This window comes from Globicephala melas, chromosome 11 (assembly GCF_963455315.2).
Source record: "Globicephala melas chromosome 11, mGloMel1.2, whole genome shotgun sequence".
Classification (NCBI taxonomy): Eukaryota; Metazoa; Chordata; class Mammalia; order Artiodactyla; family Delphinidae; genus Globicephala; species Globicephala melas.
Window position 1 is genome coordinate 66304318 of NC_083324.2, and position 106496 is coordinate 66410813.

Genomic DNA, 106496 nt, shown 5'->3' on the forward strand with positions numbered 1-106496 from the left:
TTTTGGCTGCACTGGGTCTTCGTTGCTGGGTGCGGGCTTTCTCTAGTTGCGGTGAGCGGGTGCTGCTCTTCATTGTGGTGCACGGGCTTCTCATTGCGGTGGCTTCTCCTGTTGCGGAGCACGGGCTCTAGGCGTGTAGGCTCGGTAGTTGTGGCTCGCGGGCTGTAGAGCACAGGCTCAGTAGTTGTGGCTCACGGGCTTCGTTGCTCCACGGCATGTGGGATCTTCCTGGACCAGGGCTCGAACCCGTGTCCCCTGCATTGGCAGGCAGATTCTTAACCACTGTGCCACCAGGGAAGCCCGGAACTTTCTTAAATGGGGATTCTTCTTGCCGTGTTATGAACCAACATGAGGAACTGCTTTCTGAACATTATGAGGAAAGCAGAGTGATGCATGAAGTTGGAAAGGGGGTCTACAGTTATATGCAGGAGTAAAATGAGGCTCCAGATTACTGTGCTCTGCGACATGGTAGCCACAAGCCAGCCACGTGTGGCTATTGAAACTGAAAGTAATTAAAACCAAATAAAATTTTAAATTTGATTCCTAGATTGTAATAACCATGTCCCAAGTGCTCAGTAGCCACATGTGGCTAGTGGACAGCACAGATGTAGAACTGTTCCATCAGCGCAGAAATTTCTATCAAATAGCGCTGCTCATAAAGGATTCAGCAGAACCAGGCATCAATGGGCAATCCACAAGAGAAAAGTGCAGAGAGGAGGGTACAATGAGAGACAACAGGATACAGCAATGAGATGGTTAAGTAAGCACAAGGGCGGTCTATAATTAAATGCCAAAACAAGTCACAAATACACATGTATAATAACTGATCCACGCAACCCTCCCTCCCCCAAGGGTCATTCTTAAGCGCATAAAACTCGAGAAGCCGGAAAAGGCAAGGAGAATCAGCAGAAGGCAGGCAGGGAAGGGCGAGCCACCGCTGGGGAGTGCTGTCCCTCTCTCTCCCTTCTTCCTGGCACAGTTTAGTTTAACTTGTGGGACAAGGTTCCCAGCCCGACAGGTGACCACGAGTCAACTGTACCGACAGAGGAGCGTTTGCGGCGGCCTGTCTTGCTTAAAGCCTTGAGGTCCTTGTAAAGGGAGTACGCATACTTGGTGACGAAGGACAGACAGAAGAAGTGCAGGATCATTCGGGAGACCTGGAAAATCAAGTGCAAGTACCTCAGCTCCTTGAACTGCTCTTTGATGGTCCCGTTGGTGAGCAGGACCACGGAGAAGCTGAGGAGCTCATAGGTGATGATCCACATGGTGTAACACAGCAGCCCCACGTAGTTGCTGATGTGGATGCAATAGAGGAACAAGGAGCTGACCATGAGGGTGATGGTGGATAGGCAGATGTTGATGTGCTTCTTGTAGGTCGTGACCCAAGAGACTAGCTCAGACTTTGTCTCCTTGTAGATGCTGAAGTTGTCCTCGTAGCCGATGTATGCAACCTCGTTCACTTCAAAGATGAGGAACTGGATGGTGTTGAGGATACAGAAGATGCCCATCATGAAGGAGAACTTCTTGTCATTCATTTTATACTTGTTTTACCGGAGCATCGGCTGCAGAAAAAAAAAAAATTGTGGAGATACCTGACAAGAGGGCAGTGGCTAGCCCAGGACAAATCCTCAAGCCACTAGATGTAAATGGAAGAGCTAAGAGTAATAAGGGTATATAGACAGACAATGGGCTGGAAGTCAAGGGACACGGGCTCTGACGCTGCTCTGGCCTCACTAGCTACAGGTGAGCACATCACTGGGAAGTGAGGGCATCACTGGCTTGGAATAATCTTCAGGTAGCTCTGCTCTTCCAGCAGCAGCCATGCTTTAAGGTGGCACAAAGGGTACTCCTGTTGGTGTCAGGCTTGTGGGAATTAGGAAGTTCCTGTATCTGGAATAATGGTAGAGTCAGTTCTGGGCTCCTACTGGGATATTCGTTTCTCCGAAGAAACACATTTTCTCAGAAAACTAGCATGGCTTCTCAAGGACCTAGAATCATCCCTGACCTTCCCCTCGGCCCCCTTTTCTTCCCTTCCAAGCGCTTAAAAATGTAATTTCCCTGAGTTACTCCCTTGGTCTGACCCAGAATTGTCCCAAGTCACAGGATTCAGCCAGCAGTGAATGGAATGGGAGAAGGTTTACGGATCCAAGGCTGACTATCTCGTTTGCCCAGGGTGAAGGTGCCACAACGATAAGCCAGGTCGTTCAGGCGAAAATCTAGCAGGCCGACCCCCAGCTGCAACCTAGGTTAGACCTGAACTCTAGCGGCTAGCTCCAGCCAGGGTGGAGCTGCCTAGCTCCCACGTAGACCTGTTGAAGGTATTTATGGCGGAGGGCCCAAGGCTGTGGTAGGGCAGGCCCTGGAGCAATCGTCCCTCCCAGATCCTATCGCCTTCTTACTGGCTCCCAGTTGGGAGAACTCCAGAGCAAAGCTGCCTCCTCTTCATTCCCCACACTGGCCAGCTACCACTGTGAGGGCAGAGAGAGGGGCAAGAGTCACACACGAGGGGAACGCGTGCAGGCCTCTGGCTGATGTGTTTCCGATGAGGGACAACCAGTTGGAAGCTCGGCATGGTTTCCTTCTAAGGTCGCTGGACAGGGCTCCTCTTCAGTCCTGTCAGAGCACAGACAGGCTGCCATCCGCCTCCCTCCAGCCTTCTCCTCGCTCACTCTATCAATCCCAAATATTCTTTTTTTTTTTTGTCAGTAGCAATTGTTTTATTGCTATGATAAAATATACATAACATAAATCTTACCATTTTAACCCTTTTTCAGTGTCCCATTCAGCGGCGTTAAGTACATTCATACTGTTGTGCGAGCATCACCACCCCCACCTCAACTTTTTCATATTCTCCAAGAAAGAACTCTGTACTCATCAGACACTAATTCTTCCTCCCTCATCTCCTGCCAGCCCCTGTTAATTCTACTTTCTGTCTGTATAAATCTGACTACCTCTAAGTACCCCATATAAATTGAATCATACAGTATTTGTCTTTTTGTGTCTGGCTTACTTCACAGCATAGTATTTTCTTTTCTTTTTTTAGGTTTAAAAAAATTTTTATTGGAGTATAGTTGACTTACAATGTTGTGTTAGTTTCTGCTGTACAGAAAAGTACATCATTTAGACATATATCCACTCTTTTTTAGATTCTGTTCCCATATAGATCATTACAGAGTATTGAGTAGAGTTCCCTGTGCTATACAGTAGGTCCTTATTAGTTATCTATTTTATGTATAGTAGCATGTATATGTCAATCCCAATCTCCCAGTTTATCCTTTCCCCCACCAGCACAGTATGTTCAAGGTTCAGCCCAAATATTTTTACACCTTATTCCCCACCAACCTCCCAACTGTGTGTGACTCCACAGTTCAGTCCTTGAGACACAGACCTCTCACTGCACCCCAGGCCCTGAAGGGTCCCATGTCGGGTGGGAGAGGCAGTGTGCTGGCCGGTGGATAGCTGCACCGATACTTCCCTGTCCGCATCAACTAAACCTCATCTCTATTCACAGAGCAGCTTCCAGAGCATTTAAGAAAAATCTTTCTTGCTCCTGTGGGGGCCATGCGTCAGAAAGGGGGCAAACGTGGATGCAAGCAGAGAAGTTGAGAGGCTGTTGAAAGAAATGGGGTGAAGAGGGATGTGGGGTTGTGTGTTTGGGGCCTGGGGCTATGCGAGAAGGAGTCTGGAATGAGCACCTGGGTGGAGGGTGGCCCATGCACTGAGCTGGAGAGCATGGAGGAAGGAATTATTTTTCCTTATTATGGGGGTGGGGAAGATGATGAGGACATTTTTGGGAAATGGTGGGTTTGAATTCCCCTGGGACATCCAAATAGACATGTCGACCATGAAGTCACCTCCATCAACCTGGAACTCAGAGGGAATCTGAGCATTTGTTTTTGAAATATAACTTGGCTGGATATAGGATTTTTGATTAACAGTGGTTCGGGGGAGCACTTTGAATATGCTATTCTCCCACTACCCTCTGGCTTCCATTGTTTCTGCTGAGAAATCAGCTGTTAATCTTATTGGGATTCCCTTATTAAGTGACGAGTGACTTATTTCCCATGCTGTTTTCAAGGTTTTCTTCTTGACGTTGACTTGAGCATTTTTATTGTGCAGTGTCTGCTTGTGGATCTCTTTGATTTATCCTAATTGAAATTCATTGAGTTTCCTGGATGTGTAGGTTAATCTTTTTCAATAAACTTGGGAAGTTTTCAGCCATTTTTTTCCTTAAAATATTTTTTCAGTTCCTTTCTCTCTCTCCTCTTCTTCCAATACTCCCATTATGCATATGTTGGTTGGTATGCTTAATAATGTCCCACATTTCTGTGAGGCTCTGTTTATTTTTCTTCACCTCTTTTTCTCTCTGTTCAGAAAAACAGATTGCATAATCTCTACCACTTATCTTCACTAATTATTCCCTCTGCCACTTCACACCTACTGCTGAGCTTCTCTAGTGAGTTTTTCATTTCAGTTATTGTACTTTTAAACTCCAGAATTTCCATTTGGTTCTTTTTTTATAACTTCTATCTCTTTATTGATATTCTCTATTTGATGTGAAATTGCCATTGTATTTTCCTTTACTTTTTAAAATTATGGTGGGACTTCCCTGGTGGCTCAGTGGTTAAGAATCTGCCTGCCAATACAGGGGACACAGGTTCGATCCCTGGTCCAGGAAGATCCCACATGCCTTGGAGCAACTCAGCCCGTGCGCCACAACTACTGAGCCTGTGCTCTAGAGCCCATAAGCCACAACTACTGAGCTTGTGTGCCACAACTACTGAAGCTCACGCACCCTAGAGCCCACGCACCACAACTACTGAGCCCGTGAGCCACAACTACTGAAGCCCAAGCTCTCTAGGGCCCATGTGCCACAACTACTGAGCCTGCATGCTGCAACTACTGAAGCCCGCATGCCTAGAGCCCGTGCTCTGCAACAAGAGAAGCCACCACAATGAGAAGCCCATGCACCACAATGAAGAGTAGCCCCCACTCACTGCAACTAGAGAAAGCCCACATGCAGCAATGAAGACCCAATGCAGCCAAAAATAAATAAAAAATTAATTTGTATTCTGTACCCTGGTGCCAAATAGTAATACAGAGACAGAATTTCAGAGGAAAGAGAAAGAGTAGCTTTATTTCTTTGCCAGGCAAAGAGGGAACACAGTAGGCTAGGCCTCAAAAACTGTGCCCCTTCCCTGGGGAATAGGGAGAGGTCTTATAGACAGGGCTTGTGGTGGGGGGTAGGTGATAAGGATCAAGGCAATGTTGGGCTTGCATTCTTCTGATGGGTTGATGGTGAGGTAAGTAGGGGTCAGCATCATCAACCTTCAATTTTCAACTCCTCTGGGGTCCACATGCTTGTGGGCAGCATACCATCATTAATCGTTACCTTCTCCCACCTGGAGGGGGTTTCAGTATCTGAAAAACAGCTCAAAGATATCTTTGTGTGACCTTATCCCAAGGCTGCACTATTGTTTCTCTTGACTGTTTGTTTCTCCCTTGTCTGGCATCCCCTCCCTTTCCTAAATAACAACTGCTTGAATCTGTCCATTGGAAGTCGGGGAAGGTAATGGAGGCTGAATGAAGGCTATTTCCAGTAATCAAAGAAATGGGGGACACAGAAAGGCTCTGTGCCCAGGAGCCCCACAGGGCCCTGCTCAGTGTCACTGGCTGGATTATTTTAGTAAATTACATTCTTCCCCCCACCCCACCCCCTCACCACCCAACACCCACATGTGAAGCCTCTGATGTTGCTTCTCATAGAGGTGCAGCTTAGGATATGCCCACAGTGATTCTAGGATAACAGTGGTTTTGCCAGAACTCTTCCCCCTCTTTCTTTGACCACACCCAGCTGTTAAGGCCTACTAATTGCTGGCCGATTGCCCTATTGTTTTCAGTACTGACATGGGGTATAAATTGTGCCATAGACCATCCAATCAAATTCAGTCTCCTCTGAAGTAATATTTCCAGAAGTCAGTGTTTGATGTTTGTTCTGACCCCAGGAGGGCTTCTTCCAATTGTTTCTTTCCCCACTTCTCTCTTGAAAACTAGCTAGCCTACAGTTTAGCCTGAATCTTCCTGTGTGATCTACACATCTCTCAATTACCTTTTGCCACAACTGTCACTATTTAGAACACCTTTAGGCTTGAACTTCTTGCTCTGTTGTAAAGAAAACCAGTTCCTTTGGGGGAGAGATTGCAAATATCTGTTTTATGGCTTACTTCTCCCCAGCCTCAGCTAAAACCTCTGGTCCACGGCTCTGGCATTGGGGGAGGGGACAACTGTATGCTTCTGTCTTAGTGATACTCCTGCTTTAGGAGCTGAGTGCTCTGTGGGAAAGGGAAGACCGTAGTCTGGGGTCTTCCTGGCTTGCCTCTCCTGTCATTGGAACCACTACCTTACAACCTGGGGCAAGGGCAATTGGGGCCCCAATATTCTCAGTGGTGCCACACCTAAGGTAATGCCTCCATCCCATGAGTAGGGACTAGGCATCAGAAGGGAGCCCCCACCTCTTAGCCTCAGCAACAGGTACCTGGGACACAAGGTGAGAAATGCCAATGTCTGGCTCCTCCTGGGAAGAAAACCCTGACTGGGGGGATAAGGGAAAGGGAGCCCTGTGTTCTTGGCTGCACCAGTCTGGAGTAGAGTTTCTACCTGGCTGAGCTGGGAGAGGGGCAGAAAGAAGTGGTTTTGAAACCGTGTAACTCAGATTGGGACTTGAACCCATGGCCTTTTTTTTTTTTTTTTTTTTTTGTGGTACGCGGGCCTCTCACTGTTGTGGCCTCTCCCGCTGCGGAGCACAGGCTCCAGACACGCAGGCCCAGCGGCCATGGCTCACGGGCCCAGCCTCTCCGCGGCATGTGGGATCTTCCCGGACCGGGGCACGAACCTGTGTCCCCTGCATCGGCAGGCGGACTCCCAACCACTGCGCCACCAGGGAAGCCCCCATGGTCTTTTAACTGAGATCACACCTGGTCTCAAGACATAATGAAGTTCAGGGACCTCCCTGGTAGAGCAGTGGTTAAGAAACCACCTGCCAATGCAGGGTACATGGGTTCGAGCCCTGGTCCATGAAGATCCCACATGCCTCGGAGCAACTAAGCCCATGCGCCACAACTACTGAGCCTGCGCTCTAGAGCCTGTGAGCCACAACTACTGAGCCCATGTGCCACAACTACTGAAGCCTGTGCACCTAGAGTTCCGCAACAAGAGAAGCCACTGCAATGAAAAGCCCGCCCACCGCAACAAAGAGTAGCCCCTGCCCACTGCAATTAGACAAAGCCCACACACAGCAATGAAGACCCAACACAGCCAAAAATAAATAAATAAAATAAAATAAATAAATTTATATATTAAAAAAAGATGACAATAGTGGGCTTCCCTGGTGGTGCAGTGGTTAAGAATCCGCCTGTCAGTGCAGGGGACACAGGTTCGATCCCTGGTGCAGGAAGATCCCACATGCTGCAGAGCAACTAGGCCCGTGTGCCACAACTACTGAGCCTGCGCTCTAGAGCCTGTGAGCCACAACTACTGAAGCCCACGTGCCTAAAGCCCGTGTTCTGCAGCAAGAGAAGCCACCGCAATGAGAAACCCGCACACCACAACAAAGAGTAGCCTGCGCTTGCCGCAACTAGAGAAAGCCTGTGCACAGCAACGAAGACTGAACGCGGCCAAAAATAAATAAAATAAAATAAATACATTTATTAAAAAAAAAAAAAGATGACAATACTACCTAAAGCGATCTACAGATTCAATGTAATCCCTATCAAAGTCCCAACAGGATTTTTTTTAAGAAATAGAAAAATCCATCCTAAAATTCATATAAGATCTCAAGGGACCCCCAATGACCAAAACATCCCAAAATTCATATAAGATCTCAAGGGACCCCCCAATGACCAAAACAATCTCAAAAAAGATGAACAAAGTTGAGGGTCTCACACTTCCTGGTTTCAAAATGTATCACAAAGCTATATTAATCAAACATGTGAATGTCTGGCATAAAGGCAGACATACAGACCAATAGGATAGAATAGAGAACCCGTAAATAAACTGTTGCATATATGGTGTTATGGACAAAATTGTGTCCCCCACCCCAAAATTGATATGTCGAAGCCCTAACCCCCAATGTGACTGTATTTGAAGAGGTGGCCTTTAGGGAGGTCATAAAACTTAAATGTTGTCATAAGGGTGGGGTTCTAACCCAGTAAGATTGGTATCCTTATAAAAAGACGAAGAGATACCAGAGAGCTCACTCTGTCTCCCAACCTGTGTACAGAAGAAAGACCATACGATGACACAGAGAGAAGGTGGATATCTTCAAGCCAGGAAGAGAACTCTCACCAGAAACTGAATTTGCTGGCACCTTGATCATGTATCTCTAGCCTTTGTTTTTTAAGCCACCCAGTCTATGGCATTTTGTTATGGTAGCTTGAGCAGACTAATACATATGGTCAAATGATTTTCAGCAGGGTGACTAGACCATTCAACGGGGAAAAGGACAGTCCTTCCAACAAATGGTATTGGGAAAACTGGATATCCACACACAAAAGAAGGAAGTTAGACCCTTACCTTACACCATATACAAAAATTAACTCAAAATGAGTCAAAGGCCTAAATCTAAGAGTTAAAACTATGAAACTAAGGGGAAAGCTTCATGACATTGGATTTGGCAATGATATCTTGAATATGACACCAAAAGCATAGGGGAAAAAAGGAAAAAGAAATAAATTGGACCACACGAAAATGAAAAACTTCCATGCATAAAAGGACACATCAAGGGACTTCCCTGGTGGTCTAGTGGGTACGACTCTGCGCTCCCAATGCAGGGGGCCTGGGTTCGATGCCTGGTCGGGGAACTAGATCTCACATGCATGCTGCAACTAAGAGTTCACATGCCACAACTAAGAAGCCCACATACCGCAACTAAGAGCCCACATGCTCCAACCAAAGATCCCGCATGCTGCAATGAAGATCCAGCATCCTGCAACTAAGAGCCTTTGCAGCCAAAATAAATAAATAAATAAATAAATTTTAAAAAAGGACACATCAATAGAGTGGAAAGGCAACCCATAGAACAGGAGAAAGTATTTGCTAATCAAATATGTGATAAATAAGAATGTATAAAGAACTTCTATAACCCAACAACAGCAACACAAATAACCTGATTAAACATGGGCAAAGGACTTCAGTGGACATTTCTCCAAAGAAGATATACAAGGACCAATAAACACATGAAAAGATGCTCAACATCACTAAACATTAGGGAAATGCAAATTAAAACCAGAGTGAGATACCACCTCATACCCATTAGGATGGTTACTATCAAAAAACCAAAATAATAAGTGCTGGGGAGGTTGTGGAGAAATTAGAATCTTTGTGCACTGTTGGTGGAATGTAAAATAGTACCTCTGTGGAGCAAAACAGTATGACAGTTCCTCTAAAAATTAAAAATAGAATTATCATATTATCCAGCAACTCCACTTCTGAGTATATACCCACCAGAAGAATTGAAAGCAGAGATTCAAACAGATACTTGTACACCAACATTCACAGCAGCACTAGTCACAATAGCCAAAAGTTGGAAACTACCCAAATGCCCATCAATGAATGAATGGATAAATAAAATGTGGTGTATTCATATAATGGAGTATTACCCAGCCTTAAAAAGGAAGAAAATTCTGACCCGTGCTACAACATGGATGAAACTTGAGGACAACCATAGTCACAGCAGCATTATTCACAATACCCAAAAGGTAGAGGCAACCTAAATGTCCATCAACAGATGAATGGAATATATATTATATATATATTCCAATATATATAATATGCGTATTCATATATATATAATGGAATACTACTCGGCCATAAAAAATAATGAAATTTTGTCATTTGCAGCAACGTGGACGGAACTGGAGGGTATTATGCTTAGTGAAATCAGACAGAGAAAGACAAATACTGTATGTTTTCACTTATATATGGAATCTAAAAAATAAGACAAACTAGTGAATAAAACAAAAAAATGGGCGAAAGATTTGAACAGACACCTTACCAAAAAAGATATAAGAATGCTAAATAAGCACATGAAAAGATGCTCAACATCATGTTATTAAAGAAATGAAAGTTAAAACCACAATGAGATGCCACTATATACTCACTCTCTCTCTCTCTCTCTATGTATATATATATATATATGTATATATATATATATATATATTAGAATGGCTAAAATGAAAAATGTATTGTCTATACGAAGTACTGGCAAGGATGTGAAGGAACTGGAATTCTCATACACTGGGAGTATAAAATGGTACATCCCCTCTGGAAAAAAGTTTGCTAGTATCTTAAAAAGTAAAAATGGTATTTACTCAAGATAAATGAAATCATAAATCCACACAAAGCCTTGTACACAATTGCTTATAGTGTTCTTATTCATAATTGCCCCAAACTACAAACCACTCTATGTCTTTCAGTGGGCAAATGGATGAACAATCTGTGGTACATTCATGCCATGGCATACTACTCAGCCATAAAGAATGAACAATCAATATACATAATGACGTGGGTGAATCTTTAAGGTCTTAGGCTGAGCAAAAGAAGCCAGGCCAAAAAAAAAAAATAAAGATTATATACTGTATGATGCCATTTATGTAAAATTCTAGAAAATGCAAACTAATATATAGGGACAGCAAATCAGTGCCTTGTGATGGCGGGGGTGTGTGGTGCAAGAAGGGGCAGGAGACAGGGATTAGGAGGAAACTTTTGGGGGTGATACATGTGTTCACGAATTCAATTACAGTGATGGTTTCACTGGGATATACTAGTGTCAAAACTCATCAAATTATATTCTTTAAACATGTGCTGTTTACTGTATGTCAATTATACCTCAAGAAAGCTATTAAGTAAACAGACACTTAACATAATGTCTAATGTTTGAAGTAGAGGTTTGCTTGGTTTTTCTTCCATTCTGGTTTAAACTGCTTCTGACAATTTCTGAACCTGAATTCAAAGTGAAGTTTGTTGTTATGTGGTAGTGTGTAATCTTGTACTGTCTTATGTGGTTGGCTAATTGATTCATAAACATGATTTCGTTTCTCCCACTAAACTGAAAAATCCTCAAGGCCAGGCCTCATATTTTATACTTTTCTGTATCCTCCTGCAGTGTCCAGCACAGTGACAGAAAAGTTTAACAAATACCTTTTGATTAACCACAAGTGTCTTTTGTGCTCCTTGAAAAACGTGGGGGGTGGGGAGTCAAGACAGAAAATGAAGTATGATTTTTCTCTATTTTTATTCTTTCACTTATCTGGAATATAGTATAGAGGACATGGGGGGAAAACCGTAACACAAAGCGACCTCAAGGCCCCAACACTATTCTTTGTGCTATGACACTCAGATATAAATACAGGTTTGCCTGTCGCTGGGTTAAATCAGAGAGCTGTGGGTTGAAGCCTGATGAAGATATACCAAGATGAAAGGATTGCCAGACTGCAGTTCAGTTTGATTTCATTCCTCACCCTCTTCGTTTTGACCAATAAGGAGGTAATGACAAGACAAGGAAAGAGGAACTCACAGAGTGCTTGATAATAAGTGTCCTTTAACTAAACATCCTTAATGAGCAGCGTGTTCCAGTTGTGACTATAATCACTTTTCTCTCCGTATCCCCCCAAAAGAGTGGCAGTAGAGTCTCTGCTTGCTGAAAAGTGAAAGAGATGGAAACTGAACTACCATGAGAACCTGGGAGATCTGCCTATCACGGAAAAGGGCCAACGTCGTTCACTATAGTGGCCGGTGGGTAAAGTGTATTATCTTTGATTTCCGCCGTGGGAATTCACTGCCTATAGAAATACGTCTGTTGTAGGAAATGATATTGCCCTGGCTTTGATTTTCGTAGATCATGTAGGCATAGGTGATGACAAAGTACATCCAAAAACAGTGCACCAATATACGGGACACCAAACCAAACCAGCGCATGATTCTGACCTCTCCAATGTTAGAATCATCATTGGTAAGCGTTTGTACTACAATGTTTACAGTTTCATAGAAAAAGATCCAGATGATGTAGATCACCAGGCCCTTGTACATACGGGCATATACTGAGTATAGGAGCAAGAAGCAGATGATGATGGTGATGAAAGATAGGAAGAAGACGATAGTCAAACTCCAGCAGATCATGAACTGTTTTATCAGGATACTTGTACTCTTGGTCTGTGGGGTAAGCTCAGTGCAATTGCTTCTCCTTAAGTACTTCTGTTCGAAGATGAGGTACAAGTCGATGGCCATGATGGTAAAGACCCCTGATAACATGGAGCCCATTTTGGCAGTCATCCCACACCAGTGCTGCCGTCTCATGCTGAGACCTCCTGTGAAGACAAATAACATGGGGGAGAATTCTGATTCCTGCCAATGTGGTAAATTACCAGGGTTTCTGCCTCCTTCCCCAAATTCACTTGGAGAAACAATAGAGAGAAATATGGAAACCAGGCAGTAACAGCTTTGAGAAAGACAGAAGACTGTTTAAAATTAATTGGGAGCGTGAGTGGGGAGGAGGGAGATGAAGTCTGGGCCTTGATGGCAGTGAGCAGATAAATTGGAGAAGTGGCTCTCAATGCCAGCTTCACATTACAGTCACTGAAAGTCAGCACCCCACACCAATTTGAACATTCTCTGGGTAGGACCCAGGTATCAGTATTTTTAAAAACCTCCCTGTGATTTTCATATGTAGGCAGTATTGAAAAACACTGAATAGAAAAACTTAGTTTACATATTTTTAAAATTTATTTATTTATTTTTGGCTGTAGGCTTCTCTAGTTGAGGCACATGGGCTTAGCTGCAGTACGTGGGATCTTAGTTCCCAGACCTGGGCCCCCTGCATTGGGAGCGTGGAGTCTTAACCACTGGACTGCCAGGGAAGTCCCAGAAAAAGTTAGTTTAAATTATGCTCTTATCTCTTCCAGCATTGCTTTGGGCAACCATTGCTGCCCCCTGATGGGGAAAATTGGCCGCATTATCCAGACATTGAGTACAGGTATCACAGGAAAAAAATCAGGGTAGCGCAATAGCCCTGCTGGGGTGAGTTGATGAAGACAATTAGGCTTTGAGCAATCACTCCTCCACTACATACCAAAACTTAAGGAATACAATGAAAGGCGTACTTTAAGGGAAATTTAGAAACTTAGAATAGAATAGCCTTATCATGGAAAAAGAAAAGGCAATAATGAACTAAGCATTCACCCCAAGAAGTAAGGGGGAAAAAAAACAACCAAGGATAAGAACAAAAAACAAAGGAGGGAGAAAATATATAAAAGAACAGAAATCAATAAAAAGGAAGAAAAGATAAAGCAGAGGGTCTTCTGATTGCTAAGGTTATTGGGGCCAACTTGCTGCCAAAAAAAACCCCAACAACTAAAAACTGCTGTATAAAATAGTTTTAAAATATTCTTGAAAGCACAGAAGAGATGACAAGATAAGAGGTAGGAGACCAAAGACTATAGGAATTCAGGAATTGGGACAGGTAAGCAAACATGAAAGTCAAATTTGCTCTGAGGGTATTTGCCAATCTGGGCAAACTTGAATTTCATTATGAGAACTCTGTAGGGTAAGGAGGAATGAAATTAAAGTTCAGCGTCCACCAAGGTGGGGAGTCTATTTTTTTAAATTAATTAATTAATTAATTTAGGCTGTGTTGTGTCTTCATTGCCGTGCGTGGGCTTTCTCTAGTTGCGGCAAGTGGGGGCCGCTCTTCGTTGCGGTGCACAGGCTTCTCATTGTGGTGGCTTCCCTTGTTGCGGAGCACAGGCTCTAGAGTGCAGGCTCAGTAGTTGTGGTTCACGGGCTTAGTTGCTCCACAGCATGTGGGATCTTCCCGGACCAGGGATTGAACCCATATCCCCTGCGTTGGCAGGCAGATTCCCAACCACTGAGCCACCAGGGAAGTCCTGGTGGGGAGTCTATTAGAAGGCCTTCCCTGTATTAGTCATGGCCACAAAGGTCTATGATTAGAGTAAAGGGGAATCAGAAGTAAACTTACCCCCACATCTTGTCCCAAGAGACTCCAAGGAAAGTGAACTTAGTACTACACTGAACATATGCGGGGGCTGCGGGGGGCAGGGGGAACTCTCCTTGAGACTTTGTAATCATAACTAACATTTTTATAGATTTGTAGCCCAAATTACATGAAGTATTCAAAAAAACTTTTAAGTCTAGTTTAAAGTAGTCCTAAACTGAAGTGTCTCTAAGTGCCTGGCAGAAGCAAACTCACGCCTTCTCTGGAAGGATACATCTTTGTGCTGGTCCTCAAAGTATCACCATCAGTAATTTTTCAGGGACAATGACTAGTACATAGTGAAAAATAACTGAGCATACAAGGAACAAGGCACTGTGAGAACCAGCAGAAATAACAGAACTGCAAAAATACCACATTATTAAACAATTATGATTAGGACATTGTTTTGAATTATTTAAAATTTTTATTTTATTTTTAATTTTGGTAAAATACATGTAAAAAAACCTACCATCTTACCCATTTTAAAGTATAAAATTTTATACTTACAATAGTCATCCTAGTGGCTAACAATGAGGACATTCGAATTAGAGAAGTTAGTTAATTTATTTTGTCTAAAGCTGTACATCTGGTCAGTAGCAAAATCAGGATTTGAACTCACACCTGCCTGGCTCTAAAACCAGTCTTAACACTCAACCCACTTGTGCCTTATCTGCCTCAGAGATTTGTGAGCTCAGAGAGCTCAGAGACTCTATTTATCCCACAGCTCCTAACAGAGGGCCTTGACTAGAAAAGAGCCTTGATTAGAGCAGACCCTTTACTAGCTTCCTTCTCCTTATTCTTTTTTTTAAAATATTTATTTATTTATTTGGCTGCATTGGGTCTTTGTCGCTGCATGCAGGTTTTCTCTAGTTGCGGCAAGCGGGGGCTACTCTTCGTTGCAGTGCGCAGGCTTCTCATTGCGGTGGCTTCTCTTGTTGCAGAGCACGGGCTCTAAGCGCACGGGCTTCAGTAGCTGTGGCGCACAGGCTCAATAGTTGTGGCTCGTGGGCTCTAGAGCACAGGCCCAGCAGTTGTGGCACATGGGCCTAGTTGCTCCGCGGCATGTGGGATCTTCCCGGACCAGGGCTCGAACCCGTGTGCCCTGCGTTGGCAGGCAGATTTCCAACCACTGCTCCACCAGGGAAGTCCCTCCTTCTGCTTATTCTTAAATGTTAGTCTTCCTCAGTGCACAAACCAAGACGCTCTTCTTACTTTATACTCTCTTCCTAGGTAACGTCACTTATTCCCGTGGTTCAGTTGCCATCTACACACTGACGACTCCCAAGTCCAGTCCAGTCTTCTACTTGGAGATCCAAACCGGCACACTAAACTCTTCTGCCTCCATTTGGGAACTGTCTTTGGACTGCTCAAGCTCAATATGTTCCAAACTGAGCTTACAATTTCTCCCACCCCACCCTCACCTGCTGCTACGACCTTCTGATATTTCAGTAAATATCAGCGTCCACCTGCCCATTTCCCCATGTACCTGCCTTTCTGTCATTCCCTACATTGAAAAACACTATGTTCCATTTACCCTCCCTCCCACATATCTCTCGAATCAGTTATTGTTTTTCCCATCTCCACTGCCACCACCATAGCCCAATCACCACCATGTCTCCTCTGTGATTAACACTACTTATGCCGTTGTAGTCTTGATATAATCATGCATGGTGACCCAGCCATGTTGGGAGTTTGTGAGGAAAGGCAGTGCTTATGTGTGTATGGGATAAGAAGTCCTCACTATCATGATGGGAAGTCAATAGATAATGTCTAAAAATGATTAATCAAGAAATAGCAGTATAAGTATGTAATTTAGAGATAAAGAGGTACATAGGAGGGGAAATAGAAGAATTGATGTGGTTGCCTGTGGGAAGTATGACTAGGGGTGAGGGGAGTACAGAGGACTGAAGTTTTTATTATAAGCCTTTAAGTATTATTACTACACTTATATAATTTTAATAAAAATAAATTTATGAAGATATAGTTGTTCCATGAATTCCTAATAAATCCAGATCATTAAATAAATCCCACTGGCTCCCTTTTGGCTGGTGTAACTTTAATACAATATGTTCGTAGCCCCAGAAATGGTTTGCTGGCCTCATGGGAGCAAGGTTTGCTGGATAACTCTGTGGTAGTCTGAACCAAGAGCTAAAAATGTTACCATGGAAAGTAGTTGGTGATAGTGCAAAGTCTTTTCTGTTTAATTAATTAATTAATTTATTTATTTTTGGCTGTGTTGGGTCTTTGCTGCTGCGCGTGAGCTTTCTCTAGTTGCAGCAAGAGGGGGCTACACTTCGTTGAAGTGCGCGGGCTTCTCATTGCGGTGGCTTCTCTTGTTGTGGAGCATGGGCTCTAGGCACGCAGGCTTCAGTAGTTGCGGCACATGGGCTCCGTAGTTGTGGCACGTGGGCTCCGTAGTTGTGGCACACGGGCTTAGTTGCTCTGAGGCACGTGGGATCTTCCCGGACCAGGGATTGAGCCCGTGTCCCCTGCATTGGCAGGCAGATTCTTAACCACTGCACCACCAGGGAAGTCTGTCTTTTCTGTTTATTTATGAAATTTTCTGAAAATGATACATCATTTCAACTACTACACAACAAGAAGAGATTCTGATTCTATCTTTGAATAGTTACAACATTTTAAATGGTTTTTAAGTTAAAGATATCTCTACGTAGATTTTTAAATAAACTATGCTAGAAAAATAAAAAAATTAATATAACAGAATATTGTAAAAGAAAGAGTTGATTTTTATCCTTCCACTTCACTTTAACATCATACTTTTTGAACTCAGTAGAAGTGTGTAATGTTTATTTTTTATTTATTTATTTTGTTTGTTTGTTTGTTTGTTTTTGCGGTACACGGGCCTCTCACTGTTGTGGCCTCTCCCGTTGCGGAGCACAGGCTCCGGACGTGCAGGCTCAGCGGCCATGGCTCACGGGCCTAGCCGCTCCAAGGCACGTGGGATCTTCCCAGACCGGGGCATGAACCCGTGTCGCCTGCATCGGCAGGCGGACTCTCAACCACTGCGCCACCAGGGAAGCCCTTTGTTTTGTTTTTTGACCACGCTGCGCGGGCTTGCGACATCTTAGTTCCCCACCGACCAGGAATTGAACCCAGCCCCTCAGCAGTGAAAGCGCAGAGTCCTAACCACTGGACTGTCAGGGAATTCCCTGTTTTGTTTTTTTGGAAGCTCTGCCCTGCCAGGTTCAACCTCAGGGGTAGGGAGGTTCAACCCTGGGGGAGTGAGTTAATTAGTCATGTTCTGAGCCATCCACGGTATCCTGAAAAGGCAAGGGAAGAAATAGATCGTAGACAATGTAAGGGAGGCATCAATATTAAGAACAGCTTCAAATCACATGAAGCTATTAGCAAACCTGGATGTGACAAAGTTAGTCCAGTTAATAACCAGAAAAAAAAATGTAATAGGTACTTTTACACTGAGAATATAATAGGTACTTCAGTAAAGAATGGTTTGAGGATGAATAAACTGCTACATATTCACACAATGGGATGTTAAATGGTCATCAAAATGAATGACTGTAGCAACACACAATTGGAATGAATCTTAGTAATGTAATAGTAAGTAAAAAAAGTACCAAAAGAAGATATAGAGTTAAAAACTATAGATATATATTATACACACACACACAATTTTTGGACTGTATATATAGAAGCAATAAAACTATATAAGGAAAGCAAAGGAATGATGAATTTAGGACTCTAAATTACGATCACCTTGGGCCAGAGGAAGGAAGTGAAATGGGTTGGGCAGCTCATATACTCAGATCTGAATTACTGACAAGATCCTAATTTTATTTTGGGTAGAGGATTTGAGGGTACATATTACTTTATTAAAAATAACTAGTATTTTAAAAGTAATTAAAAGAGCTATGCATGGATCAGTGAGGAATATGTCATGCATCGAGGATTATGATGTCTAATTGTGAGCATATGAAGAACAATAAAAAACACTAAAACAAAACACGGATAATAATAGCATTTACCTTGTAAAGTTGCTGTGAGGATTAAACAAGTTAATATATTTAAAACACTCAGAACAATGCTTGGAACATGGTAAGCACTGTACTATGTAGGAGTTTTTGCTATCATCATTTTTGCTTTATGCCAAGGGGTAACCACTATTTATTATGCATATAAAACTACTATTGCGAATTCCTTGGCAGTCCAGTAGTTATGAAACAGGAGAGAAGGGGGCAGGGCACAACCTTCAAAAGAATGACATAGCCCAAGGGTTCGAAGTAAACTGATTAGAACCAAATAGGTCCAAGATGACAAGCTGAATTCCACTAGACCTTAAGCCTCAATATATGCTCATTGTAACACATCAGCAAGCTAAATGACACACCCACAGGTGCCATGACAGTTCCAAGGCCAACCATAAAGGTCAAAAAGTGGGCAGTGACCCAATTTATGGAAATCCCCACCTCTTCCCCAAAATAGCTGGAATACCCCTCCCACTCATTAGCCTATGAAATTACCCACCCCTATAAAAACTGACAACCCCACATCCTGGGTCCGCTTTCGCCTTCTGAGATGGCCCACACTCTGTCTGTGGAGTGTGTTTCTCTCTAAATAAATCTGCTTCTAACCTGTCACTTTGTCTCTTACTGAATTCTTTTGGCGATGAGACATCAAGAACCTGAATTTCATTAAGTCCTAAAACCAAGTGTGTGATCTCAGTTAGAAGACTGTGGAGGGCTTCCCTGGTGGCGCAGTGGTTAAGAATCTGCCTGCCAATGCAGGGGACATGGGTTCAAGGCCCGGTCTGGGAGATCCCACATGCCACGGAGCAACTAAGCCTGTGCACCACAAGTACTGAGCCTGTGCTCTAGAACCCACGAGCCACAACTACTGAAGCCTGCGCGCCTAGAGCCTGTGCTCCGCAACAAGAGAAGCCACCGCAATGAGAAGCCCACGCACCGCAACAAAGAGTAGCCCCTGCTCGCAACAACTAGAGAAAGCCTGCATGCAGCAACGAAGACCCAATGCAGGCCAAGATAAATAAATGTATTTAAAAAAAAATGAAAATGAATACTTTGCATATATGAGCTCTTAGAGACACATCTTCTACAGTCTCTTGTAAAAAAATCTATCGACTTAAATAAAAAAGCTACTGAGATAATTTATAACCTCTTCTTACTCCCTTTCCTTTGGCTTTGTATACCACAGAATCAGTTCGTACCATAATTGGACACTCTAATGCAAGAAAGCAGTATTTTATTTTATTTTATTTTATTTTATTTTATATTTCCACATGTCTTGTGGGATCTTAGTTCCCCAGCCAGGGATTGAAACTGTAACCCCTGCAGTGGAAGCACAGAGTCCTAACCACTGGACCGCCAGGGAGGAATTCCCTTTATTTTTAAAAAATAATATCAAATCGGACTCAGTTTTCTTCCTCAAGGAGTTAGGGAGAAACTCTATCTCAATCAGTTGTTTTTGTTGTTTATTTTCACTCCCCTCTCTCCTTGCTGGAGTCACATAGAACTCCCAAGTTCATCCAATCCTGGAAACTCGAGGAAGGGCTCTAGACTTCAGGCGGGTGTGGCTGCCCACTGTGAGAGGCTTGATGTCCTAGCCTCAGTGGTCCCACTGTCCACAGCCCCGAAGGTTGTGGCTCACAGCTCAGTCCCCAGCCTGGGGTCCACACAGACATCCTGTCACTCTGGGGTCTGGGAGGGAGTCAAACACAGGCCCCAAGGTGGTCAGAGCCAGGCACCTCTCCATTCCCCAAGGGCAGGGAAATCCCACTTGCTGTAGGGGTTGGGAATGATTCCCTTCTCCCTCATCTTTTCAAATCTACACCCGCTACCCACCCACATCATCTAAATCTCTGCCTTTGAGAGCCTAGATTTTCCAAAACAAAAGTATTTTAACTCTCCAACGGGGGAAGAGATGCTCAGTCATCTTAAACCTACAAAGGAAAAATGCCTGTCATGCTTTGGTGGTGTATCAACCAAGAAGCAGGAAACCAGCCCCGACTCTGAATGAGGCAATTCTGACAACAAATCGCACTGCTGCATACAAAGTCCTCACGATGTGACCCCAGTCCAACTTTCCAGGAACATCTCTGAGCATCCCTTCTCATGTTTATAATACTCTTACTTTCTCAAATATCTTTTCTCCCTTTCTCCACCTGGCTCACTCACACTCATCCCTCAAGGTCACTGGAATCCTCAAGAAGGTGCCAGGGCTCTAGTTTGGCATTTGTAATTCTCTTGGCCTTTCTTTTATGGTTATAAGCCTCACACCAGTATCACAAACAGGAGTGCGACAGTCAGCTCTCTTTGTCTCTTCCATGGGAAGGAAACCACATTCCCGAACCCCCCCAGCAGCCTTCCCTTCATGGCTCACTGGCCAGAACTGGGTCACGTGGTCATCCACAGCTGCAGGGGAGGTTGGGGAAACCAGTTCCTGACAAAGCTGAGTAGAATTGCCATCATTAGTTTAGACATATCATGAGTTATGCCCAGACTGGGAACACAGTTGCCTCACCTCTCCAAAAGATGGGTCCCCTTAACGGGGAAGAAGGAAGGAAATGGCTAATAAAGTCTACCACAGAGATCCTGTTCCATTAATTATCCCTTCTTCCCCAATGACATGGCAAGAACTCTTACTATCTGTTTGCCCCTTCTTCCACAGAAGAAGGATTTTTAGATATACACATGATTGGCCAGAATAAGGTTTGCCTTTTCTGGCCTCCCTTGCAGTTGGGTGTAACTGTGTGACCAATCTCTGAGAGTGGGTTGGAAGGGGGAGAAATGAATGTAACCACCAGGTGTTCAGGAGAAAGTCATGTCGTCCCTTTCCCTCTTCCCAATGGCTGAAACGTGGATGGAGTAGGGAGTCATCTCAGACCAACTGGGCAAGGACGTGATAAACACAGAGAGAAGGATCTAGGCTTCTGAAGATTCCCAGAGCAGGGCTGCCCACTTACTTAGGCTCTTACATGAGAGAGGGAAATGATAAACTCCTATCATGTTTAAAGCCCTGTTATTTTGCAGCCAAACTTATATCCTAATAAACACAATTGCCTCCAATCCTCTGCCTGTAAGCATGCCAAAGTCTTTCCCAGCTCAGACAATCTCTCCTTTGACCCTGTGTCTCTCTCTGATTTACATTCAGGCTTTGTGTTAGGGCAAGCAACAGATACTGGCTCTTGGCTGATTTAAGCAAAAAAGGCATAGCTCATAGATGTGTGGAAAGGACCAGTTATCTATTGCCACAATGATGCTACATAAGCAACCACAAAACCTCAGTGGCATGTAACAATGAACAGTACTTAGTTCACAAGTCTGTGGGGTTCAGCTTATCTGGGGCTGGGCTGAGCTGGGCCGATTTCAGCTGGACTCACTCGAGTGTCTGGGGTCAACTGTTGGTTGGCTAGACAATTTTGTTGATTTTGGCCGAGCTCATTCATGTGCCTGAGGGTCAACTGGCTGTTGGCTGATCTAAGATGGCCTCAGCTGGGATAACTCAGGGAGACTTGGCCGAGGGCCACATGTTTCTCATCATCCAGCAGGCTAGCCTAGACATGTTGTGATGGCAATGGCAGAGGACAACAGTGAGAGTGCTACAGATTGAATGCTTTTTGTCCTCCCCAAATTCATACGTTGAAAATCTAATGCCCAATGGGATGGTATTAGAAGGAAGGGCCTTTGGGAGGTGATTAGGTCATGATGGTGGAGCCCTCCTGAATGAAGAGATCCCAGAGAAATCCCTTGCTCCTTCCACTATGCGAGGACATGGCAAGAAGTTGGCAGTCTGAAACTCGGAAGAGAGCCTTGGCCGGAATCCGGCCACGCTGGCACCCTGATCTTGGACTTCAGAACTGTGAGAAATAAGTTTCTGTTGTTTACAAGACACTCAGGCTGTAATATTTTGTTATAGAATCACAAACAGACTAAGACAGAGAGCAAGTGCAGCCACCCAAGTGCTTTTCAAGCTTCTGCTTGTGTAACGTTTGCGAACATCCATTGATCACAGCAAGTCACAATCGTCAGTCCAGAGTCAGAATGAGAAGGTCCCATGGGACTTCCTGGTGGTCCAGTGGTTAAGACTCTGTGCTCCCAATGCAGGGGGCCTGGGTTCGATCCCTGGTCAGGGAACTAAATCCCGCATCCTGCAACTAAGACCGAGTGCAGCCAAATAAATAAATAAATATTAAAAAAAAAAAAAAGAATGAGAAGGTCTCACAAGATAATACGGATGCAGGGAGAGGTGAAGAATTGGGGCATGAATGCCATCAGTCTACCACACCACATTCAGAGGTTTTGCTTACAGGATGGTAGCCAATATCACACCACAGGGCTGGGCCACTGAAGACACTGCTGCTGCCAGCAATGAGCATTTGATACCATAGTTACACTGAGAGAGAGGCCTTCTAGCACCAGACTCTAGATGTTGCTGTTGCCAGAGCTATTCCCCCAAACTGGGTGTTGCTGTCACAGCTGGCACTGCCCACGAAGAATGGATTTTCTTGTTCTCTTTTTTCTTTGCCTCATAAGCTCCTCCTGATTCAAAGTCTAGTTTGGGAACATTTTATTAGCAGAGCCTATGACATGTGCATATGACTTAGTTCATAAGGAAGGATGGAAAACTAAGTAGCTGCCATTTTTAGCTGCAATACTGGTAGGTGAGCTCTGCTTCTCACAAAGTTTCATAGAGTGAAAAATTCTCCGTACATGGGAAAGGGGTTTATATTACAGGCAACTAAAGAACTAAAACAGAACAACAGTGATGAGGGGGAGGAAGAGGAGGAAACTAGCCTCTCAATCTCTTCACAGCTAAGCTTCTTTCTCTCTCTCTCTCTCTTTTTATTTTTAGGCTGCGCCATGTGTCTTGTGGGATCTTAGTTCCCCAACCAGGGATTGAACCCACGCCCTTTGTAGTGAAAGTGCAGAGTCCTAACCACTGGACTGCCAGGGAATTCCCCTACAGCTAAGCTTCTTGAAAGAGTACACCTAGCTGACTTTTCTCTTCTACTTTTCTTCCATTCCACTTCTATAATAATCAGTTATGGCCACACTAATTATGCAAAACCCAGTGGTTTACAACCACAAGCATCTATTTTTCTCACTCTTGCTTCAGGCTGCAGATCAGACTGAAACAGCTGAATGCTCACCAGTAGTAACATAGATAAACTGTGCTATTTATAAAATGGAATGTTATACAGCAGTGGAAAATGAGGGTAAATCTCAAAACCATCCTGTTGTCTAAAGAATCAAGCAACAGGAGAATGGATACCATACAATATCATTAATATAAACAATACTTTACTTAAGGTTACAAACGTAGGTTGAAAAATATAAATACACAGAGGATGATTAATACAAAATTCTGCACAGTGGTAACACCTGAAGTGGGGAGAAAGGGGAATGCCCAGAGCAAGGGACCTCCAAGAGGCACCTAAGGTACTGGTGATGTCCTGTTGTTGCATAGTGTGGGGAGTGGGTACATGCAGGCAAATGCTATTATCATTCATCAAACTATACATATTAATTTTTTTAAAATTAATTAATTAATTAATTTTATTTTTGGCTGCTTTGGGTCTTCGTTGCTGCGCGGACTTTCTCTGGTTGTGGCTAGCGGGGGCTACTCTCCGTTGTGGTGTGCAGGCTTCTCACTGCGGTGGTTTCTCTTGTTATGGAGCATGGGCTCTAGGCACGCGGACTTCAGCAGTTCGCGGGCTCAGTAGTTGTGGCTCGCGGGCTTAGTTGCTCCGCGGCATGTGGGATCTTCCCATACCAGGGCTCGAACACGTGTCCCCTGCATTGGCAGGCGGATACACATTAGTTTTATACATTCTTTCGTGTATGTGGTATATTTAACATCCCATGAGAAAAACCTACTACAGGTGAGGATGTGAAGCAATGGAAACTCATTGCGGTGAGGACCAATATAAATTGGAAAAACCATTTCAGAGAGCATTTTGCAGAGTCTAGTTAAGTGGAAACTGTGCATATTCTGTGATCCTGCAATATTTTTCTTGGGTGTCCCTAGGTGCCTTAAAGCAATGGGTTTTTCAAACTTTGTGACAACCGCTTACTAAGAAATACATTTTACATTACAATCAAGTACACATAAACACACACAAACACATGTATGTATAAGTGCGTATAAAGTTGAAATTAAAATTTTGCACCACAATGCCTTTTCCTATTACATGTAACATGATCTGACCTTTTCTAATCCTGTCTACTCCTTTTTTTTAACTGAGATATAATTGACACATTATGTAACTTTAAGATATAAATGTTCCTATTTGATTTCATTAAAGGTCACAACCTTTAATGTCAACTCACTAATAGTTGACAAACTGTACTTTGAAAAACACCATAGTAGAGAAAATTTTGCACACGGTAAATGTGTTAAAGAATGTTAATTGAACACTGTTCAAAATAAAAATAACTGGCGATGACAACTGAGGAATATTTACGTAGTGGAACACAATAGGGCAGTTAAGATGAACAAACAAGAGCTCCCTGTGTCAACAGAATGCAGCGTGAAAAAACCCAGTTGCTGAAGCATATGTACAGTGTGTTGCTATTTATAGTTTCAAAACATGAAAAACATGTTTATAGATTCCCACATATATAGTAAAAGTCGACAACATGGATGAGAGTGGATCCTGGTTTCCACTGGAGAAGGAGGGGAATGGGATCAAGGAGGGGCAAAATGGGGACTTATAAGGTTTTTTGTTTCTTAATCTTGTTATTTCTTCTTTTTTTTTTTTGCCACTTGGCTTGCAGGATCTTTCTTTTTTTGGCTGCGTTAGGTCTGTTGCTGCGCACGGGCTTTCTCTAGTTGAGGCGAGCAGGGGCTACTCTTCGTTGTGGTGCGCGGGCTTCTCATTGCAGTGGCTTCTCTTGTTGCGGAGCACGGGCTCTAGGAGTGTGGGCTTCAGTAGTTGTGGCACGCAGGCTCAGTAGTTGTGGCTCGCAGGCTCTAGAGTGCAGGCTCAGTAGTTGTGGCGTTCGGGCTTAGTTGCTCTGCAGCATGTGGGATCTTCCCGGACCAGGGATTGAACCCATGTCCCCTGTATTGGCAGGCAGATTCTTAACCACTGCGCCACTAGGGAAGTCCCGCGGCTTGCAGGATCTTAGTCCCCGACCCGGGACTGGACCTGGGCCCTCGGCAGTGAAAGTGTGGAGTCCTAACCCCTGGACAGCCAGGGAATTCCCTATTCTTTAGTCTTCACTGCAGGGTTGGCAAACTACTACCCGTGAGCCAAATCTGGTGCACTGTTTTTGTATGGTCTGTGAACTAAGAATGGTTTTTACATATTTTAATATTTGGGAAAAAAACTGAAAGAAGAATAATTTGTGATGTGAAAATCATATAGAATCCCAATTTTTGTAGCTACAAATGAAATTTTATTGGAACACAGCCTTGCTAGTTTTACAAAGCCAAAAATTATTTACAGCCTGGACCTTTATAGAAAAATGTTTGCCACCCCCTAATTTATTATGTGACATGTATTTCATAATAATAAAAAATATGGTAGCATTAGAGAAGAATTCTGGAAATAAAATGATGTATAATTCTACTATCTAACAAAATTTTCTAAATTTCTCCATGTTTTCTTCTACTCTGACAAAACCCATATATTTTTATTGAAATCGGGCAAAGACATTTTGCATTCTGCTTTTTCCCTGCTGTACCTCACTTCATAAACCTTTTTGACGCACAATGTAGCATTCAAATTTGCACCATTTAATGACCTAGCATGCTTCAAGTTTACAAACCACACGCCGTAATTTGTGTAACTGCCTTCTCATGTTTAAACCTTTATATTCTTTTGATTTGTCCCGTTTATTATTGGTTACTAGGCAAAGAATACCTTTGTACACGGAGCTTTTCTCCCCCTCCTTTTGACTTACTTTCTTAGAATAAGTTCCTAGGAAAGAAATTCTTAACCTTCCCTCCACTCCTTCAAACTCTAACTACTCTCTCTTCCTTTCTTTACTCCTATAACCTTGCTTCTTCAGTCTTTTTGCTTAGCCCTTTGCCTTCCCTAACATAACTGATCTCTCTCACTTGGCTCTGTCTAGTGGTTGTTTAGGTACCGCAAAAGCTCTCTTGCTTTTAGATCCCAGCTTGACCTCACCGTCCCTTTGGTGGTCCAACATTCTGCAGTGCATTGTGAGGGCTGCTGCTTGCTCTCATTTCTTAACCCTTCCTCTTAGCACAGGGTCCACTCCACTCCTACACTGAGGTTAAAGTCAGCCAGTGATCTCTTTGTAACTTAGTCCAAAGGCTTTTTTCTTGATTTTTATCTCCCCCTGGAGCTGCTACTCTGAAAGGTCCTTCAGGTCTTTCTCTTTCTTTGCCTGCATGTGTCTCTATGCACAGTTTATCTCTTCCATAGAACTTTCTCTAAGGATTGGGATAGCCCACTCTTTTGAGTGTGCATTCAACCCAGACATAGCTCATTCCCTTTGCTCCAAAGAGCTTGCAGGCAGACAATATTGAGAGTCTTCTACTTAGAGTTTCAAAATAATCAAACCTTTGTGATAAATTTAAGGATCATAGGCCATATTGTGCCAAGTAACAGAAGATCTACAAAGTGAGGCCCGCAAATCGGCAGCATCAGTGTCACCTGGGAGCTTGTTAGAAATGCATAACTGTAAGCTCCATCCAGGCCTACTAAATCAGAATCTAGACATTTAACATGATCCCCAGGTGATTCACATGTACATTAACGTATAAGAAGCACCAGTATAGTGGACCAGTGAGTGCCTATCACTAAGAGTCTCCATCAAAAGTACTCCAAGGACCGCTTGGGAACCTCAAACCAATGATTTTCACCTTTAGTTGGGCAAAGTTTGGTGTGACGGTGATCTTGCTGTCACAGCTATCACCCTTTGATGGACAGGTGGCTAGGTGTGTGGCCTCCCTCCTTCATCATTTTAGGTACAGGTTTATCCCTCTGAAGATGCAAAACGGTTTGAAGAGGACAATCTTTCCCAAGCAAGGAAGACTGTTCTTCAACCAAGAGCATAGGTAAGCTTATAGACTCTTTGGTAAAGTGGACACATCCTGCTAGGGGTGAGAAAAATGGTTCCTATCATCTTTTCCAACAAAAAATGTGTGTGAACAACATAGAACCAAAAGACAAGAATAGTTTATACTCTTCATTCTCTCATTCAGTAAATATTAAGCACCTACTGTGTGCCAAGCACTATTCTAGGTGAGAATAGCAGAGAAGAGCAGAGAGCAAAGCAGACAAAATCCTTGCCTTAGTGGAATTTACATTCTAGGGGGTGGAGATGGACAAGAAACAGGTATATAGTACGGAAGGTAGGGAGAGTGCTTTAAAGAAAAATAGAGTGGTGGAGCCCACTATTTAAGGTGGGTGGTAGGGGCGGGTATCCCCAAGGTGAAGACACTTGGGAATATGGAATGTGGAGCAAGCCATCCAGATATTTGGGGGAAGAGAATTCCAAGCAGAGGAAATGGCTAATGCAAAGACCTTGAGGTAGGAACATGCTTGGAGTGTTCAAGGAATAGCAAAAAGGCAGTAAGTGTGGTTGGAGCAGATTAAGCAAGGAAGAGAGTGGAACCAAATCATATAGGGTCTTTAAGGAGCTTGAATTTTATGCCAAGTGTGATGGAGCCATTGCAAGATATTGATCAGAGTAGTGACATAATCTGACATTCTAAAAGGCTCTCTCTCTGCTGTGTGGGGAACAGACTCTAAGGGGGCAAGAGTGGAAGCAAGAGGCCTAATAGCAGGCTGCTGTAAAGCTGTGGGTGGTTTCGATTTGGGTGGTCATGGTGAAAAAAGGCCCAACAATCTCAACTTCCCTAACAAAGAGTATTTTTAAAGTTATCGCTAGACAAGTAAACTTTTTTTTTATCTTGGATGGGAAAATGGCTTAGATGTAAAAAATAAAGAGTAAGAATATTAAGGGCTTCTCTGGGTTGAACAATGTTAAGGCATCCCCTGGGAATCAGTGTTATTTAACATTTCATAAATGATCAAGAAAAAGGAATACTTTGAGACATTTCTAGGTACACAAATTATACTCTGCTTTCCACATAGGAAAATATCAAGTCAACAGGGGGCATCTCCTGGAACATTTCTAAAGCTATGTGAATTGGCTGGAAAGTGGCAGGTCACTTGCCAGGTGGACAAGTGTAAGGCAGCTCACATAGGGGGAGACAATTCAGGTGACATCTTTAAGATAATGAACTCTGAACTGCCAGCTGCCACTGAGGAAAGGGATCAGAAGTTGCTATAGATTAGCCCTTCAAGACATCAGCTCTTGTAAAATCCAAAATGCCAGTAAAAGTTCTGGTGGTCCAGAGTAAAGACAAAGCATCAGTTTCAACAAAAACCTCAGGAAATCCCTTTTGGATCTCAGCATGCAGTGCTAGCCACCGCATCCTAAGAAAAAGAGCCAAAGAAAGGCAGCTTAAAGGATTAAAAGGATAGAGCAGTTTTTGTTTGATGGAGCAAATGCCCATAAAGGTGACCATCTGAGACAAGATAAGATGAAAGTCTATAAAAAGATGAGAAATTCAGAGAAAATTAAAATAGCCCTTTTCATACAATCTCATGATTGTAAAATCAGGGGACAAAAGAAGCTTGAAAATGGAGGTATTTCTGTGTAGAAAGGGGCCATCAGAGGGCATATAAAAGAAGGTCCTTTAGACCTTCCAGTATGTGGAAGGACTGTGCTAGCAGTAACCAGGAGTGGGGTTGGAGAACGATCAGCCTATCTCATCAGTCCTTCGTTGGGACAAAAACTACTCTGGACTAGGGTGTGCTCCCTGCACCACCCCCACCCCCCGCCCGGCCCCACCTCAGTCACTGTGGTATACAACCACAGAAACTCAAAAAGAGCAAAAAACACCGACAAGACATTAAAAGGATTCAAAATGCTAATATTAAATCTCATTCTGAGTCAAAACTAGGTTGAAAATAAATTCAAGGGCGAAGGATATATAATTGATTAATAAGGGACATTAAGGGTGTTTGAGGGTACATCCTTAATCTTTGTGATTCATGCCTTGGAGATGCGCTATGTCCTCTCAAGAAATGTTACTTTGTAGTCTGAACCGGATAGATAAAATAAGAAGTGTGTCAGCATCTGGGTTCTCATAGTCAGAAAGTGACAGTTATTGGTTGAAACGGAGATTTGATTATTTGAATTTCACCTACAGCACAAGTCCTTTAATAGTGATCAATTACCTGAGGAGAGCGAGGCTCTTGTGAACCAACCGTTACTCACGTGTTGAACAGTTAGCAACTCTGGGCCATCGGGTCAGTATCGATCTTCCTCCACAGATTAAAATATATCAGGGTCCGAACGGAACGGGGGAGGGGAGAAGGTAATAACGAGTGTCGTTGAGTTGGGAGATGTTAAAAATGGGCTGCAACCAACACATGGGCCTTTATTTTTAGGTCAAAGATTTATGTATATAAATATATATGCTCTCTCTTTCCAAAAAGTATTAGACTCAGGAACCTCATTACCCCCCAAAGAAAACAGCACCCTCTCCTCCTTCCCATAGGTCCCTTTCTTTACCTGCTGCTTCTCCTGCCTGGGTTAAGGAACTTTCAGCCCCGCCTCCCGGCTCGTCCAAGCTCCGCCTGACCGGTTCACCTGTGTGCCCAGCCCCTGACGTTACCGTTTGGCTTCAGCGGCCTGCAGGATTCCAGCTCCCGATTGGTCTGTCTGACCACAGCCTGCGCAACCCACCAATGGCAGCGGCGCTGGGTGGGAGGGTGCCCACATCCAAGATGGCGCCCCCGGGAGCTGGGAGAGGGTGACCGGCAGCGGGGAAGCGGCCTGGGCTGGCCCTGCGATTGCGGGGTCCTGGGGGCATCTCGCTGGGTACCCCCCTGGCCAGCCTACAGGGCCTTCCCCGGGCCGGAGCAATGGCCGCCGAGAACAGCAAGCAGTTTTGGAAGAGGAGCGCCAAGCTACCGGGGAGGTGAGCCTAGGACGCTGAGAAGAGGGGATTGGACCAAACCCTTCCAGATCCTAAACCCTAAATCCCGCGGGCCTGGGGCGTCAGCGACCCAAGAAGGCTGGTTTGGGGAACCTGGGCGGGGGGAGCTGGGGCTGCCTGGTGGCGGGAGGACAGCTGTCAGGCAAAGGAGCGGGCACCGAGCTTTGGAGGTGGCTGGGTGTGGGAGCAGAACCGGGACTGGGGGCGTAGGGCTCTGGAGGGGCTGCCCTCGGCCGGGAGGTGGCCGGAGTTCGGGCATAGGGGACAGTGGAATTGGGTGAATAATCAGTGTCGGTCCTGGGTTTGAAAGGCCATCCCCAGAGCTGCTTTTCACTTTAAACAGAACTCCTTCGTGGGGGGAGGGGGGTCTCCACCGCGCACAGGTAGTTGTTTGCACGAGGATGGCCCCTTCCGTCGCTCCCCCAGCTCTGCACGTACGAATTTTTCTCCTGGACTCCCAAAAAAGTTCTGGTGGGAGCGTCTGCGGGGGGACAAGAAAAGTGAGGAAAATTCTTAAGCTCGACCTTACTTTATCTTGAGTTGGCCCTTTCCCGTTAGGAATTATTACAGGGTGACCTAGAATTGAGAATATTTCTTTAGCGTTTTCTAAGGATTTGTTCAACCCCAAGTGACCTCTTCCCCTCTGCCTGGTAATGTACTTCTTGCATTAAATTGTTTAGTAGGAGAACGGACTTTCTAAGTTACTCTCCACTCCCACCATCACCCCCTTTTTGGTATATGTTGAGTCTCTTAGCAATTGTACATTCGTCAGTCTACTGTTGGTTTATAGTTTAAATCTGTTTGGGGGTAGTCCTAAGGAGTAAAAGGAGTGTATATTACAGTCTTAAATTTAAGATTTCTGACAGCCACAGTCTACTTGATAATGAAATTCATGTTTGGTTGTGCCCCACGTGCTACCCTTCCTTATTGATTGATTCAGGGATAATCCTTTAAACCTGTGGGTTTTTTTTTTTAAATAGCAAGAGAGAAATGAGAGTCAGTGGTTGTTATGCAGCAGTCTTATTTTATTTAGGATCCTGTTAGACATCTGGGGATCAGCTTTAAGTAATACAAGGTAATGCAGAAATAGCTTCAGGTTAAAGTGCTGTGGAATCCCAGTGTTAATATTAATGCTAAAGACTTCTATGTTTTTAGATAGGCACCACTTCCTGCCAACTGATTCTTTTTCCTTCCTGGTCTAGGGAGCTCTCCAGTCTCGCTAACTGCTGTTCTCTGGGGATTTCCATGGTGAGATCATTAAATTTTGACATCTGAAGGTTATAATCAGAACCTATGGGAAAACTGTTAAATCAGGAAGCAGTGTTTGAGATGTGGGACATGGCAAAGTATTTTGTGCCTACTGACTGCTGGTCGTTATTAACAATTTTTGTTTTCATATTTCCTCTTTTGGATTGTAGAAACAGTCATCTTTTTTGCAAAGCACTACTTTTGTGAGATAGGAAGAGCAGTCTTTTCAGTTTCTTCAAGTTTCTGACTTCCTTTTTCATTTTGAAGAGGAATATACAGGAATAGAAGAGAGAACATTTGAGTTCTGAAAGACTTGGATTATTATGGGGCTGTTATCTGTGTGATCAAGGGCAAATGATTTACTTAATCTCTTTAGGCCTCAGTTTCCTTATCTGTGAAATGAGGATAAAAATACTTTCTTAAAGGTTCCTGTGAGGACTGAATTAAACACCGTATTTGTGAAGAACCTAGGACAGTGTTTATTTAGCGCATTATAGTTGCTTGATAAATAGTAGTTATTAGTATTACTGTTATTATTAGAGAAAGTAAACATTTAAAAGAATGGTTCTCTGATCCTTACTCCAGTGCTAGGTATTTATTTTCATTGTTTATCTTAAGGCATTAAAATGTTGCCAGAATTCATAATAGTACCTTGCTTGTTGAAGAGAAACATTGTTCAGCTGTGTGCTTTTAGCAGGGAAGCTCCAGGAGCCCCTGGTTATGGGAGAAAACTAAAGGTCTTTTAGATAGAACGTGCTTTGATTTAAGGAAAATATTAGGACGTTTTCTCAAGAAAAGAACTTTTGCATTTGTGCTCTTTCAGTCATACTGAAGAAAAACTTTCTCTGGTTGGGGAAATGACACAGATAACTGTGTCTAGGTCCATGGCAACCTAGAAGTGAAACTAGTTTACTCTTTGCAAATTGAAAGGTAAAAATTCAAAGAGATGGCAGATTACTTTCAGTTTCTTTGATCATGATCCAGCAACCTTAATTACAACAAATAGGAATTTTATGTAGTAAAATAGCCTCAAGTTCAAAATGATTTAAACATCCTTTTGGGGCTTCCCTGGTGGCGCAGTGGTTGAGAGTCCACCTGCCGATGCAGGGGACATGGGTTTGTGCCCCGGCCCAGGAAGATCCCACATGCTGCGGAGTGGCTGGGCCCGTGAACCATGGCTGCTGAGCCTGCGCGTCCGGAGCCTGTGCTCCTCAACGGGAGAGGCCACAACAGTGAGAGGCCCGCGTACCGCAAAAACAACAACAACAACATCCTTTTGTAAAATAATAGCTTTATTGAGATAATTCACATATCATAAAAATTCACCCTTTTAAAGTGTATAATTCAGTGGTATTCAGTATATTCATCTAGAGTATAAATGGTTTTGTGCAGCCATCACCACTAATTTCAGAACATTTTCATCACCCCGAAAAGAAACCTCATAGCCATTAGTAGTCACTCCCCATCCCTTCCTCCCTCTGGCCCCTGGCAACCACTAATCTTTCTGTTTCTATGGATTTACCTATTCTGAACATTTCCTATAAATGGAATAATGTGATATGAGGCCTTTTGTGCCTGGTTTCTTTTATTAAGTGTAATGTTTTCAAGACTCATTCATGTTGTGGCATGTATCAGTATTTCATTCCTTTAATGGCTAACTAATATTCCTTGTATGGAAGTACCTCATTTTGTTTATCCGTTCATTAGTTGATGGACATTAGGGTTGTTTCTACTTTTTGGCTATTATGAATAATGCTATGAAATTCACGTGCAGGTTTTTGTGTGAAAGTATGTTTTCTATTCTTTTGAGTATATGTAGGAGTGGAATTGCTGGGTCATATGGTAATTTGATGGAATTAAACATCTTTTTTAAGTTCTTTCAGTTATTCATAAGAGCCCCATGTACTTAATACATCAAATGGTCCTTGTGTGGATGCCTAGGAAGACAGGACATAGTATGTACCATGTGGTTAAGAATACAGACTCTGGAAACTTGAAACTAGTAGATAAATAAGTTCTGGAGAGTTAATGGACAGCATAGTGATTATAGTCAACAACACTGTATTATAAACTTCAAAGTAGCTAAGAGACTAGATCTTAATTGTTCTAACCGCAAAGAAGAAATGATAATTATGTGACACGATAGAGGTGTTAGCCAATGCGACAGTGGTAATCATATTGCAGTACAGTCAGCCCTCAGTGTCTGGGGGGGATTGGTTCTAGGACCCCCTCAGATACCAAAATCTGCAGATGCTCAAGTCCTTTATATGAAATGGCAGTATGGTTGGCCCTCAATATCCGTGGGTTCCACATCCATCCGCAGATTCAACCAACCGTGGATCAAACTTCGGAGGGCGACTGTAAGTGTACTGAACCAACAGAATGTACATCTTAAACTTACACAATGTTATATGTCAATTATATCTCCAGAAAAGGAGAAAAAACAAAAAAGAATGCAAGCTCTGGAACCTCACTGCCTGGTTTCAAATCCCAGCTCTGCCACTTTCTAACTGTGTGACCTTGGGCAGTTACTTAACCTCTTGTGCCTTAGTTTTCTCGTCTGTAAAATGGGGACAGACTACCTTATAAGGCTGTTATGAGGATTAAATGAGATAATGCATAGAAAGTACATAGAAGGTACTCACTAATATTAGCCATTATGAAAATGATAGTTGTGATTACAGTAGCTCCTATTTTTATTTGTTTCTCCTAGTTGCTCTAGTTTCTGAAACTGGAATTGAAAAACTTTGATCAGTGGTGTGTCTGGAGCCCCCAGTGAGTCCTGGGTGGAAAAAAATACCACCTATTGTTAAATAGACAGAGGGTTTACGGAGGCACAAAGAAGCCTAATGCAGGGTCTCTGTGGCTGTCAGGTGTTTGTTAGCGATGAAGAGTATGATTTTGAGCAGTGGTTCTCAAACTGTAATGAGTCACCTGGAAGGCTCGTTAAAACACAGATTGCCAGGCCCCACTTCTAGAGTTTCTTTTTTTAAAAATTAATTAATTAATTAATTTTTGGCTGCATTGCGTGTTTGTTCATTGTGGTGCGCGGGCTTCTCATTGCAGTGGCTTCTCTTGTTGCAGAGCACAGGCTCTAGGGATGCGGGCTTCAGTAGCCATGGCTCAAAGGCTCTAGAGCACAGGCTCAGTAGCTGTGGCTCACGGGCTTAGTTGCTCTGCAGCATGTGGGATCTTCCCAGACCAGTCCTCGAACCCATGTCTCCTGCATTGGCAGACAGATTCTTAACCACTGCGCCACCAGGGAAGCCCACTTCCAGAGTTTCTAATTCAGTAGGTCTGAGGTGGAATCTGAGAAGCTGAGCTTCTAAGAAGTTCCCAAAGGATACCGCTACTGCTAATCTGGGAGCTGCACTTTGAGAACCACTGAGAAAAATAGCCGTGAATTAGACTTAAAGAAACCTGATTTCTAGTGCTGGATGCTTTTGCTGTATGGATACTGAACAATTTTTTTTTTTTTTTTTTTAGCCACACCACGAGGCATGTGGGATCTTAGTTCCCTGACTAGGGTTTGAACCTGTACCCCCTGCAGTAGAAGTGCAGAGTCTTAACCACTGGACTGCCAGGGAAGTCCCTGGATACTGTACAGTTAATGCATCTCTGTTTTGCTGTCTAATAGCATCTCTCACGTAACACATCCAAACAGAACTCTTGATTTCCACATCTGCCCACTCCTGCAAAGGTTTTCTGTCCATCTCACTTAATGGCCCATTGACCAAGTTCCTCAGACCAAAAATCCTAATGTCTTTCATCCTTCTCTTTATCTTCCTGCCACATCCAATTCATTAGCAGGTCCTGTGTTGGCTTGTCACAATATATCCTGAATATGAGCTGTTCTCACCACTTCTCCCCCTACTACCAGGATCAGACTGAGTCCTCTCTTGCCTGGACCACTGCTATACCTTCCTAACTGGTCTCCCTGCTGTGAGTGGAGTCGGTGCCCCTAATCCCCGTTGTTCAAGTCAGCTATAGTTAGGAGGCTACTGCAGTTAGTAGAGGGAGAGGTTAAGAGGGCTTGGACTAGGGCCATGGCAATAAAGGACAAGTTTGGGAATATCTATAGGACTTGGTAAATCATTGGATTTGGGGAGTAAGGGAGAAGGAGGTGCCAAAGAGATGTCACCTTCAGGTTTCTGGCTTGGGTGGTCAGGTAAGATTGTGGTGTCCTATCCTCAGAAAAAGCCACATTTTTGGACAACGTACTAACTACTCCATGCTCAGTTTTCTTATCTATGAAATGAGAAGTCTGGATCAAGTGAGCTCTGAGGCTCTTACCAGTTCTGACGTTGAATGTTAAACTTGCCAACTCCAACTCGTGTCACTGGATATTTCTCTTTTGCTCTGTCACTCACAAAAGCATGATCTACAGGTAAGAGTAGGTCTGTGGGGGGGGGGGCACGCCAGAAGTGGGTTTTTCCGTCTTGTGCTTTTGAAATCAGTGAATCACTGGCCCCACTGAACATCTGAGTGTCACGAAATTGTAGAATGTTAGAATTCCACCCTAAGAGCACTGCCAGTGAGGAAACTGAGGCCAGAGGGGGAAAGTGGCTTTGCCCCAAAGGACACTGTAAATTTCTTGACTTCTGATCCACACTCTGCTACTGCTTCCCCCTTCCCTCAATCTCTGCGAAGGTTTAGACACCGTCTGTCCAAGCACCTCATCCAGTCCAAGGGTGTGGACGCTGCCATTGAAAAGTTGCGGATGAGACTTGGAGTAGGAGAGACAAATGTGAGCCAAAGCCTGGCTCATTTCCCACGTTCTTATTTCCAACCCTTCTGGGGAGGGCTTCTCCCTCTTTTTAAGCAAAAGTGTTTATTGTGAAAGTCAAGGAGCTCTTTGAACATTCAGTGAAGTTGAGAAAAGTGTCTAATCACTCGAATTACTTAGGAGCCCATGGATTTTTAACTGAAACCGTCTCTGTCATTTGGTCATTTTTCAGAACACTAATGAATCTGATAGTAGACTCGACGTAATGGTCCCAGCCTATCTGGGCAGGTACATTACCACCTATTCTTAACTTGAAAATGCTTTATTGATAAAGTCAGTGACTAGGAGATACTGAATTATCCCTGAAGCAGCCAGTTCTGGAAGACTTCCATCAAGTGAGTGTGTGACCCTGCATTGATTGCCAGCATGTTTGGCTTTAAATTGGATAGCTCTGTTCCCATGTTTGCTTTAGCTCCTCTGTCAGTGCTGAACAAACACCTGTTGATTTTTTCCTGCCAAGCTTTACGCACCGTTCCGACTACGTGAACCAGCTATGCCAATACATCCTTTGGCGTTGGTTTATTGAAGAGAACAACGGAGATTGACCGAGATTTTTGCTTCATTTTGTCTTTGTTGTAGCACAGCCCGTGGCATTCTTTTCTCTGTGTGTGCAGTGTGATTGCCTCTTGTTTTTAGGTCTAGCTAGACAGGAGTCAGCTTAAACAGAGGCCTGGGTTTTGTATAGTTCCAGCCTTGACTCACTAAGGATTGTTAAGTGCCTGCTGGTGTGTGTCATGCTCTGCCAGGTGGTGAGGGGACTCCAGAAAAAGACATGGTGCCACCACTGCTCAGTAGAAGCTGAAAAACTCCTTGGCAGCACAGCTTCCCCTGGTGAGGATGCTGCATATTACTGCCTTTCCAGTTTTTCCACTTAACATATGTTACTTCTGTAATCAGAAAAACTTAAAAGCAGAGCTGGGTAAAAACACATTGTTGAGTGAGAAAAGCAAGATGTAGACCGATATGTACATGCAGTCTTTTATGTAAAGTTTTAAAACATAAAAAAGATATTATATGTTGTTTATGGATACATGAATATATGTAAAAGTATAAAAGCAGACGGGAAGGATTTTGTACCCACTTCAGGATAGTGGTTATCTCTTGGGGAGGCAGGGGAATGGGACTGGGGACTGCAACTGGGACTTCAGAAGTCTCTCTAACGCTTTATTTTCTTAAAAACAGAAATGTGACAAGTGCTAATATTTGTTAAGTCAGAGTGATGGGTACATGGATGTTATATCTTTCTCTGTACTTTTCTTTGTTTTTGAAAATGTGAATTAAATGCCTTTTACATTTGTGGTAGAGCAAATGTTTCTTAAATTTGTGTTGGAGAAATCAGCCAGCCAGCCATGAAATTAAGTAGTATTTAAAGTAGCATTTATGATTTAGCGTCAAAGTAAGTCATAAATACAGTATGATGTCATTTATATAAAGTCTTTAAAACATGCAAAGCAACACTATATATTGTTTAGGGATACATACATAGAAAATGTAAAAACAAAAATGAGGGTGAAAAATGCCAGATTCAATAAAATGGTTTCCTAGGAAGGGAGGAAGGGTTGTGCTGGGGTTTCAACTCCATAGTGTCTTATTTCTTTTCTTTTTTTTGGCTGTGCCACGCAGCATGTGGGACCTTAGTTCCCTGACCAGGGATCAAACCCACGTCCCCTGCATTGGAAGCGCAGAGTCTTAACCACTGAACCGCCAGAGAAGTCCAATAATGTCTTATTTCTTATGTAGGTGTTAAGCACCTACCTGGGTGTACCCTGTATTATGGTCTAAATCTAGTTTATTTTAAAAAATAGCTTATTTTTTTTTAAAGCAATATAAGCCCTGATGTCTGCATTTTAGGGAATCAGAGAAGGAATGGGTTAGTGGATGCTCAGAGAAGGTCTTATGGGGCAGTGGGTGTAGAATTTGAAGGAATTTTTTAGGACAGATAAGATTTTGAAAATGGAGTAGGCAGAAGAGCCCAGTTTAGTATTTAAGGTGTTTTTGGAAGGTGGAGTAGAGACCAGCCTGCTCTAGAGTTGAGTTTGGGTTTGGGAGGAGTGGATGGTACAGGTTGATAGGTGAATTATACATGCCAGGAAATTGAGCACCTTAATCACCAGGATCTTTCTGTCTGTCTTCATTTAGTCTTTGGATGGTAATTGATGCCTTTGGCCTTTAAACCTGCACAATTAGGATTGTTTTTTTTCTGCATGGATTACTGGCAGGTGGTAATACTCATTTATGGAGAGAACCTAAGGATTCTCTCATATTTTTCTACTCAGTCACCCAACCCAACTTACCCATTGAAATCTTCCTGCAAATTTTATTCTCTGATCTTTATATTTTACTAACATAGAAGCTTATGGACTTGGAGAGTTCAGGTGTACTCAGAGTATTTGCAAACATTAAAGTAGAAATCAATGTCCCTTTGGGTTTTCTAGTTTGTTTGTGCTTTTTGTTTTGTCTAAGCTTTCTCTCTCTAAGCCAAACTTTCCTGTATTCTTTAATCCCTCGTATTTTCTCTCTTCTTTTCCTCTGCCTAGCATACTCTATAAATACAGTCAAGTAGTACTGTTTGTATTTCTGTGGTCCTACATGTGATGGTTAATTTACAAATTACTTAACCTTCCAGAGAAGTTCAGGGAGTAGGGATTCTTACAACTAAAAAAGTCAGGGACATAGTCATAACTAAAGATTGTACACAAGAATATTCCCTTTGGGGAACCTCTTGCACTGTTGGTGGGAATGTAAGTTGATACAGCCACTGTGGAGAACAGTATGGAGGTTCCTTAAAAAACTAAAAATAGAACTACCATACAACCCAGCAATCCCACTACTGGGCATATACCCTGAGAAAACCATAATTCAAAAAGAGTCGTGTACCACAATGTTCATTGCAGCTCTATTTACAATAGTCAGGACATGGAAGCAACGTAAGTGTCCATCGACAGATGAATGGATAAAAAAGATGTTGCACATATATACAATGGAATATTACTAAGCCATAAAAGGGAACGAAATTGAGTTATTTGTACTGAGGTGGATGGACCTAGAGTCTGTCATACAGAGTGAAGTTAGTCAGAAAGAGAAAAACAAATACCGCGTGCTAACACAATAAAGACGAAGACATAGGGTATGGACTTGAGGACAAGGGGAGGGGGAAGGGTAAGCTGGGAGGAAGTGAGAGAGTGGCATGGATTTATATATACTACCAAATGTAAAATAGATAGCTAGTGGGAAGCAGCCGCATAGCACAGGGAGATCAGCTCCATGCTGTGTGACCACCTAGAGGGGTGGGACAGGGAGGGTGGGAGGAAGACGCAAGAGGGAGGAGATATGGGGTTATATGTATATGTATAGCTGATTCACTTTGTTATACAGCAGAAACTAACACACCATTGTAAAGCAATTATACTCCAATGAAGATGTTTTAAAAAAAAAGAATATCCCCTTTGGAATCTTAGTAGAAATCAACGTGAATTGGCTACATTTTTATTTAAAAGCAACTTTAGGATCACATCTGTTATGTCAAAGTAGGTACTTGGTAAACTTGTTCTATTTTCTAAATGTTAGGTAAGGAATAAATTACAAAAATTGGAAGGAGGAAGAAAACCAACATTTCTTAAGCACTGAGTGTGTGCCAGGCAGCGTTCACCTCACTACTTGCTAGTGTTACTACCTGCAGAAATTGTGCTGAAGGGCTTTTTACACATTATCCCATTTAAACCTCCCAACCCTCTTAAGATTGCTTAATTTAGTTCTTAAAAAGGTGATAATGTACACAATACTAATTCAGAAAGGTACAAAAAGGTTTGCACTGAAAACTAAGTCTCTGTCACAGGGCCCTCCAGTCATCAGTTCCACTTCCATACCACTGCTACTGGTGTCTTATGTGTTCTTTCAGAGATACACTATAAATACATAGACATGATCATATATAATTATGTGGATATATTTTATTTTAAAGATTTTTACAAAAATGGAGGTATTATTGTGCATATAATGCTGCATCTTTTTTCGTTAAAATAAATTTATTTATTTATTTTTGGCGGTATTGAGTCTTCGTTGCTGCATGCGGGCTTTCTCTAGCTGCGGAGAGCGAGGGCTACTCTTCATTGTGGTGCGCAGGCTTCTCCTTGTAGTGTCTTCTCTTGTTGTGGAGCACAGGCTCTAGGGTGCGTGGGCTTCAGTAGTTGTGGCACATGGGCTCAGTAGTTGTGGCTCACAGGCTCTAGAGCACAGGCTCAGTAGTTGTGGTGCCCGGGCTTAGTTGCTCTGCGGCATGTGGGATCTTCCCGGACCAGGGTTCCGACCCATGTCCCCTGCATAGGCAGGCAGATTCTCAACCACTGCACCACCAGGAAAGAGCCCTCTGCATCTTTTTTCAATGAATGTTTCATGTCAGTGGATGTAGAACTGCCTAATTCTTTTTAACAGATGTACTGTAATTTATTTAACCAGCCCCATTGACAATAATCCTTTTTCTTTTCTTTTCTTTCTTTCTTTCTTTATTTTTTTTCCTTTTTCTTTTAATAGGAAAGTTCAGCCCATTTATATTTATTGGAAAGACTGATATATTTGGTTTTAGTTCTATTTTTAATATTTTCTTTTAAAAAAATCTTTCACAATCAGGACAGTACTTGCTTTGGGAGGTGGGTGTGCATGTGTATATTCTGATGATTTGAAAGGTTTATCTTTTTATTCTAGTGATTGCGTATAACTTTTTACCATATTTCTTCAGACAGTATCTATTGACTCCCTGCCATGAGTAATGATAAAATTAGTAGTTATATTTCCTGCCTCCTCCTCACTTGCTTTTAGTTGATTATTTTTCTTAGTTTTATTTTATATCTTGAAACATACTTATACCTATATTACTTGAGCTATCAGCTTTAAATATCTTTTGAGCCTTGTCAGTAAAAGATAAGGAAATCAGTCTACTTATTTCAATCTACTTTTTCCTCCATCCCACTTTAACATTTGCCAATTACATTATTTTTACATTCTCTTCTGCAACCATAAAGCCTCAAATTTAAGACTCAGGCTTAAGGTAAAATCAATTAAATGCTCTCCATCAGTCCTTTTGCTATAGTTTCTCCATTTATTTCATTATTAATAGAAGTTTTTCCTCTAGTAGTTTCTTCAGGAAGGAGTCAGGGAGACCATATTCCCTGAGTTCTTACATATTGAAACATGTTTTTCTGTCACCTTTGTACTTAACAGTTTGGATTGATAAACAATTATTTTCAGGTCACTCTTTTTTTCTTTTTTTTTTTAAAAACTGTGAACTACTACAGAAAAGTACATGAAACAATTGTTTGGTATAATACTTGATAAATAATCTCAAAGTGAACACCCCAGAATCCCCCTGTGTCTGTTCTCTCTCACACCTCCTTCCTTCCCCTCAGTGATAACCACGTCCTTTTATGTTAATCAGTCCTTGCTTTCTTTATAGTGTTACTACTATGGGTGCATCCCTAAACAATAGAAATCATTTTTGTCAGTTTCTGAAGTGTATATATATATATATATATAATTATATAGTATCTACTCTTTTATTCTTTGCTTTTTTGCTCAACATGACATTTGTAAGATCCATTCACATTACTTTCAGCCTTACTCCATTTATTTACGTTGCTGTAAAGTATTCTATTATGTGAACACATGACAGTTTATTTCTCTGTTGATAGACACTTGGGTTGTTTCTAGTTTGGGGCTAAAAGGATCCATAATGCTATGGACACTTTTATATGTATCTCTTGATACACATATCTATATATTTCTCTAAAGATATATATTTGGGAATGAAAATACTGGGTCTTAGGGTATGCATATTTTGTTCGTCCTAGATACAGCCAAACATTTTTGAAGCGGTCGTATCTCTTTATACCCCTACCAGCAGTGTGTGAGAGTCCCGTGGGTCACTCTACTCTTGATTTGTGGTGTTGCTTCACTGTCTTGTAGTCCAAGTGGTCCTTTGGGGTAGGTGATATTCCAATTTTATAGATGAGAAAGCATATTCAAAGTGGTCAGGTAATTTAATGCAAGTTTATAGAGGTAGTAGATGCCACAACTGGCATTTGAACTCTGTTCTCTCCAACTCTAAAGCCTTTCCATGCTGCCTTCTTTACAGATAGAACTTCCTGACAGTCAGTTACGTAGGGCACTGAAACCTCACCAGGGAAGATGAACATTTTTTTTTAAAGAGTAGGGTGCTATCCTTTGGCTTGGGTATAGTTGTTCTTGGAGGCAACCTGCTTCTCAAAGTCCCTTCCAATGTTGTGATTCAGGTGGTACTCACCCAACATATTTACTTTCCTGACAACTTGCTTCTTCCTTTTTTCCTTGCTTTTAGCATCCAGCCCGTGTATGGAGCACAGCACCCTCCTTTGGACCCTCGGCTCACCAAAAAGTAAGTCAAGATATTTTTCCTTTCATGCATGTACTTCTCCTAAAACCCTGAAACCCTCCCCTACTTTGTTGAAATGACAGTTTCCACTTGGACCTTTTCTAGTGTCTCCTCTGCTCTGTTTTGGATCAGAAGATGAGCAATCTTCTTACCTCTAAGCAGTCCATTACTAAGGGGAAAATTAACTTACATCAGAGATTTTTTTCTTATATTGGAAGGTGGTATATGTAGGGGTTTGGTGTTGGATTCTCTGTTCTGTGAGAAGGTCTTTATTGATTAAATATTGTCCTGAAGTTGAATGATTGATGACCTTCTTCTGGTTTCTGGGGCCCATTGCTTCTGAATATATATATAGGTCTGCCTTCTTCCTTATTCTCTGAGAATTGAGGCAAATAGAACATAACTGTGGGACTGACAGTTTTCAGGTCCTCTTTCTCTTTGACACACTCAAGGAACCCCGCCAGACAATGGAGTTAAAAGCTCCCTGGAGACTATTTCTTTTTTCTTTTTTTTTTAAATCCCGCCCCACACCCTGTCCTGAAGGCTATTTCTTCTAGTAAAATTCTAGTAAATTATTTTCTAACACAGCAGAGACCCTAGTTAAATCCAAGATGTGTGGATGTGTATTTGTATCCCCAATTATCGCTTTATGACATCTTTCTCTCATAGGCCATCATTCAGCCACAATAAATTTAAATGAGGAGGTGGGTCGTCTTCTCGCATGTTCTAAGAACTTTTGCCTCTATCTTTGAGCAGGCTTAATCTTAGAGACTTATTTCTAGGAAAGTTGTTGCTGGTAATGAAAGCTGAATGATTTGAGAGGTACAGGAGACCCAGGTTCTCATCCTTCAGGGGCCTGTGTGATAATATCTACCCTTTCTTTCTTCATAGTCAACGGGGAAGTAAAGATAATGTACATTAAAATATTTTGAATACCTAGAAAAATACCTTATCAAATATGCATCATCAATATTTTAATATTCTTTTAATAACTTAATGTGTGGTGAACTTTCTATAATTCTACAAACTCATTCTTTTTGCAATTTGGCCAATGTGTAGAAGGTACAGTCTTCTGAATTACTATAGAGGCATGACTGCTGTTCATTTCTGTAAAATGCACAATTTTTATATCAGGAACCACTAGAGTGTAAGCTCTTTGTTCACCACTGTACCCTTAGCACCTAGACCAGCAGGTTGCACATAGTAGGCACTGAGTAAATATTTATGGAATGAAGGAATGAAGTCCCTGCATTTACTTAGACAATGGGTTTTTCCTTAACGTTTCTTAGTATGTACCTTGTATTAGATCTTCTTAAGGGGAAACATGTTTTCTGTGGTAGTTTTGTGATATTTTCATTAAGTATAATGAATTTTATTTCCTCGTTTTACCATCCGTGGACTCTCTGGTCTGTTGGCCAGTGTAACAGGCACTATTAATTACCTTCCCAACAGTCTTCCCTGCACCTGCTTCTTCCTTGCTCAGGAACCACAGTTCTATTCAGTTCTTGAGCCGGTGACAGTGTACTTAGAGTAGGTATCTGGGTTAGTTTAAGCCTTTTATAATAATTCCTTGGTAATACCAGTGACTGGTCTATGATGGGCTCATCTCATTGGTTCTGGCCAATGAGATGTAAAAGAAAGTCTCCTGAAGGAGGGTTCTTGGAAGGAGTTTCTTTTTTTGACCAGAGAGAGAACATTTTGTGAAGAAAGCTGCATTTTGCCTCCACTCACATTTCCTGCTTTTCAATGTGTTAGTGTGAAAATGAGTTGCGAAGGGCTTCCCTGGTGGTGCAGTGATTAAGAATCCGCCTGCCAATGCAGGGGACACAGGTTCGAGCCCTAGTCCGGGAAGATCCCACATGCCGCGGAGCAACTAAGCCCGTGCGCTACAACTACTGAGCCTGCGCTCTAGAGCCCACGAGCCACACTGCTGAGCCTGCATGCCACAACTACTGAAGCCCGTGCGCCTAGAGCCCGTGCTCCTCAACAAGAGAAGCCACCACAATGAGAAGCCCGCACGCTGCAACGAAGAGTAGCCCTGCTTGCCACAACTAGAGAAAGCCCACGCACAGCAATGAAAACCAAACGCAGCCAAAAATAAATAAATTAATTTAAAAAAAAAAAGAAAAGAAAATGAGATGTGAAGAACTGTTAACAGTTAACTTGTACCCTGAGGGAAAGACAAGAGAATTGCAGAGACACCAGCTCAGTGCCCTGACATCGTGGTCTTTACAACTTAAGCGTCATAGTTGAGTATTCTGTTCCTTGTAGCCAGTTCTGTTCGCAGCCAGGATTTGTTGATTGGTAATAGATCCATTACAGCATAATTTATAATGGCCTTTGGTAAACACATGGCTAACGTAAAATCTGCCATCCACCTGTATATAAGGCAGTGGGATGTACTATCCTATTTTATGTTTGGGTCAAAGTCACCATACCTTCTCTGCATCTGTCATCAACTGAGTTTTCCCTGATTCTGTATTTAAGGCAGGTCTTGAGGAATATCACCATATCCCACACTGCCAAGGCAAACTTTATATACTCTTGTTTTTCCCACCTATTTTTAATTTATTTTTATGTTCATTTGTTGGCTGCACCGCAGCATGCGGGATATTAGTTCCCCGATCAGGGATCAAACCCGCGCCCCCTGCAGTGGAAGCGCGGAGTCTTAACCACTGGACCGCCAGGGAAGTCCCCTTTTCCCACCTATTAATGATATAAAACCATGACTGTTTCCACTGGTCATTCAGCAGAGTTGCATTCATACTTTCAGTAGAAGTAGTTATTTAGCTTTGCAATTTGGGAGGAATATAATTGTCACTGAATAAATTGCATCCCTTTTTTGTGCATGTGGTGGTTTGGTATTACCACTCTACAATCTGGGACAACATCTAGGTCTGCACTGGACCATTTTACAATTCCAGATTGTTACAATAAAACATTTATTGCCCTTATTTGAGTACCTTTATTGGGACATTTTTATTACTTTCTCCGCTACCTGATTACCGTTCCACTTCAAGCTACCATTAATTACTGTGTGGTTAATCCTCATTACAGCAGAAGCCTTTACATTGGGTCTTCAATCATCTAAACTGCACGAGCACAGCAAGTCATTACCTGTCTGTGTATTTTGACTTCCATTTGCCAAATTATTACCATTAGTGATAATATTGCCTGCAATAATTTTTATAGCTCAGATAAAACTAGTCTTACCGCAGAGCGGCCCCATTGGCCACTTGATGGTATGATAAACTTCTAAACTTATTGTTTTCTGAATTGATATCCTAGTTCTGAGTTATAAATCTAGTTCATGTGAAGCCACACTAGTCATTGATATGACTGGATTTAGCCAATTCCCCACTTGCTTCACACCCCTTTACCAGTGTCAAACGTTATTTTTCTAAATAAATTTGTGTTGTATTTCTATTAAGTGAACAGCCGTCTCAGTAAAACAACATAGTATTCATCAAATCACAGAATGATTGATCTTTTGTTTCCTAACCCATATAACAAACAAACTATAATTTGGCATACAGATGTAAGGAGGTATGGTGAAGGTGTCTATGCGAGGCCAGGTTGGTTGTAACTTTGATATAGTTCTGTTTAAGTAATTTTGGTTAAACTTCAAGCCACACTGTGGCATTATTGTGCCTCAGGTTAGTTATAGATTAGTTGGGACCATGTTAAAATTAGGCAGCCTATAAGCCAAAGGTACCCCCAGCTAGAATTACCTGGATTAATATTTTACTGACACTCACCATGGCCCATCTCTTGGTGCGGTATTTTTTTGTTTGTTTTTTAAATTTATTATTATTTTCGGCTGCATTGGGTCTTCGTTGCTGCGCGCAGATTTTCTCCAGTTGCAGCGAGGGGGGCTACTCTTCGTTGCGGTGCATGGGCTTCTCATTGCCATGGCTTCTCTTGCTGTGGAGCACGGACTCTAGAGCGCAGGCTCAGTAGTTGCGGCTCGCGGGCTTAGTTGCTCCGCGGCATGTGGGATCTTCCCGGACCAGGGCTTGAACCCAGGTCCCCTGCACTGGCAGGCAGATCCTTAACCACTGTGCCACCAGGGAAGTCCCTGGTGCAGTGTTTTGATCCACTCCAGGGTGTGCATATGCTTCACCCAATGTTAGACTAATAGCATCTAGTCAGTTCCTTGACCTGAGTTAAAATTCAGCTTCTTGATTCGTGGTTTATTTAAAGAATTCTTAAGACATCAAGAGGGTATTTAAGAAACATCAACCAAGGGAAAAAAAAAATAACCTTGGCGTCCAAAGTACTCTTTATCACTCCATTGGAATCGTCCTGTGCCATCTTGAGGTACACGTGGTCTCTAAGGAGGAAAACAATAACAATAGCCGCATACTCCTATGCAGCATGTTTTTGATGGTAGATCTTTCTTACACATCCACCTATTTGTTCTTGACAGTGAACCCACTGGGGTGAGTACTGCAGGTTGTGGATCCTGGATCTCCTTTCACAGAGGAGAAGCATAGTGATGACTCCAGAACATACAGCCTCAAGAGGTCTGCAGAGAAGTAATTTGCCTCTGGCTCATGGATGATTTTTTTTTTTTTAATATTTCCAGATGCTTTTTTTAAAAAAAGAATCTTTATTGGGGTATAATTGCTTTACTGGCTCATAGATTTTTGACGTGCAGATTTTTGCGTTGCACTGCCTCAGTTTTGTTTTCTTTGATTTGGGCTCTTGTTTTTTTTTTTTTTTTTTTTTTTTTTTGCGGTACGCGGGCCTCTCACTGTTGTGGTCTCTCCTGTTGCGGAGCACAGGCTCCGGACGTGCAGGCTCAGTGGCCATGGCTCACGGGCCTAGCCGCTCCGCGGCATGTGGGATCTTCCCGGACCGGGGCATGAACCCGTGTCCCCTGCATCGGTGGACGGACTCTCAACCACTGCGCCACCAGGGAAGCCCTCTTGTTCATTTTTGATTGTTCATTCAGTACTTTTACTTTGGGGATTGACAAAAGCCAACAAAACAACCTTTTCCAGTGATTAATAAAAATAATATGCTCATTGTAGAAAACATGAATAATTCAGAGAATTATAAAAATTAAATTTATCACCTATAATTCCATAGCCCAGAGATAAGCAATGTTAACATTTTGATGCATTTTATTCCTGGTCTTTTCTGTGCATATACTTTCTAAGAAATATAGAGATCATAAAAAATATATAATTTTGGTTCAATTTTCACTTTATTGAGATCATTTTCTAGTGTTATTAAATAGCCTTCAAGATGTGATTTTCGTTAAGCAGTATAGCATTCCATCTGGTGGCTGAAACATAATATATCTCATCATTTGCAATTTCTAGATGTTTATATTGTTTGTAGTTTTTAACCAAAATAAATAATACTATTATAAACTGTTTTAGATCACCTTTGTTTGATTCAATGATTATTTTCTTATGGTCAGAAATTATGAATCATTTTCAGGCTCATGGTGTGTATGTTGCCAGATTGTTTTCCAGAAGGTGGTACAACATACACCCCCACCTGCAGTATTAGAGAGCTGGTCTCACTACACCTTAGTTAGCACCAAAGAGGATGCATCTTTAAATCTTTACTGATTTAGTGGATGGAGAATGGTATCTTGTTTCCTTCATGTTTTTTTTTTTTTTTTTTTTTTTTTTTTGCGGTACGTGGGCCTCTCACTGTTGTGGCTTCTCCTGTTGCGGAGCACAGGCTCCAGACGCGCAGGCTCAGTGGCCATGGCTCACGGGCCTAGCTGCTCCGCGGCATGTGGGATCTTCCCGGACCGGGGCACGAACCCGTGTCCCCTGCATCGGCAGGCGGACTCTCAACCACTGCACCATCAGGGAAGCCCTCCTTCACGTTTGAACTGTTACTTCTTGTAATCTTATGTTATCTTCTGCATCCTCAGTGATAGCGTGATGTATTTTCCTTTCCTTTGTGTGAGACTAGTGTTTGAAAATATGCCTCAGTGATACCTTTTTTGGTGTTAATAATAGGGACTTTCCGATGAGCTGTATGAGTTACGAGTCTGTATTTATCAATGTTAGGAACAATTATCTTTCAGAATAACTATTGGACATATCTAGGGAGATGCGATGGGTATTAGACCACCCACCTCTACCCAAAGGGAAGAAACATCTCTCGGAAATGGGGGAACTTCAACTCTTCCAGCAGAGCCTTGTTTTTAGTCTAGAGTTGCCCTGCCTTGCTGAGGGAAACAGGCATTTTAATGATGTTTTTACGCCTCGCATTCCAGTCCTCAGGGATGCTAATTAAGACTGAATTAGAAATGTCCCAACTACCTAGTCCCCTGGAACCAGAATAAGGGCCCCCAGCCCTTAAGGAGTTCACAGAGAGGAAAAGTTCAGGGGGATTTCCCTGGCGGTACAGTGGTTAAGACTCCACACTTCCACTGCAGGGGGCACGGGCTCGATCCCTGGTCAGGGAACTAAGATCACACAATCCACATGGTGCAGCCAAAAAAAAAAAAAGAAGAGGAAAAGTGCAGGAAAGTAGGAAAGGTCTACATCAGTGGTCCCCAGCCTTTTTGGCACCAGGGACTGGTTTCATGGAAGACAGTTTTTCCATGGACTGGGGGGCGGCGTGGGGAGATGGTTTCGGGATGATTCAAGCGCATTACATTTATTGTGCACTTTATTTCTATTATTCAGTCATGTACTGTCTCCACGATTTTTTTGCTGTATTCTATGCTATTATTTATTAAATACATTTGAAAAAATAAACTTGTATATACTCAGTTAATTTATTTTTAAAATAAACCTTATTAGTTCCCTAAGTGGAAAACCAGTATCATTTGCCAAAAATAGAAAGTAACCTTAAAAATAAGTACAGTGAAACACAAAACAATCTTATTAATTAAATTCTAAGCCAGATTCTGTTCTTACAAAATGTTGATCCTGAGACTGCCCTCACTTTGTTAAAAAATAGTTGTAAAGACAGAGTGGCAGCGAACTCAGATCTCTCCTCAAGGGCAGCAGGACTTCAACAGAATAAAAAGGGAACAACTTGTTCATTTTGGAACTCAGTGTTTCGTAATACATGTGGGCTACCTAAAATTGTCTCTTGTTCTACCAGTAGTTGATGTCCTGCTTTAAAAAATAGTTTAGGTCATGTTGTCATAACAGATTAACTCTGAAATCTCAGTGGATTGACACAACAAAGGCTTATTTCTCACTCACACCACCTGTCCAGAGTAGAGTCAGGTGTGTGTGGTGGGCAGGCTCTGCTCCACATGGTCACTCTGTTATCCAGGCTGAGGGAGGCGCCACCATCTGGAGTTGTCATGATAGAAGAAAGCTTACAGAGAACTCACACCTGTTCTTTTATACTTTGGCTCCGAAGGGACTGCCTCACTTCTCTCCTTAGCCCATTGGCCAGAACTAGTCATATAGCGTCACCTAAGTGCAGGGGGGCTGGAAAGTATAGAGGAGCACATGGAATATTTGGAGAGCGTTGCTGTCCTTGTTTTGTCTGGCTCTGCAGCATAGAGGTGGTCTGGATGCATCAGATGAGGAATGGAAATGGATATTTTTTGTTTGAAGAAGGTAATGATTGTGCGTGAGGTAGTTTATAATACTGTTAATATTATATTAAGCAAGTGAAGATGGTCAGATGTGTCAGACCATTCCTTCGTAACGGTGTCTCCTTTCTTAAAGCTTCATTAAAGAGCGGTCAAAAGTCAGCACGGTTCCTCTGAAGAATAAGAAGGCCTCCAGTTTTCATGAGTTTGCCCGGAACACCAGTGATGCTTGGGACATTGGCGATGACGAGGAAGAGGACTTTTCCTCCCCTTCTTTCCAAACTCTGAACTCAAAAGTTGCTTTGGCAACTGCTGCCCAAGTGCTAGAAAACCATAGCAAGCTGAGAGTGAGACCAGAACGGTCCCAGTCCACGACATCCGAAGTTCCTGCCAGCCACAAGGTTATAAAGTCCAGCAGTGACGCCCAGCTGTCCAGAAATTCCAGTAAGTCTGTCCAGCTCCCCTCCTTAGGCTCAGCCTCTTCGGCAGAGTGCATTTTAAATAAAAACAGGTTTTTTTAGGGCCTCCCTCAGATCTTCCACTGGGTGATAAATAGGCGAGCTCAAGCCTGAGGGACATCAGTGAGCCTAACTGGTCCTGAGCTGTACTTACTCCTCCCACCTGGATGGCTGCCTGGCCCTGGGACCCGGGGTTTCACTTCCTGACACCTGAGTGTTGCCTGCCATTCTCTTCTTCCTTTACCTGTGGTGGGGTCCAAAACTTCTGTGGTTTGGTTGCTTCACATTGCTTTAGGCCTGCTCAGGTTGAAGACTATTGACTATATGTAGTTACAGTTGTTAGTGGCCGAATTTCACAAATGTTTGGCACTGTTGGTTGACTTCCTCAGCTGTGGGGAACAGCACTAGCATAGGTTGTCTTTTTCCTGTTCCTGAGGGACGGAGTCCCTGTGTCACGGCTCCCTGCCCACCAGGTTGGGTGGGGCGGGAGGAGATACCCTTTCTTTTCAGGAAACTGGCAGCAGTAACTGGTTGAGATGATGGTGGCTTTATCAGATGTTTGGGGATGCCCGGTGTACTCTTTTAAATATCCATTGCTGTATTTAATGTTGCCCTGAAGGGTTTTATGGAAGCCAGTTATTCTGAGCTGGAGGGGGAAGTACCCTCAAGCTAGTGAAAGTTCAAACAGCTGACTGGTAAAGGATGAAAAGAAAGTAGAATGCCAGAGCCCTGGCGCGTGTCCTGGCTCATGTTCTAAGAGAACTTCTTTTACAGTTTCAGACTAAGGTTGTGGTCAGGAAATTAGGCTGAAAGGCCTTTAAAATCATTCCATAGTCACTTTCCGTGGCTGATTCGGGCCCCAGCTTGAACCTTCAATGACGTGCCCAGGACAGGCATTCAGTGTCCACTGACAGGGTGGCCACAGCTACAGGCTGTGGCAGTGTCTTCACACATGATTGAGGGTCTCCACGGGGTCCCAGTGTGAGGGAAGGCCCCACCACCATCCCTAATGAGCTGCCCTTGTGCAGCCAGGACTGCCCAGACCATTCCTGTTACGAGGTTCCCTCCTGGGAGCATCTGTGTCTGTCAGTCACTGATTCCGAAAGTGCGCGCTGGTCTGAGCTCTGCAGCGTGTGGTCTGCGTTTCCTAGGCCCCGTGTTATACTAGGCATCCAAGCCAAGTACTCCGTGGCGCTTGTTCCTGTAAACCTTCTTGTCATGCTGGTTGATGAGTATTCACTGTTTTATTCTTGTTGTGACTACTACTTTTTAAGGCCCTAATATGTAAAGAATATGAAACAGTCATGAAAGGACAATCAGAATTTAAAACTGAGTTTCATTTGGGGTAGTAAAATAAATAAGGGTTTTGGAATCAGGCAGACCTAAGGTGGTATCTCAGCTCTCTCTTGCAAATTACTTCACCTCTCTGAGCTACAGTTTCCTAATCTCTAAAATAGCGATAAATTCCTACCGTATGTTGTAAGCATCAGATGAGAGGTCATATGTAACTGTGACGAGCATAATGCCTTAATAAGCATTCAATAAATGTTAGTCCTATACTGCTCATTTCTCCTACCTACCATCTAGTTTAGAAGTGTCTAGAACTGGACACAGAGTTCAGCTTGAGTCTGTGTTCCTGTCATTTCAATTAGAGAAATGTGATTGGCTGGTGAGAAATATGCGAGCGCAGAGGAACCTGCCTTAGGCCAGAGCCTCTCACCTGTGTGCAGAGCACAACTAGTGGGCCAAGAACAGGTGAGAGTTGTGCCAGAGGTATTGATCCCCTCAGCCCTTGGGGCAGCTGGCTAGGGCTGGGGCTTCGGGAGAGCAGCCACCTCCTTTCATGGCGGTGTGCTTTACAGTGTCATTTTCTCTGTGCTCTGTGACGTGGAAAAGGAAGGCAAGCACTGCCTTTGACTGCGTTGCCCCAAAACTTGCAATTAGGCACCAAGAAAAGTTCCAGGTTGGGGTAGAAAGAAAACAATTGATTTTCCTCTGAAGTCACAAAAAAATGTTGTCAAATTTGCTACCGCAGCTGGAGTCTCTGTTTGCACATAAGGTGCCTTGGTATGTATGATAAAAACGCAGCCCTTCCTCTGGGCGGATGAATGGAGCGCAGCTGGGTTTCCATCCCCTGGCCGCTCCACACCGAGCACCTTCAGGCAGCGCACAAACCATGAAGCCGCAGCTCTGGTGGAGGAGACCAGTGCTCAACAGTCAGGTTTAAGGTTTCTCAGAATCTGTGCTCTTCACACAGCTTGTTCTCTTTCTCTTTCAAATTATCTCAGGTGATACATGCCTGAGGAACCCACTCCACAAACAGCAGTCACTCCCTCTCCGACCCATCATCCCCCTTGTTGCCCGGATCTCGGACCAGAACGCTTCTGGGGCACCCCCGATGACTGTCCGGGAGAAAACCCGCCTAGAAAAATTCCGTCAGCTTCTCTCCAGCCACAACACCGACTTAGGTGAGTCCCCGTGAGCCCTGGGCCAAAGCTAGGACCTCTCGGTGACTGGAATTCTCAGAGACCTGGAAGCTATTGCTCTTTATTCTTCCTTCTTTTACTTTTCCAGCATCTCCTGATCTGGTGCCCATTGAAGTGACATGCAGGTATTAAGTCAGAAATATGTTACTAGGAACTAGGGACCAAATTAGGTGGGACTGGATTCTGTGGCCTGTAGCTATTCTGGCTTTGGTCTCCCCTACCTCCAGGTGATTCTTACTGAAATCCACACCTACTGGCCTTTCTCTTCCCCTGTAACTCTAATCTCTGAGCTGACTGGATCACTGCTGCAGAGCACTTTGCTGCTCAGGGCTGTGTTTTGGGCTTTTTCCCTGTGCTTGTCGGTAGCTGTTGGCGGTGGTGGCAGCAGCAGTGGTGGCGGTGGCGATGGCAATCGTCCTACTGGAACGGTGGGAGGCACCAGGCAGCGCTGGCTGAGGCTTGTCTTAGGGCATCTGTGGGAAGGGCTAAATCCAACAAAGCCTTTATCTATTTGCAGATGAACTGAGGAAGTGTAGCTGGCCAGGGGTTCCCAGGGAGGTTCGGCCTGTAACCTGGAGACTCCTGTCGGTGAGTTCTACCCACTGTGTAGAGAAGCGTGAGCCTCACACAGCCCTTCTTACCTGCTGAGGTTAGTCTGGTCACATAAGTCTTGCACCGTAGACTTCTCTAGTCCTACCGGATGTGACAGACCTGTGGGACCGTAGTCCTATTGCTTTGCATAAAGAAACACATTCTTGAGAGTTTATTCCCACACATGTAGAAGAGCACACGTTTGTGCCTATAGTCCTGATCTCGCCTTCTCAGCACCAAGGAGGAAGAATACAGTGAGGCTGGGTGAGCCAGTACTTGTTTGAACAGGCTCCCACATTCCCTGGGCTTCCCTCCTTTTTCAGTAGGAATAACCAAGGTGGTTGAAACCCACTTTGCAACTGTGAAGAGTTGATAAACGGGCCTCCCTCAGAAGCCTGCACTAGTCCCACTTTCACTAAGTAACGGAGCACTGTGCCTGTCACTGTGATACGAACACTTTGATTTCCTGAGCCTGTAAAATTCATTCATTCGTTCAATAAATCCTATAAGGATTTACTGAGGGCCTGCTGTTCACCAGGCATGGTGCCAGGTGCTGTGAGGATATAGGGAAGTGGAGACGGCACAGCCCCTGCTCTCCAGGCGCTTGCTCGCTCGCTCGCTATGGAATGTATCCCTTAGCTGCCTGCAAGAGGATGGCTCTCTCCTGACTGCCCCCACCCCCAGTCTTGCAGCCGTGTAATCATTGCCCCAGCTTCTTCTAAGTTTGAATGCTATTAGAAGTAGATGTGGTGAGAATGGAAGGGGAACAGGAGATGTAAGAATTGAGAGTGGGATCTAGACCAGGGATAATAATGTAAGTTGGCCTGGAGCTGGGGCCAGGAGGGGGGCTGCTGCCAGCAGTTCTGTGTCTGGACGTTGCAGCTGCTGTGTCACAGATTCCATTCAGGTTCCTAAGCTGGTAATTCTGAATGTTACCGTAGAAAAGAATGTGTAAACGGCACCGACTCACGTGGCACACCACTGAGATATGCCACAGAGGTGGCCACCTCCCCGTGACCCTGGGAAGGTTTGCCTCGTGCACACGCAGCCCCAGGAGGTCCTGACTCGGGTCCAGTTCCCTCCTACTGACCTACATTCGCTTCTCTACTGTTGCCAGCTCCGGAGCTCCGCAGTGCTCCAGTAGTACCCGCTCCTAGCACAGTGCAGGGGGTGCAGGGGTAAATAACCCTGGCTGGCCGTGCTTCATCTGCCCACATGTGCATCTCATTGAATGAGGAGAGGGCAAACACTGGGTGGCCAGAACCAAGATGGGATTTACGCTTGTGTCTTGGCAGCTTTCTTTCGGTTCCTTTGATAGTTTCTAAGCCACTGCTCAGGCTAAAATAAAATGTAAGGATTCATCCAACCAGTGCCTGTCCCCATCTGACTAGCAGTCCTGTCTACAGGGCTATCTCCCAGCAAACACCGAGAGGAGGAAGTTGACCTTGCAGCGGAAGCGGGAGGAGTATTTTGGCTTCATTGAACAGTATTATGACTCTCGAAATGAGGAACATCACCAGGATACCTACAGACAGGTACAGTCATCGCCTGCTGCCCTTTTGCTCACTAGTCATAATCTTAAGGTGTGGCTCCTGGAAGTGCTCTTGGGGTGCGAGTTTTCCAAGTCTTCAGGCTACAGTGTGCTGTTTAGGAATTAAATTTATTCCCAGAACTACTTCCCCTCTTTCTAATTCAGTAGCTCTTATCTTAGCCATTTTAAATAGATAGATTCTGGGGGGTCCTGGTCAGTGGCAGTGCTTCTCTGACTTTAATGTGCGTACACATCATCTAGGATTATGATAAAATCCCAACTAGGGATTATGGTAAAATGCAGATTCTAATTCAGGAGGCCTGGGGTGAGACCTTCACTTCTAATGAGCTCCCAGGTGATGCCACCTGCTGCTGGTCCACAGACCACACAGAGAGTAGTAAGGGTTATGGGACACAAGCTGAAAGATGAGTTCACTCTGTGGTCCATCCCTCTGGACTGTGACATCAGTGTGTCCTTCTGGCAGCTGCAGTGCCTCTTTAGCAACCGTGTTTGTCTGTCTGCAGGAGCCATAGCCCTCAGCAGCCTTAGCAGGGAGTGTTCTATCGTTGCGCATAGTGGTCCCCACAGCCTGCAGAAAGGTGGAGGGTGTGAAGGGGAGTCTCGTGGTTGCAGAGGGGAAAATACTGGGGGAGGCAACTGTCTACAACAAGCTCCAAGAATTGAAGTAGCCTCTGCGGCTATTGACACAGTCCTTAGGATTGTTAGACATTTGGGAAATCCCGAAGCCAAAACCAATCATCATGACTTCTTTGGTAACAGAAGTCAGAACTTTCAGTGCCAGTTATTAAAGGCCAGCTCCGTCTAGTTCTCTATCCTGGCATGTTTTTGCAGCTTTCAGAGCTCTTTTACTTCTTGGGAACTGTTGAGTAAGAATCTGAAAGAGACGTACACATTTTGATCATACCTGTTAAATAAGTACCAGCCCAGAGTAAAACAGATTCCAGACAATAGGAAAAAAGCGGGTGATTCTCTTAAGTTGTGAAGCCTATTGCTGTTTGGTGTAAGTGGTTTATTTGGGAAGGTTTCCTCACTGTTCAAAAAGCTATTGCTGTCATGGGAATGTATTCCAGATGCACAGGTAGGTAGGTTTAACTAGACTATTTTTGTATGTCAGTCAATTCTTTCTAAAGGTAAATTGTGCTCTCACTCTTACTCCCTTGATTTCCGGTTCCTAAGAAAATAACTTCTCAAAAGAACAAACTGGCATTTGTGTTTTTGGATACGGCTTCTCTTTTTCAGATTCACATCGACATTCCAAGGACGAATCCTCTCATTCCATTGTTCCAGCAACCACTTGTACAGGAGGTGAGGGAAGTGCTCAACATTCTCAGTCCTCCTCCCCCCATTCTTCTGTGGCACCGTCTGTGTGGATGTGTGCCTAGCCCTCCCTCTAGGCTTGGGCAGGTTTAAGGCTAATCGTGATCGTACCTTGTGTTCCCAAAGGAGCTTTGGTCCTTTCAGAGCACTTTCTTATGCATTCTCATTCAATCCTCATAACAAACCTGTGGGCTGAGTAGCACTTTGAGAGGCTAAGGGACTTGCCTAGCATCTTGAGTCTACCTGGTGACAGAATGAAGACAGAAACTACACCCTAGAATTCCTTGTCCTGTGTTTGCTCTGCTTTACCTAGCTGGTAGTGGTGTGTATGTGTGTGTGTGTAGAAAACATACGTAACAAAATTTACCATTTTAACCATTTTTAAGTGTACAGTTCAGTGACATTAAGTACATTCATATTGTTGTTCAACCATTACCACAATCCATCTCTACAACTTTTTTTCATCTTCCCAAACTGAAGCTCTATACACATGAAACAATAACTTTCCATCCCCCAGCAACTGTCATTCTACTTTCTGTGTCTATGAATTTGACTATTCCAGGTACCTCAAATAAGTGGGATCATACAGTATTTGTCCTTTTGTGACTGGCTTGTTTCACTTAGCATAATATCTTCAAGGTTCATCCATGTTGTAGCATGTGTCAGAATTTCCTTCCTTTTTATTTTTATTTATTTATTTTCTTGACCGCACCGCGCAGCATGTGGGATCCTAGTTCCCCAACCAGGGATTGAACCTGTGCCCCCAGCATAGGAAGCACAGAGTCTTAACCACTGGACCACCAGGGAAGTCCCCTTCCTTCCTTTTTTTTTTTTTTTTTTTTTGGTGGTATGCGGGCCTCACACTGTTGTGGCCTCTCCCCTTGCGGAGCACAGGTTCCGGACGCGCAGACTCAGCGGCCATGGCTCACGGGCCCAGCCGCTCCGCGGCATGTGGGACCTTCCCGGACCGGGGCACGAACCCGTGTCCCCTGCATCGACAGGCGGACTCTCAACCACTGCGCCACCAGGGAAGCCCCCCTTCCTTCCTTTTTAAGACTGAATGATATTCCATTATATTTGTATAAGACGTATTGTTGATCTGCCATCTGTCAGTGGACACTTGAGTTGCTTCCACCTTTGGGGTATTGTGAGTAATGCTGCTGTGAACGTGGGTGTGCAAATATCTGAGTCCCTGTTTTAAATTCTTTCGGATACCTACCCAGAAGTCAATTAGTAGTGATATGTTGAGACCTAACAAGTTGGCAAAGCACATGAAAGGTTTCAGTGGGACTGTTAATCTTTTGACCAAGCAGTAAGTATTGATATAAACTCCTGAAGATTAGGGATTTCCTTTGCAGCTTCATAGTAGCTAGGATACTGGATGTAAGTGCTCTTTGAATTATATTTTCACTCATCCTCATAATAGAGAAAACGTGATAAAAAATGCTCAAAATAATTTCTGTTTGACTTTAGATTATACTCATAATTCCGTTTAAATATAGATGTGTCTACTGATGGGATCCCTCATAACTTACCACTAGCATAAAGAAGATTTTGAGGGTGACACCATTATTTTACCTGTAAGAGTCAGCTCAAAGGAAGCTGAAAGCCGCCCGGGATCCCTTTGTGTCTCCCGTTCAGTTTCCCATGGCTCAGCCCTGCTTATTCCTCATTTTAACTTGAAGATGTTCCGATTCTTCTCTCTTGCCTGTGCATGGTTACTTTAAATTTGGAGAGAGGGAAAGTAGTTTATTTAAAAGGCTTCTCCTAGTAGTGGAACCTGCCTACAGAGAAAGAAATTCAAACTGTAGTCTTCCCAATTTTTCTTGACTCACCTTTCCATCTAGCAGACTGTAGTTATCATAAACAGAATAAATTAAGTAACATTGAGTATTGAAAAACTCGTTTTATAAACCTAAAGATACTTGAGAATTGACTATAGTAAGTGAGAATTACCCACACTAGTAGAAGAGGTGTCTCAGAGGTAGACAAGATTGTCCCAGGCTTTCTGTAGGGAAGATTCCATGGTCTCCCCTGGTAACCAGGCTTGGTGCTCATCTATTTCCATCTCTTTGGCATTTTCACTCGTACAGTGTGAGTACAGTGTCTGCACTGTCCCATCCTTACTAGAGAGGGATTATTGCAGGTCTCCTGATTCTGAATGGCTAGCTTCCCTGCGCTTGGCCATTGTTTAAGCCAGTCACCAGGGATTTGTGTATTCACAAGGAGCTGATAGTGTGAAGTAGAAGCCGTGATAAGTCCTTCAGAAGGATTGATCTGGAAGAGCTTTTAACAGAGACATCCAGACAGACACAGGCCACAGGAGGTGTGAGGAGACAGAGTGGAGCAGGGAACTCTTGAGATCTTCCTGGTGGGTCTAGCTTGAGCCACAGTTTCAAGGGAGGGAGGAGGGTATTTAGCAGCAAGGAATGTAAGAGGGGTCCCATTGGAGTGTTGGGCCTAACACAAATGAGGACGCCGCACCCTTTGCTCAGCCCCGGGGAGCAAGTGGGCCCATCTAGTGGAGGCAGAGGCCAACTCCTTCCAGGCTGGGCTTTGCTCTCACTGCCTGCGAGGGCAGGGGTGTTGACGGTGGGAGTATTTCTTGGCTGTCTCTGCCAGCTGGAAGGCAGACTCAACACAAGGGCTGGGAAACATCCTTTATTGTGTCTAGATTCTCCACGTCTCTCCTACACTGGCTAACCAACTCCAAAACCATACGACCACTTCCTTTTTACTTTTCCCCATGGGAGGTTTTTTTTCCCTTGCACCTGACCTCCGAGAGGGCCTCTTCAATTTGCCTGCAGAGCTGACTGACTCTGGGCTCTGCAGAGCCAGGTGCTGTGGAGGCCCCAAATCTCCTGTCCCTCCACATGTAGTCATTACCACCTCTGTCATCCCTCTGGTGTGGTTCAGAGACCTGAGGCAGCCCAGTCAAAGCCTGTCTAAGGAATGTATTGGGCCCAGGAGTTGTGGTCAGCAGGATGGAGCCAGGGGATGAGTGTCAGCAAGCTGAGAGAAGACAGGAGAAAAGCTCCAAGGGCATAGTGAAAACAGAGAGGAGTGTAACAGAGTGCGACAGGGCCGGACTCTGTAAAAGGACCATAAAGATCTTTTTAGGGACATCCCTGGTGGTCCAGTGGTTAGGACTCCGTGCTTCTACTTCAGGGGGCACGGATTCGATCCCTGGTTGGGGAATTAAGATCCTGCGTGCTGTGCAGTGCGGCCAAAAAAAGATTTTTTCTTTCTCCCCAGTCTAGTCCTCTGGCCTCTTGTGGCTAATGTACTTAACCCCAGAGGCTTTCCCCATGGAGGCCCTGGCTGACATCTCTGTTCTCAAGTTCCTGGCTGGAGGAGTCCATAGGATTTGATTTATTTGACTTCCTGTCCCCAGTAAACGTCTGGGTTGCATCCTGATATGTGAAATGACTTCCTGCATTTAGAGTCTGTCACTGGTTCCTAGTCAAGCTGGGTTAGAACTAAATCCAGATCTAGATCTCCTTCCGTCTCAGCAGGGAGAAAGTGGAGTGTGGTAAAGAAGGCATTTCCTCTTTAAATCCTGTAATGACCGAAAGAGATTTAGAAAATGTATCAGAACTTAGATATTCTGATATCTTGCTCCTGGAAATAGAGAAACAGCATCTACAAATGAGCATGGTGGCCTGAATTAATGACATCCACAGCAAACCTTTTTCTAAGCCATTTGTGTCACTCTCCTTTACGTTTCCCAATTTTATATCACGTTGGCTAAATACTGAAAAGAGAAAGGGCAAGAAGCACCTACCCCTGTTTAAAAACAGTTAGTGTCTTAGAAACTTTATATTTGTAGACTGCCTTTGTCCACAATATTTTAAAATTTTTTCTACAAATTCTGTAGCAACGCTGAGTTAAATTGTGAGGTAGGTAAATGGAGGGAGGGAGAGTATCCCCGTGATTTAACATCATGTTGTCTTTTTTTCTCATTTTCCTAGATCTTTGAAAGAATTCTATTTATTTGGGCCATCCGACACCCTGCCAGTGGGTATGTCCAAGGAATTAATGACCTGGTCACTCCGTTCTTTGTCGTCTTCCTCTCAGAATATGTCGGTAAGAAGCATGAGTACCAAGTTGAACAAGCTATTGCTCTTTCTTATCTGTGGTCTGTTTGTTTTTCCCAAGAGTGCAGCCAGTGGGCACGTCTTGCTGAAAAAAAAGATAGTGGCTTTAGAATACACAGCTAAACCTCTTTTAACAGCAGCTGCAGCAGCAGCCAGGAATTTCTCTCTCGAGATGGTCGCAGATCTCACCTAAGAAGACCTTTGCCAAAGAATGACCAAATTGATATATTTATGTTCTGCCATAAACAGATGGTTTGATGGTTTGACTGAGGTTCCTTTTGGATTATTTTGAACTCGTCTCAAATGCAGGCCCTCATCTGTGAAAGCTGGAATTTTAGATTATACATTAGGCCTTCACACTTCAGTTCACATGCTGTATCTTAGGAGCAGGATGTGGACGTATAGAGCAGGAAAGGTGCCAGAATCCAGCTCACACTGGAGGTAATGGAATGGGCCAAGGAGAGCTCTGGGACCTTGGTTTCTCCTCCTCTTTCTTCACCTCTTACCCCACTGGGTTCTTGTCACTTTGAATAGAGTGATTCGCTGTCACGGCAGCAGTTAGGTTTTCTTACAGCTCCAGCCACCTGCTCCGGCCAGGCCTAAATCAGGCAGAGTCTTAAAAGGCATCGAGGATCCTCCACTTTTTTGGTTTCCTCAGTCACTTGTGCTTCAAGACTCATAGGAAAACCTATCTGTCGTGGCCTGGTGCTTTGTTCTCTTAGTCAAAGAGAAGTTCAGGTGGGAACAAGAACATTGAAAAGGATTTTAGAAAACTATCCGTCTACTCCCCTCATTTCACGGATGGATTGTGAGATTCCCTGCCTCCTTATTAGTGGCAGGGCTAGGACCAGAACCCTCTTCTTCAGACTCTGAGGGCGGTGGGTTATTCTTTTCATAGAAAGCCATTGCAGGGGGTAGGATGGTAATGAGAAGGGGACTGGAGTGGAGCCCCTTGGAGGGGGAGGGCATAAGAAATGTCTCACTTGATCCTTCCCATTCAGGTTTTCTGGTGGGACTCAAAGGCGTGGTGTTTTGGTCTTTCATGTGGCAACCTTTTTAATTTTTCATTACTCAAAACGTAAGGCAACCTAATGATGCCATTCCCTGTTCCCCTTAAGTGACAGCAGCCAGGGCAGAACTGGGAGTAAGGGTGGAAGGTCACACTCTTGTCCACTCTGTCCAGTGACCCTAAGCAAAAGCATATAAATAAAGCTTTTGCTGGAGAACTTTCATTTTCCCCTCACATCAATAGGTCAGTTTTCAGAGGCACCTTAATTCTGTGTGGTTTAACTTTATTAAAGAGTGGTGCAGCTGGTCTGTTGGGATTTGGGGGTTGATTCTTGCAGTAGTACTTTTCTGAAATGGTATTCAAGGATGAGCCTAGGAAGGTATTAATCCATTCATTAATCTACATTTGAGGTCTGAACGCTGGCATTGCCAGTTTTTATGTCAATTAAGGGAAATCCTCAGCAGCTGCAGTTCTAATTGGATATTAACTATCTTGTTAGCTGTCATTTATATTTTGTACCAAATTTTCCTTTACCTTCTATAGGCGCCCATCCCATTGCTACCATCAGCCGCACCAAGCACTGTGCCTTTCTCTTTTGTTTTTTAATAAATTTATTTATTTATTTTTGGCTGCATTGGGTCTTTGTTGCTGTGCACGGGCTTTTTCTAGTTGCAATGAGCAGGGGCTACTTTTCGTTGTGGTGCGTGGGCTTCTCATTGTGGTGGCTTCTCTTGTGGCGGAGCACGGGCTCTAGGCCTGTGGGCTTCAGTAGTTGTGGCTCATGGGCTCAGTAGTCGTGGTTCGAGGGCTCTAGAGCGCAGGCTCAGTAGTTGTGGCGCACGGGCTTAGTTGCTCTGCGACATGTGGGAGCTTCCCAGACCAGGGCTCAAACCTGTGTCCCCTGCATTGGCAGGCAGATTCTTAACCACTGCACCACCAGGGAAGTCCACTCTGCCTTTCTTTGATAGATATGACTGCATTCTGATCTGGGTGTTTGGTTTGTCAGTCTCACCTGCTGACCAGTGAAACCATTGCTGACCCACAGCGTTTACACAGTGAAGCATGGGCTTCTCTGCCCCTCCTCAGCAAGGAAGCCTTTCTCGGCAAGGCTGTACTCAGTTTCACCTCTGCAGCAGACTTCAGATGGGTATTTGGTACCTCCTCCTAGAACTAGGAAGGCGGGGCCCATTCTTTTTTTACAAAAACTTTTCAGTTTCAAGCATATGTACAAGTAGAAAAAATAATACCATAAATCCTTATATACCTGTCATGTAACTTCATAACTCTGTCCATTCTTCACCCACTCATCTTTGTGAGTAAGCAAATCTCACTGTCAAGCACCATATAATTTCATCCATAAATATTTCCATATGTACCTTTCGAAGATAATGATTAAAGAAACTCACAGCTGTAATGCAATTATTACATCTAAAAAGTTATAATAGGTCCTTAATATAATCTAATATATAACACTATTCAAATTTTCTTGATTCCCGTAAATATATTTAACAGTTTGTTTGAATCAGGGTTCAAATCAGGTCCACACATTCTACTAATTGGTTGATATGTCTCTTAAGTCTCTCTTAATCTATCAGTTCCCATCCATGTCTCTTTTCCTTAGGCGTTTGTACCTTTAACCCTTATTTTTCCAGTTTTCAAACTAGGACTTGCCAGGCCAACCAGTAATATAACCCTGATTTTTTAAAGCACTTTACCATTTGCAAAGTACTTTGACTTACCTGATTTCATTTAGTAGCCCCCAATATCTCTTTAAGGTAGATGTATCAACCTTATTTTAAATGAGCTTTCCAAACTCAAACCTAGGTCTTTTGATATGACTGCATTCTGATCTGGGTGTTTGGTTTGTCAGTCTCACTTGCTGACCAGTGAAACCATTGCTGATTTCATTTAGTAGCCCCCAATATCTCTTTAAGGTAGATGTATCAACCTTTTTTGTGTGTGTGTGTGTGTGTGTGTGTGTGTGTGTGTGTGTGTGTGTGTGGTATGCAGGCCTCTCACTGTCGTGGCCTCTCCCGTTGCGGAGCACAGGCTCTGGATGCGCAGGCTCAGCGGCCATGGCTCACGGGCCTAGCCGCTCTGCAGCATGTGGGATCTTCCCGGACCGGGGCACGAACCCGTGTCCCCTGCATCAGCAGGCGGACTCTCAACCACTTGCACCACCAGGGAAGCCCTGTATCAATCTATTTTAAATGAGCTTCCCAAACTCAAACCTAGGTCTTTGACCTAAATACTTGTGCTTTTTATAAGAATTGGTGGTATCTCAACTTAGAGGTAGCACCAACTTAGAGATTGGTGGTATCTCAACTTAGTGGCTCCCTCTTCTCCATTCCCTGCTCCAAAGCAGGCAGCACATTTCTTATTGCTCCTTTTCTTAAAAAAAAAAAAAAAAAAATACAGTAGAGGTACATACTCATTTTAAAAAATCAAGGACTTCCCCGGTGGCGCAGTGGTTAAGAATCCACCCGCCAATGCAGGGGACACGGGTTCGAGCCCTGGTCTGGGAAGATTCCACATGCTGCGGAGCAGCTAAGCCTGTGTGCCACAACTACTGAGCCTGCGCTCTAGAGCCCGTGAGCCACAACTACTGAACCCGCACGCCACAATTACTGAAGCCCGCGTGCCTAGAGCCTGTGCACTGCAACGAAGAGAAGCCACTGCACTGAGAAGCCCGCACACCACAACAAAGAGCAGCCCTCGCTCGCCGCAACTAGAGAAAGCCCGCGCACAGCAACGAAGACCCAACGCAGCCAAAAATAAACAAATAATTAAATAAATTTATTAAAAACAATATAGAATTTTTATTACCTCACTGCTACCCGCCCCATCACCAGAGATAACTACTGTTGACCTCTTGGTGTGTATTTTTCCAGTCCTTTTCCTGTGTGCGGATAGAGCTGCATATATTATTTTTCTTTGTTGTATCCAGAAAACTGGGATCAAACTTATCCATACTTTTCTCTATCTTGCTTGTTTTCATTTACAAATATCTGGCCAGCTTTCCAAATTTGGACATATGGATCTACCTCATCACTTTCAGCAATTACTTTCATCAAATTTTACTATAGTAAACAATTCTTTTATAATAGGACATTTAAATAATCTACAATTTTTAGCTATTATAAAGAACATTTCAATGAGTATCCTTGTACATATTTTCTTATGCATTCGTGTTAAAATACATGTTTCCCTGAAAGAGAGCCCATAGAACGGAAATTACTAGTCCTAAAAGCATGCCAAATAGGTACCACTCCAAAATTACACTGTGAAAAGGTTTACAGCAGTTTATACTCCAACCACTAATGTTTGGGTGCACTCTTCACATCCTTAACAAAACTGGGTATTTTAGTCTAACTGTGTTTCACCAATTTGGCAAATAAACCATGGTTTGTCTTTCAATTTTTATTTCCACTTGCTCTTCAGTGAGGTGGTTTATCTTTTCTTTTGTGTATTAGCATTTGTTTCTTTTGTCATCTGCTTGTTCAGATCTTTCATCCAATCTATGGCCATACCACCCTGAATGTGTCCGATCTCGTCTGATCTCGGAAGCTAAGCAGGGTTGGGCCTGGTTAGTACCTGGATGGGAGACCGCCTGGGAATACCGGGTGCTGTAGGCTTAAAAGAAAAAAAATTCTTTTATCCAGTTTTATCGTTTTTTTAAAAATAACTTTATTTATTTATTTATTTATTTTTGGCTTCGTTGGGTCTTTGTTGCTGCACGCGGGCTTTCTCTAGTTGCGGCGATCGGGGGCTACTCTTCGTTGCGGTGTGTGGGCTTCTCATTGCGGTGGCTTCTCTTGTTGAGGAGCACGGGTTCTAGGTGCACAGGCTTCAGTAGTTGCAGCACATGGGCTCAGCAGTTGCCATGCCTGGACTCTAGGGCGTGTGGGCTTCGGTAGTTGTGGCACGTGGGCTCAGTAATTGTAGTTCGTGGGCTCTAGAGTGCAGGCTCAGTAGTTGTGGTGCACGGGCTTAGTCGCTCTGTGGCATGTGGGGTCTTCCCAGACCAAATCAAACCCATGTCCCCTGCATTGGCAGGCGGAGTTTTAACCATTGCACCACCAGGGAAGTCCTATCCAGTTTTTTCTATTGGACTGTTGGTCTTGTTTTGTAAGAGCTTTGTGCGGATTAGATATATTCATTTTTCATCTGCTATGTGTTAAAAATATTAGGTCAAACCACATGAAATTGCTAATATTCAACGATTTTTGCCGCATCCCTCCATGGGAATTTTATATAGTTCAAGCTAATTCTTTTTTTTCCCCTCCCAGACCATCATTTGTCTTTTCAAATTTGTTTATTGTGTCTCCTAATGTAGCACTTCCTAATTTTTATGTGGTCAAATCTGTCCGTTCGACAGGTATTTATTGAGCTCCTCCTATGTGCCAGAGGATAGAGTGACTAAGATAACAGATGTGGGCCCTGCCCTTACGGAGCCTCCCATCTAGTGCAGGGGTTAAGGGGCTCACAAAAAATTAAACAAGTCATTGCAAAGTGTGAGAAGGACATGAAGGAAATACCTCCTCCTTTATGGTTTTTAGGTTCGGTATATTGCTTAGGAAGTCTTTCCCCACCCCAATATTATAAGAATATTCTTCCATGTGTTCTTCTAATATGTTTGTGGTTTTGATTTTACATTTAGCTTTTTAAATTCCATTAGTAATTTATTTTCCTGTACAGTGGGGGCTGAGATTTAAAGTTACTGTTCCAACTGGATAGTTCATTTTTTCAACACTATTTATAAATAGTACATCCTTTCTTCACTCATGTGAAATCCCTTTTCATAATATAATATAAATTTCTTTATTTATATGGTTTACTTATTTCTGTTCCATTTATCTCCATTTCTATGCATGTACCAACAGCTTGGATTTTTGACCTTTGTAGTGTGTTTTATTATTATTTCAGGGCCAGTCTCTTTCATCATCCTTTGGTAAAAATTGTCTTGGCTCTTCTTCCAGGTCAACTTTAGAATCAACTTGCCAAATTCAGGATGTAGGGAACCCTTCTGAATTTTTATTGGAGGTGCAGTAAATTTACAAATTAGTTTGTTGGGGTATTTTTTTCTTTTTTTGATAGCAGCTTTGTTGAGATGGCATTCATATACCATACAATTCACCCATTTAAAGTGTACAATTCAGTGGTTTTCAGTATATTTTTAGAATTGTGTAACCATCAGCACAGTCAATTTTAGAATATTTTCATCAGCCCAAAAAGAAACCCTGTACCCCTTAGCCATCACTCCCAAGCCCTTGCACCCCCCCCGTTCCTAGGCAACCATTAATCTACTCTCTGTCTCTATGGATTTGCCTTTTCTGGACATTTCATAAAAATGGTCATTCCTTTTCATGGTCAAATAAATATTCCATTGTATGAATATACCACATTTTATTTGTCTGTTCATCGGTTGCTGGGTATAAATTAAGCTTCAAAGAAACAAGGCATACAGACTTCCCTCCAGCCTCAAGGCCTTTCCTGAACATAGATTCAACATTGTTTGTGGCCTTCAAGAATAGTTCTCTTGTCTGAGTAATAATGCTGCTTTTCTTCCCTTCTCTAATAGTGCCATATCCTAGTAAGGCAGCTACTGTGAGAGGTGTGTTGTCATGACCTCTCTGATATGACTCTCCCTACCACAGGAGGCCTCAGGTATCCTTCACCCATAGAACAAGCCAGGCAGTTGCCCTCATCATCCCAGGCAGGTATCATCAGGCAGCCTTAGCCCACCGCCCCATCTTACTGAGCTGTAGCATGGAGGATGTGTCCTAGTAGAGCTGTGGGATCCACATGCCACCAGAACACTGTTTGGCCTCTCTCCTATCTCCTCCCCTGTCTCTTCTTTATTACTTTTATAAATTGGTACCTGAGCTGGCTTCATGCTTTGTGTCATGTTTGTTGTAAAATAGTTGAAAACGGGGGGAACCAGTGACTCTCCTCTGAGTTGCTAGAGGATTTTTCTGTAGCTGGCTTAGCCCCCCAGTAGCCTGTTTATCTGCTGAAACCAGCTGCTCACATAGAAGTGGGTCCTCTGTGGATAAGCCAGCTATGTCTGGGTCCAGAGGTGACAATGCTGGAGGGTCACCCCTGGGGAGATACAGTCTCTGGACTGTGACCCCTGAGATGGTGGAATGCCTTTAGACTCTCATCTCCAAAACCTTTTGGACTTAGATGACATTATTGATCTAGCTTGGAACATATTAAGGTCAAATGTAATCGATGATGTGGCCATCACCAAATTAAGCTGCGTAACAGCAACTGTTTAAGTGATGCAAATGAGGAAATTGTATAGAAAAGTGGGGCTCATGACATGTCCTGTTTTCAGAAGAAGAGTGGTGCCTGGTGATTTCTTTCGTTACAAAATGAAACACTGTCAAATAACTCTCCCTCTTCTCCTCTGCATGAAGTAGTACAGCAGGATTTTCATTTCAGGTTTTACTTAGAAGCATGACAGCAGTAGAACTCCCAGAAGGGAAGTCTTTCCCATACCTCTGACTCGTGTTCCCTGCGTGACATTTACACTTAGATATGTCATAAATGACCAGTTAGGATTAGCTTGTCTGCACTGACAGGGAACCAATACCTTAAGCAGGAGAGAAAAGCTTACTTCTCTCACATTAAAAGTCAGGAGGTAAGTAGTCTGGGGCTCCATGGTATCAGGGATCCAGCCTCCTCTCTCTGTCGTCCTGCCATTCTCAGCGTGTGTTTTTGTACTCATGATCCAAGATAGCTGCTTGTGCTCTAGCCATCACATCTATATTCCAGCCAGTGTGGAGGGGGAAAGGAAGAAAGGCATACTCCTTCTGTTGAAGGACACTTCCCAAGTACATGACACTTGGTTTTGAATCTCTCTTGTCTGAACTTAGTCTTATGGCCATTCCCATCTGCAAGTGAGCCTGGAAAACACAGTCTGTATCCCAGGTGGCCAGTACCCTTATGGGTCCTTTCACCAAGGAGGAGTGGGTTATAGTTATTTATGTATAGTGACAATCTTTGCTATCCCTAGGCTCCTCAGACTCAGTGTTTGACTAACTCCTCTCCATACCCAGCCACCCTTTTCTCTCAGTTGCCAGCATTTCCGGTCACTTAAGTCAGAAATGCTAAGACTTGTTTGTAATTCTTTTTTCTCATTCTTTTTTTTTTTAAAGGAGATGTTGGGAGTAGGAGTTTATTAATTAATTAATTTATTTTTGCTGTGTTGGGTCTTCGTTTCTGTGCAAGGGCTTTCTCTAGTTGCGGCAAGCGGGAGCCACTCCTCATTGCAGTGCGCGGGCCTCTCACTATCCCAGCCTCTCCTGTTGCGGAGCACAGGCTCCAGACGCGCAGGCTCAGTAGTTGTGGCTCACGGGCCCAGTTGCTCCGCGGCATGTGGGATCCTCCCAGACCAGGGCTCAAACCCGTGTCCCCCGCATTAGCAGGCAGACTCTCAACCACTGCGTCACCAGGGAAGCCCTTTTTTCTCATTCTTGCATATCCAATCAGTTACAGAGCTCTGATGATTTCATGTCCTAAATATTTCTTGAATCTGCTTCCCCCTCTATTCCTCCTGTGACTACCCTAGCTTAGCCCTGGATTGCTGAAATGGCCAAGTGTGTTTTCCCATCTCTGGTTTTTGTCCCGTTCTTCCCATCTTTCACACCATTTAAACACAGACTTGTCAGTGCAGCTCCTTTGCTTAAAACCCTTCATTAGCGTCCTATCACCTACAGTTAAAATGTCCACATTCTCAGGAGTTCCCTGGTGCCCTAGTGGTTAGGATTCTGGGCTTTCACTGCCATGGCCCGGGTTCAATCCCTGGTCGGGGAACTGAGATCCTGCAAGCCACACAGCACAGCCAAAAAAAAAAGTCCAGATTCTCTAGCTTGTGCAAGGCCCTGTGTGCTCTACCTCCTGCCTCACCTCTTAAACTCAGAAATCCAAAATTGACAGTTTTAATCTAAAGCCTTGTCCTGTACCACCTCTTTATCCCCTGGGCTAGTCCTTTTGCATCCTTTAAGACACCCCTACTTCCTGGAAGCCTGCCCTGAGACTTCTTCCCTACCCCCACCACCCCAGTGGTACTCTTTCCATAACCCTGTGCGTTTCCCCTTTGTAGGACTTTACCACACCAATTATTGTGTTTCCCTCCTACCCTCTCCCACCAGACTGTATGGTTCTTTGAGGCCAGAGACTATTTTAAACATATTTATATTCCCAGTGCTTTTATTTTGGTGTCCAAAATAGGCATTCCATACATGTCTAGATGAATGAAAGAATGAAAATTTCATAACGTTGCTAGATATTCAGGAAATAGTGCAGCTTTGCTGGGCTTGGCCACTGGAGGGCAGTGAATTACAGTATTCTGCTACTATGCTGAGATAGTCAAAAGTTCTCTCTCGTAAGGGATGGAGATGGAGTTCCATCACTCATTCAGCAAATACTTATTGAGGAACTACACCGTGCCAGGCGCTGCTCTAGGCACTGGGGATACGACCATAAACAAAGTGGACGAAAATCCCTGCCTTTCACTTCTAGGTATTTATACAAGGAAAATGAAAGCGTATAGTACCCCAAAGCCTGCATAGGAATATTCATAACAACTGTATTAATATAGACAAAAATTGGAAACAACCCAAATATCTGTTAATAGGAGAATGGATAGTCACACAATGGAATATTACTCAGCCATAAAAAAGAATGAACTACTGATAAAAGCAAGAACATGGAAGAAATCATCTCAAAAACCATTATGTTGAACAAAAGAAGCCAGATACCGAAAAAGTACACATTGTACGTATGATTCCATTTAAATGGAGTTCATAAATAATCTACAGTGATAGAAATCAGAACGATGGTCGACTCTTGGTGGGACATTGATTAGGAGAGGCAAGAAGAGACTTTATAGGGTGTTGGAAATGTTCTCTCTTTGGACTGGGGCACTTTTTTTTTTTTTTGCTGTACGCGGGCCTCTCACTGTTGTGGCCTCTCCCGTTGCGGAGCATAGGCTCCAGACGCGCAGGCTCAGCGGCCATGGCTCACGGGCCCAGCCGCTCCGCGGCATGTGGGATCTTCCCGGACCGGGGCACGAACCCGTGTCCCCTGCATCGGCAGGCGGACTCTCAACCACTGCGCCACCAGGGAAGCCCTGGGGCACTTTTCTACACGGATGTATACATGTGTCAAAACAGAACCGTGAGCTTATGTGTAGTCTAATGTATGTAAATTATATGTAAAACTAAATCTCTTCCACTGAGTGTAAATTCTGATGAGCAGAAACTGACAATAAATAGAAAAATCAGTAAGGTATTTGTCACCTCGACCGAGCTAAGTGCTACGCAGGAGAACAGAGGAGGAAAGAAGGACACAGTTGTGCCCTGTTGGCAAGAGTGGGAACAGGAGCAGGTTTTAATCAGGGTAGTGAGCTGGGGTCACACTGAGAAGACGATGTTTGAGCAAAGTCCTGAAGGAGGAGAGGGGGTGAACCATGCAGTTAATTTTTGGTAGTTAACACTCAGATTTTCAGAGGAAAGGAGTTGTTGTTAATAACTCCCCACATGCCCAGGTACCGTGGCCCCTGTTGCCGTGTCTTGCTCCTGGGCTGCTGTGGATTATACTCCAGCTCCGTGCTCTTAGATCCTGGGAGGCTTCATTGTCCATCTCACACCCGACTCTGCCCTGCCGATCCTGTTCCTCCCCACCTGGCAAGGTGTGGAGGCCAAAGATGAATCTGGACAGACTTCCGTAGTCTTTCATGGTCTTAAGAGGACGTTCCTTTTATTCCTTTTAAAATGTAAATTTCGTATTGAAGTATAACATACACTTTTTAAAGTACATATGTCGTTACATGCACAGCTCAATAAATTTCCCCTAAATAACCAGCACCCAAGTGGAACATTTCCAGCGCTGCAGAAGTTCCCTTGTGTTCCCTTCCAGGCCCTCCCCTCGCCCCCACAAGGGTAACTATTTTACTGACTTCTAACACCTCGATTAGTTTTGCCTGTCTCTAAACTTTATATAAATTGAATCATAGAGTAAGGATATCCCTTTGCATTTTCATGCTACTGGTTTGGAGGGAACTGGGAGTGAGACCGATGCTGAATTTTTAGCGCTCACCCTGTTTGGAACTTTACCCCTTTCTTCAAGGTGCCTCCTGGCCCCGTCTTCATAGATGCAGCAGCCTCATATGTGATAGTTGAGACATATGAGACTCTTTCCAGCAACAGACATGTATGTGGAGACGCCCAGTCAGAGTGCTGAGCTGAGCTGCTTTCAGCGGACAGTTGAGAGCAATGTGAGCATTTGGTGGGATGTCCAGTGCTGGATTTTCTCCCCTGTAGGAGGTAAGCTCTCCAAGGGCGAGTTGTAGCTTGTCATCTCCGGCACTGTAGGGCCCGGCCTGCTCTCTCCCTGGTGGTAAACCAAGTGACACATGCATGCTCACTTGCTCTCTCTCTCATCTGACCCCCCCAAAAATGAGAAATTATAACAGAGGAGAAATTGAGGTAGCCAACATAGTCAAGATGTTTGAGCCTAGATGAGGAGCCTCTGGCACAGGGGACCTTGGACTCCCTACAGCCTGTTGACATACACAGTGTCTTGGTGACATGCTGCCTGGCTCTGTGGGTAGTCTTTGGACAGGTCCTAGAAGGTGAAGTGTGTGCTGGACCTGGCCCCTCCCTTGCCCCATAACCTGAATACTCATATAGTTCAGGTTCATGTAATCTGAGGTCATAGCCAGCAGTCACTTGTGTTTGTTAAATAAAAGTAAAAGTAATCCAGGAACCTCAGGAAAGTAGAGACAGTTTAGTGATATGGTTTTTTTTTTTGCGGTACGCAGGCCTCTCACTGCCGTGGCCTCTCCCATTGTGGAGCACAGGCTCCGGACGCGTCGGCTCAGCGGCCATGGCTCACGGGCCCAGCCGCTCCGCGGCATGTGGGATCTTCCCGGACCGGGGCACGAACCCGTGTCCCCTGCATCAGCAGGCGGACTCTCAACCACTGCGCCACCAGGGAAGCCCCTATGTTGGTTTTTAAAATTAATTTTAGCCAGGCTGCCCCACGCTGAGTAGTGGACAGCCAGAGATCATTTTGAGTTAATATTTACCTTTTAGTCACTGCCCTGATTGACAGGCACAGCGTCGGGAAGGGCTCCATGGTCAGCTGCTTCTCTGTGTCTTGGAAACAGCACGTCTCCTCTCACTCAGTCTGGAATACGGTCCTCATGAAGCAGAAAAGCCCGGCATGGGTCTCTGCTCTTTAGGAACCTCAGAAGAAGTCTTTCCTCTAACCTCCTCCCTGTCCTCAATGCCCTTTCTTTGTTAGGTGGTTTGACTTTTCTGGGTTTAACCAAGGGGCCCCTCTGCTTTTTGTTTTTTTTTTTAATATTTATTTATTTATTTGGCTGCGTTGGGTCTTCGCTGCTGCGCAGGCTTTCTCTAGTTGGCGGCGAGTGGGGGCTACTCTTCTTTGCGGTGCGCGGGCTTCTTATTGCGGTGGCTTCTCGTTGCGGAGCACGGGCTCTAGGCATGTGGGCCTCAGTAGTTGTGGCACGTGGGCTCAGTAGTTGTGGCTTGCAGGCTCTAGAGTGCAGGCTCAGTAGTAGTGGTGCATGGGCTTAGTTGCTCCACGGCATGTGGGATCTTCCTGGACCAGCGATCGAACCCACGTCCCCTGCATTGGCAGGCGGATTCTTAACCACTGCACCACCAGGGAAGTCCCGGGGCCCCTCTACTTTGTACATGCTCAGCTGTGGTGGCCTTGTCTCAGCTGCTGCTATCAAATACTTGACTGAAAATACCAGATGAGTAACACCCAACAATAAGTTTCTATAGCACTTGAACCTCTTAAAAATTATTACATACAGGTGACCAGATGAATTCCTTGACACTTTTCTTAAAACTGTGTTTCTTTTTCTTTTTTTTAATATATATATATATTTAACTTTTTATTTTTGGCTGCGTTGGGTCTTCGCTGCTGCACAGGCTTTCTTCTAGTTGCGGTGAGTGGGGGGCTACTCTTCGTGGCGGTGCGCGGGCTTCTCGTTGCGGTGGCTTCTCCTGTTGCAGAGCACGGGCTCTAGGCGCACGGGCTTCAGTAGTTGTGGCGTGCAGGCTCAGTAGTTGTGGCTCACAGGCTCTAGAACACAGGCTCAGTAGCTGTGGCGCACGGGCTTAATTGCTCCACGGCATGTGGGATCTTCCCGGACCAGGGCTCAAACCCATGTCCCATGGATTGGCAGGCAGATTCTTAATCACTGCGCCACCAGGGAAGCCCCAAACTGTGTTTTTCTGGATGAAATGTTTAACTTTTATTTTATGAAGTTCTTTAGATGTATAGCTGAAAAGATTTTTTTTTTCTTTTCTCAATCAGTTTACTTTTGTGATCAGAAAATATTATGTAAGGTATTCTTGTGAGTCCAGTTTTAAAAAAAAAAAAGAGAGGCATCAGGTAAGCCAGAGGCTTTGGAAAATAGAAGGGCCGTCTGTAGTCTGATGCCTTGAATCCTCTCATGCCTGCCAGTCAGGCTGATTAATTCTGACCCAACAGATGACAAAATCTAGAAATTGCCTTGCGATCACAGATGGTTCCTGGGAAATGCCTAAAGCAGTTAATGGACAAGTTAACTCTTGTCAGTTTAAGCAAAAGCCATTCTTCCCGAAGCCGTAGGGGAGTGTTTGAGGCATAGGTGAGGCTGATTTTAGGCCTGAGATCTGGAGTTCTCAGAAAAATAAATACTTGACTGGGGCTACCACTCAGGTGGGACATTTTATCAGCTAATAATGCTGGGCTTGACAGCATGTTCTTGTCAAGCCCGGAATGGGCAATTTGATTTTTATAAAGAACTTTTGGGTTTCCTCTTTTTGGATGCTTTGCATCTTAAAACAGCCATAAAATATCCCTTAAAATCTCATTCCCTCCCGTCTGAGTCCTGGCGGCTGAACGCTGCATAATGACAACCAGAGACGCTGCCCTCATTGGAGACTGTGTTGCTGGCATGGTTTCCCGTTCCTCTTCAATTATATGTTGAATTTTCTCAAGTGGGACGTTTAATGATCCTTCTGAACAGACTGTTTATGCTGAATGAAGCCCTTCAGAGAGCATTTGGGCCTCCCTTTCTCTGCTGCTTTTTGATGGTGCACTCAGCTCACAGTTTTTGACTGAATGTGTGAATTTTATCCTCTCAGCAGCCAGAACTAAACTCTCCTCCCACTCTCTGAAATGCTGGTGAGCTCTCCCGCTGACTGTGAAAGCCACGGGCTAACGCGCAGGCCAGGCGTAAGGGCAGAACATGGGGAAACAGCAACCCCCAACTCGAGGCCCCAAGAGAGGGTTCAGCATCCTGTCTGGTCCCTTTTCCCCCTGGACAGCTAAAGGTTTGGAACTAGCACAGTTACTGAGAGCTGTATCTTACCACCTTAAACCTCATGTTCAGTTTTCTTCCTTGAGACCAGAAGGTGGAAATGGAAAGCTTTGAAAATTGACTTTTATTTTTTAGGTACGTTTGGAATTAGGTTAGGTTTGGCTGCGAATAACAAAGATCTAAAATAACAGTGGCTTAAACAAGGTAGAAGTTTATTTGTTCCTCATATAATAGCAATAATACTAGCTAACATTTGCATAATGCTTATTTTATGACAGGCATTGTTAGCACTTTTCGTGTATTGACTTGTTTAATCCTTACAATGTGCATTGACATTGGTAGGATGTTACCACCTTAACAGATGAGGCGTTGAGGCACGGAAGGTAAAGTCACTAGCTTAAAGCCACATAGCTCGTGAGTGACAGAGCCAGGATTTGAGCCACACAGTCTGGCTCCAGTCTGTGCTCTTAGCCACGTGCTCTTCTATCTGACAGAAAAGCCACAGGTCACCAGGGCTGATGTGGCAGCTGTGCTCCCCAGTCTACTTGGGGACCCAGGCTCTTTCTCCCTTGTTACTCTGCTGTGTGTGGTTTCCATTCCCAGTGACATTCCCGCTGCAATGTTCTGGAATGGTAGAATGCCCAGGTAGGAAAAGACCCTTCAAATTATTGTGGCACTCTGGATTTTCTTTTGGGAAATGTGTATGAATAGTGGGGATGGTTTTGTCTTGAGCCTTCCTTGTGGGTTTCATTTTTTTCTTACAACCCTATTTTCTTTTTCTTTAATAAATTTATTTATTTATTTTTATTTTTGGCTGTGTTGGGTCTTCATTGCTGCACACGGGCTTTCTCTAGTTGCAGCGAGCGGGGGCTACTCTTCATGGCGGCGTGCGGAGTTCTCATTGCAGTGGCTTCTCTTGTTGCGGAGCACGAGCTCTAGGCGCGCGGGCTTCAGTAGTTGTGGCATGTGGGCTCAGTAGTTGTGGCTCATGGGCTCAGTAGTTGTGGCTCACAGACTCTAGAGCGCAGCCTCAGTAGTTGTGGCGCATGGGCTTAGTTGCTCCACAGCATGTGGAATCTTCCCGGACCAAGGATTGAACCCTGACCCCTGCATTGGCAGGCGGATTCTTAACCACTGCACCACCAGGGAAGTTCCACAACCCTATTTTCATAAAGAGGGAACTACTGCCTTGGACGGTTGGTGTGATCAGTCTCACTCACTAAAAAGGAAAACACACACTTCCCTAGTGCACTGCTGGGCGTCTGGTCCTGGAGAGTGGTCTGGTGGTACCAGAGGTTAGGTCACTTGAACCTGTGGCCCAGAGTGGTTCTCATATGGTTCCTCTGGCCATTGTTCGCGGTAGTGGGAGTTGGAGGCACCTGGGTATCCATCCATGGGGGGAACGGATATATAAAGGGGTGGTGCTCTGTGTGGGGCAGTGAACTAGAGGTCTGTACAGCAACACGGAAGGATCTTAGAAATGTAAGATGAAGCAACAAGAAAAAGGAAGTTTCTGAGCTGGGTCTTAGAGCCCAGTATCACTTAAATAAATTAATAGTATATATATGGCCACCCCCCCCACACACACAAGCCTCCACTATACAATAAGTGTTTAAGTTAGAAAAATAGAAAGATGGTATTTTTGGAAGGATTTTTTTTGCGTGGTTTCTTAAACGGACCTTTATATATTATCTGAAGTCTTCATTTCTTCAGGCTTAGTGTTGTTTTACAATATCTTGTTTGTTCTTTTTTGATGGTGAAAGGCAGATATAGTCAATGGTAGCCCCTTTTTTCTAAAATCATGTGCATTTTTTCCTGACTATAAAAATTATGCTTATTGTAGAAATTTTGAATAGTAAGGCTTAAAGAAAATAAAAATTCTTTATCCCTACCACCTTGGGAATAAGCACTGTAAACCTTTGTGATACACTTTATCTTTCCTCTGTGATTATACAAACACATAAATATTGTATGTGCAGTAGTTGAGAGTAAACCATAAATAATTTTGTACTTTACTCCTTTCCCTCAATGCTGTGACATGCTTTCCCATGTCATTACAAATTCCTAGTAAACTTCATCTAAAATAAACTATATTGTGCCTACTGTGTGCCAGGCACTGTTGTTGACACTTTACTTGTATTAACTATGGACTTTTACAGTGTTCCCAGGGTCATAGCTTTTCTGACAAAGCACCCCGCCCTCCCCAAAAGGGTTTTTACAGCCCTTGATGTCCATTAGAAAAACACTGTTTATACAGGATGAGAATCTGAGAGTTGTTAAACATTTCCCCAAGAAGGTCCAGATGTAGGTCTAAATAGAGTAATAATTCTCATAAATGAAAGAGAATACATTTCATCATATGCCTGTGTCTCTCTGCAGCACCAGAGACTGCAGTGAACACCCTGTTTTCAAAACAGGGCTCCAAGGACATAAGCTGTGTTTGGCACAGAACTCAAGGGCCTGAACATTTCCATGTGTGGCCTCTGACAGGCATGCAGGGACCTGAAGGTTGAGGTGGCCTGTCTTGTCCACCTCTCTCTGGCAGGAAGGAAACATCACATGGCCTCTTCCTTCTTCTAGAAGACTCTTACGTTCTCCCCGCTTGTATCTCAGACCAGATAGACAACCTCTCACTCTTGTCATTTAGTGTGGGATTTCCATGAGAAGCTAATAGGCGATCCTCTTTCAAAGAGGTCCCATGGCTAAAGAAGCTGGGGAAATGCTGGGTGAGCAAGGTTAAGGAGATTTACTTAATGCAGAATGTCTAATAACTTCTCAAATCCTTTTGTATGCTATGATCTTCGTGAACCTCCAAGACGAGGTTATATAATGCAGCATTTCTCAACCATATTTGTCTGTGGAACCTTTTTTCTTGAATATCCTATAGGATTGAGGTTTTGCAGAGCCCATCTTGATAACTTCCAGATTGGTGAGATTAAATCCTGGGAGCTTTCACGGGTTTGGGCCATCTTCCTTCACACACTCATCTTCACTTCTGAGTGGTGAGACCATGGGTCTGCCTTGTCAGGACTGGGGGATCCCATCTTTAAAATGAACTATTGGGGCTACCTGATCCCACCTTTTTCCACTACCTGTAAGTGTGAGTGTGCTAGACAGTTCAGTGAATTTCTGAAATCAAATAATTTTTCCAGACCATCTCCAGGGGGCTGGATATAGCTCTTTTAAAAAATTCATTTATTTTTATTTTATTTATTTTATTTTTGGCTGTGTTGGGTCTTCGTTGCTGCGCATGGCCTTTTCTCTGGTTGCGGTGAGCGGGGGCTACTCTTCGTTGTGGTGCGCGGGCTTCTCATTGCGGTGGCTTCTCTTGTTGCGGAGCACAGGCTCTAGGTGCATGGGCTTCAGTAGTTGTGGCACGCGGGCTCAGTAGTTGTGGCCCATGGGCTCTAGAGCACAGGCTCAGCAGTTGTGGTGGACGGGCTTAGTTGCTCCGCGGCATGTGGGATCTTCCCAGACCAGGGCTCGAACCCGTGTCCCCTGCATTGGCAGGTGAATTCTTAGCCACTGCACCACCAGGGAAGCTCCTGGATATAGCTCTTTGAACAGGAGGCCTGAGTATTTTTTTTCCTCAAACTAAATGAACAAATGCAGTGGAAGAGGAAGATGTGTTGGACCCAGCAAAACTGGTGTGAGAAATGGCCTGTTCAGCGTTGTAAGGAGATCCTCAAGAGCCTTCCTGGGACATGTTTGCCCACCTGACAAGGGGACGGGGAGGGCAGGCCCCTATTCCTTGGCATCGTGTTAGCCTGGCTCTCCTGGCCTTAAGGACCCCGTTGAAGATGCTAGACTCTGTCTTTCTCTCTCCATTTTTTGGAGAAGACCTCTGGACTTTCTTCCCCTCTTGTTTTACAGAAGAGGATGTGGAGAACTTTGACGTGACCAATTTGTCTCAGGACATGCTGCGAAGCATAGAAGCCGACAGCTTTTGGTGCATGAGCAAACTGCTGGATGGGATACAGGTGAGTGGTTCTGCCCTTGTGGGACACCTGGGTTGGGGCTCCCTGCAGCCCTTTGGGTTCCTTGTTGCTCTTCTGCATCAGACAGGGCCCCCCACCCAGCATGGCTCCTCCCCTTTTTGGTCCATCCATCTTTACCTCGTTCATTAGCTTTACAGCTTTCAAAAGGCAATCGTCTAGTGTCCCCTGGAGCCTAAGGAGGTCTCCGTGTTGCCCTGCCCTTGTCATCAGACTGTGCCCCTCCTTTCCTCTGTGCTCCCCGGCCGTGCTGTTTGCCTCCACAGCACAGGGCTCTTTTAGGCTTTCCTCACACTCTGCTGTTCTATGAGATTCCTTTGTTCCCCAAAACACTGGCACCAGCTTCGGAAAAACAGCTTGTGTTTTATAAATGTATTTCAGTGAATTTGAGGGATGGCGGCACGACTGTTTGGTATCCCTGCTCATCCTGAGTCCTATGTTGTTCGCAGGATAACTACACCTTTGCACAACCAGGGATCCAGAAGAAGGTCAAGGCACTAGAAGAGCTTGTCAGTCGGATTGATGGTAGGTTCAGAGGAAGAATTCTCTAGCGATAGCACAGTGGGATTCTGACACAAGCCAGTTATGCTTGTGGGCATAACTCAGCCCCCTTCCTAGCCACGACCCTTTTCAATTCGCTCTGTGCTGTTGGCGGCGCTGGCATCCTTCCACATCTCAACCGGAAGGTGAGGTGAGAACTCTGCTGTTATGTCAAGTTCTTTTCTCTCCTTAGTTTTCTACCACTGAGGTCTGTCAGTCCTCCTTCAGCATCTCTCCTCAAATTCCCTCTTTCTTCTCGATGTCCATAGCCACAGCTCTGGTCCAGCCTTGCTTGGGTTTTTGCAACTTCCTCCTAGAAGGACTTGCCTTCTCCATACTCTTTGCTCTTCCACACCATCTATCACACACCTGCATCTTTCCAAAGCACTGTTCTGGTCATGTCCCTCTTTTGCTGTGAAACCTCCTGTGCTCTCCATTGCTTTTAGCATCAAGTCAGAGGTAGTCTGACCTTGTCCTTCATGCTGCAATGTGACTCAGGACTCCTGGGCTCCATGCCGGGTCCCCAGGTCTGGCTGATACCCCAACAGGACGTCCCATAGCTCCCTATGACCTGTCTGGGTGGGGAATATGAGTCGTGGCTTCCTGATGCAGAATGTCTTTGAGAAACAGGAGCCCGACAGTAAGTCCTCGGCTCTGGCATGCAATCATGGAGTGTTAGAACTGAAGGCAACTCGGAAAGCCCTGCTGTTGACCGATGAGGAAACTGAGGCCCAGGGAGAGAAGTCGGAATTACTGTCACGTAGAGGTCTGACAGCGAGGTCTTCTGTTAAGAGGAATTTCTAGCACCAATTAATTCCACCAATTACTACACAACTGTTAAGTCCCATTGTCTGGTTTTCTATCATGGATTTTTCTGCTTCACCAAAGCATTCCCTTCCCCAGTATAGAGATTGTGTATCTTTCTCCTTTCCCAGGTTCTCTTTCCATGAAAACCTTCTGTGATTTGTTCCACTCACTCCAGCTTCCTTTTATGACTTGGGATTTCAGTCTTCCCAGCATGTTTGATAATTTACTATTTTTATCCTGTGCATCGTATGTGGGATACTTTTAGCCTCTTTGCATTATTGCCCTGGCCCAGCTGTTAGCTCCATGATGGGGCCCACATCCAGCTCTCTTGCATCCCTCACTTGGATCCTGGTACAGGGCCTGTGCTAAGCTGTCTGACAAGGGCCAGGTTCCAGAGGGTCGGAGCTCTGGTTTTTGCCACTTCCTGGCCTGTCCTTTTTTTTTTTTTTTTTTTTTTTCCTTTTTCCAGCCCTCAAAAATACCTGAAAAATACAGGCACAGTACTTTAGGATGGTGGATTTTTAAATGTATATATCTTTATGCTTTGAATTATAGAAATAATACTTACTCATTACAAAAATTTAGACACTTGAGAAAAACACAGAATAAAAAGTAAAAATCCTCCCCCTTCCTTAAATTCTACTCCCCAGAAATAACCATCGTTGATAGTTACTCTTTCAAAAATTGTATTAAGTATTTGCCCCATGCAGGTGCTATTGTAAGCACTTTTATTTTCTCATTTTATTCTCCCCCAGGCTTTGAGGTCTGGATGATTATCTCCATTTATAGATTAGGGAACTGAGGAGGATAGTGATTTTTTTTTAATCCTGTCAAGCAGCATTCGAGGGGCTGTCATGTAGAACGGGTCAGGCTTGTCTGGGTCGCTCCAGAATACGACACCAACACCAAGGGGCGGGAGTGGGGAGGGAGCTAGTGTCTGCTGGTGTCGACGAGGCACTTCCTGGTGAATCACTTAATCATCAGTGGGCGAGGCTGCCCTTGAGTGGAGTTGGTGAACATCTTTCACTGGCGGTTTAAGTTCCTGCTGGCTGCCATCTGTCAGGGAGGCTGAAGAGGAATCCTCACTGGTGGGAGGATGGCCAAGGTGACCCGCACCGTTCTTTTCCATTCTGGGTTCTTCTCTGATGAGTACCAAGGTCAAGCAGCCAAGTGAGCCTTAACGTCTCCTGCTCTATGGCTCGAGCAGCCGTGCGAAGGAAGAAAGTGATATTCCCTAGAATATCACTATGGGGTGTTCAAATAGTTCTGCTACATGCAGGGCTGAGTCGTAACCATGCAGAGTTGCTGTGAGGTGGTGGAATCAAACGTAAAGGATGGTCAGATGCCCGTCTGGCCCCTCTGTGTCTGGCTTCTCCAGGGAGAGTGGCTGAAAAGAAATGGAAACCACCTTTTTGGCTCATGTGACTCTTTCAGGGTCCAGTCCCCTAGGTTACTCTCAGGGGGCCAATGACACTTTCTGTTTCAGAGCAGGTACATAATCACTTCAGGAGGTACGAGGTCGAATACCTACAGTTTGCCTTTCGTTGGATGAACAACCTGCTTATGCGGGAGCTTCCCCTTCGCTGCACCATCCGCCTGTGGGACACATACCAGGTATGAGGAGACCCCTGCCCTCTCCATGCCAGGCTGTCCCTGAGGCACCCAGCTCCCTGCCGGGTGTGCAGTATAGCTGCTCGGAAGTTCCCGCCACCTCCTTTCTACCTCTGTGTCTGCCTTAGCCTCATGGGCAGGGCCTCTGCTAAATCTTTTCAGGCCTCTGCTCACCCAGCCATTAAAGGGGTGCTGTTCTGCTTTCCCACCTTGCAGAAGGAGTGGCTCTGAGAGGGCTTGGAGACCTAACTGTTTTTTCCCTTCGCAGTCTGAACCCGAAGGGTTCTCCCACTTTCATCTCTACGTGTGTGCAGCCTTCTTGATCAAGTGGAGGAAAGAGATCTTGGATGAGGAGGACTTTCAGGTGAGTGGCCTGGAGCTCAGCCCGCACGGGGAATGAGCGTCAGAATGGGAGTCATCCCTCTAGTGGGGCTGTGCGCATAGAAGCTACCACAGCAGGTACCTGGCTGGAAAGAGCAAAGGAGAAAGGATGCTCACAAGAGGGTGCCCTTCCCAGTTGGCAGGAAGGCACTGGGGCCCAGAGTTCTTCAGTGTGAAAGGATCTTAGTGCCAGAAAGGCTGCAGAGCAGCTGGGCGGGTCTAAGAGACCTTTCAGTCATTTGCTGACCAGCACTGGTTGAACGCCTGCAACATACTAGGCACCACTGAGGGAGTAGGACATAGAGAAAGTTGAACAGAGAACTCTGCTCTTGTAGAGCTTACATACTAGTTGGGGAGAGAAAGTAAACAAAAGCCTAGTACATAGTAAATTAAAATGAATGTTAGAAGGAGATAAGAAATATAATTTTTTTAAAGGTAGAGTAGGATAAAGGGATTATTAGGTGGTAGGGGAGGGACAGGTTGCAATTTCAAAGTAGTCAGGATAGGCTCACTGAGAAGGTGACATTTGAGCAAAGCCTGGGAGAAGGTGAGGGAGCGAGCCATGTGGACATCTGGGGATCTGCGGGGAGAGCGTCCAGGCAGGAGGAACAGGCTTGCAGAGGCCATGGAGTCGCAATGTGCCTGGGCTGTTGGTGGAACCATGATGGTGGCCAGTGTGGCCTGGAGCAGAGTGGCCCAAGGGAAGAGTAGGAAGAAGTGAGGCCAGAGAAGTCACAAGGGACCCAGATCATGGAGGACTTCATAGCCAGAGTAAGGACTTTGGCTTTTACTCTGAGTGGAAGAGGGTCTTGAGCAGAGGAGGGACATGATCTGACTTACGGTTTCAGAGGTTCACTCTGGTGTGGACTGCAGGTGCGGGCAAGGCTGGAAGCAGGGAGGCCACCCAGGAGGCTAGTGTAAGTCCTCCAGGTAACACACGAGAGTGGCTTGGACCTGGATGGTGGAGTGGAGGTGTGACAAGCGGCCTGAGCTTGGGTATAGAGCCAACAGGAGTAGAGCCAACAGGAATTCCTGAGGAATTGTGTGTCGAGTATGACAAAGGGATGAGTCAGGGTGGCTTTACAGTTTGTGAGAAGCTAGCTGTAGGAGGAGCACGTTTACGGAGGAAGATCAGGAGTCCGGCTTTGGGCGTGTCGGATTCTTAATGTTGTTAGACATCCGAATGGAGAGGTAGAATAGGGAGATAAACCTTAGGGGGCTGGAGTCGGAAGAGAGAGCAATCTGGCTGGACGTGTATGTTTAGGAGCCTTTGGCTAGATGGTCTTTAAAGCCAGCGCCTTGCATGAGATCCGAAGGAGGTGGGAGTGGACAGAGGAGAGGAGAGGGCCAGGCCTGAGCCCTGCACCCTCCTACGCAAGAGGTCAGGGAGGCGAGGCAGACAGGCCAGGAGGCAGGGAGGTGACCAGTGGGAGCCCAGTGTCCTGGAACCCGAGGGGGGGATGTGAAGAAGACTGAAGAGGTGGCGGAAGCCAGGCAGCTGCTGCAGGGGGCCCAGGACAGGGGGACGGGGAGTGGGGATTGAGGAGACAGGTTGCCAGGCTCTGTCATCTGCAGAGAGAGAGTCCTGAGGGCAGTTCATGGTCGTGATCTCCGGGGGTGGCAGTGGGCTTTTGTTTTTCTGCTTTGTATGTTGCTGAACTGAGGGATTTGGGGGTTGTTTTTGTTTTTTTGTTTTATTTTTCGGTACGCGGGCCTCTCACTGTTGTGGCCTCTCCCATTGCGGAGCACAGGCTCCGGACGCGCAGGCTCAGCGGCCATGGCTCACGGGCCCAGCCGCTCCGCGCATGTGGGATCTTCCCGGACCGGGGCACGAACCCATGTCCCCTGCATCGGCAGGCGGACTCTCAACCACTGCGCCACCAGGGAAGCCTGGTTGTTTTTGTTTTAATGGGTAGATATTCCTTTTAAAAATGGGAGGGGAAAAAGCCAGAGGGGGTTGAATGTTTTTCTAAGTTCTAACTGATACCATAGGTGTTCTCAAGAACAGCAGCATCTCCAAGTGACCCCCGGGGAAGTCCCACTCTATAATTGGTGTTAGGTGGTTAAAGCACAGAAGCCTGTTCAGCAGATAAATGGAAAGACAGGACCCAATTTGCCCAAGGAAGGGCTTTGGAAGAAAAAAGGAAAGAGTGGGCTTCTGTGAGTAGATGGTAGCCATGGGGCCGAGGCTGCAGGCAGCGGATAAAGAGCCACAGCTTCTGCCATCCAGCAGCATGTGTGACGCCCTAGGATAAATGAGGACGAGGGCCCGGACTGGCCACGTGCTGGGCGAGCCGTCAGTTTTGATAATGTGGTTGAGGTGGGGCAGGATATCGAGAGCACGAAGTCTAATTTGGTTATCATGAGCCAGGCTCAGAGGGCCTTGTCATATGTGATAAAAGTGCTTCCGAGATTAGCTCAGGGAGGTGGACATGATTCCTGGAATGGCTTTTAGCCATTCACAATATCGATAGAGTACAGGACAATAGTCTGTGACTTTAAAACTCTGGTAGACATGGAGGTATTCTATGCTGGGTAGCATATTCGATTATCTGATGGACCTGAGGTCTTTCTGCACTGATCCACAGAATGACAGTGGACTTTTTGTCAGCTTATTAGCACCTCAGCTAGTCCTACTCATAGAGGAGTCTCCCCTCTTTCCTTTAGATAAAACAGAATGGGTGATTAAAGTTCCTCCCAACTCCGTAGTTCTATAATTCTATGAATAATAAAAGAAAAACTGCACCTGGCTGTGTTAGGATAGACGAGCGGTGTCCCTTAGGAGACAGAAGCATGGCACGGGTGTGAGGAACAAGGGCAGAAGAGCGTTGTGTGGGGTTGTGAGATGCTGTTCTGTGACCTCTGTAGAGAAAGAAGGCCCGTACATCCTAATTGCTAAAGGGCTGCCTGCAATTAAATCACTGCAGAGGAAGCTCTGTCAGTGAATACAGGTATCCCAGAGAGCCAAACAGGCCTAGCCTGGGGGACAGAAGTTTTTAGGGCTAAAAGCTGAGTGACTCGAAGAAAAACCAGGTGAAGTAGCTGCAGATATAAAAGAGTTGTGGCAGTTCCAGCAGACTGGCGATGTATCACCCTTAAAGAGCAGAGAAGGGGAGCCAGCTGAGGGTATAGGGTGAAGCAGGAACCCTCCTTCTAAAGTTGGGGACTATGCAGAATAGTACAGTGGTTAAGCCACGGTCTCTGGGGCCAGTCTGCCTGGGGTCAAATCCTAGCTCTGCCATTTTTCTAGGTGTGCAACCTTAAGCAAGTAAATTGGCCCTCTATGCCTCAGTTTTCTTACCTGTAAAATGGGGATGAGAGTACTTACCTCCTAGGACTATTACGAGGATTATACAAATCATCACATGTGAAGCTGTTGGTGTACTTTGCATATGGCCCTCAAAACAGTGAGCTTATTAGCACTAATATTACTTCCTGCAATGTACTCTGAGTCCAGGGAGCAGTGAAGTGAAGACAGCTTTAGAAACCCAAGTCTCTGAGTAAACCGTGCTAGGCTAATCCTGGGTGAAACCAAGCTGGATGACCAAATGGGGCTGGAGAGGAGGTGTTCAGAGGGTGCAGGGGCAAAGGGCGGTGCCCCAGCTGTGGTGAGAGTTCCCAGAAGATAGGCATCTGCCTCTCCCTAGCTGGGCGATTGTCTGGGGTCTGCCTGGGAGAGGGGACCAAAAACTGACACAGGAGACTCACTTTAAGAGGTTTCTGGGACTTCCCTGGTGGTCCAGCGGTTGGGACTCTGCACTTCCACTGCAGGGAGCACGGGTTTGATCCCTGGTCAGGGAACTAGGATCCCACATCGCAGCGCGGCCAACAACAACAACAAAAAAAGAAGTTTCCTTCCTGAGACCTCTGAGCAAGGGAACCTCAGGCGTGTCCGTGCACAGGTGCTGTAGGGGTAGAATGGCCCCGTCCTCTGGGCCATAGGCTGCTTCAAATGAGAGCTTCCAGCAGAGCTGCACCAAGGCTCTTTCATGGTAGAGGGGGCCTCCGCAATTCTGGCCCTCAGCCTGGGCTGGCGTAATAGAATAATGGTGATAATGTTAGGTTGCATCTTATGAAATTATTTTTATAGGTCAAAATAATCAAGTATTGGCAATTTAATAAGGTTCAATCTAATAATAGCTAATTCTTAGTACTTTTAATGCATCAGGCAGTATCCTAAATGTCTCTCTATGTTAATTCATTGCAACAGTCCCACAAGATAAGTTGTAATTACTACCCCCATTTCACAAATGGGGAAACTGAGTCACGGAGAGATTGACTAGGCCAAGATCACCCAGGGAGTAAGTGTAGAAACCTGGAACCTGTGCTCCAGGCATGGATTATACTCTGATGCCTCTCCCTCAGGGCCTGGACAGGCACTTCCTGGGGCACGTGAACTCGGTTTACGTGGTACCTGCTCATGGGCAAGGTTCTTCCTCCCCCTCCCCCTCCTCCATTATTATGGAGGTAATAATTTCCTAAATACATTATTTTATGTAAGTCAGAGAGGACAGGCACTTGAGCAAATGCCTGGTCACCTGCAGCCTAAAGCGTCCCCTCAGGAAAAGCAGCATCTTTGAGAGTCTAGGAGAGCATGGGACCCCACAGATGGCTCAGAAGTGATGTTGAGAAGCCCCGCGCAGGGAACTCTAAGACTAATAACCACAGTTCCTTTAAATACATAAAAAGGGAACTGGCAGAGGAGTTGTGGGACAGCTGATGACTCTAAACCAGAGTAACAGCTGGTCTCAGAATCCTTTGCTTTCATCTTATGGAAGAAAACCTTGGAGAGATTCCCACTCTGAAAGTGACTTTTGTGGGAGATAGGTCAGAGTTATTAAATGAAATAGTGCTAAGCCCGTGGGATGTTCCAGGCCTAAATAACAAACTAAATGTAAATAAATCCCTTGAACCAGATGGCGTCCACCCACCACTTCTGCAGGAACTTAAGGGTAGGATTGTGAAACATTGCCCAAATGCAGGCCCCATCTTCACAGATATCCAGTAAATTGCCAGTTTGAATCCTGCCCAGAAGAAGGGTTCAGGGACAACCCTGGGACCTAAAGATCTTCCACCAAGAACAAGCTGGTGTGAGAAAGGGCACGATTCCTCAACATGTAAACAAAACAAACATTGGAGGGGGACACGGCTTTCTCTGGTGGGGGAACTTGCTAAAAGTACTAGGTGCTTTGACATCAGGGAAGCCTATGAATACATTTGACTGAAAAAGTTTACATACAAGGACATGTTTTTGAAAGTTTTTATTGAGACCAAGGGAATTGTTTTGCTACCTCACTGATTCTCAAAACAAGAGGGATTTGTTTCAAAATACTTATTTGAATAGGAAAGTATTTTTACATGCCTGAATACACTTAACGTTTGCAAAGAGCATTCTAGTATTGCTAGGTGATTCTGTACACAGTGTCATATTTAATAGTATATATTTAATGTGACCTGTAAGTTCTTTGCTGTTAATTATTACTCATCCTCTTTGGTTGTCCTTGGCCCTTATTACCGAGTAAAATTAATCAGCTCTTCCAGATTTCCTTCAAACAGCCTCTTCTATGACTTCTTTTCATTCCTTCTCCATCATGCCCCACTTTTCTTACTCCAGGCATGCAGCATATAGTATAGTGGTTATGAGCACAAGCTCTAGAACCAGGTTGCCTGGGTTCAAATCCCAGCCTAGCATTACGCTCTGACCCCAGGCAACTTCCTTAACTTCTGTGCCTCAGTTTCCTCATCAGTAAGATGGAGGTAATAATATGTGCCTCATAGAGTTGATATGAGAATTAAATGTGATAGTAGAGTACGTGTGAAGAACCCCATCTGGTGAGTAGTAAGTGCTCAGTAAATGATAATTACCATTATGAAGACTATTATCTTTCATGGTCCCCCTCTTCCTCATCAATTCTTCCATCTGTTGGACATTCTCTAATGACTTTCCCCTGCATTTTTTTCTTACCAAGGCCTCTTTGCTTGTTACCTACTATCCCTTCTCCTTTGGCCCCCTTGTCTAATCGTTGCCTTCCCCCCACCGCCTCACACATGGCTCAGATTCTTCCTCTGCAATATTCCGTTTCCTTTGGAATCTGTGGATTCTCAGAAGGTACCTTTTTCAGCCATTTCGAGCTTTTCTTTTCTGAAAGCCGTTGCCCCCTTCTGTTAACGTGGAAACACTCTCTGCTGTTTGCCCCACAAGTTGTCTTCTCACGACTGTAGTGTTTCACCTGACTGCATGTTATGTTTAGTGCTCCCATGAGCTGGCTTTGTAACGTATGTTCAGTTGTTCCCCACCCTAGCAGTGTCTCTTCTCTACCCCTTGATTAAAGCACCTGATTTGTGATTAACACCTTCTTTCCCCACACGTGATAATTTGGTTTCTACTTCTTTATCCCTAATTTATCAATGCTTCATGGGCAGGGTTCCCATCGTTACAGCATTGTGTGGGTGGTGCAGTTCCTAGGCATGGCCGCCAGGTGGCAGAATGGTACCTCCACCTAAGCCTCCCTGCCCTTGGGAGAGGTGGGAGGTTGACTTTGGTCAGGGGAAGAAATATTTCAAGGCTTCTGGGAGGTTTCTAGCAAGACTGGAAGAATTGGAAATTACAGGTAGAGCTTCTCCTATCAAAGAATATTCTCTTCTAGAGAGGTCACCCCTTTGTTGGTTATTTTTGCTTGTCAATTATGCAAGTGTGTGTAACCATTATAGAAAAATTAGAAATACCAATAAGCAAAAAGAAAAAAAAAAAGTTACCTGAAATCTTACCACACAAAGGTGATATATCTCCTTCCAGACATTTTGCCATGCAAATCCATATGAATAAAAACATACTGTATGTATATAACTGTTAATGGAAACATTTTGTATGCGTTGTTTTTGTAACCTCTTTTTATCACTGTACAAAATATAGTGGGTGTTCTATAATGTCAGAAAGCATAGATCGAGATGATTTTCCCCATTTTTGTATTTTTTTCACATTACATGAGTACATGCTTGTACAAAAATTGTGAAAACATTAAAATAATAACTTGAGTGCAGGGTTTTCCAATTTACAGATTTATCTTTTTTCTTTTCGCTGCGCCACACAGGCCCTCGGCGGTGAAAGTGGCAGTGAAAGCACGGAGTCCTAACCACTGGACCACCAGGGAATTCCTTTGACTTATGGCTTTGAGTTCTGTTCTCAGGCTTGGAAATCTCAGGGACAGGAGTTACAACTAACAAAGTTTGTTGAATGAGAGTATTCAGTGCTGGTAGAGATCTAGGGAAATAAGCATTTTTCTGGATGAGCTTTAAGTACCTTTAAAATGTTCATGCCCTTTGATACAGTAATTGCATTCCTAGGAATTTAGCCCAAGGAAATCATCTAAAATATGGCTTTTTGCACAAGGCTGTTCATTATAATTTCATTATAGTGAAAAACCAGAAATGATTAAACACTCAAAGCAGGAAGATGTAAATTATGGTACATTTGCATCATGGAAAATTCTTTGGCCGTTGAAAATGTCTAAAAGGAGTTTTTAATATTAGAGGAAATGCTTATGATAAATGCTAAACAGATTCAAAATTATTTAGAGAAAGTATTTCAACTGTGTAAAATGTGCAGAAAAAGGACTGGAAGGAAATATGCCAAAACGTTTAAACGTGGCTTCCTCTTGATTATAAAGTTAAGGGTAATTTATTTTCTGATTTTTTACTTTTTATAAAGTAAACAAAACTTTAAACTTCCAGAGAATGTGTATTACTCGAAAAAATAGTTTATAAGTAGGTAATATACACAGACTTTATTGTAATAATTGAAAACAAGGGGACGTATGATGAGAAAAAGTGAAAGTCTCCCATCCCCAAAGGTAACCACTGTTAACAGTTTACCACCTAGCCTTCTAAAAATTTTATATACCTGTGTACATATACAAACATATAGTTGTGTTTTTTCTTTTACCTCAGTGGGATCGTACTATGAGTATTTTTCTGCAACTTGCTTGTTCCCCCGCCCCCCTAAAATGTCTTTGATATCTTTGCACCTTGGCATATGTAGGCCTGCTTCATTTTACAGGTGATGCCTTGTATTTCATTATTTGGATAACTGGTTTATCTAAGTGTCCCATACTGACAGACACTTCCCTCGTGTCCTTTTCCCCACTATTTGAGGCGATGATGCAGTGCAGACCCTTGTACAGGAGTGCGAATATTTCCTAAGGAGAGGTACATAGAAGTTGAGTTGCTGGATCAGAGACCATGTGCACTTCTGGTTTTTTGTTTTGTTTTTGTTTTGTTTGTTTGTTTTGGCCGCACTGCCACAACTTGCGGGATCTTAGTTCCCTGACCAGGGATCGAAACCGGGCCCTGGCAGTGAAAGCTCCAAGTCCTAACCACTGGGCCAGCAGGGAATTACCTGCATTTCTGATTTTGATAGATGTGGCCTGTGTTTGTTAAGATGATATAAACTTGTCTCTTGAAACCAAGACCGGAGAAAAACAGTGGTGTAAAACAAGGTAGTTGTCTACTTCTCTTCAACTAACAGTCTGAGTGTAAGAGTCCAGGGCTAACAGGGCTCCAGAGTAGCAGGGACTCGGATTTCTTCTCTGATGTCGCCCTGCCATCTTCAACACATAGCTTTATTCTTACAGTCTAAGGTGACCACTTCCACTCCTCTATTCATAGCCATTTTCTAGGAAGGAGAGAAGGGTAAGCTTAGGGCAGAACCCAGGAGTTACACTGTCTCCAAAATTGGCCAGAACTTAATCATGCTGGCCATACATAGCCTTGATGTGCTGAGGCAGCTTTGTGCCCCACTAACTTTCTATTACTAAAGGAAGAAATTTTATAAAAGATATGCAGGACCTCTACACTGAAAACTACAAAGCATTGCTGGATGGTGCAAGTCAGCCAAAGGCAGGGTTCTAGCATGTTCTAGCATGTTGGTGGGCCATTGATATTTTGTGTATTATCTATTCGCATCCATTTTTTCCATTTGGTGGTTTTCCTTTTTTTCTTACTGATTTGTAGGTACTCCTTTTTTTTATTGTGGATATTAACCTTTTGTCCTTTATAAGTGTTCTGTTTTCTTACAGTCAGTTTCTTCTATTTTAACCTTGTTTTTGTGCCTCCACATATTGAGGTTTCAAAATTGTATCAAATCTGTCAGTCTCCTTCTGTCTCTGGGGTTTGTCTTGCTACTATTTCTTTAATAATCAGAAAAATAAGAATATCCAGTTCAGAAAGAAGACAGAGAAAGAATACAAAGTACCAGCAGAAGCATGGGTAGCTAAATTGCAGAGATAACCTAAAGTCTCACATTCATTTTTTAAAAAGTTTAATTAATTTATTATAAATTTATTTATTTAATTTATTTATTTTTGCCTGCATTGGGTCTTTGTTGCTGTGCGCGGTCTGTCTCTAATTGCGGCGAGTGGGGGCTACTCTTCGTTGCAGCAGGTGGGTTTTTCATTGAGGTGGCTTCTCATTGGCGGAGCACGGGCTCTAGGCACGCGGGCTTCAGTAGTTGTGGCACGTGGGCTCAGTAGTTGTGGCTTGCGGGCTCTAGAGCGCAGGCTCAGTAGCTGTGATGCATGGGCTTAGTTGCTCTGCGGCATGTGGGATCTTCCCGGACCAGGGCTCGAACCCGTGTCCCCTGCATTGGCAGGTAGATTCTTAACCACTGCGCCACCAGGGAAATCCTCACATTCATCTTTTACTCTAATATCCTCTTTAATAGGCTATCTCCATGGAGCTGTTTGAGGGACCTGGGCTTTGAAAACTGAATAAGATTTAGATAGGGAGAGGAGAAAAGAGGAGGTGTTCCAAGCAAAAGGAACAACCTAAATTAAACCCTGGAGGCACAGATAAATGTGGCTGAAGTGGACTTGGCTGGATGAGGCTCATATGTTGGGAACAGTGGGAAATCAGCTGGATAGGTAGGTTGAGGAGAGTCTTTGGAGAACAGGGCAGAGGATAAAGTGATTACAAGTGAACATTGGGATTCAGAGAAAGATGTCAAATGCAAAAGGGTACATAGCAGCCTTATCAATAAAGGTTTTGTTTTGTTTTGTTTCCTTAAAGGAAACAAATTAAGTATCTAATAAAAGGGAAAAAGGGAAAGGGTTGAGTCAATTAGGGTATAGCCACATGCTAGAATACTGACATTGAGAATAATCCTTTTTGAAGGCTGCATGGGAAAACACAAAAATTATAGTAAAAAAGGATGGTTAAAAAGCATGTAAAATCATAATTATGATTACAACTATTTAAAGAAATATGCATGTGAAAAAAGACTAAAAAGGAATACTTTGAAATTAAGAGAGGTATATTTGGATGATGAATGATTATTTTTCTCTTTTAAAGATCCTTATTTATTGTTGTCATTCTCTATTTATAATATTATTAAAGAAGCAGGTGTTAGTGGATCAGAGACTCAGCAGAGGCTATTCAAGGCTTCCTGAATGTGAACTAGGGGCCAAGGGCTGTGTGCCGCCTGGGAGGAGGGAGATCAGACCCTTGGGATGCATGACCCAGGAGAAGGGGCTCCATTCCAGGGCCTGCCGGTCCCTTGGTCAGTGATAAAATGATGAAAGTCCTTTCTTGCATTCCAGGGTCTCCTCATGCTGCTACAAAACCTACCTACGATACACTGGGGCAACGAAGAGATTGGGCTGCTCCTCGCTGAGGCGTATAGACTCAAGTACATGTTTGCCGACGCCCCCAATCACTACCGCCGATAGGTGCTGTCTCCCCGCGGGGACCCAGACTGCCCCCATCTCTGATGGCAATCTGATCACTGTGGCCACTGTGCGAGCCGTGGACCCCGGCCAGGAACCACTCCTGCTGTAAAAAGCTCACATCCGCCACCCAGGTCTTAACTTTTTGGCGTGCCTGTCCACCACTCCATGTCTCCAGATGGCTCTCCTGGACCACTATCAGTATTCCATGACATGTGGATGGGCCCAGCTCTGGGAGAGGACAGAAAAGGAGGTACAGGGTTGTCTGCCCCTTTAAAAGAAACTGGACAGAAGAAGGGGAAGGCTCAGGGTCTCCAGTCACATTGCCCTACATGGACTGGCTGTCTCTTGCCTCCCAGCTCCAACTGATACTGTTGCTTTTTTGTGACATAGTTTGATTTGCTCACAGGTCAAAAACGCCTTATGTTTTCAAAAGACTCCTGGCCCCTCCCCTCTATCCCCAATTCCTAGCCTTTCCCCTTCTGCCCAAGTCTGAGCCAGTGAGGGGCAGCTTTTTAAGACCATTGTTCTCAGATGGAGGAGGCACTGATGCTTATAACTCTGGGAAGAGGCCTACACCCAAGGGCTAGGAATTTCATTTTTCCTTTTCTCACCAGACATCTGTATGTGTGCCTGCGTCTGTGTGTGTATGTGGGTATACACACCCATCAGCATTTAGTTACACGTCTGAATGTCTGTGTCCAGACTATCCCCATTGCAACCAGCTGGGAAGGGCCCCAGTGACCACATACACAAGCATCCCTTGAGAAGGATCAGGGTGGGGGAGGGAGAAGGGGCTTTTTACCTCTCCAGACGCTTTTTCCATGATGACCCACTCCAAGATATTGTGTGTAAATTGTGTTATTATGTATATGGGTAAAGATGTATAAATATATGTCTTCTTTGTAGCAGATATGATTTTATATTTATAATGTGCATCAACATGTGAAAGCAATCTAGGTCACTAGCACAAATGAAGTTGCCGGGCAGGTGGCTTCAGCACCTCCAGGTTGGCTTCTGGTGCCCTCCTGTGAGGGGAGTGAACGGGAGTCTGCTAGAGTGAGCACAGCCAAGCAGATGGAGCTGCTTTGAAGACCGGGTGGCAGCCAACCCAGGCATCCGTGTCTCAGAGTTTTCTCTCCCTGCCCCCCACCCCTCAATCCCTACCCCAGGCCTTTGTGGAGCATCTGCCGTGCTCCTTACACGTCTTCAGCGGTCAGAGCTCCCCACCCTTCTCCCCTAGCAGCCTCCCAGAGAGAGGACTACAGAGGCAGAAGCCCTTCTGCATGTTTTAGCCCCTGCCTTTCCCCTGGAAGCTGGGGAGGGCTTTTGTTTTTACATTTTTAAGTCAGCATTGTATTCAAGACAGAAGCTGTGACTGACTGTCAGTGCCAAGGAGAGGGGTTCCTGTGTGTCCCTGGGGTTTTGGGCTCTTCCCAGAGAGAGGTGTTCGGTGTCCCCCACTGTCACCATCACACCCCACACAGCTCATGAGATGTGTGACCTGTGTTGGATGTTGGGTGTTTGGTAGTGAAGAGGTGGCAGACAGCCGGCACCCTCTTGGAAAGCCAGGCAGTTTTCCCCTGTGGGTAAGGCCCTGAGCCTGCCAGTGAAGCCCACCACGCTGGCATGTTACATTTCTCATCGGGAGCTGTTTCTCAGGCATTCTTTCTAGCCCTTTCCTTTTCCCCTTCAGTGTGCCTCAATAGTCTCCTTCACAGAGTGAGAGGGCTGTGACCCTCCCTCGATGGACTAATTAAAGAAAGACACTTGTGTTCCCAAGTGGTGGTTTTATTTTTTTAGTTTTTATGTTTGTATGGGAAATTGTGGATAAAGTGAAAGAATTGTAAATAAACAGTGTATTTCCTCCTCCACTGCTGATTTTTCTGCCATGGATTTGTGTAACCTGGAACCTAACGTCTCCTTTTCTCAGGTTCTTCGTGCTGACGCCAGTAAGTACGGGGGAGAAGCTTTCTGTAGGGCAGGCAGGGGACCAACAGAAGATAAGGCAGCCTCGGAGGATGCAGCAGACACTTGCTGAGCACATCCTCTGTGCAGGACACTGTGGAAACTACAACAATGAGTAACGTGGTCCCTCCTAGCTGACGTTTATAGGGCACCTTGCCGTGTGCCAAGCACTGTGAAAAACACTTGAGGATTATTTAATTTATCCAAAAAGGAGTATATAATGTAATGGAAGTTAGAAAATGGACTAGAATTTCAGTGCTGTATGAAAGCCTAGAGATATCTAGTTCAACAACCCTCACTGTTCACAGAGGAAAACCCAACCCAAGGCCAAGGAAGGGAGCATCAGAATGAGAACTAAGAGGACAGGCCTTCCAGCTTACCTGCACTGTGTTTTTCCCACCAAATCATGCAGAACTAAAATGTTTTCAAAGACTGGCTCTCCATTTAGGGTTTTCATTAAGGTTTTGGTTTTGGGGTTGTTGGTTGTTTTTGTTTGTGTTTTGTTTTGTTTCGTTGGTTGGTTGGTTTTTCTCTTGGTAACCTTACTGTGAAATGTCTCAAGAAAGGCAGTTGACCGCACTTTTCTTCTACAAAGAATAGACTGGAATGGTAGTTTCTCCACCTAGAACATCTTCCTGGGAATCCCTGGACAGTGTTTCTTGGTTTCAGTCATTAGGAGCTATATTAGGATTAGATTCAGCTACCTGTAACACAAACCAAAAATAACAGCAGGGTTTACACAACATGGGAATTTACTTCTCCCTAACATGAAAGTCCAAAAGTAGGCAACCCAGGGCTGGTGTGATGAGTCTGTTTCACAAAGTCTTTAGGAACCTGGACTCCTCCAGGTCTTCATGGTCAAGGTGGCAGCTAGCACTCCAGCTACTACATCCACTTTCCAAGCAACTAGATGGATTAAAGAAAGGAGACAGAAAAGAGTGCAGGAAATGTGTGAGCAGTGTTCTACAGAAGTTTCCTGAAGGCTGCTCCATAATATCTCCTCTTACAACTCACAGGCTAGGACTTAGTCTCATGGTAGGTCACACCTAGTTGCAAGGGAGGTTGGGGGATTAGTCTATTCCAGGCCACCATTTGCCTGGCTCAGAATCAGGATTCTATACCATGGAGGAAGGGGAGAACAGATACTAGGATTCAGGTAGCAATCTGTACAATAAGAACTTAGGAAAATAAGTTGAAAATGGAGACCAGACTTTCCCATAAGCATATGGGGGTGGGGGGTAGATCTGACTGAAATTCAAGTGATTTTTCACGATTAACCTTAGAATTTAACCTTTTTCATAAAACATGGACAGTCAGGACTTCCCGGGTGGCACAGTGGTTAAGAATCCGCCTGCCAATGCAGGGGACACGGGTTCGAGCCCTGGTCCGGGAAGGTCCCACATGCCGCAGAGCAGCTAAGCCCATGGGCCACGACTACTGAGCCTGTGCTCCTAGAGGTCGTGCTTTGCAACAAGAGAAGCCACAGCAATGAGAAGCCCACGCACCGCAACGAAGAGCAGCCCCCGCTCGCCGCAACTAGAGAAAGCCCGTGCGCAGCAATGAAGACCCAATACAGCCAATAAATAAATAAAAAAATAAAAATTAACAAAACGAAACAAAACATGGACAGTATTTCTACTTGGTGTTATTTGGAAGACCATTAATTGTTCCTGAGGCTGGTAGAGAAAATAACTGACCTGGACTAGCCTTCATTCAAAAATTCTGTTTTTCATTTATGCGGGAAGTTAATCATTTTCTGAAATATGTTTGATCATGATTAGGAAATTGGTGAAAACTTTCAAACTAATCCTGGCATACTTTGACCTGTAGTTTATCTATTCTTTCTGCGATCAAAACCTCTACGGTTCTACTTAAGTAGGCCTTACCTCTGTTTTTATTCATCTGTGAGGGGACAGTGGCACAGATTCTTCGAATAGTGACTGCATTTGCTCCTAGCGGCATGCATCTCATTTTAAGCTTTTGGCTTGTCTTGGATTGGACTTTCCATGTCAAACAGCTTTGTAAAGCTTCAAGGATTGGAGTCAGAACCTAAGGCCCAGTCACTGAGCTCTTCATTCGTCTCCTCAGGACTTCCAATATTCCCTTACCAGTTGGAGACACTTTTGATTTGACTCATGATGGAAAAGATGAGATTCACAGAGGATCAGAGAACATAAAGCACATTGTACAAGACCAGACTCTTTGGAGCCTGTGCCAGCTTGCCAGGATAGCCACAGCTACAGCCGATCAGAGCATGCCCTTATTTTGGCAAAAGCTGAGTTAGAGTTATTGGAAGCAAGGAGAATCCCTGTTGAGTTTGATTCAGCAGGTGGTTTGTGAACTCTGGCTTCTGGATGATGAGTGTGAAAGTCCCTGCTTGAACTGATAGCTGAGGTGGGGAGTTTGGGAGCCAGACTCGGGGGATTCACTGCTTTTGCTGTTGGGATACCATGCTTGTCTCTGTAGTGACCGAAACACACCTGTCCTACCCCACCCAGCTATCCGAGAGAGGAAAACCCAGACCTTCTCTTCAAGCCACTGGTCCCCAAAATTTTTCTCCATCCCTTTAACCTATGTCTTTATATTTAATGTGGGATTCTTAAGACAGGATATAGTTGGGTCTTATTCTCCAATCCAGTTTGATAATCTCTCTTTTTTTTGATTTTTGCATTTAGACCATTTACAGGGAATTCCCTGGCAGTCCAGTGGTTAGGACTCCGCACTTCCACTGCAGGGGGCACAGGTTCCATCCCTGGTTGGGGAACTTAAGGTCCTGCATGCCACAGGGTGTGGCCAAAGAAATTTAAAAATAGACTTTTTACGAATGATATGGGTATGGTTGGATTTAGGTTACTGTTTTATTTGTTTTCTGTTCCTGTCTGTCCCATTTCCTGTCACTTTTTGGATTATTTGAATATTTTTTAGTATTTCATTTTAATATATCTATTGACTTTTGGTTATATCTCTATACTTTTTAAGAGGTTGCTCTCAGGATTATAATATACATATCTAACTACTTGCAGTTATTATTTTATCACTTCAAGTAAAATGCACATGCCTCACAGCTATATAGACCCTTTTACCCTCCCCCTTTTATGTTATACTGTAGTTGTTGTATAAATTATGTCAAGGTACATTGAAAACCTTACCAGATACTGTTATAATTTTTGCTCTCAATAGTTATACATAATTTAAAGAACTTGAGACACTTACAATGTATGTTCTTCCTTAATTCCTTAAGTTCCAGGTTTCCCTCTGCTATTATTTCCCTTCAGCCTGAAAAACTTCCTTGAGCACTTCTCTTAGAGCAAGTATGCTAATTAATTCTCTTAGTTTTCCTTCATCTGAGAATTGTCTTCATTTTGCCTTCATTCCTGAATTTATTCTCTCTGGATATAGTTATTTTCTTTCAGCACTTTAAAGATGTCCCACTGTCTTCTTGCTTCCACAGTTTCTAATGAGAAATCCACAGCCATGGAAATCATTGTTCTATATCTAATTAATCATTTTTATCAGACTGCTTTTAAAAAAAATTGTAACAATATGTACATGTACATAATATAAAATTTGCCATCTTGAGCATTTTTGGAAGGGTGACCTGGCAGTCTAGTGGTTAGGACTCGGTGCTTTCACTGCCAGGGCCCAGGTTCAATCCCTGGTCGGGGAACTAAGATCCTGCAAGCTGCAAATTTTATATATAAAATTTGCCATCTTAATCGTTTTTGAGAGTACAGTTCAGTAGTGTTAAGTACATTCACATTGTTGTACAGCCATCACCACCATCTATCTCGAGAACTCTTTTCATCTTGCAAAACTGAAATTCTGTACCCATTAATAGCTCCGTATTTCCCCTCCCCCCAGCCCCTAGCAACGACCATTCTCTTATAGTTTCTGTCTCTATGAATTTGCCACTCGAGGTGCCTCATATAAGTGGAATCACACAGTATTTGTCTTTGTGTGACTGGCTTATTTCACTTAGCATAATGTCCTCAAGGTTCATCTATGTTGTAGCATATGTCAGACTTGCTTTTTTAAGGCTAAGTAGTCCATTGTATGTATATACCATATTTTGTTTTCCCATTCATCTGTCAGTTGGCTTGCTTCCAGTTTTTGGCTATCGTGAACATTCCGCTATGAGCATGAGTATATAAATATCTCTCTGAGACCCTGCTTTCAGTTCTTTGGGGCATATACCCAGAAGCAGAATTGCCAGATCATATGGTAATTCTATTTTTAATTTTCTGAGGAACCACCATATTGTTTCTCAGAGTCCTTTTAAGATTTGTTTTCTTTTTCTTTGGGTTTATGCGTCTGAGTGTAAGTTGTTTTGTTTCTTTGGTTTTTGGAAGGTTGGTTTGTTTTGGCATTTATCCTGTTTGGGGTTCACTGAATTTCTTGAATCTGTAATTTTATGTCTTTCACCAAAATTGAGAATCTTTCAGCTATGTCTTCAAATTTGTTTTTTTTCCTGCACCAATCTCTTACTCCTCCTGTGAGACTCTGCTTATAGGAATGTTGGAGCCACAGTCTCTAAGACTCTTGTTCATTTGTTTGTTTAATCTTTTTTTCTTCTTTCTGTTCTTCAGATCTGTCTTCATCTATCTTCAAGTTCATTGACTCCTTTTCTGTCATCTCCATTCTGCTATTAAACCCATACTGTGAATTTTAATTTCAGATATTGTGGTTTTCGGTTCTAACATTTCCTAAGTCGTCTATGTTGAGCAATTTTGGATTGTATCCTGGACATTTTGAATACTGTGTGTGAGACTCTGGGTCTTATTGAAATCCAGCTCTCTTCCTGTTGTTTTGTTTTGTTTTGTTTTAGCCACACTGCATGGCTTGCAGGATCTTAGTTCCCTGATCAGGGATTGAACCCAGGCCCTCGGCAGTGAAAGCACAGAGTTCTAACCACTGGACTGCCAGGGAATTCCCTCCTGTTTTTTTTTTTTTTTTTCCCCCTCCTGTTTTTATAAGTAAAGTTTTGTTGGAACACAGCCCTGCCTCTTTGTTTACATATTGTCTATGGCTGCTTTGGCATTACAACAGCAGAGTTGAATAGTTGTGATAGACTGTATGGCCCACAAAGCCCAAACTATGTAAGATCTGTTCCCTTATGGAAAAAGTTTGCTGACCTCTGCTGTAGAGAGCGTTGATTTTGTTTTGTTTTATCAGGCAATCCAGTTAGGTTCAAACTGCAAGTTCTGTCTCATCTTCTATGGGCTGTAGTTCTGATGTCATTTCAGTTTTTCAGAGGCTTTGCTATGCTGCTTAGGGTTTGTAAAACTTGTGCTAGTTCATACACAGAATTAGGGGATTCCCTTTCTAGCTGGCTCCTCTCTGGGATTCTCCCTATGCTCTCTGGTTCACCAGGGCTCCATTTCCTAGTCAATGAACCAGAATGACAGTGTTTCTCTTGAAATTTTAGCTGCCTATACTGCTACCACCACTGCCCCACAATTGAGGGCTGCCCTTGGGACAGGTCTGGGAGAGAGAGAAAACATTTTTAATGAGAATTCTGACTTGGAAGAACCCTTTTCCCAAGTCCTCTGGTCAGAGAGATGGGGTTTGTGACATAATAAGAAATATATATTTGGTCTCTATCTCCAGTTCCTGTCACAGAGCTCCTAAAACCCTTGTAATTTTTTGAGGGATAGGGGTGTTAGGAGTATCTTTTTTTCTAGCATTTGGTCTTTCCCCGCCCCCTCCCCCTTGCCCCCCGGTTTCTGACACAGATCTCCTAAGTCCCTTGGAATTTCCTGAGTGGTAGGAGCATCTTTTGTTCTAATGAGGTGACTCTTGGTGGGCTCCTGGGTGGCTTCAGAATGGGGGGGCTGGTCACCAGAAAGACCAAGCCATGATTAGAAGCTTTGAATTTTCAGCCCCACCTCCCATCCTCTGGGGAGGGGAGGAAGGTTGGGGATTGAATTAATAATCAATTATGCCTACATGATGAAGCCTTCATAAAAAACCCTTACCGAAGATTCAGAGAGATTCCAGTTGGTAAACACATCCATGTGCCAGGAGAGTGGTGCTCCCCAACTTCACAGGGACCCTTCCAGACCTCCCCTAATGTACCTCTTCATCTTCCTTTATAATAAACTGGTAAATGTAAGTAAGTGTTTCCTTGAGTTCTGTGAGCTGATATCGCAAATTATCGAACCTGAGGAAGAGGTAGGGTATGGGAACCCCCAATTTGTAGCTAGTTGGTCAGAATATAGGTGACAACCTGGGACTTGTGACTGGCATCTGAAACGGGCAATCTTGTGGGACTGAGCCCTTAACCTTTTTGTTTTTTTAATAAATTTTATATTTTTGGCTGCATTGGGTCTTCATTGCTGTGCACGGAGCTTTCTCTAGTTTTGGAGATCGGCGGTTACTCTTTTTTTTTTTTTTTTTTTTTGCGGTACATGGGCCTCTCACTGTTGTGTTGTGGCCTCTCCCGTTGCGGAGCACAGGCTCCGGACGCGCAGGCTCAACGGCCATGGCTCACGGGCCCAGCCGCTCCCGGGCATGTGGGATCTTCCCGGACCGGGGCACGAACCCGCGTCCCCTGCATCGGCAGGCGGACTCTCAACCACTGCGCCACCAGGAAAGCCAGGCGGTTACTCTTCGTTGCGGTGCACTGGCTTCTCATTGCGGTGGCTTCTCTTGTTGCAGAGCACAGGCTCTAGCGCGCGGGCTTCAGTAGTTGCGGCGCGCGGGCTTCAGTAGTTGCGGCACGCGGGCTGAGTTGCTCCGCGGCATGTGGGATCTTCCTAGACCAGGGCTCAAACCCGCGTCCCCTGCATTAGCAGGCAGGGTCTTAACCACTGCGCCACCAGGGAAGCCCACCCTTAACCTTCGAGGTCTGCACTAACTCCAGGTAGTTAACGTCAGAATTGAGCTGTAGGACACACAGTCGGTGTCTGAAGAGTGAAGAGAATTGGTTGGTGTGGAAAAAACCCCCACACTTTTGGTGTCAGAAGTAGAGTTGTGAGTAGAGTAGAAGAAACAAGAGTTGTTTTCTTTTAGGTTTCTCTCAGTTTTTGCTGACTTTGCTACTGTGAAGCTTCCCATTGGGGCCTACTCTCCGGTCAAAGCTGAGAGGAAAAAAAGGAAAAAAATTTGAGAAACTTATCCAATACAGATAGCTTCTCCAAGCTCCCTAATTTACCTGCTTGTTTACTTTGCAGAGTTCTCAGGTAGTTGTATTTTGTCGAGAATATTTAGTTGTAACTGTTGGCAGAGAGACTGCAATGGGCTTATTTCATCTTGTCCGGAACCAAAAACCCTTCAAACGTTTTGATCACAACGTACAGTAAAAACACACATTTTACACTGAGACCCAGTACAGACACACACACAAATATGAACAACGTCTCACAAACAGTGCCCAGCCTCCCTATGCGTGATGGCCTCTGACCTGTTCTATTGTATTCCATTTTCCAAAAATGCTGGTCAAGACTCTTTACCGTTAACCTGAGTTTGAAAAACACAGCTCCAGACATTACTACGGAAGTGAGAGAGAGAAGGCTTCTACTAGCTGTAAAAAATGTAAGCACATTTCAACAAGTCCTGAATAATAAATACTAAAGCTGATAGTGCAATGAATTTATGAGTCAAAAAAATGTGATGAAAATTGCATTATTACCTTGGATTGTAGAACTCAAGGTTCTCCAAATGAGAAATAGCCCCACTCTCTCCCCTTTCCCCAACCCCGGATGAAAGTGAATTGAGTTAGGGATCTTTGTGATTTTTGTAGTCCCAAAGTAGCCAATTCAGAGTGATATGATCCAACTGTAAGTCACCCCAAGCCTGATTTTATATTAGGTGCTTTGTACCATGTATTACTTGCAAAATAAACAGTCTGAAGCCAACTCTGCAATGAGAGGAAAACAAGGCAGTAATTATTGATACCTGATTCCCACGGCCTTCTTTCCCTCCCTCTTGCCTACCTCCTCACCTCGCACCCCCTTTAATAAAATCAGATGGGTAATAAATATTTAAACCGGATACTGATCCTTGGCAAGTTAAAGGATATAGATGCTTAAAGAAACAGCCAGGTGCAGCCGCGTAGCACAGGGAGATCAGCTCGGTGGTTTGTGACCACCTAGAGGGGTGGGATAAGGAGAGTGGAAGGGAGGGAGACGCAAGAGGGAAGAGATATGGGAACATATGTATATGTATAACTGATTCACTTTGTTATAAAGCAGAAACTAACACACCATTGTAAAGCAATTATACTCTAATAAAGATGTTTAAAAACATCTTTGCCAGGGCCCCAACAAAAAAGGAAGAAGGTAGTTTCCTCCAGTACTATTTCAAGTACCTCCAAATCATCCACCTTAATTACTGATTACAGATAACTCCAGAATATAATAAATTCGATGACTTATAAGTACTTCCAAAATAAACTTAATTAAAGGTATCAGAAATATCTTACGACTCTATACTTGAAACCCTATGTTTACATAGAATAGCACTTAATAAACAAGCTGTTCAAAGCAGTTGATCCCTTTTTTCCTCCTCACCTACTTCCTGTTTTCTAAAACAGTTCTCTTTCAAAAATAAAAGACATCTTTCCTTGATTCTTTCAGCATAGAGTCTTCCATTTTGGAGATGGGCAGAGGAGAGAAGGTGGGAGGATAAATGAGTAAGAAAGAGGGTAGAATGAACAAGAATGTGGAGCGTCAGCCTCAACTCTCCACCTCTGACCCCCACCCCCAGACGCAAAGGCTGGATCACCCCTTCTGGGATTTTACCTCCCTTCAGTTACCCTGAATTCCTCCAAGTCTAAGAGACCCATCTGTGCACTCACTGCCTACCCCACCCCCAATTGTAGCAGTCTATTGAAAAACTGGCCTGTGATCTCAAGGTTAGAGAGTACTTAAGGAGAAACACAGGACCTCACCTGAGATGCTACATCAAGACCCCTTTCTTCTCTGCTCTATCTTTCAAAAAAACACAATGAAAAAGTCCCACCTCACCTTTACTGTACCTCACAAAGAGGAACCATGCTTCAAATCAATTGGCAGAGATGTGCCCCAGATTGAATCAACCCTTGCTCACAGAGGGAGCTCTCTCGTTTAGACATTTTAAAAACCCATCTTGCTTGGAGACGGGTAATAAAAGTTTAAAATTGATTGAAGGGATTTCTACTTTATAACTTCACCAATTTAAAGAGAAGAAAACACCTTGTTTTCATGCCTGGACAAGGGAGCATAGAAGAGGCATAGGGAGATAGAGTTTATACCTGCAGGAGGTAGCTTCTGCAGAAGCTGACACTCCATTCTTCAACAGTAGCTAGCAATTATTGGGTACTTACTATGTACCAAGCATAACTATCTTACAGGAATTAACCAAATCAATTTTCACAACAATCCTATAAGTTAAATGCTATCCTTATCATTACCCTTATCTTATAAATGGGGAAACAGGCTTGGAGAGGTCAAGTAATTTGCTCATGATCTCATAAGTAGCAGAGCTGGGATTTGAACCCAGGCAACTTAGCTCCAACTCCATACACCTCACTACCATGCTGCAGTAGCCTCTGGTTTACTACTGAATTGAGTAAGGGCTGGTCCCACAAAAACCACAGAGTGAGCAAAATGTGATCACTTGTACTCCATCCCTTTATGCCACCTCTATTCCAGGGAGATAAAAAGAAAGGAAATGGGAGAGAGGGAAAGAGAAAGCTTTGTCATGATCATCATTTTAGTTCATTAACTTCAGTTCTAAAGTCTGCAGAGACAGCTATCTACCAAAATCCATGCTCCCCTTTCCATAGTATACAACTGTTTCTGGGAATTGGCTGATTAACCGGGGACTACATTTCCCAAACTTCCTTGGATCTAGGTGGTGTCGTGTGACTAGTTCTCTCCAATAAAATATATACCACTTTTGAGACAAGACAGTTAAGAAGAAGGTGTGCCTTCTCCATTCTCTCATCCCCTGTTTTGCTTTCTGGATGCAGAGGACTCCAAGCCCTGGGGAATAGAGAAGCCACAGAATGATAGTAGTTGGAGTTCCTGAGTGACTTAATGGAAGGCTGTCCACCAACCAGGAACACTGCTCTGAATAATTATGTGAGTAAGAAATAAACTTCTATTGTGTTAAGCCACTGAAATTTAGTGTTTGTATGTTACAGCAGCTAGCACTACCCTAACTAATATATAAAGCAGACAACCAACAACTCTCCAAGGGTCCCCCCACACACACCCTTCCTGTTCCAGTTCTTAATCGCTGTGTAACAAACCATCCCCAAACCAAATGGCTTAACATAACCATTGTGTAATGGTCACAAACTGTATGGGTAAGGAACTCAAATGGGGCGCAGCAGGAATGTTTTAGATCTACTCCACGATGTCTGGGGCCTCAGCAGAATGACTCAAAGGCTGGTATCCTCTAGGGGTACCTTCATTCATAAGTCTGCCATGTTATTTGGGACCTCAGACTATTGGCCAGAACATGTACATGTGGCCTCTTCATGTGACCTCTCCACTTCGTCATGGTTGGCTGGGCTCTAAGAGCATCCCAAAAAAGCCATGTGGAAGCTGTATCACCTTTTATGGCACAGCATCACTTCTGCTGGAGTCATATACACACCCAGATTCAAGGGAAGGAAATACAGATGCCATCTTGCAATGTGAGGCATGTCAGTGTCACACTGTGAGAGCAGGTGGCATGGGCGATCTTGTTGCAATCATCTTGGAAAACGATCTGCTGCACTTTCCCCATATTGTTCTTCTCCTTTTCCCTTTCTTCTTCCTGCCCTGTTCTTCCTTTTCTGCTTGCCATTTTCCTTTCCCATTCCCCAAGCCTCTCCTTCGCCAACTCCTCGGCTCTTTTCAATGAACATTAATTGGGCATATGTAATGAGACAGATGTTAGATCTACAGATATAGATAACAACCTACTTCCTTTTCTGCATCCTGCTCTTTCTTGCGCCTCCATTTTTCCCTCTTGAGATGGGTATAAGGCAAAATTTCTCAACCTTACCACTACTGACATTTGGGACTGGATAATTCCCACTGTGCGGGCTGTCTTGTGATTTGTAGGATGTTTTGCAGCATCCCTGGCTTTTACTCACTAAAAGCATACCTGTCCCTGTCATGACAATCAAAAATGTCCCCAGACTTTGCCAAATGTCCTCTGGGGCTCAAAAATTACCCCTGGTTGGGAATCACTGTTATAAGGGAAGATATAGGGGAGGTGGAGTTAATAAAATCCCCAAATCTTAGAAGGCAGTAACTCCAAACTGTTTTCATCATGCACTCTTGGTGTCAAAATAAAGTCTGAGCATACAGCCTGATATATGAATATTTATTTATTCATAAAAAGTCTATACATATTCTCTATGTTCTTTTATGTAAGTAAAAAATATTCACAAAACTGGACATTTTTAAAAGAACAGGATAAAATCCTAATTAGACATCCTGATATATTCTTTCCACAAGCAAATGGGCCACCTTGTATACTCCCTGGGATATGGCCATTCCACCTTAGAGACCACTGCCAGACAGTAATGAATGCAACTTAGGGGCTAGAAAGATCCGGTCTCCAGCCCTGGCTTCAGTTCCCTGTGCTGCCATTTACTATAGAGTTTCATTCATTCATTCAATAAAAATGCCAGGAATG

The 106496-nt window shown here is 44.0% G+C and overlaps 3 protein-coding genes and 1 non-coding gene across 4 annotated transcripts; 2 read left to right on the plus strand and 2 right to left on the minus strand.

Annotated features, from left to right (window-relative positions):
- Positions 1 to 980: 980 nt before the first annotated feature.
- On the minus strand, positions 981 to 29699 carry TMEM217B (transmembrane protein 217B). Its single transcript, XM_030870437.2, has 2 exons — positions 29602 to 29699; positions 981 to 1562 (listed from the first exon to the last, which is right to left on the minus strand). Exon 2 carries the CDS (start codon positions 1533 to 1535, stop codon positions 981 to 983), a length of 555 nt encoding a protein of 184 aa, XP_030726297.1. The 5' UTR covers positions 1536 to 1562; positions 29602 to 29699.
- Positions 11779 to 12381, minus strand: TMEM217 (transmembrane protein 217). The gene has a single exon (XM_030870436.2). It carries the CDS (start codon positions 12379 to 12381, stop codon positions 11779 to 11781), a length of 603 nt encoding a protein of 200 aa, XP_030726296.2.
- A 108-nt stretch (positions 29700 to 29807) lies between the features above and the next one.
- TBC1D22B (TBC1 domain family member 22B) lies at positions 29808 to 94786 on the plus strand. The gene is made up of 13 exons (XM_030870863.2): positions 29808 to 30010; positions 42412 to 42468; positions 50133 to 50440; positions 52743 to 52922; positions 53458 to 53528; positions 54938 to 55066; positions 56323 to 56388; positions 60372 to 60486; positions 78734 to 78840; positions 79305 to 79380; positions 81689 to 81816; positions 82082 to 82177; positions 92787 to 94786. Exons 1-13 carry the CDS (start codon positions 29955 to 29957, stop codon positions 92913 to 92915), a joined length of 1518 nt encoding a protein of 505 aa, XP_030726723.1. The 5' UTR covers positions 29808 to 29954; the 3' UTR covers positions 92916 to 94786.
- Positions 65023 to 65141, plus strand: LOC115860871 (5S ribosomal RNA). The gene has a single exon (XR_004042563.1). It is a non-coding gene; the product is annotated as a 5S ribosomal RNA (ribosomal RNA).
- Positions 94787 to 106496: the final 11710 nt, after the last annotated feature.

Bases quoted from the DNA above. Each gene is read 5' to 3' on its own strand.
- TBC1D22B (XM_030870863.2), top strand. From the start codon at position 29,955: ATGGCCGCCGAGAACAGCAAGCAGTTTTGGAAGAGGAGCGCCAAGCTA. The intron at 52,923-53,457 runs GTGAGTCCCCGT...ATCTATTTGCAG, and splicing joins CAGCCACAACACCGACTTAG to ATGAACTGAGGAAGTGTAGC. The intron at 79,381-81,688 runs GTAGGTTCAGAG...TTTCTGTTTCAG, and splicing joins GCTTGTCAGTCGGATTGATG to AGCAGGTACATAATCACTTC.
- TMEM217 (XM_030870436.2), bottom strand. From the start codon at position 12,381: ATGTTATTTGTCTTCACAGGAGGTCTCAGCATGAGACGGCAGCACTGG.
- TMEM217B (XM_030870437.2), bottom strand. From the start codon at position 1,535: ATGAATGACAAGAAGTTCTCCTTCATGATGGGCATCTTCTGTATCCTC.